We start from the raw sequence: 137,788 nt of genomic DNA, 5'->3' as shown, positions 1-137,788 counted from the left end.
TATTTAAATAAACTTAACCAATATACGAAGAGAAAAAATATTTTTATAACCATTTTCTTTAAGAAAACAGTAAAAGGTCATTTTGTAATTATATTTTGAAAACTGATCAAATAAAATATAGGTAATAATAAATTCAATGTGATTTTTTAAAAGATGTAAAACTATTAACACTCTGTATAAATTCTCCATTAATATATACATACCACACCACTGTACAAATCGATGGTAATATACATTTATTTTAACTTATAAATAAAATATATGCGAGGATCGAACCAACAGTTTAATCTGCCACGTCCTTGTTAAGGCGAAAAGAACATGTCATATTGCTCATTTAAACAAATAAATTAAAGTATGCCTATTGTTTTATAATTTTCCTTTTTTATCTAATTTTGTAATTTTTTAATTATTATAATATTTATAATCAAAAAAAGCTTCTAAAATAAAATTCCCATCTTAGTGAAAATATATTAACTTTAAATGTTACCCATTTAAATTTCATCAGCTAGTTTTCTAAGAAATATATTATTATGATAAAAAAAATAAAACCCTGCTCATTAAATGTATTATTAATTAATTTAATATAATTATACCGAAAATTCAAAAACATTTAACATACCGTTTAAATGGAATAGATTATGTTACCGCTATGATAATGATGTGATGTTTAGATAAATTCGTATTAAATGTGTAAATAAAAAAAATTAAACATACAAAAATTGAAATCCTTCGTTCATATTCTCTGTCTCAACTCAACGTTGAAATACAGGTAATTAAAAAAACTCAACTAAAACTAAATATAAAAATCATGACAAGGAGATTAAAAACCAAATAAGGGAAAGCCAACATCTTGCTAAGGCAACTTAAGAGATTGAAAAATAACTTTTTAAACTTAATGTATTTCAATAATCACTAATTTGAATTAAAAACATGTTTTCAAATATTTAAAATTAATTTTTTAACTAATTGACAAACGCATTTTACTTGTGTTTTGTAATATTTAAATATGCTTATCACGTGCATTTTTATCATTAGTGTCATGAGATTTGATTATGATATATTAACAATTTTTTTAATAATTTTTTTATAATAAACTATTTATAAATATTTTATTAGTTTATATATTTGAAACGATCAATCACTTATACATGGATGTAAAAACAATAATTAAAAGATATTTTCGTTGAAATTTTATTACTATCTCCAAATATCTAAACGGCCATTGGTGTGTTTAGGTGATTACATCCACAAATTCCACGATATCATTTCTGTCTATTTCCAATCGAAGATTTGGACTTCACAAGTAAAGAACAAAATTTGAAGAAAAAATAAAGCAAAAAACTAAGTATATTTTTTATACTATTTAAATTTAAAAAAAAAAAAAACGAGTCTTCTGCATTTTTTATTATTCAAATAATTGAGTTAAGGGTTATACCCTTAAATTTGACATAATTCACAATGTTTTACAAGGGTTATAAATTATAAGGAGAATGCTAAACCAATACTCTAAAACACTGTTTAGGATATAATTAATAATACTTTATTTCATCACATTTATATTGAAATATAGAATAAATAACTTTATTGATTAAAATAATGTAAATTTCAATTTCAAAAATTATTCATGCATTTTTTAATTATTTTAAAAACAAAAATGTTTATAAGTGTAATACAACTATTATTGATAATTTATTTGATACATATAAAAAATAATAATATAATTTTATCGTTGTTTTATTTTTCTTTTTTTTTCTAATAGTTTTTCTTTCATTTTAATATTGTTAAAATTAAAATATAATTAAACTTTAAAGAAAACTTAAATTAACATAAAAAGAACAAACTGAAAAATAAAATAAACAACATCATTGTATCAGCTAATAAAAGGTTAAACTTCTAAATTATTTTGTTATTCAATTATTTTTTAACTTTTTTTATGTATATCAAATAAATTATTAATTAAATGTATGTTACTTATGATATATTTATCTTTTAAATAAAATAAAACCGCATTAATAATTATTGAAATAAGAAAATTATATCATTTTAATTAATGAAATTAACTATTTTATACTTTAATATAAATGTAATGAAATTAATATTTATTAATTATACCTTAAATAATGTATAATTGTGAACTGTAATTAATAAAGTTTCTTCTGTTGCCCGGCTGACATTATTGAATTAACGGCAAAGGGACTTTTTGGAATTTCTTCATTGCACTTGATCTCCATGGGAATTGGGAATATTTTCAGTCAAATTCTAGGGCTACCTTGTTCAGTCTCCATTTTACGTTTCAAAGCTGAAAGACTTAGAATTCCAATGGTTCTGATCATGACGAACCGTTGCTAATGAGGAGAGAACCGTAAGCAAAAGTGGCTTGACAATTTGATGCCTTTCTCATGTATCATATTTGACAATTAAAACACCCTTTTATATTTTCACAAGTTAAAGTTTTTCCATATCAACAAAATAAAGAAATTATTTATTCAGGAATTTCTGAGCCAACTATATAAGTGATTGACACCACTCTTTATCCAAAACCTTAAGACGATAGGTTACTGGGTTTTTCACCTTTATATATTACTCTATTTTTTCATTTTTATCTAATGAGATTTAGACTCACACTTAGATTCTCAACAGAATTTACTTTTCACACAATATTTTACTTATTTCTTTCCTTGTTTATAGATTTAAACATTGTTGTTTACAATGTTTTTACTTTAACTATTGGGTGATTAAGTTACAATACAAAATTTAATGTTTAAATGAAAATGGAAATTTTTAGGTTATGTATAATTTTTTAAACAATTATGCACAGCTAATTTTGGGATGGCATAAATAATAAATAAAACTAAATTATTTACGTGCATCACTTTTAATAATGTCTTCTGTACTTGTAGGACTGAAACATTTCCATATAATCATAGTCTTTATCTATTGAAATTAATTTCTTTATAATTGAAATCTGTTGATTTTTAACTTATGGAGATGTATAAGGGATGAGGTATTTACAGAGATAGTCCAACTTCAAAACAACAATATACATCATATAAACTTACGTAGTAAAAATATAATAATTAATTAATAATATGTACTTGTAAATAGTATTCTATTTATAGTATTTTAAGAGAATTTTATAAACTTTTAAGCTAAACTTACCGTGTGTTAATACCTTATTAATACATTTAATCTTATTTTAACACAGTAATCCTGTTTAAAAAGTTATTCCGAGATTATATCATTTTACATAAATGATATCATCTTTATCTTGTACAAATAAGCGCCTCTCCAAACTTGAGACTAGACCGAAAATCTATGTTTTGAAAAATAAAATTTCCATTTCTTTAATTTAAGATGGTTTTAATCTATCTGATTATCCTATATATTTTTAATATAATTGAGATTATATCATGTTATAAAACATATAACTTTTTTTTTTCGTTATAAGTCATGGAGTACTAATTTAAAACAATTTTAGATTTTGATTAATCATACATAACTATAACAGAAGTTTTTAATAATAATAATTGATGAGTTATATATATATATATATATATATATATATATATATATATATATATATATATATATATATATGCATACGACATTAAAACTTTAAAATAATAAATATTTTTTATTTATATGTTGTTATTTTATTCATCTTTATAAAATATAAAATTTTCACCTTATCTTAAATTCTTAATAAGTTAATAATTGTTAATTGACAATATAATCAATAAATTCATTTTAAAATACTATAAAAAGACTCTATTAATTAGACATGATTGTGGTAATTGTGATATAAATCACTCTCTTTGTCTTGTAAGTTATGTTAGTGTTTACCGAAACTAATAATAACAAGTAGAAAAACTACAAAATTTTGATATTGCTAAAAAAAAAGGGGGAATAATAATAACTTTTACATGAATCAAAATATTGATCAAGACTTTTTGTAATATTATTTCTTTATTCTGTCGAACACTTTTTTATACCATAAATTTTACAAATAAAAAGTTATTGTAATAGATTATCATATTAACAACAAATAAAATGATATTATGAATAAGTTAATTTTATATAATTTTGCTACAAACATCCACTCAACATCGCGATCATCTCATAAGATATTTATTACACTTACATGCATAAATGATAAATCAAACATGAATCTAAATACAATAAATGAATATTCATTAAGAAGTATCTAAAATATTCGTATAAAATATTCCTTAAAACAGACCAACCCTTAATATATTTTAGGACTTTTGATAAACATATCTTAACTACATCAAACAATATGACTTTAAAGTATATATTTATTAATTTATTTTTTAGTTTTTTATTTGAAATTTGTTTCACTTTTTTATTTTCTCTTTCTTACATTCAACAAGAATAAAAATATTACTTCAAATAAAAGTGTACTCAATTATTTAAATTTATTCACTGTAATTATTTCAATGTGTTTTTTTCTCAGTACTAACTAAAATATAAATATAGTTGTAAATTCTTTTATCTTTAAATAAACAAAAAATATCAAACCTTAACTTTTTTTTTTCTCAAATATAAATATTTGTACCATCTTAAAAATATTCCTTTTCTTTAATCTTCCACACTCATAATATTTATTTAATATATATGTTTGTACTCACATTATAAATATAGCAGCAATATTACAAAAAGATATATACTGTAACTAGTAAAAGTATTTATTCATTTTTAAATGATAAAGTAGTGTAAATGTATATGTCACGCACAAGAAAAAAAAATGCCATTTAATTGAGAAAAGAGATTAATTTATAAATTAACATAACTTTATTAGATTTTTTTATTCTGAAATAATTTTTATTTGATTTTCTTACTGTACATCTTATGAATTAAGTTCGCACAAAACATGCCTATCTCCATCGCGGGGTTTGAACATCGAATCATGTTTCAAAAGCAAGAGTCAGAGTTTTATTTAGAATGTGACGTTTATTATTTTTCTATTCATTTTATCTTATGACATCAAATCACGCCAACGATGTTGATTAAAATATGTTGTTTGTATAAGTTGGACAATTTAAATTGAATTAATTAATTATTTTTTATTATTAACTGATTTAATTGCAATTAGTTTTATGTTGGATTTATTTGTTATTTGGGAATAATACTTTTTTCTTTTAGACTATTTTTCGTGTCATTTGAACTTTTTTCAAAATTATTTAATATAATTACTATTTTTTGGTTTGCAGGGTTCATTTTTGTTTTTTATATTAAATTTTATATACAGAAATTCATGAAACATATAAAGTGACCGTTATAAATATAAAATATTGATTATAATAAATTATTAGTCAATGAATAAGAAAGTATATATTATTTTATATTAATATGGAAAAAACTGTATGAATAGTTTACTTTTTTTATTTAGTCTTTGTCATGCATCAATTAATTTTATTAGATATTAAAAGTAATTTCTAAAATAATTGGGTGCCTTCATTTAAATTATTTTTAATATTTAATAAATTAGTTGATGTGACAAACGGAACACGATAAATGCCAAATAGAAATTTTCAACATTTCGATCAAAAGATTTTAAGAGGTACTTTTATTGTGTTGACTTTGTTACTGTGTTCAACATGTTCTCACGTTAGTGGTTGTCTTTACGAGAATAATTGAAAAATATATACTTTTACATTTCGAATAAATTAATAACTTAAATATTAAATAAGTATGATGTGAACCAAATATAGTTATAAATGTGAGAAAGTTCTAGGAACTTAATTGATACTTAATAACTAAAATTAATAATCACGATAGTTAGATATTTTATTATATCAAACTTTGTTTTAAAACTATTGTTTTCTTACTTAAACATACTAAATAACATATTAAAATTTTAATATATATATATATATATATATATATATACATATCATCAAATTAATATACATTCCTGAATAAAACAAAACAAAATAAAACAAAACAGTAAGCATAGATAAGAGGCACAAGTTCATAACCAAGATTTGTTTTTCAATTTATTAGACCAATTCATATTTTCAGCTAACTGTTTTATTTAAAAATATAACACGTGTACCACGTTGGTGAATTGCATTGAGATAAGCTCCCATGATGAATCCCACACGTGGGTTGTGTGGTGTGATTAATATTGAAGGTAGTAATCATAGTCTGCAATCCCATGGTCCAGCTTTTAATTGTCTGGAGAGTTTATAGGACGTGTTTCAGTACTGTTTTTCCTTAAACTCTGCTCAATCTTAATTTAAAAAAAAAAAATATATATATATATATATATATATATATATATATATATATGATACTTTATAAAATGTTTTTTTTAATGTGAAATTAAATCAATCAATGGTCACAATTTTAGAGACTTTTATTTATTTAAAATCATGTGGTAAAAGTGTTGCCCGTGTGGAATTAGTAGGTGGTCCTATACAGTACATACTGTGATTGTGTGCCACCACATTATATTCCCACAAAACAACAAATTCAATGACTTAAATATTGTGACATGTAACATTTTCTTTTTGATAATTATCTGTTCAATCATTTATAAAAATATTATGGATTAACTTATATACTATTTTATAAATAACCATACTCAAAGTGAAATATCTTACAATGTAAGAAGAATATACATCAACATTATAATTTTGAAAGGTTAAAGGAGTACAATTGAGATTAATATTTATTTAAGAAGTTGGAAGGCAACTTCACCAAGTTCTTCGATAGCATAAATGACATGCGGGGTCGATTTGCTATTCATTCTCATCTCCTCTAGGAATAAGATTTTTTCTTTCCTTTTATATAATAGTTTAAAAGAGTTTCACCTAGAAGAAATATATATATTTAATGTAATTTTAAAGAAGCCACCTATTTTTGTTCTTTCCAAATAATATTCAACATACGATAAAAATGAAAATAAAAGTGTAATTAAAAAAAAAATATGTTATCTTCGAAATATTAAAAATAATAATGTATATAGTTTATTTAGGTATTACGAAATATAACTTTTTATCGTGAATTTAATATAATATTTCATATTTTTAATTCATTTTTTTTAAATATTTTGATGTATCATCATAGTTTATATGTCTAAAATTCATAGTAATATATAATATGAACTTATATACGAAAATTTTAAAAATAGTAAATAATTTTTTTTTTCTTTTTTAAAACATACAAAGAATAAAAGGAGTGGCCTATATGACAGTTTATACATTCAAACTAATAAATGTATGTAATGATGTGTTTGGTGAACTAAAATTTTAATTTCCTAACTCATGTTTAATTCTACTATTTAAAAAGTGTCATTTCATTATCAACAAAATCGTCATTCTTAATAAATATAATTGAAGTTAAATTATGAATGGTATTATTATTGTATGAAAGCAGGAATATTAAACGAGTGTAATTCTGCAATTAATGAAAATATAGTTAATTTTTTTATAATTAATTATAAATTTGGAATTAATTAAAAATCATTAATTTTGATGAGTTATCTTTTCGACCATCTATTTTGTCGCATGAATATTACATTGAGTCATAAAATTAAAATTTAAGTCTTATAAGACCTCCTCATTAAATTATTAAATTACGGTGGTAAGTAGTGAGTCTTAAAAGAAAGTCTATATTGGAAATATGTTTTTTTTAATAAAAAATCAAACAATACATTAGCGAGAGTGTGGATGAATCTCATAGATAAACTACTGAGTTGATAAATTAATTAATTTAATTTTGATTTAGAGATAATAATATAATTTATTTAATATTTTAACTTCGTTATTTATTTAGATATTTTTTAATACGAATAGTTTGTTTATATTTTGTAAAATATAAATTCTATCACGAGTTTTGTATAGTTTTTTTATGTTTTGTATTTTTTTATTAATATTGTTTACTAAATTTTTATACGATAATAAATGATTGATGAATTTTGAAATTGAGTATAAAATGTCAAAATTCATATAAATACCAAACATTATCTAAGTTTGAATTTACAAATACTAAATGGTTAAAATATATTTTTTATTTTCAAAAGTTGTATTTTGTCTTTAAATATATATATATATATATATATATATACACTTTCATAACAATCCGAGTTTTACAAGTTTGGTGGGAATATTTTACAATATGAAAAGAAATATATATAATTTATTTACAAACTAAATACAAATTTTAAAATAATTTAAGAAAAAAATTAATCCAAAACTAAATTAAGACCTTGTAGAAAAATATCAATAAATATAACATAAAAAAAAATCCTATTAACTACTCAAATAAATATAGCTGCTTTTTAAGAGGTATTCATAAATGATCAATTGAATAGTCATTATGATTTATTTGTGTACATTGTTATATAAATATATGTAATTATATTCATTTATCACATCAATAATGGTGATCTTTTTAACTCGGTAAAACGTGATATCGAGATTTTACTTGACTTTATGACTATTGTTAACAAAATTAATGTGAAGCAACTTAACATAAATAAGTTCAAAATTGAAATTTATTACAAATATTTAATCTTTTGTTTTCAATAAATATAAATATCTTCTTAAGATATGATTCAGGTTTATAGACATTTTATGGAATGGATATTATCATTTACTCGATGATGTTGTGTTTATTTTGTTAAAAATACAATATCTATTTATCTACATAAAGATTTTGTCACGAAAATATTTTGATCACGACCACTGATAATTTATATTACGGATTTAATAAATCATGACCACTAATAATTTGATCATACTATTTGTCATACTGGACATGACCTAGAGGAATTCAGTACAGAGTAACTCAGCTTTAAAGGAGAACCGCCTCGACGGTCGATTTTGATGAAGAACGATCCGCGTGATCAATCTGAATTGACATCTAAGTGAATAACTTGTGTGAACAATCCGAATGAACGATGTGAACGGACAATCTAGGTGGTGCTAGGTCCCAAGAGAGATCATAGCATATACAAATAAATATATAAAAAAAATCTTTTATTTTTTTATGCACTGTTCTTTTTAGAGGAATTTACGAAGAGAGTTGCTCATTTAGTTTGGCAGCATGAGTTTTGCAATTGAAGTTACGCGGTGAAGTTGATGAAACGTTAAAGCCTAATGGAAAATAGTTGCAAATAATTATTTGTTTTCCACAACTTGGAACTATTGATTGAACAGTGAATAAGATGGACCTTGTGCGGGTCACTATCGTTATTTCTCACACGTAATCTAATATTCAACAAAATTTAAGAAAAATGGAAATATTGTGATCACTACAAGCCCAAAACATATTTATTTATTACAACACAAAAAATAGCTTATCACAAAGTAGAAAAAGAAAAAGAAAAACAAATACGATGAATGCCCACTTGTCATGAACAAAAATAGAACATTGTAGCTGTTCCATCAAACCATGGGACAATTCCAATTCTAGGCGCTTTATTTTATTTTTCTTAGTCGATGCATACTTGCAAGGAATATCTACTAGACAATCTGCACGAAATATAAATTTTCAAGTCAATAATCAGTATAGTCAAAATTATAATGATGATGTGTACCTTGATTACACTTTAAACTAAGAATATAAATGCAAGATTTAATAAACTATTAAGTATATAATAATTTTAAGTATTTTCAACTGAAATTTAATTAAAAGAATATGTTGTGTAAAATATTCAAAATATTTTTTATTTTGTGTAAATATTCTATCCTTTGATTTTTTTTAATTAATGAATATGCACAAATATTTAATCATACACTTCCTTTTTCTATGTGCCATTATTGATCCTTATTATTTTTCCCTCATCTGTTTATGTTGCTATTTTCAAGTCCACAAGCTGCTTTTGGATTTGGATTTAATTAATGCGAACAAACTCAGAATTACATCGGATAAATATTTTCATAATTATTATTTTGAAAATCAGATTGTAAAAAAAAATAAGTTCATCTTAAATATTATTATAGACTTTTGACATCTACTCAAAACCCATAAATCATTCCTTATCAAACAAAATATCGTTATAATAAAAAACAAAAAATAAATGAATAAAGATAAATACATGAAAGTAAATAAATAAATAAAAATAAAAATAACTAAATTAACAGCATAATAATTTCTTCTTAAGAAACTTAAAATTGTATATACTTACAAAAAATATAACTTTTGACGTCATTTTTTTCTAAAATTTTAAAAAATCAATTGTTTATGAAAATAACATGTAACATTAATAAACTCAACTACTTTATGTCATGTTGTAATGCTTTAAACAATGTAAATAATAATTTTAAAAAAATCACATTAATTATTTTGAATAAAAACGAGGATTATATTGAAATAAAAAAATTATACATCACATCAAATAATTATAATAAAAATTGTGACGAAAAAACTAGTAAACCATTTTAAAACATGTAAAGCAGAGACAAAAGCAGTAATAGTACACCTTCAATGATTATCAAGGTTGAAAGTCAAAATCAATAATGATTTATAATTGGTTGAGAATATTAAAAAATGTATCGATAATACATACTCATCAAACCCATACATATCATGATAAGTTGGAGAAGATGTTTTTAAATGACTCAGTACATTATATATAATTTATATAAGTTTCTATATTCTTTTAGCTTACGTTTAAATGCTGTATTGAAAACTTTTTTTGAAAAAGATCAACTTTAAACTAACTCTGTTTCTTCCTAATATATAAATCTTAAAGACAATCTCGCCACGAAAACAAGTTAGCTTACGCAACGAGTTTATATTCAAACTTTTAAAATAAATGTTAAAAAAATATTGTTCTTGATTGTAAAATCTACTATTTGAGATAGTATAAAAATTATATTATTAATGTATTTAATTATAATTTTTTTCTACAATACACAAAACAATGGAAAAATGAAGTTGATTGAGTGATAAAATCAGAAAAAAAAGAAAGTATCTTCATGAAAAAAAAATTAACATTTACTAATAGAAAATTGTATACGAAACAAAATTATATTAGGTATTCGAAATGGCTATAAGAATTTAATGTATTAAGTTAGGTCAAAACCTCTATAAACACAAGTGCTAGTTATGATATGTTTTGTTATATAATAGTATGATGTACATTTTACTCTTGGTAATAAACGTACGTGATCGGGATAAGAGAGTTCATATTTAATACACAATTATTGATACTTGATTTGGAACTTAATTATTTATAATAAAGATAATTACATGATCCATAGTTTTATTTAGAAAAACTAATGTTTTACGTCCTAGCAATGATCGATGTTGACCAATTCACAAGTTTACCGAATAGCAAAGTTGATTATAGCTAGAAAATAGATTTGACTTTTAGTAATGTTTCCAATATTATTTATTGATGTAATTGTAGCGTTTAATTTATTTTCTTAGAATGATAAGGTGGGACAGATCATGTGGCAAGGCTTGTGGGCCTTCAAGAAAAGACGGGTTGAATTTTTAACTTTGTTAATTTTATTTATTTATTCATTTCGTATAACATATACAGACAAAAAACAGATAAATGGGACAGTTCACATAATCTTAAAAAAACCTGATAACAAATAGTGCATAATATAATAACATTGATTTGTAATTATTAAAAAAATAAGTACAAGAGTTATCATTCAGATAATTGTGTATATTTAACCATTATGATTAATAACATTCATAATTTCAATAAAAAAAAATCTTAGTAGCTAAAAGAATCAAGATTACAATTGATATTTTGTTTTAAACGAATGTTTCATTATTTACGGTTAAATTATATTTCTTTTCTTATTTGAATGTTATGCATTATCCTTGTTAATTTAAATTAACATAATTAAAAAATGAACAAATTCTATAAAGATCGGCTAATAAATCAGATATTATGTATAACAATAAATAATTTAGCTCGGATTTCATATATAGAATGAATCGGTCAAAGAAATTAATTCGCATTTTTTATGTATAACAGACCAAAATGAGATAGACTAGTCAACAAATAGTTATTCCTAACTTTTCTTTTAATATTTTTTATTGTTTTAAACTTAATTTTAAGTGTTGATATATTTCTTCCATTGTTTTTTAAGTGTTATTTAAAAAAAAAACAGAAATATAATAATTTTTATTTTATTTTATTACAATATTTATATGATTTTTTCTTACCTTTTTTCCTACATGACAATATATGTATAAGAAGGCATGCATTATGTTCTCTGAAAATTAAAAGACTTGAATCTAATTTTGATTCTTATAGTTTTGTGATGCTTACAATTTTGATTGTTATAAAAAAAATAATTACGTATTTGATCATTTAATTTTCTAAAATGGTTTGTTTGGTCATTATTAACATATTTTTTTTAAATTTAACAGAAAATGTTTTTATATTTTTCAATTATAACAGTATTAGTTCCTTATTTACACAGAATATTAACATTGATATTCAGTTATAAGTTTTATCGTTGATATAACAAAAATTATGGAAGCATTGTAGTAATTGAATAATATATTATGTTAAACTAAAATTGTTTGTTATTGGAACCTTACATAATCAAATGAACTATTAACAGTATGGATGGACTTTTAAATATAAACAATATTTAATACTGATAATGTATAAATTTTTTTGGCTAAAATATAAATATATAATTAAATAATTTACTATACTTAATAGTATATTTTCATATACTTTTATACCGAAGTTAAAAGTGCAAGTTACAATAAAAAAATGTCATGGTTTTGTGCTTCATGTGAACTTTTGAAGATCTGCCTGTGTGACACCAAGGGCAACCACCATCAAAGTAACCAACGACTGTAAATTCAAACACATGATTTAAGTGAGCACATTAAAAATAAAACCATTTATATATACATAATTAATATAAACAAAGTAATATATATTTTAAAAAAAAAAAAAACCCTACATTCACCATCTAAATACTATTTTGACATTCTACTAATTTTCTTATTTCCATTTTCACCAAATTAATCTTTCAAACGAATAATAAAATCACAATATTCTCCCTCTTTTAATGTTTGTGACTTTTTAAAATATTTGGGAGACTAATCCCATATTCTAAAGTCAAATAATGTGGTGACACGTTAGTTTCAGAAAGACACATGTACAAGTTTCTTATAAGGTTTTAGGTATATCAAGGTTTAGTGTAACATTATCCTCATATTTAAATAATAAAAAAGTAATTATATACATAGTTTTTTTCCACTCCATTTGTCGTAAAAAAACAAATTTCACATTATAAGATATTGGAATAAAGAATAAGAATGTTTAGCAAATTTTATATACATGTCATTGAATTTATGTTGCATTGCTAATGCATTGTAGCAATGGATGAATGAAGTAACATTATGAAAAACACAATAGTTTGTGATTTTCTGCATTGAAGAAACCTAAAGCAATTGTAAATATAAGAGTAGCAATAAAACTTACAGCCAATGCACATGCAATGAGTCCGGGTTTTTCTCTATGATCCATTTGCACAAATACTAAAACAACAGTTCCAATGTACCAAGGAACACCACCAAGAAACCAACCAATTATGAACCTTGCAATACAAACAAAAAGAAATAAATATCACGAGTTAAAGATACTGGCTTATGAGATTGAGTATAAAATCTTTGAAATACCTAAATTTTTTATATTCCTTTCACATTGCCTTACCTGTTTTTTATTCTTTTTTTTTATTATGAATTCAAAAATTTATATATTCATGATATTTTATTTTTGTAGTCTGTATCAAATGAATGTAAAAGTGTGTCCTTGTTTTTCTGAGATTTTGTAAATTCAAGCAAAAAACCCAGTTGAAAAATGAAAATGCCAACAATTATAATAGAAGGGAAAGAAAACTCACAAAACCCAGCCTACACCAAGTCCACAACAGGGAAGTCGACGTTCTCTCAATGGCCTTCTTTCAGGAACGGCATAAACTTCCACAACATAAAATGTCAAAAAATTCCATAAACATGTTCTTTCATTAAAAAAAAAAAAAGACAACATTTGCATTAATCTGAAGAAAATAAGAATGAATGTTGGTTGCAATTGTTGTATTATTGTACCTGGAAGAAGATGGTAGGGTTGTTGTTGGTGGTAAGCGGAGGGAAAAGACGGAGGATAATAATTGGTGACGCCTTGGAATGTGCCATAATAAGGGTTGTTGTCGGTCACCATTTCCTTATTTTCCCCCTTCTCGCTCATCGTCAATACATTGGAATTCATTCCAGTACTTTCTTTCACCCTCCTAATCAGACGTTCTTCTTCTATCAAATACACAAATCATTGGTTGGCAATTATATTTTTGAAAAAATAATAATGATAATAATAACTGAAATTCAAGAGTAAAGTAAAGAATTTTATTTTGTTAAATATAAAACTAAGATACATAAATCTAATTTGAGATCTTATACGATTTTGGTTTTCATGAAAAGTATATTATTAACATGTTTTCAGCTTTCTAAAACTAAATAATAGTTTTTCACTGTTAAAAAAAATTTGTATCTAAAGTAGATTATGTTGACCTGTCAAATATTTTATCACCTTAATTTAAATCTCTTTTGTTATGCGCAGAGTTTTCCCCTAAACGGGTCATGCTTTTATTATCGCCCAAGTCCAAACACAATTTTCAGACTCTCTAAATATATATATATATATATATATATATATATATATATATATATATATATATATATATATATATATATATATATATATATATATAAAGTGATGCTCCCTCCACCATCTCATCTTCTTCCTACATCTTTTCAATTTTTTTTAAATTTCAAATTTATTTTTTTTACTTTTTAACTTTTATTTTTTAAAACCACAATCTCAGTTCCCTCTCACTCTCACTTTCCCTTTCACTCCCACCTCCCACTGTTACTTTCTCTCTTTCACTTTCGTTAACACAATATTTTCTTCTTCTTTCTTTCTTCTCTCCACATAACTTATTATTTCTTTTTCAATACTCTCAATAATCAACAATCTGCGCTTAATTAAGCTACAAAATAAATATCCTCTTAGTTGAGTTTTCATTTGTTGTGTTTGCTAAAGTCTAAATTCCTCCCCCACATTGGCCTCCATGTGATCCCTTAAAATGGAAAACACAACAATGTTGCTACTACCTAGTTTCTTGTAATCACTTACGTTAATATTATTATCATAACCAGTTTTGATTATACCAACTGTTGCTCTAGCTGAAAGCTCCTTGTTATAAATGACTGCAACTACACGAGCAGTGTTTCAATGTCTCTGGCTGATGTTCCATTGTACATTATCATGTGCAATTAAACAATTAAGACGATGCGAACAGGAAGTATTTTGTTGAATGCATAGCGGAACAACGCACCACTAAAGAAAAAAGAAACGAAAATGGAAAATGTTGTGTTAAGGAAAGTGAAAATTAAGAAAAAGAGAGAAAGTGATAGTGGGAGATGAAGGCTTGCTGCTAAGAGTGAAAGGAGAAGTGAGAGAGGATTGGTATTAGAGTTTTGAAAAATAAAAAGTAAAATTGGTAAAATAAAAAGTAAAAAAGATAAATTTGGAATTTAAAAAAAATTGGGAAAGCAGAGGGAGAAGATGGGGTGGTGGAGACAACTTCACTCTCTTGGGTGTTGCTCCCTCCACCCCCACACATCTCTTCCTCCACCTCCCCTTTACTATTTTGCCCCTTCCTCCACCTTTCCTTTACTATTTTGCCCCTCAGTAAAATTTTATTTTTAAAATTGTTGTTTTTTAATTTTATTCATTTATAACATATTTCACTGATAACCTACGTAGTTTCTTGTATGAGTAAAATATTTTTCTACAAAGCTTGGTGATCGTGAAAAGAATTATCAAACAATCTTCTTCTTGTTCTCGGTGCAGTACGTGGTGCAGTGCGTTTATGGTGTAGTGTCCTTGTCGTGGTTCCTCTCCAGGTACGTAGTCATAATCCTTCCAATAATCCTAAACCCTAAATCCTTCCCATACTTCCAATAATCCTTTTAATATCCAAGCCTATAATCCTTGCATGAGCCGCAAAACGTAGTAAAATAAAAACGAAACGTAAAAGGAACACTGCCTATGGACGGATGACATCCTTCAACGGATGTCAACATCCGTTTAAGGCAAAACGGATGTCGACATCCGTTTAAGGAAAAACGGATGTCGACATCCGTTTTGCCTTCAACGGATGTTGACATCCGTTGAAGGATGTCATCCGTCCAGAGGCAGTGTTCCTTTTACGTTTCGTTTTTATTTTATTTGTTTATTTTATTTACAGTAATTTATATTTAAATTTATAATTTTAAATGTTATATATGGTTAGTTTTTAAACGTAATAATTTTGTTAAAATATGAATTTGTTAAAATATGAATTTGTTATAGGTGGAGAAGAAGCTTAACGGAAGAGAGAAAGGTAAACGAAAATGGAAAAGAGGAAGAGGTGCAGAGGGAAGTAAATCAGAAGTTTTAAATAAATTAAAATATTAAAATAATAAAAATAAAAAATTTTAACTTTTAAGGATATAATTGTCATTTTAGAAGGATATAATTGGCATTTTAGAAAATTGGGGAGGTGGAGGAAGAGACGTGTGGGAGTGGAGGGAGTAACACCCCACTCTCTTAGTGGTAGTATTGGCCCAAAGCCCAACTCCAAGGACAAAATAAAACTGACTAAGAATTATCTTCCAACCAAACCCTAACGTTAGCCATTTTCGATTTTGCAGGTAAAACTTGGAAAGCTTGGTGTATGTGATTTACTAAAATAAAAACCGTTAAGGTTTTTAAGTTGTTGACGTTGCTGTTTAATGGAAACCCAGAATTTGAATTTCGTTATGGAAAACTTTAATGAGATTATTTTGAAACTCATAAAAAGAAAAAAAAGCTATGAACATTGGTCTAATATTAATATGTTGTATGGATTTGAACTATAGTGTGGTGCGATTTGGATCTCCCTGTCCTGCATCACAACCTCACTTAATTTTCTTGAATTCTAGACAGTACTATTTGAAAAGAATAGTAAGGTAAAATTTCATGTATACACTATACAAATTTGCACCGAAATAAAATTACTAATGAACTTCAAGTAATTCCTCTGTGTACTTGGAAGAATAAGTTCAAATATGAAATATATAAAACTATTTTCATCATAATTGACTGATACTGCAAGTTCAAATTAGGCAAAAATATTGAACATTAAAACAATTTTGGATCACAGATGTTCTGAATTTAACTTCCAAATCACTTATTTGTGGTCTATTAAATGAATTAATTGGACAATTCAATAATCACTCAATTAAAACACCTTTAAAAAACTCAAAGTATAAATGGAAATATTGGATCGATTTATAATTTTAATCTTTTGCAACCAGTAAATATTGACATCTACAAAGTAATAACGATGAGAAGTATAACAGATGTAATGTAGTAAAAACCTTCTAATTGCAGAGCAAATAAGGCAATCACGGATAACCCATTTCCGTACAATAATCAAGCAAACGTAAGATCAAGTTTAGCAAAAGAAGATAGTTAGTCAACATTTCAAGCTACGAAGAAACAACCAGAACTTTCAACAAAAAAATGAAAATGTCTGTTATCAATTAAAACACTGTTCAATATGACTAAAGAAAAACACTAGAAGTTCTGATAGCAAAATTTCAACATGCCATTTAAGTTTGGTATGGAAAGTAAAATATAGCAACTCCAGTATTTAGAGCCTTCTACCTCTTCTGCCACTCTTTCTACGAGTGCTATCCGAAGGAATGGGTGTCACGTCCTCTGAAAAAGCAAGAATAATAATTAATATTTCATCTAACAATCAAATGCCATACAAATGAAATCAATCTGAAAACACAACGACAATGAAACATGAAAAGAAAAAATAACTGCGATTCGAAGTGAAGTTGCCCCAGCTGTGAACACAATATTAGAAACATAAACAGCACAAAATATGAGAATGTTTTTCACTAAGAACAAATCAATGATTTTCATAAAAAGGGAAAATACCTATACGACCGATTTTCATTCCTGAACGAGCAAGGGCCCTGAGAGCTGATTGGGCACCAGGACCAGGTGTTTTGGTCTTGTTTCCGCCAGTTGCACGGAGCCTGATATGAAGAGCAGTTATGCCCAGTTCCTGCTCCAGAATAATATGAAAAACTGCATCAATCTTGACAACTTCACAGATATAGAGTTTTCCCTTTCCATGACCATAAGAAATAGACTAGTTATACTATACTGGCTGACTAACAAAATGATCGTGTAAGCTATCTCGGTTAATACAAGTAAAAGCAACGTACCTTGCATCTGGCAGCAACATCCTGTGCTGCAAGCATGGCAGCATAAGGAGATGATTCATCTCTGTCGGCTTTAACCTTCATTCCACCTGAAGTTAGAAATAAAAGACATCAATGAAACAATTGTCCAAAATCCACGAAAAAGGTTTAAGAAAAAGCCAAATTTCATCTATAGGGAAAAAAATATTAGACTTGGTGGTGAGATAAAAATGGATTCCCAGCTTTTCCTATATCCACTGAAGAGTTTAATTGAAATAAAATTTCATTTAAAGGCAAAGATTGTTGGCTTGTTGAAAGGCAAATGTATCCAGAGTTCCATGAATAGAAAAACGGAAAAATCATTAAGTATGATGTAAAATAAAAAAATTACAAAAGGGCAGGCCCTATCACTAAGTTCACTCCATGCGGAGTGTGGGGATGCTACCTAAGTTCCATGGATCTAACGAACAGGATATACAGGACGAAACAAAAAGCTAAAGGAATAGAAAAAAAGACACATATTTACACAAGCATAACAAAATCTGCTGAAGCAATATATGGACTTTTTCAACTTCACTATCATAGAAAATGATAAAATTCACTAAAAAATTGAAAACAAAAGCAGCTAAATGATGCCAGCATTTGATTTATGAAATAAAGGCCAACAATTTTAAAGGTTCATGAAAATGAAAAGTACCGGTAATGCGGACAAGGGTTTCCCTCCCGGACAGATCAGTGACATGCTGCAATTATGAAATATGAAGAAATTAACATTCAGAGTTCAGCAGGTGATAACTTGAAGCAAAATAAAGCTGAATGTACTGACAATGAAGGTGTCATTGAAAGAGGCAAAGATACGAGCGACACCAAAGACGTGTTCACCGTCTCTAACAGCTGGTCCCAGAGTCACGTTTTCCTCTTTTGGCTCTCTGACCTTTCTCCTCGACTGCACAACAACAAAATCAAAATCAAAAACCCTATTAGAATTGCAATCCTGCATTCCGTAACAAATAGCAGAGTCCTCAATTTTTCGCTCAAGGAATTTCCATGTGCAAACTACATGACACTTTCGCATACTTACCATGATGAAGAGCTTCGTAGGTTTTAGAGCTGCTACTGCGAAAACGAAAATGGAACAGCTTTAGGGATTGGGAGAAAATCTTCAACCTGTTGTATTTTAGCTTGGACTGCGGCTTTTTGGGCCAACGCTGCCACCAGGCCCGGCTTTTCGGTGAATCTGCTTATACATAATTTTCAAACTCTTCACATTTTGATATTTTCAATTAAATATTACTTGATATATAATAGGTTATTTAAATTTATTTTTCTTCTCAAAATTCAGATTCAAATTCAAAGTATCATGCAGTTAATTAGATTTGTGTTCGATTATTTTATTATTTTATTTAATAGAAAAATGAGATCGAAAGAGTAACAACATTACTTGAGTTCGGATGTTGAATTATAGAGATAACTTGTGCAGAATTCACAACATATGGAAAAACTCATGGAATCAATTGCAGATGTTTGAATAAATTTAGTAAATGAATTATTAAATTGAAGGAAAATAATGACAGACAAATATTAAATTTAATTAAATCAGTTTTTTTTTTTTATTGAAACATATGATAATATTTCTTCATTTAATCATAATTATTTCCAACACATTTAATTGTCTAATATTTTCCAATTGAAAAAGCTAATCATTTGAAATATCTTAATATTCATAAAGTAATTAAGATGAACAGAATTTATACAAAAAAGCTTAGAAGCATCTCCTTTTAGTATTAGTTTATAGGTTTAATTTTGAATAGGTCCCTATTTTCACTCAGAATTTTAAATAGGTCCCTTTCTTTTTCGACATCTCAATTAAGTCCTTATTTTTGTAAAATTGAATCAAATAAGACCTTTCCATCAAATTGAAATGACGCCGTTAAGAAGAATATGCTTTATTTCTGGGTGAAAATAATGACGGCGTCATTTCAATTTGACGGAAAGATCCTATTTGATTCAATTTTACAAAAATAAAGACTCAATTGAGATGCCGAAAAAGAAAGAGACCTATTTAAAATTCTGGGTAAAAATAGGGACCTATTGAAATATTAAACCTAGTTTATATTACAGAAAATTCAAATTTTAAGTTTATAAAAAAAATTAACTAATTCAACCACAATTCTCAAATGTTGTCAAAGAGAAGGTAAAATCTTTGGGTCGTTCAGTAGTTAACCTTTGAAAAATTTAAACAAGATTGTGCAGACAAGTTAAGTTTAATTAAATCATAATTTGCTTGTGGAATGATATGAAAAGAATGGCATGATAATATTTCTTCATTTAATTGTCTAATATTTCGTAATTTAAAAACCCTATTGATTTGAAATAACTTAATATTCACAAAGTAAATAAGATAAATAAAATTTTTACAAACAAACATATAAACATCTCCTTTTAATATTGATTTGTATTACAGATAATTCAAACTTTAAAAGTTTATTAAAATTTTAAATTCAATTTACTAATTACACCACAATTCTCAAATGTTGTCATAAAGAAGATAAAATCTTTGGGCCTTTCAGTAGTTAATCCAAGAACCCGAGTCCAGTGCCCGAAATTAAGACCTAGGGTTTCAAGCCTCTTTATATACAAAAAAACCCTACTTTGCTCCTCTTCATCGTAGCGCCAGACTGAGAGGGAGGGAGAGAGAGAGTGTGATCTTCGTTTGTTGTCTTCTCTCAGAAATGGTTACGTTCAGGGTGTGTATAATCAGCAGTATTTGGCGTTCGATTTCGTGTAACTATGCTAGTGATTTTCATCGTGTGATGTTTGTTTGGGTTTTTGCAGTTTCATCAGTACCAGGTCGTTGGGAGGGCTCTCCCAACGGAAGCAGATCAGCACCCTAAGATTTACCGCATGAAGCTTTGGGCTACCAACGAGGTTCGCGCAAAATCTAAGTTCTGGTAAACTCATTTGGCTTTCGTATATTCTCTCATTTTATTAGATATTTTGTTTCATTCATTTTCTTTTGTGGGATCTTTTTGTGCAATGCTCTTGCCCTTGATGTAAATGGGTTTTGTTAAAGGGTATTTGGATCTAGTTAACTCCGTTTCTGAGTTTTTTCTTATGGTTAGGTATTTTTTGAGGAAGCTCAAGAAAGTGAAGAAGAGCAATGGTCAAATGCTCGCTATCAATGAGGTAATATTTCTCTCAGACCTTGCTATATGCTTAATTTTTCTTTTATCTTTTTAAATCACAATGCTGATGAATAATATGTTTTCCAAGTGGTTGAAATTAGTGATGAAAATCCTTGATTTCATGGCCTTTTTTTGTATTAAACTTTTCTCGTTGCCTTAGAGGACATAGAATTTACATATAATTTAATGATGGTATAATTTGGTAGCATTGGATGGTGGTTATTGTTTTCGAGGGAACTTGTTTTATGAGTTTTGCCTAATCTTGGTATGATTAATGTGCAGTGTGTTTGTTGCGTTATGTTGAGATATCTAATTAAGTTATTGTTTTGGTTAGTTTCTTTCTGTAATCCATGTTCAGTGCATCGTAAACATTTTTGTGAAATTTTGAAGTATAGCTCAGATTTCTTCTATCCATATGGTAATTCAGGGCCAAGCTGTATTTAATTCCTTTTTCATTAAAATACTTAAAAAAATATGTTGCTATGGTTTTATCATAGATAAGTTATTGGTGTTGATCTATTCTGAATTCTTTTTACTTGCCAACTCGGTCGTTTTTTAGCTTAAGATTGACTTTTAAAGGCACTCGACTTCATTTCAATCCACTGTTTAGTTGAATCATTTCCTAATTATTATATAGAACTTTGAAATGTGTAGTTTGGATTGTATGTGATTTATTTCATGTCTATGCAGAATTTTCTTAATTTTTAGAGTTGGCAATCTTTTACTCAGTTAGTGTCATTTTTATTGGTCATCCTTTTGTTTTGTGTCGTGTTGAGCTGTTTGTACGGTTTATTTAATCATATCTGTTTTGAGATGCATTTTGTACTGCTTGCTTTACGTTGGCGTATTATTTATTTCCTTTACATGATTATGTTCTTTACCTATGTTAATAATGTTTTATTTTGCAGATTTTTGAGAAAAACCCAACTAAAATTAAGAACTATGGGATATGGTTGAGGTATCAGAGTAGGACCGGTTACCACAACATGTATAAGGAGTACCGTGATACCACTCTAAATGGCGCAGTTGAGCAGATGTACAATGAGATGGCTTCTCGTCACAGGGTCAGGTGCCCTTGCATCCAAATCATTAAGACTGCTACCATCCCAGCCAAGCTTTGCAAGAGGGAGAGCACCAAACAATTCCACAACTCCAAAATCAAGTTCCCATTGGTCTTCAAGAAAGTTAGGCCACCATCTAGGAAGCTGAAGACCACATACAAGGCCAAGAAGCCCAACTTGTTTATGTAATGTGGTTGCTGATTGAGTGTCAGGAAACGTACCAGTTAGTTGTTTACTTTCAGATTTTGTTTGAGGAATTTTGGACTATTGTTTTTGGGTTAATCTTTATCTTTCTGTTGGATATTTTCTTGGTGATCTTTTTGATATGAGTAGAATGAAACAAATTTATATAAGTGTGTATCCAAATCTTATTACTGCCGAACATCGGCTAGAAGTATATCCATATTTACCCGGCTTCAGGAAACATTTTTTTCCATCAATTAAATCTAAAACCACAAACAATCGTTCGGAATATTTGAAAATTTGGCCATGTGATTCAACCGAACTTTCTGAATTTTGAATGCTTTTTGGTGTTCCAAATTTGTTCTGAGAGAGATATAACACGAAATCTTTTTCACCCGTACCCAGGATGTTGATTCCTGATTGTGTTTTGCCTTGGTATTGTCTTCCAAACGTAAGTTGTAGAAAATGGTAATTTAATCTTAGTTACTGGTAGACTAGAGATTAAATGAAGTGTTTGTCTTCGTCAGCAATTTTGTATATTTTCTTTTAAATTTAAATTTTTCACTGTAGTTTTGTTTTATTTCCTCTTCTAGTTTACAATCTTGTGTAACTTATGATGCTTTATTAAGCTTACATAGGTCATTGGACGGGTTTGGAAGTAACAAATAGGGTTGGAAACCAAGTATTTTTTGAAGAAATTAAAACGAAACTGGTATAGAGGGTTTTCGTCCAATACATTCTCCGTCCTAGTTTTCACAGTTTTTTTTTAATTGTATATAAAAATATTATTTAGGAATTGTCACATTCCAATGAAATGTCATGCAAAATTTATTCGAAGATTATCGATTATACATTCTCTATGTAAATAGGTAGGTGAAGAGTTTCAGATTATACCTTTCACATACCTTTTATTCCGGACAGAAAAAAAAAAATAGAGAACGAAGACTAAAAGGACATTCATGTATTGTTTAATGAATAGCCAAAAAAATCATTTAATAATGTTATATAGTTTATTACCTAAGCATATATTAAATATTTATCACTTTTAGTGTGCATGACTTTGTGAGGCTGGAAGTATTAGAATGTACTCTTCCTTTATAGCAACGATCTCTAACCAGTGGAGATAGTTGCCATCCATCTCTGATCAATATAGGAATTTTGGTAAGTTAACTTAGCAGAGATGATGACAAGCTAGTCAGGGTTAGGTTAACATTAGTTGAAATATGAAGAAAATAGAGTTGAGCTCTTAAACGACTTCGATATGCTTCGCTGGCCACTTATTAGAAGCATTTCGATCAGTTTTGTCCATTTCTTAAATGGGTTTAATTTTTTATCTGGATTGTATATATTGGATCAGCACATTATTCTTGCCCACTTTACAAAATCTTAAAAATGTTAAATAAAAAATTCTAAATTTAAATTGTATTAATGAAATGATTTTTAACATTATATATGTTGATTTAACGTAGAAATAAATATAATTTATAATACCATTTTAAGAAAGAAAAAAAACAAATATGTATATATATATATATATATATATATATATATATATATATATATATATATATATATATATATATATATATATATATATATATATATATATATATATATATATATATATATATATATATATATATATATATAGGGATTGAAGTCAGAAAACAAAAGATAATCTATCCATTATATCATAAACTTAGAGAAAACAAAGAAGGCTTCATAACCGTATATCTGGGCCCAATAAGAAAACTCAGAGAGAGAGTGATGCTCCCTCCACCACCCCATTTTCTCTCTACACCTCCTCAATTTTTTTTAAATTCTAAATTTACCCTTTTTACTTTTACTAATTTTACCTTTTATATTTTAAAACCATAATCTCAATCCCCTCTCATTTTCACTTTCTCTTTCACTCTCAGCAGCAAACCCCCATCCCCCATTGTTATTTTCACTTTCTCTTAATTTTCACTTCTGTTAACACAAAATTTGACAGAAATAAAAGAAGATAAACTGAACTAACTATTTTTTCTTTTATTCACTTTTTATTTCGTACTCAACAAACATACTTCTCTTTCATTGCATCATTGTAAGCACAACTGTAATTTTAAGCATATATTTTCAAGTTTTGTTATTTAAAGACAACGAAATGGGAAATAAATGTTTTGAAATTTATACCATGCATAATTTGTTTTTCTGTCAAATTTTGTGTTAACGGGAGTGAATTAAGAGAAAAAGAGAAAGTGACAGTGGAGGGTGGAGACTTGTTGCTGAGAGTGAAAGAGAAAGTGAAAATGAAAGAGAATGGAATCAGGGTTTTAGAAAATAAAAAGTAAAATTGATAAAAGTAAAATGTAAAAAGGATAAATTTAGAATTTAAAAGAAATTGGGGAGGTGGATGAAGAAGATGGGGTGGTGAAGGGAGTATCACTAAAACTCAGACCGCTAGCCTTCCTCAAGGCCCAACCCAGTATTTGGGGGAGAATCTTATATCACCAGCCCTTACCTTACCATTGTCTAAAAGGTAAAACACTACCAATGCAATCTCTGAGTTTATGTACTGCCACCTTTTTTATCTTTATCATCTTATTTTTATATTTAGAAATCCCCAAAGCCCCCTCTAATTATAAGTTATTCTATCTATACTAATTTTTCATAGTATAGATATATTTTCTAAAATATATTGAAATAAGAACCATTTGATTAATACTTATCATTGTTTGGCGTAATTTAGATTTAATAAAATTGAAACCAGTAGAATTTAATCCTTATTTCTGTAATAAAATCGAAATTGTGGTCAATTATTAAATATGTTTCTACAATTGTAAGTTAATTTCAGTTAAGAAGTGAACCAAAGAAGAAAAAACAGAAGACTGTCTTGTGTCTGAGATGAATTGAATTCTCATTTATTTTGTGTTGATAGTTTGATAAAATAGTTGTGTGGGTTTATATAAATGAGTTTGCAGTGTGAAGTGAGTTATGGAACCTTGTACTAGGAACAGTAGTTCTAGTGTCTCTTATTTGGTATATCGAAACGCAACATTTGCATTGTTGACATTAAGAAAACCTTTAAAAGGAAAGCGTTTTGGACTATCCTTTTCGCAGCTAAACAAGTTTCTTTTATTGCAGTGCATCCAGGTACTTTTTTCACAAAATTTGGATTGCATAAAAAAGCAAGAAAGTGATTCTACAAATTAAGTGAGTCAAACGTGTACTTCGCATTCTATTCAATATATTCCTCGGTCACAAAATCACAACCCTAATTTCCTCATTCAAAACAGAATACACACACCACTTATGTCTCTCCCTCTTCACTTTTCTTTCGTTACAAGTATTCAGTCATTTTCAAAAAAAATTCTTCTTTTCACATTGCATATGAAAGGTGATTTCGTGAAACGTAACACACAATGCATTAATGAAAAAAATTAACTTTGATTGGTCTAGCTCAACCTCGTATATTCTTTCTAAATGTATTACGTATCTATTTATTATTAAAAATATTATATCCTAAGAAATTAATAACATGCGGGGATAGCTCAGTTGGGAGAGCGTCAGACTGAAGATCTGAAGGTCGCGTGTTCGATCCACGCTCACCGCAATCTTTTTTAATGTTCATAAAAATACATTTTACTGTAATGTTTATACATAATGGTAAGGAAAACACAATCTTAGGCTGTGATAGACACATTTATTTGCAACATTAGGCAGTGTAACATAAATCCGAGAAGAAGAATAAACATGTTGTTATGATGGGGGACAGTGTCGCCATTATAGTATGTGCTGTTCTTCGACGAATAAATATTCTTCATACGCATTCAAAGAGGGTTCAGGATTTTGTAGTTTCCATGAAACTTACAAATGAAATTGCTTTGCGCAGTTTTTCACTTTCCTACATCCCTTACAAATGACAATTTTAAGGAGAGACATAAGATAGATCCACCTTAAGAAAATGTAAAAAGACAAGGAAAGAGGTTGGTGGGATGGTCGAGTGTTCCATTAATAAAGCAAGCAAAAACAGAAGAAGAAGACTGCAGTATTGAATTAACAGAAAATGGTGGCATTTAGGTCTCAACGTGATCCTCTGAAACCAATCATCTGCATAATGGATGTCTAGTAAGTAGCAGCAAAACAACCTATGTGGAGTTTCTAGCTTTGGTCTCATATTTGGTCAAACTCCACCTTTTATATTTCATTTAAATTTAAGTTTACATAAATAAATATATATATATATATATATATATATATATATATATATATATATATATATATATATATAAAATTGAAAATAATCATGAAATAATATATGCCGAAGCATATGTGAAACTGGGGCAATGTCTACCTTATACGTCAAACAAAATTGAATAAATAAAATCACCGACATTTTTCTCTTTGACGTGAGTGCGTGAAAATATCAGAAAGTTTGGGCACTCACATGGGACCCACTGTCCACCTGCATACCACTTCTCCCGGTTTCTCAACCACAGTCAACCACGCTTCTCCACCGGCGGCATCCGGTCATTCTGCTAAAGACCCAAGCACGATCCCCTGGTTTTTGCACCGTATCGAGAGCGGTTATGAGAAATGAGTTTGATGAAAAATTTGGAAATTACAATCATAAATAAATATTATTATAATATAATACTGATGCTTTAAAAGGATTATTTTACAAAAAGTTGTTTAGTCACATCTTCCGATTGTACGGACACATAGATCTTCCGCTCCGTTAACCCACACATCTAATCTAGCCGTTGGAATTTTTAATTTTTTATACGTGTATGAAAAAAAACTTCTCACGCGCTGACCCTTCGCGTGTGGTCCACATGTATACACGTTTTCGAATCAAGGATGGCAAGAGGATAAAGTACGTTGTTTTAGAAAAGGGGAGAAGTGAGTTTTCACATTAATATATCAAAATAAAAATGTTTGATTATTAATTTATCATTAAACTTTACAAAGTCTTAGTTTAATTTTGTAAAATGTTAAAATTTCCTATTTTATAAGTCCTTAAAGGTTTTATTTCAAAATAACAAAAGTAGTCCTGCAAATCAAAATATTAAACCTGCATTTTCAGATTTGATTGACCAATTCAGTCTGTCTTTGCAGATCGAATGTGAGATGAACTTAAATAGACCAGTTTAACCATATTGTAACTCCTAATTAACACTTAAGTATTGATCTAAACCACATTAAAACAAAACTGTTTTTGTTTGATTTTTATCTTATCTATTCTTTTGGATATATATATATATATATATATATATATATATATATATATATATATATATATATATATATATATATGTGTGTGTGTGTGTGTGTGACAAAATTGAATTCTATTTCTTTTTAGTATTGTATTATATGGTTGGAAATGAAAATCCTCTTTTATATTTTGGAACACCACACAATATGAAAGAAATAATAATGCAGAAAATTTAATAAATAATTATTTTTAAATTTTATTAAACATTATATTTTCTATGACTATATGATAAAAGAGTAAGTAACTATATTAAAGTTGTGTCTGTTGCAAGATACGGAAATAAAAGAGATGTGAAAATGTTACGTACGTGGGAATAATTTCAATACTGAAAAGATTGTCATCAATGCGATTTATTTTTTAATTTTCACCCCAAACTTGTAAAGATTTGTGAAAATAGGTCAAATTTTCACCATAATGATATAATCAATTTAAACATTTAAACAATTAATATTAAAATATCATATAAAATAAAATTAGTTCATTTAGAGTTTCATAATTTATTTTAATGTATTTTAACACGAGTTCACTTTTTTTTTAATTTAATTTATTTTATATTTAATTTAATTTAATTTTAAAATTTTGTACCGTTCATACCAATCAAAGCATTCATAAATTTAAAAAAAAATTATTCTAAAAATGAAAGTGTAAAGTAGAAAAAAAATTGTATATAGTAGAAATATTTTTTTAAATTATAAAATTGGAACAAACTAATAATAAATAAATATATATGTATAAGAAAAATAAAAAACTTGAAATTAATCTAAATCAAATAGTAAAGTATTGATCTAAATTTAATATTTATAATGAAATCATTGTTAAGAAAGTCAGATATAATTTATTTTAAGTTTGATTGAATATATTTTTCACTAAAAAGGAGATAGATAAAAGACAAAGATATTGCAATGTTAAGTAAAATAAAATCCCTTTCACATGAAGGGAGAAAGGAAGTATAAGAAGCTAAGTAGAGTTAGTAGATAGGTGTGGACATACTAACTGTTGTGAAAAATTTGTGTAGGAGAAATTATCCCCTGTTGGTGGTCACATAGTAAATCCATGCGACCTTTTACCCCCTTTTAAGGAAGATCCTCCTTTTATGCCACGTGGGGCCAATAGCATCTATCTTCTGCTCTTTTCTGCATATGTTGTCATCACCGGTCAGTCATAGCCCACAAACACAAACTCATTTAATTTGACTAATTAATTAACTATTTAATTAATTAACTATTTAATTAATTAACTATTTAATTAATTAACTTTCCATTTACCTTTCTACATTAGTTTAATACGAAAGGACAACTCTGTCATATTCCATATTCTATTGACTCTCACTGTTCCACATGTTGAAATTCAAGGTCATTTTAGTCTTTTCAAAGTTTCTCTTTCTCAATATCTCTCACTCCATCACTTTAATAAAACTCCACCTGCTCCAACCTCAGTTCCAAATCAGCTTCACTCAATTCCTCACATTCTCTCTCTAAATAAAATAAATGTAAATATTTATTTTATTATTTATTATTATTACATATTTTGGACAATAATGGTATTAAGGCGAATAAAACAAAAATAAAGAGAGATTATATATTTGGTAAATATTGGTGGGATGGGTTGGCGGGTGCATATAAATAAAACCAACCAACAAACTCACACAGACCTATAAAAGAAGCCCCTCCCTGTAAGAGAGAGAGAAAGATCAAAAATCAGAACACCCTTTGAAACTGAAAGACAGAGTGAGTGTGTGTTTGTGAAAGAGAGAGACAGAGAAGAAAACAGAAACAAACGTTGTCTGTGCGAGTTAGAGAGAGAAACCCCAGAAAATCAGAAAATCCAACCCCATTTTCTCTCTCTCTACTTTCCATTTGATCGGAGCCTCTCATTGTGCTTTTCCGATCACCGTCAAATCAGCTCCGTTCTCCGGTTCGGGTCGGTGCAATGGAGCAGTACGGCCGGTCCAGTGAAGGTTCGCGGTCTGATCCGTCCCCGGAATGGGCCGGGCCCGGAGCCCAAACCGGTCTTGAAGGTATCTCTCTCTCTCTATATATTTATTTACTTAGCTCATGTGTTCTCTGCGGTTCGTTTTGTTAGGTTCGGGGATTTTGATTTATGGTTTTGGGGGAATGTGTGGGTTTCTGAACCGGGTTCGATCTTGATTGTGGAAAATGCAGAGCCTATGTGGCAATTGGGGCTGGGTGCTGCGGAGGAATCGTATCCGCAACGCCCCGATGAGGCTGATTGCACTTACTACTTGAGGACCGGTTTCTGTGGCTTCGGTTCGCGGTGTCGGTACAATCACCCTCGTGACCGTGGCACGGTAATTTTTTTATTGTTCTTGTTGTTGCTTAATTTATTTCATCTGTGAAGGGTTTCTTACTGTGATCGTGTGCTTCTGTGTTTGGAATTTCGTTTGATCTTGCTGAAATAACCATTGTTTCACTGAGGTTAAGATGTTGTGTTTGCATTGCGTACTGTGATTTGGACTTTTGGTGCTTTCTAATTTTATGATGTTTGTGTGTTGTTTAGTTTGTTGGAGCTGAGAGGACTGCGGGGGAGTATCCGGAACGAGTTGGCCAACCTGTGTGCCAGGTGCTTTTTATTGTTCTACTGAATGATTGCATTTGACTATTCTGTAATTTGTTGTTTTTGTATAAAATGATGTTGATGATGGATGGAGTGTGGTTATGTTTTTTGTGAATATACTTTGTGCTGATTTCTATCTGCTGATGGTTAAAATGCAGTATTACATGAGGACTAGAACGTGCAAGTTTGGTTCGTCTTGCAAGTACCACCACCCGAGGCTAGCAGGAGGATCTGCTACCCCTGTGTCACTAAACTATTATGGATATCCATTGCGTCCGGTGTGTTATTTTTGAGTTTGCTGCATGAGACTACCTGTCTTTCATGAATATCCAGTTTAGTTTTCTGATTGTGCAAAATTTTTACGTGAATTTTGAATGTTATAAATGATAACAATTAACAGGGTGAAAAGGAGTGCTCATATTATGTGAAAACGGGACAATGCAAGTTTGGTGCGACTTGTAAATTCCATCATCCGGTTCCTGCTGGCGTCCAAATTCCAGCACCATCACCAGTTGCTCCAGTTTCGCCTTTGCCTGTACCAGTGCCTTCACCGTTATATTCAACCATGCAGCCCCCACCTGGTCCTTCATCACAGCAAATTGGTGTGCTGGTTGCAAGGCCTCCTCTGCTGCCTGGCTCATTAGTCCAGAGTCCCTATGGACCTGTGGTACTGTCACCTGCCATGGTACCTATTTCTGGCTGGGGTCCTTATCAAGTAGGTCAATCATTTCTTTTTTATTTCAGTCAATAAGTTATATGCATTTTACATCGTTAACTTTAGCTCTCTTGGTGCAGGCTTCTGGAACAGGTGCTGTACTTCCTTCCGGTACTCCTAATGTTGGTTCAGCACAGCTTTATGGGATGACACAACTGCCTTCATCAGCAGCTGCCTATCCTGGACCTTATCAACTTCCTGGTTCCTTAGTTGGTCCTTCAAGCAGTAATCAGAAGGAGCAGGCATTTCCAGAAAGGTCCAATCAACCAGATTATCAGTATTATCCGAAAACAGGGGAGGTTAAAGTTGGTCCATCCTATAGGTATCACCCTCCACCAGAAATGACTGCACCAAAAGCAAATGTGACTCTTAGTCCTGGTGGTCTTCCTTTGCGCCCGGTAATGGTTGCCTCTCAACTTTGTTATTGTGTGGTGTTTCTTATTGAGCTTTTAGTTACATATGCGTGATCATCCCCCATTTTCCACATAGTCGGAAAAAGCTCTGCTTTTGTTGCTTCATCGACCCTCTCCAACAAAATTTTGTAGTTTCTAGAGATCAAAATAGCTAATGTGAACTATAACCAAATTGATTTCTTATCACTTTGTTTTCAATAGCTTTTTTGAAAATCCAAAACTTGTATGCTGGAACTCGAGCTTGCTTTGAAAATCATCATTTAGAACAAAACAGGCACTATTCCTAGTTCTTGTGCTTTGATTTTCTTAAGACACACATTTCTGGGATTGTTTGAGGGCATGGAGTTAAAACTGTTGGTTTAATATTCTAACCTTGTGCATGATTGGACCTTTATGAGAGTGGAATTCCCACTTTGTCATACATTCATTTTGCTGGGTATCCTGTTCCTTTCTTTGATGTATTATGAATATTTGTGTGATCACTATAACTGCACCAGTGGTAAGTTCAGTCCGAAAGATCTTCAAAATCTTTGAGTGTGGATATGTTCTTTGCCATGGCAAGGAACTGTACCATAAACAGTTAAAACTCATTACGACTCCTTTTAAAGTTTGTAAGTTAATACTGAAATATCATTAATTATTGTGATTACTTTTATTTCCTGTTGCATTGGAATTGGTGTTACTGGGAATTCTCACATTAATTTAACAATCATAAAGGTTTTTTTTTTCTCATGTACTCCTTGAGGCAAATTTTCCTAGTCCTGCATGTTGTATTTACATATGATACCAATGCTGTTATGGTACATAGAAGTCATTTGTTTCATTTTTATCCTTTTATGAGCATACACATGCACGTATATCTTTCCCACTCCCACATATTTGGAATTTTTCATGTCATTGTTATATGGAATTTCTATAATTGCTCTTTTAGCAGCTTGCTTGTTGTTTCTAATTTTTGTACTCCTGCATGTTAACGTGATATTGATTACTGGGTAATGTGATATTGTGATACCTATTATACCTGTTATGGTGGTATTATCAACTACTTTGAATCAGAACAATGCTAAGTCACTAACCCCTTTTTTTCCAAATGTCAAGCTTTAGCAGTCGCAATCTGTATGTGTCATATGCACATGCAGGGCTTGCAAACTCAGGTTGGAAATAAAAATGCTGATCCCAAACTAGGAATGGTTTGGTTCACTTGCGTAGTTGATTGAATGATAGGATCATAGGAACAAGGTTGAGAATCTTGCCTTGTGGCAGTCCATGATCGTATTCATACCTTAGATTTCACTATCAAAAACTAAGTTCATTTGGCACTCACAGATTTTGTTAATGAATATAGCTATTTGAGATAAGCCAGTAAATAGTCCTGCATACAATCTGTCTCAGTATTCAGAGATCTCCATTCCCCACAGGGGAGAGGGTGGGGCGAGAGTGGGCAAGTTTGTTAATGGCTGTATAGGTGAAATTGGTTCATGTTACTTAAAATACACATTTGAAAATCGTTGCTCATAGACTTAAGAATGGTTATCATGAATGGCAGGGACTAAAACTGAAGTCTGTGGAAGAATCAAATTAGGGATAAATCAGCCATTGTCTCCTTACATTTTCTCCAGTAGCCAACATCATCAGGTTAGGAATCATATTCCTATATGTAGATCAGCTTGGCATATAAGCAAATTTCTTACTTGAAAATTCATCTATTAAATTCTTGTTGAGTTTAGGAAATGTGTCTAACATTGTTTTTATTTTGATGGTAATTTTTTCTCCATTTTTTTATTATTTTATTATTATTTTTATTTTTATTTTTTATCTTTGGTATAAATTGCTGCTCTTGTCATGGCTTATGCTTGGGACTAGTATGAGTTTTTAGGTTCTTCCGAGATTGATGCTTAGCTTAATATAATCAAAGCTTTTTAAATTTATGGACTGTCAATACTTGATAGTCTTAAATTTATAGGATTAAAGCGTATGGATCATGTCATGAAGTTTTCTAAATAAATGAGCAGAATAATAACAACAATAATAATAATAAATAATAATAATAATAATAATAATAATAATAATAATAATATAATAGTAATAGTAATAGTAATAGTAATAGTAATAGTAATAATAATAATTAATACTCTCACTTGTCAAAGAAAATCTAGGTGCTGATTATTCAGGTTCAATGACCACCAGGTGTATTTATTTTGATCTAAATGGGATTCTGGTAAATGCTAATCTGTCATAAAATATCTTGGATTGATAGTTTGATAACAGAATTTATTGATTTTTAGCATAGAATGGTTGAAGTGGTATAAGCACTATGGAAGATCTGCTATAACGTCTGGTTTTAGGCTTTCAAAGTTTCCTTGCAGGCTGGTAGAGTATTGTGTTAGTAGTTTGAACAGTTTTCTTCTTTTTGCTCCAGTGTTATCAATTGTGGATTGCAGAAAGCTGATAATCTGCTATATCATACAGCAGATGGTGTAGGGGGCAGATAGTGGAAGTGGCATAATGGCTGAAATATGAGATATATAAATTATCTATGTATAAAAAAAATTAATTTGCATTCAAATTAAATAAAATGAATAAAAATTGGCGTAATATTAACTCAAGTTTGTTTGGCTGGAGACTTGATGGAGATGACAAGAGGATGTCGGATGGATGCTGCAATCATGATGCCCATATTGGCTGCAAAAGTAGACAGAGTTGCTATCATGATCCAAGGAATTTCGCAATGCAATAGTGGGCATAGCACTATAATGCTCATATAGAGGCCATTTAACAACACTGTCTTGTTCATTGCTGTGATTTTAGATTTAGCCCTGATAGTAAAATATTCTAAGGATCATCTTTTCTCTTTTATTCTTTTTGTTGTTTTGTTACAACAATTTCAATAATCACTAATATCTCATAACATCATTATTGAATCCAGGGTTTTAAATAGCATGCTGTATTGCCGGCGGGGCAGCCCCTTCCCACTACAGGGGCTGCCATAATGGAGCAGCTGAATTGGACCAAATAGTGGGCTGAATAGCAGCCGTATCGACTTTGTGTCTTGATTCCAAAAATACCCTACAAACAGAAACATTAGGGCTTCTTTTGAGGGTTATCTTTGGGATATCAATTTCAAAAAATGATAAAGAAGAAGACTTGGATTTAGATGATGATGCTTGATGACTATTATTTAGGAAACTTGTATTTGGCTTTTGTTGGTATTTACTGGTATGTTTTTGTTTAAGACACCTGCCCCTTTTGTTGTTAATTGTGTGAATGTGATTAACTTTGGGTTACTTTTACCATTTTGGAGAGTTTATACGTATAGTATGCATTATATGACTATATAAAATATTCCAAAAGGGCACCTATTCCACTATCAACAATCTTGCTATACTGTTTTTGGGTGTGGCACGTATTTAGGTTTGGCTCCAATGTGCCACTATCCGAAATTTAAAACATTTGATTGAATCAAACTACTTTTATAGAAAGTCTTAGATGATCTCTTTGAAATGGTTTTTATCTTTCATTTTTTCTTATTTAATTAGGATTATGAGTCTACTCAGTCTATTACTGGTATAGTGTCTAGTGTTTTATCTTGTTGTGTAAGACCATTATGCATAAGAAAATATTATTTATAATATTTCTCTTTTCCCCCTACAATTTCTTCAAGGGTCAGGTATCCCAAAGTTTTAAATAAGAGAATGCGAATGGCTTAATCAAATATTGAACCCATCTCTTTGCTATTATAGCGAAAACCCTATTATGGTCTTGGGAATGTGATGAACAAAAGCATGGGTTGTGCCACTGAAATTGTTGTGAATTTCTAATATAATTGAGAGTTGACGTCGAAGATCCAACTCTTAAGAGCTTAGTTGAAGAGTCTTAGGTAAGCAAGTTAACATCCATTCCCATACCTATCTAAATCTGATGAAGTTTTTATCCATATTTTCTACATGTTAAAACCCTACAAAAGTCTTATCTCATGGGGTGAAGTTTAGTACTAGGTGTTGTGCTATTTCTCTACAAAATTGTGCTCAATTTGGTAAGTGATAATTTCATTAAGATCACTTCGTTAGTTGGGGAAAACTCCACATGAATTAGATCTTTTGAGGAACATGTCAAGAGAATTATATCTGGTTAGACAATTTATGGCTGGTAAACAAGGATTAGCTTTTTGCAAGGTATTAAATATATCATAAAATATTCAATATGATTCCACGAGATCTCTTGCATTCAAGTATCAAATCCTAGCCAATTGAAAGGGATCTTCTGATTAATCCAAGGATATTTAAGTTCCATAAGGAGCTGATATTCGATGCTTCAAACATTGATCAACCGAAGGGAGATTCAACAATTGAAAGAAAATTGGTTCTTTGCTGTGATCATTCCTTTCTTCATACAAAACAAAGATAGAGTCAGAGCGATTCCTTCAAATCGATATTCCTCTCAATCTGACGAAACACAAGAGCCACTTGTCCTTTTTCCTTTTATAGATAGTCAAAACTTCATTTGGGTTCAAATCCCATTATAGGTCTCTTTTAGAGATAAACACTTGTTGAAAAAAGGAACAAAAGAAACATCTCCTTATTTCTAGGAGATATAAAAGGAAAGAATTAGTGAATTTATTCAAGATAATTATGGATCAATCAATACTATTAGGCTATGGTCAAAAGCCAAAATTTTAGTAAAACCATTTAGCTTTGTTTCCTAATTAACAATTAGATGACATGTAGTTACTTGGTTCTTGTATAACATTTGTCCCATATGGATGTAACTTCCATTATGCCGGTCTACTCCATAGTTCAAGCATGAAAAGAGATCCGCTTATGTTATGTTTTTTTGGCTTCTTCTCTTTCGGGTGGGAGGCATATGTCAATAGCTCGATTCCTATTCTTTCTTTTTTGACGACTTTGTGGCAAACTAGCCTTCTTCTTCGAGGTCGTGGGATGGGAACCTCTGATCGAAAAGGAAGAGGCCATTTTTACGCCTCAGCCAATGAACTCTAGTGCAGCCTTTTGTTCTACCAACAATATTTTCTTTCACTCTCAAAGGATAAACTCTCATATCATGAGTGGAAATCCCTAGTGATAAACTTTCTCATAGCACTATTACTTATATTTGTTTCCCATATTTGTATTTGATACTTAAATGATATAGATACTCTTGGCTACTTCATCATTTCATATAAATAAAATATCCAAACTTTTAAAGCACCAATACTTCTATTTGTTTTTCGTACCTAATACAAATGTTTTTCGATACTTCACCAATACGTGTCGGTGTCCTGAAGTGTCCAAGTCCTTAACATTATATCCAATAAAACTACAAAATAGACACGTGTAATGTAGAAATCTGACCCATAGTTGAAGTGTGAAAAAGAAGTGAGAAGTGTCATTAACCTAGCTTCTTTAATTCTTGAGCTTTGATATTGGATTCAATAGTAATGGAAAGGGATTCTAATGCAGCGTTTTTCCTACCAACAACTTATTCTTCCACTTTCAAAGGATAAACTCTCATATTGTGGGTGGAAATCCCTAGTGATAAACTTTCTGATAGAAGAAAGAGTGTTCATATCTGGTACTTGTGATATTGATACTCTTGGCTACTTCGTCAGTTCATATACATAATATATCCAAACTTATGAAGCACTAATACTTCTATTTATTTCTTGTACCTAATATCAATGCTTTTTTATACTTCACCCGCACGTGTCGGTGTTCGTGAAGTGTTTAAGCCCTTAAAACATTTACATTCAATAAAACTACATGAAAACATACATGTGTAGTGTAGAAACATTGTCTCAATTATTTAATGTAAGGAATGAGATTGATAGTGCTATTCCTTTATGCAAATTATAGGAAGAAATTTATGATGATTCTAGTTTGGCAATATTAATACTTTTCTATACTTCACCAATATATGTTTGTGTTGGTGTTGGTGAAGTGTTTATACCCTTAAAACATTTATCTCCTATAAAACTACATGAGAACCGTGTTGGAGATCTCACATTGACAAGAGATAAGATGAGTTTATAGTATATAAGTAGATGTAAACCTTACCTTACAAGTTGGTTCTGGGAGGTTAAGTTAGGCGTAAAGCCCATTTCTTAATATGGTATCATAGCCATGAGTTTGAGCCCATCCTCATGAGATTTGTTGTTTGTTGGTTTTATTGTGTCACTTGTTATCGAAAAATTTGTTGTTTGTTGGCCTATCGTGCCATCGACATCGGGTCACTAGTAAAGAAACATTGTTTCTCCATAAACCAAAGATGTAAATTGTTCTCTAGGAATTATTTTAAGTAAGGGATGAGATTGATAGCTCTATTCCTATATGTAAATTATAGGAAGATATTTATGATGACAATGATTTATTTATTTATTTTATTTGTGCAATATCAATACTTTTCAATACTTCACCAGTATGTGTTGGTGTCGGTGAAGTGTCTCTGCACATTTGTATTCAATAAAACTACATGGAAACATACAAGTATGTGCAGTAAGGGATGAGATTGATAGTTCTATTCCTATATGTAAATTATAGGAAGATATTTATGATGACAATGATTTATTTATTTATTTTATTTGTGCAATATCAATACTTTTCAATACTTCACCAGTATGTGTTGGTGTTGGTGAAGTGTCTCTGCACATTTGTATTCAATAAAACTACATGGAAACATACAACTATGTGCAGTATAGAATCATTGTCTCTCCATAAACCAAATATATAAATTGTTCTCTTTTTGAATATTTTTGAGTAAGGAATGAGATTGATAGTTCTATTTCTATATGTAAATTATAGGAAGAATTTATGATGACAGTGGTTTATAATTTTATTTTTAGTTTGGCAATATCTAACTTTTTATACTTTACCCATACGTGTGGTGTTGTTGTTAGTGAAGTGTCTATCCATAAAACTAGATGGAAACATACATTATGTGTGGTATAGAAACATTGTCTCTCCATAAACCAAAGATGTAAATTGTTATATTTATGAATTATTTTAAGTAAGGAATGGGATTGATAGTTCTATTCCTATATGTAAATTATAGGAAGAAATTTACGATGACAATGGTTTATAATTTTATTTAGTTTGGAAATATCAGTACTTTTTGATACAACACAACTTCACCAATACATGTTGGTGTTGATGAAGTGCCTTCGTCCTTAAAACATTTATATCCAATAAAAGTACATGAAAACATACAAGTATGTGTAATATAGAAACATTGTCTCTGCACAAACTGAAGAGGTAACTTGTTCTCATTTTGGATATTTTAAGGAATGGAATTGATAGTTCTATTCCTGTATGTAAATTGTTGGATGAAATTTATGATGAGAATGGTTTATAATATTATTATTATTTTGGCAATGTCTAAGAAATATGCTTTTTATTTGGATTTGTAGAATTGTAGTTATATATTTATTTATTATATTTTATGAATTTATGTATATTTTTAGTTCATACCATCCTGAATCACAAAAGTATAGCGAGAGCAGAACTCCATTTAAGGAAGCAAGACCTATCAATCAATACCATTGGGCTATGTCAAAAGCCAAAATTTCAGTAAAACCATTTAACTTTTTTCCAGGTTATCAACCGGTAACCTGACTTTTGTGTAGTAGTTTTTGTGGTTTGTTTCGGTATGTTTTGATGCATTTTTTAGTCATTTCTTGACGTGTTATTCATAGCTCCTTGATATATTTCTCCTTATGGCATCATCTTCCACAGAATCACTGTTTTCCTTATTTTATCTAGATTCTCTTATGTGGTCCTGATAAGCACCCAAACACTTGGAGAACCCATCCTTTAAAAGCTAGTTGTTTAGGGGGCGAACCAAACACTTAATATTCCGCTGAACATCCCATACTACTATGGGACTTAGACACCATATAATACCTAAAATCCTATTAGGCCCCAACTTAATTTCCATATAGGATCTGTTTAGACATACTTCTTCATAAGGAGTTTTAGGAGAAAAACAGTTGACTTCTTCAAGCTAAAATTAATTTATGTATAAGTTAAAAATAAAATTTTAGCAAAGCTATATGACTAAACTTCTACAAATTAGTTTGTATATAAGATAATTTTAATTTATGGAGAAACTAATTTCAATTTTTCTCTCCTAGAAGTACTTATTGGAGAAACTCGTTTAATTAGATCTTTATTTCTTTTGGTTTGTTATATGTTAACATTAGATTTTGGCTATTTGAGCATTACTTATTATGCCTGAATGTTACTTGTGTCATGGAATGCCTTTAACGTCAAGTATTAACCTTTTTATGCAAGAACTATGCATTATATCTGTGTTTGTGCTGATTTACTTGCCCCATTAGTTGCATTTGCTTCAAATCTTTGAGAATGCTAGGAACATCTTGTTCTGCATGTTTCTTTGTTGAACGTAGATCTGTGTTATCTATTTGGTCTCTCAATTTATGTTCCGTACTACCTTGAGTTGTTCAAACTTTGTTTTCATGGGTAAATAGTATGTTTCCATGTGATTTTATACTAGGACTGCTATTCTACATGTTTGGATTACTTGATTTTCTTCAATATATGACTTTTGAAATATGATAAACCAGTCTCTAATATTTCATTTCAGCTGTAATTGTTCTCTTCTCTTCGTACATCAATGTTCCTCTTCGGAGTTTGGCTCAAGAAAAGTACCATAATATTTTATAATGTCAACTTATAGGTTTAAAAGTTACCACATGGCAATAATAACTTTGTCTATCATTTAAATTCCTATTGATAAATATTTATTGACTGCCTTCTTAATCATCAATCTAATGATTGTGTTTGATAATCAGGGGGCATCACCTTGTACACATTATGCACAACATGGAGTATGTAAGTTTGGTTCTGCATGCAAATTCGATCATTCTATGGGATCACTGAGTTATAGTCCATCTGCTTCTTCCCTGGCTGACATGCCTGTTGCACCCTATCCTGTGGGTTCAACAATTGGTACCCTTGCTCCATCGTCATCGTCATCAGAGTTGCGGCTGGAACTTTCCTCTGGATCCAACAAAGAGTCTGTTCCATCCAGAATGTCTTCATCGTCCGGAATGTTGACAGGGTCAATAGGCTTGACTTTGTCAACTGGTGGGCCGATTTCTCAATCAAATAGTCAGCCATCTGCTCCAAGTCTGGATCCATTAGCCACTGCCACTAGTACCACCACTAGCAATGTCTCTCACACCTCAAGCTAAGCAATGTGAATGCATACCTCATCATTACTCCTCTTTTCCATCCCAATTCTTCCACTGGACATAATTATTCAAGGAGGTCCTCCAATAGGTTTTGTTTTCAGTTGTCCCAGTTCCACTTTCAAGTCTAGCACACTTCACACCAATTATCTGTGTTTATATAATCTTTATGTGGCCATTCCTTTTATCTTGAATAAATCATGGCCATCCTTGAGAATTTTAGCAATCCATACGACCCCCTTGCTTTTGAATAACTCTCAAAGAATCTGCAAGCCCGTTGTGCACATGCCCTGTCACATCTCCAAATTTTGGAGCTTGTAATGTTTATCTGTGCTCCATTCTTTTTTGTACCAGAACATTCTGTCTACCACGTCTTTATGTCTCTTCACCTGAACCCTTTCCTAATTTGGGACAATTTTCCACTTCTGTTTTGTAAGTACTGTTTAATACGTTTCCCAACAACTTGTATTTAGGGTTAATCGTGAAGAGCAGTAAGCAGGAGAACTACAATGGGGCTTCACATTGCTATCTTATATGGTTTTAGATACACGATGATGTTGTGAAATGAAAAGCTTGACTTGCTACTTAAATTTATTACAGAATACATATATGAAGAAGCAAATCTAAATTAGCACATTTGAATGCGTAATAACCTTTATTACCTTTTTTGTTAGTTTATACCTGATCAAGCTTCCTTCTGAGATCAGTTATTTTTCAGGTGTTTATTTGGTTATATACATTTCTCCTTCCACTCCAATGAATATGTTTTGTTGAAAGATACCTGTACTGTAAATAGTACGCACTCCGCACATAACAGCCATTGATATTTCTCAGTGTTATTATATGCACGATGCAGTGCACTTGGCCAACAAAAACGATGGCATAAAAAAATCAGTCCAATTGCCCCATGAGCTCTGAACTGAAATTCCAAGTTTCATAGCACACTTGTCTATCAAAAATTTGTTGGCATGATAAAAAATTGTGCTCTACCTGAAGACAAAAAAATCAGATAAATGATTTGTGTTTTAAAATTCAAATTTTGAAACTAAATTTAATCATTATTTTATGAATTGTATGATGTTAAAAAAATTATATGAAGAAGAACATTGGAAAAGAAACATAATCTCATGTCATGAAGACAACTATTTCTAAAATATTAACGACTACCAAATTTCAGATGTTTATGGTTAATTGATAAAGCTTTTATTTATTTATTTTAATATGATCTCAAAGTAGCTATTGACAGGTGGCAGTTAAAGTTATTCGACATAGATCAGTGAATACTTTCTGCAGCTAATATGATTGTAAAAAAAATAATTGAAATTTTTAAGTTAAAAATTACCACATTATTGTACTGACTGTGATCAAGTTAAATACATGACCGTTTCAAATCCTCAAAGTTAAAAGAGTCCATTTAATAATTACGATAGTCGTGATAAAGTTAATTCTATGACTGTATAATTTTTTTCAAGTTGAAAAGCGTCCACATTATCCTCATATTCTATCAGTGTCAATTACCGTTTTAGAGTCCAACAATAAATAAATAAATAAAAACGACAGTGTTACGTACCTTACATAAGAGTGCCTCAGTTTCTTTGAGTAATTTTTAGTTTATTATCTGGCGTTTTGAGCACTGATAATATACCTGTATCAATTGGTTTTCACCTCGAGGACAATTATTTCATACATAACTTTTTATATTTAATATTATCTTTCATTATTATTCATTTTCCCTTTTTTTACAAATATAAAAATTTACTCTTGTTATGATTACTTTTCTCCTCCAATCGATTGTTACACTAGTTTTTTGTGTCAATTATGTTTGGCTTTCGTTCATGGGAATGGCCTTCAACTATAATCATTCCCTAGTCCAACTGTTTGCTGTCTTTAAAAAATATTCTTTTTGCATTTTCCAAACTTTGTTTCTGAGAGCTGATGTCAACGATATCTTCCTCATTCAGAATAATCAAAGTTGTAAAACTTCTTTAATTAACACGGTTCTTCACACAGTTACAAGTGGATATCGTTGGCTTTTTCATCAATGTTACGTAGAAAAAAAAATGCATGGTATTCAGACAATGAAAATCACATGTCACGAATTGGTCTTAGAGTAACAATAAATAATATTACTATTATAATAACAATATGACAAATGATTTTTGATGATATGAAAGAGAGAAGAAGTGATCTGGTAGAGGCACTGAATTTTTTTTCAACATCTTAGAACCAAAATGAGCTCACCCATTTGTGCAATTCAGTAACCACCTTATACAAGAAATCAAAGAACTAATTCAAAACCAAAATTACCTTATAGACGTACCGACTGCATGCAAGTAGCACGTGACCATGTACTGGTCAATCTTCTTGCAGAACACAGAACAGAATCGAATATTTTAGTTTAGGAAGAAGAGTCAATAAAATTTTGTTATGTAACATGTAGAAATCGACCAATACCATGATGTTCTAACACTGTATAATAATTTCTTATAAGACACCCTGTGATAAAAGGTTCCATAACTCAGCTGATAGAGCTCAGAAGGGTGAGTATGCCGAGCCAACATTCCCAAAGGGAGGAACTGATGGAGAATATGTGTTTGAAGAAACAACCTGAGTCATTAGCTCATAGTTTGAGCTATCAGTGAATGGATGCAACGCATCCATGCACCCTTCCTCAACAACCCTTGATGGATTTTTAAACATAGCTGCCAGTTCATTGGAACTGCAATCCCATGATTGATGATTATCCCATAATCCTTTACCAAGATCAGTTGGGCAAGAAAAATCTGCATAGTCAGGGGCGACTGTTGCTTGCATGTTGAAGGCTTCTTGAGTGGTGTCAAAATGTGGCTGAACCTGCATGGAGTTTGAGTTAACGTGGCCAACCTCTAGGTCACGACCTGAAGCACTGGCATTGCTCTTCTTGAAACAGTTACCGGGAACTATGCATTCAAGGTAGCCAGAGTTAGACTGAGTGGAGAAGAAGAAATTATCATCCTGAGGTGACCCAAAAGCAGTTTCACTGTCAGCATATAAGTCAGAAGAAGGGTTTTCAATGTGGGAAGTGAAAGTAGGAAGGTGAGATAGGGTAGTTTGATTGGTTAGTTGCATGTTGTTGTGAGTGTTATGTGAAGGTGGCAAGAGAGGTTGAGAATTGAAAGGAGTGAGAGCATTGTGGAAAATGTTGGTATCTTTAGAGTATACGAAGTTGGTTCTTGCTTGGCATCCTTTCATGGACAGAGCAGCTCTGTCATAAGCAAGAGCTGCTTCTTCGGCAGTGTCAAATGTTCCAAGCCAATGTCTTTCTTTAGTTAAAGGGTTTCTGATTTCAGCAGCATATCTACCCCAAGGGCGTCTTCTCACCCCAAGAAACCTTCCAGGTTCTGCTTGCTTTCCTCGCCCTCTTCTCTCACCAGAAGTTGATGCGTTACGTTGAAGAAGAGAGAAATTCATTTGGGTTGGTTTAGACTGATATCCTTTGAGGGAAACATCTGAGGTTCTAGAGGTCGACATGGCTTGGAAAATGGCAAGAAATATATGTGTTGGTTGAGGAGGGGGAGAGAATTTAAATAGTGTCACCTCAAGGGAGCAAACAAGAGAATGTGAATGAAAAGGGTGAAGTAATGCCAAGTCTTTTAAAGACAGTGACTTCATCATGGGAGAAGGAAAAGGAGATTTTGCATATGTCATTTTTATGCAAACCGTTTTCCCCTTTTCACCTACCTATAAAATCTTGTTATTATCTCAGTATATCATAAATCTGTCCAATTTTCTGTCACATGTCATTTTTTAATCAACTTTTTTCCTTTTCTACCAATGACATTTTTGTTTATGTTGGTTTTCTCTTTTCCTGTGGTTTTGCACGGGACTGATGCCAGTTTCTTTTAAATCTCTGGCTCTGCATTCCATCATCTAGTAGTGTACTTCTTGGTTAAACTGAATGGTGAAAATAAAGATTCCCTTTTTTTGCCAAATACTCTCTACAATCTGCAACAATCATTTTCTTCATTGTTCCAATGATATTTAAAATGGGTTTTGCCGTATCTTAGTAATAAGCATAGGAACCGATTTACCGTGGTAAGTTAAAAAATAGATCTACCTTAGCTTTCCAACTTGGTGAACAATGTAAAGTTTAGTGAGCCAATTATTGCATCTGGTCCATGCAAGGTATTGGCATTTGATTAGCATTGGCAAAATTGAATCCTTATTTGTATCAGTTCATGTGTAAAGGCCAGACTAATCATGAAATTCTTCCAGCTGAAATCTATTGTGTTGAATAAACCACCATTTCTCTCATAAAAGGTGTTATTCTCTCCTAAGCATAGTCTTTAAAGTTATTGAAACTATCTCTGAAGTATGGAATATTCATCATTTTAAGTTCCTAAGTTGAAGTATTTCAATACAGTTAAAGGACCCATGTGGAGGATTTCTATTAGTTAGAAGATTATTTAACATGATTTTTGTTACTTTGATAACTAATTAAGTAGTGCCTTTTACTTTAGGATCATTAAAGAGAAATGTAATAATTTAAGAAAGAAATTGATGATTTACTCCTATTTTGTTCTTTTTCCAGCAGAGACAATATTGAAAAACTAATACACGTACGCCTCAGAAGAAAAAGGCTTGACCCTATTATAACTTATGATATTTGATATATATATATATATATATGAACTACAAAAAAATCTATCATAAGATCACAAACTATATGTTTCAGCTAGTGGGATTTATAGAGAACTTTACTGGATGACTGATATATTCCGGGGCAGAACAGAAAATGAAAGCAACTGCATTATTTGTCTGCATACTCCTTGAGAGTCTCCAATCTTTGAATTTGGAGTCACCATATCTTAGCAAGCTGTTCACAAGTTGCATGTAATACACACATGTGAAACCTTGTTATGCATAATAATCAACCAATTATACAGTGAACTCTTGTTTGCTTCATAGTTTTCAAAGGGAGCAGTTAAAATTATCTGACCAGGATGAACATTATTCAATAATTTGATAGTTTGTTGTGTCTTCCCTGTATTGTCATTGAACCAACGACACTCTAGAAAAGGTTGTCTTATGAAAGGCCCACATGTTAAATTCTTAATTTTGTTTGTTATTTCATCTTTCAAGGGTAGAATTTTCAATACTGATGTGTCATGAATGGTTTATATGTTAGGCAGAACCGATGTTAGTAGTTCACATGCCTCAATAATGAAGTTAAGTTGGCAAAGGAATGAGTGTCAAATTACCGAAACCACTCAATATAAAATATCAGATTTTCTTGTAAATACTTCTTTCATGCCAAAAACATATGCATTTTGTAGCAGAGTTCCCTTTCGATTAACTTTATTTCTATGTTTGTGTCTTGGATCTTTCAAGCACAAATCAGATATTGCATTCTAGAATGTTCATTTACAGTTTTCGAGTAAACCCCACCATTTGATTTGTGAAAGTACATAGTAAGGTCATATTAGTCATTCAAAATAAGAAAAATTCAAATAAGAATATATGAACTTTGAAGTTGTTTCATCCATGTCCCTAATTTTCACCAGTTACTGCCCTTCTGATTTCCCAAAATATATATATCACTATTACTACGCAGTAAGTAATGTGATTAATAAGTTGCACTTTCGTGGACTTATGTGAACTTTATCAGTTCAGGGACTAGTTTAACAGTGTTTTACAGTTCCAAATGTTTTTATAGTTACGTCTAAGGTTCTAAAAAATATCTGTGAAATTGTGACAAAACACTAACCATAGTTAAACTTTGGTTATGCACAATTTGACAGCAGCATAATGCACCTGCACTGGATGCATACAAGATACGTCAAACAAACAATAAATTTACTAATATGACTCTAAAACTAGTTTGTAAAGTGAAATTTACGTCTATTTTGTTAAGAAGCGGAACAATATTAGACTTTAATCCATGATTCTGTTAAAAAATGAACTTTAAATTTATTTCAACCTGTAAAACCAGTCTGTAAGATAATGTTTGTATCCGTATATATATATATATATATATATTATAAACTAACTTTATCTCTAATCGATACGAGATTTTCAACACAATTATATACTATAAAATTGTCTTGTCTTTGATTCAAGATAATCCTTAAGGACCAGTGAAATGTTACAAAATAGATACTGATAAAACAATGCATACACTTGTACCGTGCAAATTAGATCAATTTTTAATAAAGTCTGATAACGAGAGACATGAGTAGTGATCTCGAAAAGCCAATAGAAAAAGGGGTAGTCAAAAAGGGCAACGAAAAGCTTAAACGAAGCATGCAAATTGAAGTTGACTAAACCGCCCCACAAGACAAAAGCTATAGTGGGCCACCATTTTATTGATTCACAGCTCTTGTTGTAGTATAATTTTACTCTCTTTAATTAATTAAGCCTGCAAAATCATTGTATGTGGCATTGGAAATAGCATGCCACTAATCATATCAAAAGGGTCAAGCCGTTTTGCTGTTTTTAACATTTTCCCCAGTGCCACACAATGCTTTCTCATCAGTAACCATGTTGGCTCGATTAAACTCGCAATGATCCCACTCATTTTTTGTAAACAGTGCAAGTGAAAAGTATTCAAACAGCAGACCAAAATGAAACAGATCACAAACGGCTCAATTACAGTTCTTTGATTAAGAAATCATTTGGGTTTTGACTCTAAGAACCCTTGACTCTTCCACTAAACATTTCAAGCAGCCGAAAGATACTCATATCTTAGTTTCATTTGGGTCCCCTGTGTTCAAGCTAAGATGTTGTTGGTATCAATGCTCTTCCTGTACCAAGACAAACCAAAAATATTGACATGCATAAACTCAAAAATTAAGAAAAAGCATCAAGTTTCTTTTAGCCATACACTATTCACTGCATACCTTTAGTTGTTTTATAGTTCAATGCATAGGAAGAGAAAAACGAGTTTAATCATGAGTCACATTATGACAGAATATGTACTATATTATACACAGACACAACACATATTAGGTGTTCATTTGGTAAGAGCATGTTTCTATTAGAGGCACTAATTTTAAACATACAAACCATGATTATCATAGATTAATAGTCAAGATGAGGGTAAAACACAAAAAATGATGTAATTTTGATAGTTTAATATGATTTCATTTTTAAAAGCAGTACTAAACTGACATGATTTTTAATGATTTTTAATGATTTTTAATTGAAGTAGTATATACAATTTGATACAATTTCATTTGTATCAAGCTTATAAGACTTCAAACTTAAACACTATTTTAATGCACCGCTTTTGTCCAAGATGACCTATCACTTTTCTTTTCTCAGTATATATAATATAATGATTGGATTAATAGTCTTGGAACTTACCATTTGGTAAGAAGAAAGGTTAGTCAGGGACATCTCAAAAGATGTGTTTTGGTTGGGTTGGCAAAATGATGCCTTTTTTTATAAGGCACTCTACATATCCCTAAATTAGATTTTTTTTTTCACAATAGTAAAAGTAAGCACAAAAGTACTCTATTTTTCTCATCACTTTTCATTTGTCTATTGTGTTTTAAGTGGTTTTGGTATAACAATATTTTCCTTGTTTAAGATAATTTAGTGTGTTACTTCACTTGTCTCTTGTTTTTATAGAGTGCTAATATTATAAGCAAAGAAATAGATTTATTTACAAAATAATAAGAACTTTACTGTTAGAAGAGAATTTTGCACATTCTCCAAAACAAATTACTCATACTTTTGTTGTTGTTAAAGGTGATCCGGCATTTAGGGATAAAGATAAGTATGTTTGGTTGGACTTTGACGAAAAATAGAGAAATGAAGTTGAAGTGAGAAATGTTGTAGTAAGCAACTTTTGGTTCAAACTTGTGTCATGTTAGCTTTAGCAGCTTCAGCTTGAGCTTCTATTCATACACACACTTGTGTTGCGTTTTTCCCACTTTGCAACCAAATTTCAGGACACAATCTGCTCTTTTTTGCTTTTTAAGCTCTTGCTTTTATTTAGTTAATTATGTGTTCTGGTCTGTTGTTCCTTCCGTCACCACCACAAAATACCTTGAAATGACATCATATTAAATATGTATATATTTGGTGATGCTAACTAAGCTGGTTAAACAGAATTGAAGAAGAAATTGGAAATACTCAAATGTTTTTGGCTCATGTTTTATTTTTTGTCGGTTTTGTTTTTCAATAATTTTACCATAACTTTGTTAAAACAAGTTATAGTAAAGTCAATTACTCCATGTTTAGTTTTAATTAAAGATGGTTTAGTTTATTGAAAGAAGATAATGTAAATTATTTAATGCTAGTTTTGACGTTTGTGAACACTTATGTGTGAGAAAGTGAGAGGTGACTTGTAAAAAAAGTTTAACCTCCCAAATTTGTAGAGAAATATGGAGAAAATCATGTTAGAAAAAGTATAATATCTAAATTATTCTTCTTGCATGATAATTAATTCTAGTTAGAACCATAATTGACTACTTTAAAACGGAGTACAACATCTATTCTGCTTCAAAATCGGTTATCTGTTTTATTTTGAAGTAGAAATCGCTATGATCCCAATTAGAATCGATTGTTAATATCAATTTGCATTGTTTAACAATATTTTGAATTGATTATATTATTACAAATGTATTCATTCAAATTATATATATATATATATATATATATATATATATAATAAAAACAAAAATAATTAAAAATAATGTACCAAATTAAATATTAATAAAAGTATTAGAAAATAATTATAATAGTAATAATAATAATGATTTTATTGTATTTTAAATTACTTTCATTCAATCGTATTTTAATATAAAAAAATTCATTAATTGAAATATCATTTTATACCTCATAATCACTTACATTTTATTTTAAATTATTTTTAACTAGAAAAACAAAGTTATAATCCTATAATTCTATCAATTCAAATATATTTATTTTATCTATCTCACTCTTCCTATCACTCAAACTTTCTTTTATTTATCTTTATTTTTCATTTTTTCCCTTAGTCCAATCAACTTCATTTCTCTTGGTCGTTTTCTTCATTTCCATCATATTTTCGCTCTATCAAATGCATAGTGGAAAAATGAAGAATTGAAAGAGTTTTAACAAGATATGTCTTACGTGTTATTGCAAATAAATGTTGCCTGGAACTTAATATTTGTTTTCTTCACTTTCGTAACAAATAAATGAATAAATAAAAGTTATTCTTAAATTTGAAATAAATTTATTTAACAACTATTCCTGCCAAAATATCAAATCATCATTCTTTTTATTCACGGTCCAATTCTATTAATTTACTCTCATCCTTGTTGCTTTCTCTAATTTAAATTTAAATATTTCAAACTAATTTATAATTAAAATACCTTATACGATAATTGCATTATTTATATATTGATATTTGTTATAAATTTTAATTATAATATATATATATATATATATATATATATATTAAAACATTTATATAATCTGGACCTTGTTCTGGTAAGAAAGAAAAATTAAAAACCATTCTTGAATGAGATTATTTTTAAGTATTTTTTAATAGAATGTCATTCAGTCGTAAGTCTTACCAAGAATATGTTTAAATAACTTCATTCATAAAGAAAATAATGTATACATGAACTGATTTGCAAAAGCCCAATTAAATAACTTATATAAAATTATTTTTTAATTTATGCTATAATTATTGTAATTTTTATAAATTTTTATTTAATTTTTTCCTTTTCTTTCTCCCAAATATTTATAAAAAACATTATCCAAATATACCCTAATAGAATGAAATAAATCTTTAAACATCTCTGTTTGGAAGTTCAGGTAACACAGATGTAGTTCCGCCGAAACAGTAGGTGTTTGGGTTTACAAGCCACAGCAGTCAGGAAAATAAAACATACGAAACAAACCTGAGACAGCAAAATTAAAATAAAAACACTACTATCACACACCAGAAATGTTAAGATACCAATGTAAGTGTTTGCAAAAAGTAACATCGACTAAAAAAAAACACTTACAAGTTATTACACCAACCATGCGAACATGTCTTAGCCACATGTAGACATTGTTAATTAGGGGAAGAAAATTGGCTAGCACTCTGATGCAGTAAAGAAAGGAAGAAGAGCCTGTCATGCCCCAAAATACAGATTTTCCCCAACATCCATTAACAGTTTTATTCTTTATAGAGACAGGATCGTCTATCAACCATATTTTAGTTAACAAGTCAGAGATAAATTATAACAATCTCAATCCAGTAGCTTATATGGTGACTTCAAGTGAAACTTGACATTCAACTGTTCACTTTAATTTCATCGAAATATCCAAACCACGTGAAAGCAGTCTGTCAAGAATGAGGATATAATCATGTTAGGCATTTTAGATTCTGTACAGAATAATTTATAATACACCATCATAAAAATTACATATGCAATCACGTTCTCTACAGCTTGTTATTTAATTGTTCTATACCAATTTAAGAAAACAAACAATGTTTAATGAGCTCCACAGCTGTCTTACCTCATACATGACTCGGGAGCTGTTGATGAAGACTTCCCTCAAGTCAAAGATTGAATCGTAAATGCACTCAGCATCATATCATCACTGGGCAAGCATGTACTAGTTTGCATTACCTTTATGCTTTTGACATAGCTTTTCATGACTTCTATCCTCTTCAATGTCACCTCATTGTGATTGAATTTGCTACCTACAAGAACAGCTTATCATTAACGACCAGTAAAATTAATTTCACGATGGATAAAGCCCCAACTGATGATTTCACAAAATCACAAAAAAGTATAATACCATAGTCTGAAAATATTGTCAAATAAACTACTACAACAGTAATGTTGAAGATTATATCCAAAATACACACAAATAAATTAAAATGAGAATGTGATGATATCCTTATCGAGTAAAGGTTAAAGAACTGAAGCTTGTCACCTCTTCGTTTGTATACGCACAATCCAGGAAAAAAAAATATATACATGGGTTCAAATTAGATGGTTGCCAAGATTCTACGGATAGCATGGATGAAAGTATAAAATCACTACAAGAACATTATTCCCCTTACCTATGGCATAATTGCAATACACATGAACATAGAATCACCAAAATTGAGTGTCATTACTTCCACTCAGCCCATTTATTAAATGAATCTGAGGACATTTTCTTCATCCTAGCCGCACCAGAATTTCCAGAGGAGTCATGCCATATCATCTTCATCTGGTAAGTAGCAGAATAAAAGGTCATTAGGTATTCATATTATGGCAAGGGCACAAAAGATTGTAGAAAAGTTTCGTGCAGAACTCCATATAGATCTCGTGAATTTTTTTTCCAGCTGCCACATGTTTCCAGGTTATTTTTTGTCATTCGAAGTCTTAACCATAATTAGTTTTTGGATTAGTTTTTACCTCACTGCTGTTACGGAAGCTTCTAGTGCTTCTCTGATATTTTACTTTTCTCTCCCTTTTTCTATTGTATAAATACACACGTTACTCATTCAATAAACAACACAGTACAGAGCAGTGCGTTGCATGCCTGCAATACGTGTCATTCTGTTATGATTTCTCTAATATTTGTCATGGTATCCAGAGCCTAACGGTCTTCTTCTCCATCCCCATTCTTTGCTTCTGCTGCCATGGGTGATGCAACTGATCCCTCTTTTAACGTTCACCATTTTTTATATCTTCATCCCAATGAAAATCCCGCCATGCCCTTAGTCTCTCCTTTACTTGATTCAACCAATTACCATTCTTGGAGCAGATCTATGCTCACCGCTCTTAGTGCCAAGAATAAAGTGGAGCTCATTGATGGAAGCACTCCACAACCATTAGTTTCTGATCATCTTTCTGGAGCTTGGAAGCGTTGCAATAACATGGTGGTCTCCTGGCTTGTTCATTCTGTTTCTTCATCTATCAGACAAAGCATCCTCTGGATGGACTGTGCAGAGGAAATTTGGCGCGATCTCAAATCTCGGTACTCACAGGGTGATCTTCTTCGCATTTCAGCTCTACAGCTAGAAGCATCTTCTCTAAAACAAGGTGATCTCAGTGTCACCGATTATTTTACTCAGCTTAGGGTTATTTGGGATGAACTAGAAAATTTTCGGCCAGATCCGGTTTGCATTTGTGGTGCACAATGTACTTGTAAATTGTCTTCAACCCTTGCTCAACGAAAATTAGAAGATCAAGCTATGCAATTTCTTCGTGGTCTAAATGATCAGTATGCTAATGTTCGTTCTCATGTTTTGTTGATGGATCCTCTACCTCCAATCAACAAAATCTTCTCGTATGTAGCCCAGCAAGAAAGACAATATTCTATTCCTGACATTTTTCATACAGAGACAAAACAAAATTCTATAAATGTTGTTAATGTTCCTACCACCACCGCTTCTGCTTGTGCATTTTGTGGACGTTCTGGTCACACTGAAAGTACCTGTTACCGCAAACACGGCTTCCCAAATCATTCTGCTTGTAAGAGTGCCCCCACTCGTGGAAAAATTTGCTCATATTGTGGAAAGACCGGTCACACCGTTGAAGTTTGCTATAAGAAGCATGGATATCCTCCTGGTCACCGCTTCTTCACTGCCAAATTCTCTTCTGCTAACAATGTTTCACTTACTGAAGCACCAGTTGCTGAAAAGGAACAACATACTGTTTCAGAGAATTCAGAAATTCGGTTTACTCCTCAACAATATCAAGCTTTATTGGCCTTGATTCAGCAACCATCTCACACTGCTTCAGCATCCACCTCTGCGCATGTTAATCACATTGGTTCAATTTCTTCTTCTACACACACATCACATCCTTCAGGTAGTATCTCATCCATAATTTGCACAACACACACAGCTCCCTGGATCCTTGATTCAGGAGCCACAGACCATGTTTCTAATTCCTTACAATTTTTCACTTCATATCATGCCATTACTCCTATTACTATTAACCTTCCTAATAGTCATCGTGTTATAGCAACTCATGCTGGCACAGTTCACCTCACTTCCACTTTTGCTCTTGTTGATGTTTTATATGTTCCGTCATTCACATTCAATTTGATCTCTCTGTCAAAATTGGTCTTGAATACATCTTATCAGATTCTTTTCACAGCTAACTCTTGTCTCATACAGGATACAAAAACCAAGATGAAGATTGGTTCAGTTGATGTGAAGAATGGTCTATACCAGCTTGTTCCTCAGACTTTTAATTTTCCCCAAATTCATTCTACTATAGTACATCCTGATTGTAATGTTTTACCTATTGATCTTTGGCATTTTCGCCTTGGGCATTTATCAAACACTCGTTTACATACTATGATGAAGATATATCCTTGTTTGACCATAAATGAAAATTTCATTTGCAATTCTTGTCATTATGCAAAACAACGCAAACTTCCTTTTCCAAAGAGTCATTCGCATGCTCAAAAACCTTTTTCTCTTTTGCATATGGACATATGGGGCCCTTACTCTACCCCTTCCATGCATGGTCACAAATTTTTTCTCACAATCGTAGATGATCATACACGTTTCACATGGATTTTTCTCATGACCAATAAAGCAGAGACTCACCAACTGCTTGTTAATTTCATTACTTTTGCTGAAAACCAATTTAATTCTCATGTTCAAATCATTCGCACAGATAATGGTGTTGAGTTCTCTATGCATGAATTTTTCAAATCTAAAGGTATCATACATCAAACATCATGTGTAGAAACTCCTCAACAAAATGGAATTGTCGAGCGCAAACATCAACATTTACTTAATGTTACTCGGGCTCTTCTTTTTCACTCAAATTTACCTGCATGTTTTTGGAATTATGCACTTTTGCATGCCACTTATTTGATAAATCTTATCCCAACACCGTTTCTCAATAATAACACTCCTTTTCAAAAACTTTATGGTCATACATGTGATATTTCTAACCTGAGAGTGTTTGGATGTTTGTGTTACATTTCCACATCTACTGCCCATCGTAAGAAATTGGACCCACGTGCCCATCCTTGTATATTCCTTGGCATCCCACACTCCACAAAAGGATACCTTGCCTATAATCTTCATAATCGTAGCATTGTCATCTCACGCAATGTATACTTTTATGAAGATCACTTTCCATTCCTACAACCTTCACCTTCTGATTCTACTATTCCTACTGTCTCACCAACTCCATTTCATAATACTTCTCTCTCTCTTGACTTTATTCCTTCTCCATCTACTACATCTAACCCAGCTCCTTCCCCTCTTTCTGCTGAGACAACTTCCCCAACACACCCACTAAGGCGATCCAGTCGTGCTCATCATCCTCCCTCCTATCTTCAAGATTACCATCATTCATTCACATCAACTACTACCAATCTTCATCCAGGTATGCGTTATCCCATTCAAGATCATCTTTCTTATTCTCACCTTTCTAACAATTTTCAATCATTTATTTCTTCCATTTCCACAATCACCGAACCACATTCCTATGCTGAAGCTGTTAAATATGATTGCTGGAAAAAGGCCATGCAAGCTGAATTGGAGGCTTTAACCTTGAATAATACTTGGATTGTCACGTCTTTGCCCCCTCATAAACATGTTATTGGTTGCCGATGGATTTATAAAATCAAGTATCATGCAGACGGCAGTATTGAACGTTACAAAGCTCGTCTTGTTGCTAAGGGATACACTCAAATGGAAGGTTTGGATTATATTGCCACTTTCTCCCCTGTGGCAAAACTCACTACAGTCCGACTACTTTTGGCTTTAGCTGCAATTTTAAATTGGCACTTAAAACAGCTGGATGTAAATAACGCTTTTCTTCATGGTGAATTAGATGAAGAAGTTTACATGACTCTACCTCCGGGAATCAATTCTTCTTTCCCAAACCAAGTATGTAAACTTCAACGATCAATTTATGGATTGAAGCAAGCCAGCCGTCAGTGGTTTGCGAAACTTTCTTCTTTTCTTCTTCAGCATGGATATAAACAATCAGCTTCGGATCATTCTTTATTTTTGAAGATTTCTGAATCTTCCACTACAGCTATTCTTGTATATGTTGATGATATCGTCCTTGCCGGCAACAATATTGCTGAGATTGAATCTGTTACAGCACTCCTTGATCATGCTTTTAAAATAAAAAACCTTGGCAATCTTCGTTATTTTTTGGGTCTAGAAGTTGCTCGCAACAACACTGGAATTCATCTCTCTCAACGGAAGTACACTCTTGACATTTTGACAGACTGTGGTATGTTGGCTTCTCGTCCTGTTGCCACGCCAATGGATTACACTGCTAAACTTTCCACCTCATCTGGCACACCGCTTCCTGATTCTTCATCCTATCGTCGCCTTCTTGGGAGATTAATTTATTTAACTACCACTCGCCCTGACATCTCCTATGCTGTCCATCACCTCAGCCAATTCATGTCAGCTCCTACATCAGCACATTCTCAAGCAGCTTTTCGTATTTTACGATATCTAAAGCAAGCCCCTGGTTTCGGTCTATTTTTTGCAACTAAGAGTTCTCTCCAATTGAAGGCGTTTAGTGACTCTGACTGGGCCGGTTGTCTCGACACTCGCCGTTCTGTTACAGGTTTTTCTGTGTATCTTGGAGATTCACTTATTTCATGGCGTTCTAAAAAGCAACCTACAGTTTCTCGCAGCTCCTCAGAGGCTGAATATCGTGCTCTTGCTGCCACCACATGTGAAATTCAATGGTTGACTTATCTGCTCACATATTTAAACATTTCTTTCAAGCAACCAGCTCTTCTCTACTGTGATAATCAGTCTGCCCTCCAAATTGCAGCCAATCAAGTGTTCCATGAGCGCACCAAACACATAGACATTGACTGCCACTTAGTCCGTGAAAAAGTTCAATCTGGATTGGTGAAACTTCTACCTGTGTCTTCTTCTCAGCAGCTTGCAGATATCTTCACCAAGTCTCTGTCTCCTTCTCTGTTTTCCACTCTTCGTACCAAGCTGGGAATGTTCAATCTGTATTCCCAGCTTGAGGGGGGGTCTTAACCATAATTAGTTTTTGGATTAGTTTTTACCTCACTGCTGTTACGGAAGCTTCTAGTGCTTCTCTGATATTTTACTTTTCTCTCCCTTTTTCTATTGTATAAATACACACGTTACTCATTCAATAAACAACACAGTACAGAGCAGTGCGTTGCATGCCTGCAATACGTGTCATTCTGTTATGATTTCTCTAATATTTGTCACGAAGCAGGGATCAATAATGTTCCACATTTAAGGGCAACTAAATTTCATTTACTAAACCATATGTTAACATCAATCACTGTTCATTGAGTTATCAAGGATTGTAGTGAATAGAAACGCCAAGGAGAAGCAAAAGACACACCTCTCCAACAACTACTGTGTCCCCTTCCTTTACACCAAGTTTCATGAGAGACTTGTACACACCACAAGCCTCAAGAACATGTTGGAATCTTCTCTCCGAGTCAATGTACCTGTTAAGAGATCCACATATCTCAATGAAACTATACACAAACAGGTGTTACAATTTCAAGCATAAGGCTTGTCCTAATACACATTTTTTTCTAACACATCAAGAACCAGTCAAGAGAAGGATGGCATTTCAAATCTTATTTGTTCACACTATGATTATTGCAAGAGTATGTTTTTGTTCTGACATCTTCACATAAAACGTGAAAATTTGTGCAAGAAGCTTCGTATCAGTGATGGTAAATGGTTTTGTAAACAAATACAGAATGAATCCAGGGTAATAATTTCAACACATTCAATGTGATTAGAAGGTATACCGCGACATATATGTGTGTGTGAGTGCGTGTTTATTTAAGATAAAAGAATAAAAACAAATTGGTGATAAAAAAAAATATTGAGGAATGTACTCCTGTCCCTATCACCTTTTACTGTTTAACCTACCTCCAATTTGTCATCTGAATAAATCTTTGTAGTCCAGATCCAACTACATGCCAAATATTTGAATCACTTTCATGAAAAATCTCAAAATCACTGATGGATGCATTCCGCTGCCTCTGTACTGCATCAGCTACATGATTCAAGTTTACCATATCTTTTCCATCTGAAACAGGTCAAATTTGTCCAAATACAAAGAGCTTATTAGAGAAAAAAGAGTGTTCAGGTGATGTGACAATAGTATATAAGATAAGTTTAAAAGTAATTATAACCTTCGTATTCCTCATTTTCTTCTTTACTTTTACGCAAAAGCTCATACGCAGCAGAGATAACTTCATGAGTACCTTCCCTTGTAACAGCACTCATACAAAAAGGTGTGATCCCACGAGACTGCAAATTTTCTTTGAAGGATTCCCAGTTTTCATATGCTTCTGGAAGATCCATTTTGTTAAAAGCAACTACAAAAGGCTTCTCAGCAAGTTCAGGATTGAATAGTTTTAGTTCTAGACGAACTGCATCAAACTCAAGGTCTGGCTGCAGTGACGAACCATCAACAACATGTACCTGAAACCAATTATATATTGTCTTAAACTAAACAGAAGTTTTCAGGGTGAGAAACATAAGAAGCAGAAAAAAAAACCAATGATGTCGCTGATTAATTGTTAGAAAGAAAAAAAATTAAAGCACATAAAATACTTGTAATCTACTCCTGTTCTAGCTTTCTGAACCCCTGGAAGCTGTGTGGTAACTCTAAAATTGAACCTACCAGATAAAAGATTTTGAAATGTAGCTATATCTACCTATATAAATCATAAAAAAGCATCTCTACTGAAAAGTGCCTACCAGGGCAGAACACCTCTCAGTGTGGCGTAAAAACTCGTGGCCTAAACCAAAACCTCGGTGTGCCCCTTCAAGAAGACCTGGAAGGTCTGCAACTACCATGGTTGAATCATAGTCAAAGGAAACAACACCGAGATTTGGAAGCAGTGTAGTAAAGGGATAATTAGCCACCGCCGGCTTTGCAGCACTAACAACACTCAAAAGTGTACTTTTTCCCGCATTAGGAGCACCAACTATACCAACATCCGCAACGAGCTTCAGTTCTAACTCCAACCACCTGATCAAAAGAAACCATCATTCTAACATAACTCTCATACGGTTCCAGCAAACTTGTTCTCTCTTTCTAAATGCAAGACAAATGGTAGCTTTCATGTCAACAAAACAAATTGCACCCTTCACATGTTGATAACCCTATGGTTTGCAACAATGGTTCCTGTTTTATTTTTAATAACAAAAATGCTGTCTGTTTCAGAACACTAAAGGGTCCTAGACATGCAGGGTAAAAGAACTCACATTTCATGACCCTCTTCGCCGTACTCCGCAATCTTGGGGACCTTATTATTCCCGGACTTGAAAGAAGCATTTCCTCTACCTCCTCTACCACCAGGCAATACCAAACCTTTCTGCCCCGGATACACCATCTCCAACAACACATCATCTTCTCCACTCATCCGAATCAAGGTTCCAGGTGGCACCTTCACCACCACGTCCTCCCCCTTTGCTCCACTCTGCAAGCTCCCCTGCCCGTGGGACCCTCTCCCTGCCCGGAAATGCACGCTGTTCCGAAACGGCAGCAGCGAGTTCATGGCCCCGTCCACCTCCACGTACACGTCGCCGCCCCTCCCGCCATCACCCCCCGAAGGTCCCCCCAACGGCACGTACTTCTCCCGCCGGAACGCCACCACACCATTCCCACCGTCCCCCGCCTTCACATATATCTTAGCCCGGTCGAAGCATCGCATCACCGCCGGCACCCCCTTCTCCTTTTCGCTCGGATACACTTCCTCCACATTCTCGTCTCCCGAATACTCGAAGGCTTCAACCTCGCCGTCGCTTTCAGGTTCGGAATTGGCATTGCCTTCGAAAACGTCGCCGTGTTCCCGCTGAGTTTGCCGTTTGCGATTGCGGAGGAGGTGGTCGATGGGCGGGGTCGCTTCGGAGAGCTTGATTTCGGGAGGCGAGAGAGGGGAAGAAGAGGAATAGTCGTGCTTGAGTGGAAGACGAGTGTAGGTGGTGGCTTCGCCGCCAGGGACCACTGGTTTCTGAAATTTAGGGTTTCGAACTTTGCTGCGATTGGCATTGCGACGAGCGAAGGATTGGGGAGTGAAGCACGCAGAGACAGAAGAAGCCATTTTCGCATAAATCTTACGAAACTCATCATCGTCTCAACTCAAGTAATGTAAAACTCAAAAATATCAATTGGATAAGGCCACGCGTGTTACAAAACTCAATATGTCTACTTTTCTTAATTATTTTGTAAATTACCAACAATTTTCTTAATTTTTTCCAACAAGTTTCGTGTTGGACACAAATTGAATATATGTCACATTTACGTTAAACAGTATTTAGAAGTTTATTTTAGTCTCATGGAATTTATTTTAATCTTGTATCGTTATTTAGTTATATAAGTTATTTAAAAGATACACAAATAAATATATTTCGTAGTGTAGTGTGAACATTCGGTTAATATTAGTCAAAAATATTGTGTTTAACAACGAGAAAACAATGGTAATTTTGATGTTTGCCAAATTAAATGTGTTTGATTTGCAGATTGTATAAAGGTAATTCAATTACTCATCATATTATAATTTTTTTCGAAAAGTTGATGTATAAAGGTTGCAACAAAAATTAAAAATTTTGATAACATTTATGACTTGTCTTAAACCTTTTGAAATTGTAAAAAAAAAATGGTTACTTTATAAATCAATTTTGGGCTTCAAGAAAAAACAACAAAAAAAACTCAGATTATGGACTTAGATGCGTCATTTCACAGTACATCTTTCTTATAACTATTATTTAATGTTTTTGAAAAGTTTGGAAATGTATACTTTGTATATGAAAATTTTCTTCGTATTGCAGATGAAAAAATTATAGAATAACTTGAAATCATTGTGCAAAGACAATATAATATAATATTTATGAATTAATTATATTTTGTCGTCCCTAAACTATTAAACTGATTTTAGTTATTATTTTAAAGCTTGATCTTATGAGACTCTCAATTTTACAAAATTCATGAAATCAATCATTAATAATTAATCATATTAATGTTTTTCTTATATGGAAAACAGAATATCACATTACCACCTCGTTACAACGTGGAAAATGAGAATGATGCTGGTGGTATTGAGGATTAAGAGTTAAGAAATAAAGTGAGAATGATGTTGGTGGTATTAAGGATGAGGAATTAAGAAAAAAAAAGTGAAGAAGGTGAATGATAATAAGAATGATATTGATGTTAAGGATGAAGAAAAAGAATAAGGGTTAAATGGAGATGTGACACTTTATTTTGTCACGTAAAAAAAATTAACTTAATTGGTCATTAAATTGATTTTATGTATCTCATAAGGATAAAACATTTAAAATCAAATATTGAAACACATTCTAAAACTAAAATCGCATAATAATATAAAAATTAATAACATAATTAACTTAATATTAATCATTGTGCTGTAATACCTAATTTAAATTTATATTCAGAAAATATTAAAATTTATTTTTAGTTTATACACAGTGTTATTCTAATTTTAATAGAATATTTTAAAAGAAGTTCTCAAAGACCAATTAAATAAAAAAGAACCATGAACAAAAGCTAAATATATAATAACAGCTAAAAATATATTTAAAACTTTAAAAAATTACACCGATATTATTGATATTTTACCTGTTATAAACACATTAAATAGGTATGACACTCCATCTAGCTGCTATTTCAACTTCTATTCAATAATAAGGGGAAAATTTACTATTATCATTTAATGATCACAAAATCTTTTAAGTGTTTATTTTCAAAATAACAATTATACATTTATAACATGAATATTTTTTAATCTATAATATTTCCGTGGGTTTTTTGGGATCTATTAAATAGTGTACTTTATTGTGTAACTGATAAAATATGTATTTTTATTTTACTATGTAATACAAGAGCAAATAATGAAAGAAAATTAATAAGAAACTATAAATAATAGATAGCCGTTGCTGTTAATAAATATAGTTCAACACTTACACTAAACCTAGTTTGCATCTTTTAAGGAAGATATTAATATTAAGTGAAAATTGTGAAGTTCATATAACTCCGCTCTAATCCAAAATTATTTTGCATCACACTTGAGTTAGAAACTCAAAATTCAACATTTCAAAATATTTTTTCCTTGTCTTTTTTTTTTCTCCCTAATTATAAATTAAAAAAATAAAAAAACTTAAATAAGAGTAAACAAGTCTGAAATTGATGACGAGTTTTTCGAGTAACAAACTACATTTAGGTCGCAGTTCAATGTCACTGAAAATTAATTTATGCAAATATTTTGGCCATAATTAAAAAAAAAACAAGTGACTTCTTGTATTAACCACATGATTTTATAAATTGTTGATTATACAATTTTTTATTAGATAAAACAATCCTCAATCAAGACTCATCCTTTAAAAAAGAGATCATTATTGATTATCCAATTTTAAAAACTTTTAACAGCATTTTTTTATTTATTTATCATTGAATAGTTATTTTAAAAATTTACCTGAATTAAAAAATTCCAAAAAGTCTTCAAAATTTTAGGGCGTTAGATCAAATCAAATTTCAAATATTTTCATATATATACAGAGAGATTCAGAACCTTGTTAGTTTGTTACTGTTTGCATTGCATTGCATCAAGTTCAAACCCTTTGAGAAGAGAGAGAGAGAGTGAAGATTTCAAATAGAAGAACCGAGTGCTCGTCGAAGAGCACATACAATGGAAGTTCCGAAAGATCAAATCGCCACTCTTCTGGAACATGGCCTCTACAACTCCGCTCAGATGCTCGTAATCTTTATTCTTTTGTTCTTGTACTTCCAATTCGTATTTGAAATTTTGATTCCGCATAAAAAATGGTTGTTTTTATTTATTTATTTATTTATGGGCTTAAGCTCTAATCTGAAGTTTCTGTGTTGAACAGGGTTGTTTTCTTGTTTCTTCTCCTGCTGCAATTGCTGAATCTGTCCCACACCTCAAAACTGAGGGCTTGGTCTCTGCAAATTTTCATTTAAAGAAAAATAATAATCATGTTTTGTAATTTTAAATCTATGAGGAGCTCGTTGAAGCTTGTAGGTTGGCTTTTTAATTATTTATTTATTAATTTGTTCAGGTGCTACTTGGTGATTGTTTTTTTCGTGAAAGGGAGTATCGTAGAGCCATTGTAAGAGACTGTGCTATCTTTTTCTCCGTTTTGCTTATGCAGTTGGAAACAATTGCTTATCTGTGATTCTGTTATTTCAAAACTTTTGTTTAATGGGTACTTCAAAAGTTGTTTTTTTGGGTGGAGAGGTGATGTCTCTCTCGTCATTCTTTTTTTATTCTCTTTTCTTGATGGACAGCACTCCTATAAACAAGCGTTGCAATACTACAAGATGATTCCAAAACAGAACATGACTTCTCGAGGTTCATTGACGTTGAACCGATCTTCGTCTCCAAATTCTTGCAATGGATCAGTAATCAATGAGAATGAGGTAAATTGGTGTTAGCGTTTCTTTGGTCGATGATGGCTGGGGTTGATTTGATGTTAACTTGTAAGGTTTTGCAAGTCCAGGTTTTTATATAGTGTTTTTCTTTTTATCTCTTTGACAGGTGAAATTCAAAATTGCATCATCTCACTGTTTTCTGAATGAGAATAAAGCAGCTCTAGTTGAGGTTTGTTTGTTCTATTCTCTTATTTCCACAGAACGGACTCATTAGAGTGATGTCTTTTTAACGTGTTGGTGTAAATTGAAAGATTGCCAATTCTCTATTTATGGAGGGATTAACAATGGAAACAACAAGCCTTTAAGTGCTGCTTTGTGCATATTTTGTCAGTCAAGAATGTGGAGTTTTTTTAATGAGAAACAAATGTCATGAAATTTTGTATTACAATCTTGATTTGTTTTCAATTTTTCATTCCTTACGAGTTATCTGTGTCACTTTCTCATTACAGATGGAAGGAATTCCCAACAAAGCTAGAAATTTGGCAATGAATTTGTTATTAGGAAAACTATATCGAGTTTCAAGGCATAGCCGAGCTGCTGTTGCTATTTACAAAGAATGTATAAGGTTTGTAAATATGTAATACACTTATTAAACCTTTTATATGTCACCGATAGGGTTGTCTTTGAAAGATTTTTATGGATCTATTTATCTGTTTTTATTGATTTGTTGCAACTATATTGCATTTTGACCTTCAGCCTTCAGGCTTGATGTCCACTAGCATCATTATGTCTGAACTGACGGCGTTTGCTCTTGGAAAACACAATTGTGTTGCTCATTAAGCTACATGGTTATTAAATTTTTTATGAACTTGTTGAAGTAGTCAGGCACTGTATTTTGATATAGGGTGAAAAGGCAAGAAGCTTGCTTTCAGAAATTCTGTACAGCCATATAAATAATCTCAATTTATTCTTTTGTGTCTGTTTTTTTTCTTCGTGGTTTGACTTCTCCTTCTCTGTTCTTTTATATCTTCTTAAAGCTTTTATGTCATTTGCATTGGAGCTCCGTTTTCCATTTCTTTTTAATTTTGACTGCTTGCTTTCTTTTTGGGTAGTATTGAGTGTGTTATGGAGTTATGTAAGTGGCTACTTGCTTTTTAAGCTTTGTGCATTTGCATCTTTCATATGATCTATATTTCTACTTATTAATTTGCTACTTGAGTTTTGTCAACACCCAGCGACAAGTTTAAGATGAAATTCTTTGTTGATGTCTTTTTGCCAGGCATTGCCCGTATATACTTGAGGCCATCACAGCTTTAGCAGAACTGGGATCTACTGCAAAGGACATCATTTCATTGTTTCCTCAGGTTTGTTGATAAAAAGCTGAAAGATTTTTTTTTTTTTACTGAAGCTAAATAATAGAGATTCGGCCATTGATCATCTATGAGATGATTCTTTGATTTGCAATGGAATTCGGTATCCATTAAATTATGTCTTTTCTTGCTTTTCTCTAGGCAATTGTTCCTCAGCTATAAGAAGAAACTTTACAAGTAGGCTGATGTGTTTTTCTATTGTTGAGGAAGGAGGTTTGGGTATTTATAAGACTCAGCCCTCTGGGTTAACAAAATCACTTTAATGGGTTTTGGTTTCTTTCCTTTTATTAACTAGATTATTAGGCGGTAAGAAGACAAACAACTGTTAACCTAAATTTGTGCATGTCCTGTGAACTATTTTTCTGCTATTTGAACACGCTTTGACCTCATTTTTGTGGCCTGATAACCTTTCTTTATAGTGTGATTATTCTATGCATGGAGTTTCTAGAAGTTAAGTAGATCAATTTGCAAATTTACAGTTTAATTGTAATTTATCCTCCAAGAATCTAATTTGTGTTAAAATATTTACCTTCAGACTCCAAATAGAAGTGGTAGGGCTCCATTTGATCATACTGACTCAAGTCGTTGGCTTCAAGTAAGTTATACAGTGTACTGAAATTCTTGTTTGTTTTCAAGCTGTGATGTACTTGCTACCATTTATCACTTCAGAGGTATTTCATTTTAGTTAAGCCGCCTCTATAAATGCATCATTGAACCTGCACCATGTCTATGTTTCATCAAATCCTTGAGAAGCAACAAAAGAGGACTGCTAGTCTTAAGAATGAATAAACGAAGATTTGTATTTACAGATTATTTTGACGATTTGGTGGTATATCTAGAATATATAATCAGTTGCAATATAAGTTCCAGTCATTTCAAATGTATTTTACATATATTTATCAATTGTCTTGCCAGATACTGAGTTTCTTTTGCTACAAGATGATGTTCTTGGTTTTCTATGCACGAGAATGATTTGTGAGGAAGGATTATGCTTTTTAATTTCTATTTTTTCTTTCTTACTAAAGTTATTCTTAGTGATGAAACTTATTGTGAGCCCTACGTAACTTCTTCTGGGAAAGTTGGCTCTTAACATGGTATTAGATCCTCTATAAGATGGTAATCAATAGTTAATTCTGATTTAATCTCCCTAAAAGTTGCTTGGTTCAGAATAATATCCATTGAGGCGTTAGGGTTAGTTAATGAAGTCCAACCTTTTTCTTTTTTTGAATAATAAATGGTCTGCCAATGTACTTTTCTTTTGACCTGTAAGATACTAATTGTCAGAAAAAGGGTGTATTATATCACACGATTTTATTTGCTAAAGAAAATAACTATAAATATAGGCATGGGAAAGTTGTAAAATTAATTTGTTCTTGATTTCGGTTGAATTTCTTTTAAATTTGGCTTCATCTGTTCTCATGGATTGTTTTTGTATGCGGGCTGGCAAACTGTGGGAACTTGCAATTACTGATTAATTTTCTTCATTTTATTTGCAGCGATATGTTGAAGCTCAATGTTGCATGGCTTCAAATGATTACAAGGGTGGGATATTGTATTTATTACAGAATCATCTAATTATTGATTGCATGCTTGGAGCTGAAGAATTTCATAAGTCATGTGTTTTATGGGCATAGCCCTGGGGCCAAAATCTGGCACTCAACGTACAAAATGATTGATTGTTTTGTAAATTATTTATCTAGCCCACTGCATTAGCTTATTGTCCTCTCTTTTTTGGTCAAACTCAGACAGGATTTTTTTATGATAGAAGATATATTTTTTTCATTTGCTTGTACTTTGTTGTCTCTGACGTGTGTTTAACACTGACATATCCAGTTTTTCTCTGTTTCAAATTTTGGCAGGTGGATTGGAGCTCTTTGCTGATCTTTTACAGCGATTCCCTAATAATACACACTTACTACTTGAGATGGCAAAGGTTAGGCTTGCTGCAGTGATTTATAACTACTGCATATAACCTTCCAACCATGCTGATGTTGCACCTATTTCTAATTTTTTCCCTTGCCCTCTAAAGAAAGGTTTGCTTTCTGTAGCTAGTATTTTTTCAATGGATTTAGTTCCTCGAAAGCAAGTAGTTCCCTTTTGTGAGAAAAATAAAATGGCTCAACCCTTAATGAAGTTTAAGAGAGCAGATTTTATCAAATGTATGTTTTGTTATACTCGTGTATTTAATATCATCTATTAATTTTTTCATTGATGATTGAAATTTTTATTTTTCCTTCTAAAGTGAGAACTTTAGAGGAGCCAAGTATGTGACTGACAATTGATGCAATTTCTGAGTTGACTGCCTGAATTTATTTAATAAGTGATCCCTCTGTTAAAAGGACTGGAGCATTTCCCAACTCTACATGAAGTTTCCTTGAATTGATGGCTTAATCTCTAAATTAATGTATGTTGTGAATGAAGGTAGAAGCTATCATTGGAAAGAATGACGAGGCCATAATGAATTTTGAAAAGGTAATACAGATCTATAACTTATTATGCTAATACATTTATCTATAATTGTACTGCTTACTTTCATGCACTTATTGAGCTTATAATTATATTGTTAATGTGGTGATTACAGGCCCGGTCAATTGATCCATACATCATAACATATATGGATGAGTATGCAATGCTTCTAAAGCTTAAGTCTGATTATCCAAAGCTGAATAAGTTGGTGCATGATTTATTGAATATTGATCCTGCAAGACCAGAGGTTTTTGTAGCTCTATCTGTTTTATGGGAAAGGAAAGATGAGAAAAAATCATTACAATATGCTGAGCAGGTCTGTATTTTTATTTGATGCAGATTGGACTGCACTTTATCTATTATAAAATTGCTCACAATTGACTAATTATTTTGCAACTAGAGTATTCGGATTGATGAGAGACACATACCAGGGTATATAATGAAGGTAATAATATGGTTTTGGATATGGGGCATGGCCCAAGCTACATGGGGGTCTATTTGCTTATATTGTTGTAGAGAATGATGACATAAACCTTTCCTGACATGCTGAGATTATTCAGGGGAATTTATTGCTGACTATGAAACGGGCAGAAGCAGCTGTGTCTGCTTTCAGAGCAGCTCAAGAATTGAGACCAGATATTCGCTCATATCAAGGTTTAATTTATGCTTAGAAAAATGTACTGCTGTGTTTCCTGCCGTTCACGTACTCTGTTGTCCATGTCTACTTTGAATTGCTGTTGATAGAAAATTTAGAAATTTGTAGCCTTTTGACATGAATCTGAATCTTTCAGGTTTGGTTCATACATATTTGGCCCTTTCTAAAATCAAAGAGGCTTTATATGCTTCAAGAGAAGCAATGAAAGCAATGCCTCAGTCAGCAAAGGCTTTAAAGTTAGTAGGTGATGTGCATGCCAGTAATTCCAGTGGCAGAGAAAAGGTAAGTGATCAACTTTTTAAAGTTAGTATCTATAGTCTACTATCTGTACATTGATTTCGTATGTGGGAAATATAATGCATTCTTCATACAGGCAAAAAAGTTTTATGAGTCTGCATTAAGACTAGAACCTGGTTACCTTGGAGCTGCACTAGCTTTGGCTGAGCTGCATGTTATAGAGGGCCGAAATGGAGATGCTGTTTCTCTGCTTGAACGATATCTTAAAGATTGGGCTGACGATTCTCTTCATGTAAAACTTGCACAAGTCTTTGCCGCCACTAACATGCTGCAGGAGGCTTTGTCACATTATCAGGCTGCATTAAGGTTGATCTCGTGTTTCAAAAGTATCTTTCAAGGTGTTATTAATGAAAATTTTGATTTGGCATCCGCCGGATTAAATTATCTTAACTCTTGAATCTGGACCCTACATCCTAAAATAATGGAACAATTGATGAGTGACTAAAAGAGCGCATGCTATGTTTATAAGTTACTATACTTCAACTATGATTTTCCTTAGTGTAACAATTTGGTATTAAATTAAACATTCCTCTCCACTGTTTCATGTAGTAAGTTTGTTGCAGTTAACAACTGATTCTATCCTTACTGCTGAGGATATCCATGTGCTGCATGCTAGTTCTTGATGTTTTTACCACACTCCTAACATTTTGCATAAATGGCAGGTTAAACACCCAGAATGAAGCAGCAAAACGGGGTTTAGAGCGTTTAGAGAAGCAAATGAAGGTTTGTTCTTATTATTTATTATTTAAGATGTATGCTTTTCTAAATATGTCTGATGCTTGATTGATTAATATTTCTAAAGTCTCAACTGATTAAACTCATTGCCCAGTCTTTTGATTATGTTATCTGGAATAGATGCATGGTCTAGTCCAAAATTATAATTTAGTTGATGAGGGTGATATTAGATAGAGTTGAAAAGTTGAGCAAAGTTAAATTTAATATTTTGCATCATTTGTAGGGTGTGGATCCTGATGCACCTGAAGAAGATGAAGACAATGATGTTGAAGACGCCGACGGAGATCAAGACGAGACCGAACTTCTTTGAATATAAGTGCACCTAGGAAGTCTTTGATGATGATGATGACGAGGAAAGTACCCTGGAAATAGTTTAATGTTGAGATGACATTAACAGTAGGGTGAGAATTACCCTGGTGGCCTACAATTACAAGCTTGGCTTCGGTTTGCCTTAACTACTGCAAGTATTCACATCAGAAAACAAATCATTTCATACTGTTGCATCTCATACCCTAAGGCTGTATAAATATGGAATGTAAGGATTAGATGGTGAAATTTCATCTCCAGGATGATCGGACATTGGCTAAGTGGCTGAGTTCCATTTTGTAAGGCCAAAGATGTCTGAGCTGGAAGCTTGCCTTATGTCCGCTGTAAAATTTATTTTCTTTTTTATGTTTGTAAAAGCTATGATATATTTGTTAAAAAGTTAGTCAAGTGAAAACTGTAGACAGTCAATTTTCACTTTCTGTAACACTGTAAAACAACTGTTCATTTTAATTGTTTTGATCACAAGTCAAAAGGTGACGTTCCATGTAAGCTTTTCTCTTTATTCTTTATTGTAAGCTTTTCCCTGTATTCTTTATTGTCTAGTTAGGTAAAATAATAAAATGTGCTACTATTTAAATGAGTGGCAACAGAAATTGGGTTCTATCATTGCAAGTCATTTTAAAAGGGATTGTTTAAATCTCTCTGACCTCAAATTTATGTGCATGTGGGTTCCTCTCATCATTTACAACCCTTGTTTCATGAAGCAACTTATCTTAATATATGTAATCATGCATATATTAGTACTTTCAAGTTGAATTGATTTAATGTTGAATATGTATAATTGTATGATTGTAATTTTGTAGAAAATTTTTGAATATTTAGGTACGGATCGAAATTGGATTAATTTATCATGAATTAGTGTTGATTACGAGAGAGGGGTAGCTCTTATACAATTTGCACAATGTAATGAGGGTAAAAGTGATGGTGAAGTGAAACTTAGATGTCCTTTTGTGAACTGTTGGAATGGGAGAAAGTTGAACGCAACTCAAATTAGGGAACATTTTATCTGTGATAGTTTCCTACAATGTTATACAACATGGATATGGCACGACGAAGAAATACATTTTCCGACTGTCTCCAAAACTGAAAATGTTATTGATTCCACCATGGAAGAAGATCGACCGGATGAAGACAAATTAGAGGACATGATCCGCGATGTTAGCGTAGAAAATTGTCAAAGCTCATGTGTATGAGACGATGTCGACTGATGCGGAAACACCTTTGTATGTCGGTTCAACTAAGTTCATACAATTGTCACAGAATTGTTGACGTTGTTGAATGAAATGATGTCAGATGGAAATACAGTACCCACTCGTAATTATGATGCGAAGAAAATTCTTTGTCCGATGGTTATGGAGTATAGAAGGATACATGCTTGTCCCAATGACTACATTTTAGATAGGAAAGAGTTTGAATTTTTGAAAAAGTGTCCAAAATGTGGATTATCACGATACAAGTCAAAAAATAATAGTGAAGATAATCGTTAGGAAGAAAAAAATGGATCTGCTTTGAAAGTAGTTTAGTACCTTCCAATTGTGCCCAGATTTGAGCGTTTGTTTGCGAATCCAAAAGATGTTAAAAACCTTAGATGGCTGTAGATAAAAGAAAAATTGGTGGGGCTGCTTCGTCATCTAGCTGCTTCGTCATCCATCGTTTTCAATCCGCGCAAACGAACGCCAACCACATCTCAATTCCTCGCTCGCAAATCTCTCTAAACAGTAAATTCGCTTGAAACGAACACAACCTTAAAGTGTGAGGCTGTTCGAAGGAGAAGAGAAAACAAGGGTTTGGACCTTAGTTGTTCCTAGACCGTACTTCCAAATTTTAAGAAAATGTCAATTTCGACCCTTATTAAAAATATATTTAATTTGTAAAAAATTTAAAAAAAATATTTTTAAATAATTTTAGTTTAGATGTTTCATCCTACCTTGTATTTTAAATTTCATTTTTAATTTTAATTAATATATTTTTTTAATTTTTTTTCATTCTTATTAAAGTCATGCACATTGTGTGAATTTTGAAATATAATTCATAATTTTTTTTTAAATTTTATTTTTAGGTTTAAAATTTTATAACAATTTGAAATAATTTAAAACTTTAATATGAGTTAATATAGGTTTTTATCTTAATAATTATTAAAATATAATTTCTATTATAATAGTTATATTAAAAAAATAATTAAAAAAATAGCAATAATAAAAATTAAAAAACAAAAAAAGAAAAAAAATAATATAAAATCCGATTTAATATATTCAAATATATTAAATTATATTAAAATATTAAATTAAATATTTATTAAAATTTAAATAAAAAATTAAAATTTTAAAATAATTTATTAATTGGACATCCGTTAACATAATTTAATATATTTAAATATATTAAATCTGATTTTAAATTATTATTTTTTGTTTTTTCTTAATTTTCATTATTATTACTCTTATTTTAATATTTTAATTTTAATTTTTTTAATAAAACCATTATAAAATTATAAATCACATTTTAATAATTATTAAAATATGAAAATACTATAAATAATATTAAAATTTTAAATTAAATTAAATAGTTATTAAATTTTAAATAAAAACAAAATTTAAAAAAATTATTTATCGGATATTGATATCGGAAGGTTTTTTAAACGATTTTGATATCCGATAAAAGAAATTAAAATTTAATTTATTATTTAAAATTTAATAGTTATTTAATTTAATCTAATATTCTAGTATAATTTAATATACTAAAATATATTAAATCAAATATTATATTAATATTATTTTTTTATCATTACTTTTTTATTTTAATTATTTTAATTTTATTTTTTTAATATAACTATTATTATTTTGTTCAATGTTCACAGATTATTTTTTTCATTTGTGTCACCCATTCCTTCTGTAATTTAATTTTGAATCCAATGATTGTTGTAGGAGACAGTCAAAACCCCTTTCTTCTATTTTTTAACTTTTAATAGTTCTGAAAATGACTATTCACTGTAACATGACCATTACCTGTTAGAAATTCATATTCATTCATTTTAAACACAAAACTACATTCAATACAAAAAGGCTAATTAAATAACACCGGTTAATTATCTTATTATTTATTACAAATTAGCAGTACATACATAAATTCTGTTGTACTAATAAGTCCGGTTTAGGTGAAGACTTATAATTTCATTGGTTCCACCGATGAGCTTACTATCGATCAACACATCAGACACAGAGGGGTTGCATCTAGCATTGAAAGAACTTGTAAAATGTCCTTCCCTCTATGAACAAGTTCATGAAAATTTGGATTCATTCCAAAGTAAGGATTTATATGTTTTTGCCTTTCTTTTTTAATATTTATACCTATATATTAAAACTCAATTCAAAATATATAAATATATCAAGTAAAATGGCGGACATTGAAAAATGAAAACGCAAAATACATTATATATAATAATAATAATAAGATAGTCTAATCACAGCATATAGCCAAAGAGGAAGAAAAATCTGACTAATGCATGAAAATGATGGTTTAAATTTCTAACATTCCTTTCTAAACATCCTAATCCCACCAAGAGGTATTGTGTAAGTTATACATATTTAAAAGTATGATTGGAACATGTTTAAAGTATGAATTATTTATATAAAAAAACTGCTACCTTTAGTACATACAATATGTGGGTCTTACTTTTTCCTATACATTATTTAATTTTTTTCATAGAAACAATTTAATAGTTAAATTTTTAATAAAATTATCAAATTTTATAAATATCCCAATATTGTTTTAAAAAAATAATATTTGAGTTTAAATCAATTTTATAAAACTAATATATAAAATAAGATTGTATTAATGTAATTTAATTTTATGTTAAATTAGGTACTTAGATCCTCTTTTCACACCTATGCTAATCAACTTTAAGTCTAACTCAACCCCGGCTTGTAGAGTGAGGTTTGCACCTACTTATAAACTATGAATTGGCCTTATCTCTAGTCGATGTGGGACTTCCAACACACCCCCCTCACGCCGAGGTATATACATCTCAAGTGTGAGATTATACATTTTTAATGGGTGGTCCGATAGTGGTCCGATAGCGGGTGGAACAATATGCCCAGCAAATAACAAATATCGCTAGGATAGACTCTGATTATGACCTTGATACCATGTTAGAAGTGAGCTTTAAGCCTAACTCAACCCCACAAAATCGGTTTGTAGGGTGAGGTTTGGAGGAAGAATGAGCTATTAATATATTTTTAACTTTGTCACTAATCCAAAATCACATAACTGCAACAATCAAGAAAAAAGTAAGTACACACTTCATTTCAAACTAGGTCAAACCGATTTGAAAAACTAAACCAAGCAATCATGTATGCAATGTCGTGAATAGAGTCTTCGAAAAACTTATTATCCTGCAATTCATCCACATAGTCAATAGCACAAATTTCCAAGATCTCCAGATTAAAATTCATAAGCATATTTATATTACATATGAACATTCTAGAGTAAAATGGGTGAGAATGAATCAAAAGCATGGAAACAACAAAGAGTCGATGACTCATACTCCTAGGGAGTAACTTCAAAAACATTGTGTACCTTGTGTAACGATTGTAATATGATGAACATATCACCTCTGATGCAGTGTTCTAAAATCAAACATAGGTGATTTTTTCAACACCAAATTTTGTTCGCATAAATAAAAATTTAATAAAAATCATTTTCATTTCATAGGTTCCTAATTTGTCTCCATTTATATAATAATCACATAGTACTTCACCACTCATTATAAATTTCAATTTTATTTTATTTTATTTTAATTTTTGTACAATACTATCCTTTGTCGGCTATCTTGTGTCATGTTCTATTATTTTTAATTTTGGTAAGGTTGATATTTTGTTTATTCTTAATTTTAATTTTATTATTTGAATCAGGCATAGAGGGGTTGCACCCTAGCCTTGAGAGAGCTTGCACAATGTCCTTCTCTCTAGGTATCTCTACAAGTTCATCAACATTTGGATTCACTCCAAAGTCATTCAAAAAGATTTATATATTTTTGCTTTTTTTTAATATTTATACCTATATATATTAAAAAATTCGAAATATATAAATTTGTCAAGTAAAAACTCGGATATTGGGAAGCGAAAAACAAAACCGCAAAATAAATTGTATATAACAGTGACAATCCATAACCTAATGAGGTACAAAATGAAAAAATTGCCTAGTTACAGCATATACTATCCAAAAAAAGAAAAACCTCTCACTAGAATGACCAAGGCATAAGTCGAGAGAAGAAAGAAAACTTGAAGATCTAGACTAACCTACTGAAGAAAGAACTAACTATCTAACTCTGAAACTAATCACATAACTACAACCATCAATGAAAAAGTATACTTCTTTTAAGATTAGATCAAACTGATTTGAAAAACTAAACTAAGAAATCATGTACCTTTGCGTACCCATTTTTATCTACTAGAATATTTGATGGTTTAATATTGAAATGAATTATTCCTTTCGAATGTAAAAACATGTAAAAACCTATATATCATATCACAAGTACATATGATAAGAATAATAAAACCTAAAAGTAGAAAAACAGACTAAACTAGAACTGTTGAGCCTACGTTAAAGCTTTCACCATGTCATACGCAATGTCGTTAATAGAGTCAAGATCACCAAATTAAAATTCATAAGCATATTTATATTAGATATGAACATTTTAGAGCAAAATCGGGTGAGAAGGAATCAAAAGCATGAAAATAACAAATAGTCAATGACTTATACTACTAGGAGAGTAACTTCAAAAACATTATGTACCTTGTGTAACTATTGTAATATGGTGAGTAGATCACCTCTGATGTAGTGCTCTAAAATCAAACATGATTTCAACACCCAATTTTGTCTGAATAAATAAAAATATAATAAAAATAATCTTCATTTCGTAGGTCCCTAATTTGTCTCCATTTATATAATAATTACATTTTATTTCACCACTCATTATAAATTTTAATTTTATTTTATTCTTATTTCTTTTTAATTTTTATTTTGTACGAGATTATCTTTTGTCCGTTATCTTGTGTGTCATTTTCTTTTATTTTTACTTTTGGTAAGGTTGATATTTTGTTTATTCTTAATTTTAATTTTATTATTTGAATTAGGTACAAAGGGGTTGCACCCTTACACAATGTCCTTCCCTCATCAAGGTCGTGAACATTTGAATTCCCTCCAAAGTCACTAAAAAAGATTTACATCTTTTTGCTTTTTTAAATATTTATACCTATATGTATTAAAATATAATTCGAAATATATAAATATATGAAGTAAAAACTCAGTGGGAAGTCCAAACAAAACCATTGTATATAACAATGACTATCCATGACCTAATGAGAAAAACATGAAAAAAGAGTATAGTTACATCATATACCACCTAAAAGGAAGAAAAATTTCTTACTAGAATGACCCAAGACATGAGTCTAGAGAAGAAAGAAAACTTGAAAAACTAGACTAACCTACGGAAGAAAGAATGAACTATTTAACTCTAAAACTAAAAAGAACAAAACCGACCTAGAAGGATCCCAGATTAAAACTCTATACAACTATCTTATTTATAAGAAACAAAAGAAAAAGGATAAAAGGAAGATCGAACCAAAAAAAACTTAGTATAGTAATGATTTGAAAACATATAGAGGAAGAATGAACTTTTTATATATTTTTTAATACCCTCATTGATCCAAAATCACATAACTACAACAATTAAGGAAAGAGTAAGTGCACACTTCATTTCAAAGTAAGAATATTTGATGGTTTGATATTGCAATGAATTATTCATTTTGAATGTAAAAACCTGTATATAACATCACAAGTGCATATGACAAGAATAATAAAACCTAAAAGTAGAAAAACAGACTAAACTAGAACTGTTGAACCTACCTTAAAGCTTTCACCATGTCATACGCAATGTCGTTAATAGAGTCTTCGGAAAACTTACTATCCTACAATTCATCCACATAGTCAATACCAAAAATTCCAAAGATCACCAAATTAAAATTCATAAGCATATTTGTATTAGATATGAACATTTAGAGTAAAATGGGGTGAGAAGGAATCAAAAGCATGAAAACAACAAATAGTCGATGACTCATACTACTAGGAGAGTAACTTCAAAAACATTGTGTACCTTGTGTAACTATTGTAATATGGTGAGTAGATCACCTATGATGGAGTGCTCTAAAATCAAACATGATTTCAACACCCAATTTTGTCTGAATAAATAAAAATATAATAAAAATAATCTTCATTTCATAGGTCCCTAATTTGTCTCCATTTATATAATAATTACATCTTATTTCACCACTCATTATAAATTTTAATTTTATTTTATTCTTATTTCTTTTTAATTTTTCTTTTGTACGAGATTATCTTTTGTCCGTTATCTTGTGTGTCATTTTCTTTTATTTTTACTTTTGGTAAGGTTGATATTTTGTTTATTCTTAATTTTAATTTTATTATTTGATTTAGGCACAAAGGGGTTGCACCCTTACACAATGTCCTTTCCTCATCAAGGTCGTGAACATTTGAATTCCCTCCAAAGTCACTAAAAAAGATTTACATCTTTTTGCTTTTTTAAATATTTATACCTATATGTATTAAAATATAATTCGAAATATATAAATATATGAAGTAAAAACTCAGTGGGAAGTCCAAACAAAACCATTGTATATAACAATGACTATCCATGACCTAATGAGAAAAACATGAAAAAAAGAGTATAGTTACATCATATACCACCCAAAAGGAAGAAAAATTTCCTACTAGAATAAGACATGAGTCTAGAGAAGAAAGAAAACTTGAAAAACTAGACTAACCTAAAGAATGAACTATCTAACTCTAAAACTGAAAAGAACAAAACCGACCTAGAAGGATCCCAGAGTAAAACTCTATACAACTATCTTATTTATAAGAAACAAAAGAAAAAGGATAAAAGGAAATCGAACCAAAAAAACTTAGTATAGTAATGATTTGAAAACATATGGAGGAAGAATGAACTTTTTATATATTTTTTAATACCCTCGTTGATCCAAAATCACATAACTACAACAATTAAGGAAAGAGTAAGTGCACACTTCATTTCAAAGTAAGAATATTTGATGGTTTGATATTGCAATGAATTATTCATATGACAAGAATAATAAAACCTAAAAGTAGAAAAATAGACTAAACTAGAACAGTTGAACCAACTATAAAGCTTCCACAATGTCATACTTAATGTCGTGAATAGAGTCATCGGAAAACTTACTATCGCGCGATTCATCCACATAATCAATACCAAAAATTCTCAAGATCTCCAAATTAAAAATCATAAGCATATTTATATTCTATATGAATATTTTAGCTCAAGATGGGGTGAGAAGGAATCAAAAGTATGCAAACAAGAAAGAGTCGATGACTCATACTCGTAGGAGAGTAACTTCAAAAAACACTATATATCTTGTGTAACTGTTGTAATATGACCTCCAATGCAGTGCTCTAAAATAAAACATGGGTAATCTTTTCAACACCCAATTTTGTCCGGATAAATAAAAATTTAATAAAAATATTTTTCATTTCATAGGTCCCTAATTTGTCTCCTTTTATATAATAATTACATGTACTTCACCACTCATTATAAATTTCAATTTTATTTTATTCTTATTTTATTTATTATTTTATTTATTTCTTTTATTTTTTTGTATGCTATTATCTATCTTGTGTGTAATGTTCTTTTATTTTTAATTTTGGTAAGGTTGATATCTTGTTTATTCTTAAATTTAATTTTATTATTTGAATTAGGCACTGAGAGATTGCACCATATCCTTGAAAGAGCTAGCACAATGTCCTTTGTCTCATCAAGTTCATGAACATTTGTATTCACTCCAAAGTCACTCAAAATGATTTATATCATTTTGCTTTTTTTAATATTTGTACCTATATATATTAAAACTCAATTCGAAATAAATGAATATATGAAGTAAAAACTCAGATATTGAGCAAACAAAACTGCAAAATAAATTGTATATAACAATGACAATCCATAACCTAACGAGGAGAAAATAGCCTAGTTACAACATATACCACCCAAAAGAAAGAAAAACCTCCAACTAGAATGACTAAGGCATGAGTCAAGAGAAGAAAGAAAACTTGAAGAACTAGGCTAACCTATTGAAGAAAAAACTAACTATTTACCTCTAAAACTGAAAAGAACCAAAAGCAACCTGGAAGGAACCTAGAGTAAAACTCTATACAACTTTCATGTTTACAAGAATCAAAAGGAAAAGGAAAAAAAGGAAGATGGAACCAAAGAAACTTAGTATAATAGAGATTCAAAAACATATAGAGAAAGAATGAGCTTTTGATATATTGTTTAACTCCCTCGCTGATCCAAAATAACATAATCAAGGAAAAAGTAAGTGCATACTTTATTTTAAATTAGGTCAAACTGATTTGAAAAACTAAACCAAGATGTATCTTTATGCACTCATATTTATCTAGTAGAATATTTGATGGTTTGATATTGCAATGAATTATTCTTTTTGAATGTAAAAGCCTATATATTATATCACAAGTGCATATGATAAGAATAATAAAACCTAAATATAGGAAAATAGACTACACTAGGACTATTGAACCTACTGTAAAGCTTTCACCATACATGCATAATGTCGTGAATAGAGCCTTCGGAAAACTTAGTATCTTGCAATTCATCCACATAGTCAATATAAAAATTTCCAAGATCTCCAGATTAAAATTCATAAACATATTTATATTAGATATGACCATTTTACAGTAAGATAGACTGAGAAGGAATCAAAAGCATACAAAAAACAAAGAGTCGATGATTCATACTACTAGGAGTGTAACTTCAAAAATAGTGTACTTGTGTAACTGTTGTGATATGGTGAGCAGATCACCTTCAATGGGTGCTCTAAAATCAAAAATAGGTGATTTCAATACCCAATTTTGTCTGGATAAATAAAAGTATAATAAAAACAATTTTCATTTCACATGTCCCTAATTTGTCTCCATTTATATTTTAATTACATCTTATTTAACCACCCATTATAAATTTCAATTTGTCTCCATTTATATAATAATTATATCTTAATTTTTTTTTGTACATTACTATCGTTTTTCCGCTATCTTATGAGAGTAACTTCAAAAAAATATTATGTACCTTGTGTAACTGTTGTAATATGGTGATCTTTGTGCTTTACAATCAAACATAGCTGACGAGAAGTCTTATACACTTTTGAAACTTTTTTTTTACTTCCAGAGCATGTCTCTATAGGAATATTACCACTCACACAATTTAATTACTTTCGTATAAAGCAATTTGGAATGAGTCCTACACACATATGAAAAAATCATTAAATGAACTACATTATATATGTTTTGTAAATTGAATGACTTACCTCTTCAAGGACCTTATTTATCCCCTTTCTTAATGGCGAAAGAGTCGTTACTATTATTCTTCTTGCCTTTGTGAATGGTGTTGAGTATTCATAAAAAGATAAACTATTTCAACTCTAGATTCGAGTGACTACGCACAGGTTTGTTTTTTCTTAAAGTTTATTTTTATTGTACGTAAATAAATAATAAAGTAGTGGATAATAAAAATTAAATAGTTAATGGATTAAGGAAAATCAATCCCTATATTGGAAATTAAGAGAGAAATGTATTATTAATTTATTCTTTATTTTATTCTTATTTTATTTTGTGTACGTTATGGTTTGTCCACTATCTTATGAAAATAAGATCAAAAAAACATTGTGTAGCTTGTGTAACTGTTGATAAAAATTGGAAATACCCTATTTTTCATACTACTCTTTCTATATATAATTAAATGATTCAAAAAAATTGCATATGGAATTCAAAATACCATGCTATTATTACTTTGGTTTTTATGGCGAAGGTATAGTATATATAGATAGATAGATATCTATTCTAGATATTCTCAAAAAAAAGAATCATTCGCGCCAAGCGTGAGAAAATGCAAGACGTTTGGTAATTGTGCCTCCGGCCAAAAGAAAGGATCCCATTGAAGCAGCTAATCCCAGACATACTGTCTGTACATCTGGTTGTACAAATTGCATAGTTTCGACACAATGCTTTAAAATCAAACATAGGTGACGAGAAGTCTTATAACTAAAAAGAACCACACTTTTTGAAACATTTTTTTTACTTCCAGAACATGTTTCTTAATAGGAATGTTACCAATCACACAATTTAATTACATTTGTATGAAACAATTTGGAATGAATCCTGACCTTCAAAAAGTGCAAGAAAACACATATGAAATAAATAATAAAGTAGTGGATGATAAAAATTAAATAGTTAATGGATTAAGGAAAATCAATCCCTATCTTGGAAATTAAGAGAAAAATAAATTATTAATTTATTCTTAATTTATTCTTTATTTTATTATTTTTTTTGTACGTTACCATCGTTTGTCCACTATCTTATGAGAGTAACTTCAAAAAAACATTATGTACCTTTTGTAACGGTTGTAATATGGTGAGTAGATAACCTTTGACATAGTGCTCTAAAATCAAACATAGGTGACGAATAGACCTGTTAAATAAGCCCCCATCATAAGGATTGGCCCTAGTCCTGGGGCAAAAAAAGCCTTTTATTAAAAAAGTTCACAAGGCTAAATACCCCAAAAGCCCTATGGGTCAGGGCTAGTCCATGGGCTTTTCTTTGTAACAAATTTTTAAAAAGAAACACAATCACCTTAATCATTGTTCCATTTACTTTTTATGTCTCATTGTATGTGATGTATAGATACTAATGGTTTAGTTAACAGTTTATTACTAAAATAGTATACAACACTTTTTTTAAAATATTTAAAAAAAATCATATGTTGTTCGTTTATCAATTTTGTGATTTAAAAGAACCAGAAAAAAAAAAGGAGATAAATGTTTGATTAAATGAATTATCGAAAAAAATAAGGTCAAACGTTTATAAAGCTTGTGACTTGAAGGATATATATCTTTATCTATCACTATCTCAATCCAAAATATATATATGTGTTTGAGTTTTTATTTTGAAAAAAAATTAAAAAGATCATTATTATCATAATTGTAAAAATGAATATAAATAATTTTTATTAATTTTATAAATAATTTTTTGTTATAAATAATTATTTTAGTTTATCAAAATAGTAAGTTTTAGAAATAATTAAATGAATAATAATGTTTAATTTACAAAATATTACCAACAAAATGAAATTAATAAGATAATTATTTTAATTAAAATATATATTTAATAAGATAATAACATTTAAGCTAATTTTAATTTATGGAAAACAATTATTTTTACTTCTCTATTTTATATTGGTATTTATATATATATATATATATATATATATATATATATATATATATATATATATATATATATATATATATATATATATGTATATATAAAAAAGAGAATAAAATTACAATAAATTATGTATATATAAATTATATTGTTTCTAAAATTTAATTAAAGTTTTGCAATGGAGCTAAACCCACTTTAACCCACTTGAGAGAGGGTTTTGGGGTTGGGGCTTTTTTCTGATCCCCTACTTGAGGGACTTCTTAAAATAGGACTTTTTCAATAATAGGTTGGGGCTGGCCCTAGGGCCATGGGTTAAATTAACACCTCTAGTGACGAGAAGTCTTATAACTAAAAAGTAACCACACTTTTGAAACTTTGTTTTACTTACAGAGCATGTTTCTTAATAGGAATATTACGGATCACACAATTTAATTACATTCCTATGAAGTAATTTGGAATGAATCCTGACTTTCAAAAAGTGCGAGAAAACACATATGAAAAAAAATCCTTAAATGAACTACATTAGATTTGTTTTGTCAATTGAATGACTTACCTCTTCAAGGACCTTATTTATCCACTCTATTAATGGCGAAATACTCGTTAGTATTCTTCTTCTTGCCGCCTTTGTGAATGATCCTCGAGTATTTATAAAAAGAGAAACTATTTCAACTATAGATTCAAGTGATTACACGCGGGTTTGTTTTTTTTCTTAAAGTTTATTTTTATTGTACGTAAATAAATAACAAATCTTTATTTTATTCTTAATTTAATTATTTTTATGGTACGTTACTATCGTTTGTCCGCTAATAGCTTCAAAAAACACTGTGTACCTTATGTAACTGTTGTAATATTGTGAGTAGATTACCTTCCTGCTCTAAAATCAAACAGAGGTGACGAGAAATCTTGTAGCTAAAAAGGAACCACACTTTTGAATCTTTTTTTTTCCTTCCAGAGCAAGTTTCTTAATAGGAATATTACCCATCACAGAATTTCATTACATTAGTATGAAGCAATTTGGGATGAATCCTGACCTTCACAAAGTGCAAGAAAACACACAAATGCAAATCATTAAATGAACTACATTATATCTGTTTTGGAAATTGTATGAGTTACCTCTTCAAGGACCTTAGTTTGCTGTTATTTATCCACTCTCTTAATGGCGAAATAGTAGTTAGTATTCTTCTTCTTACCTTTGTGAATGGTCCCGGAGTATTCATAAAAAAACTATTTCAACTGAAGGGTAGAGTGACTACATGCGGATTTGTTTTTTCTTAAAGTTTATTTTTATTGTACGTAAATAAATAATAAAGTAATGAATGATAAAAATTAAATAGTTAATAAATTAAGAAAAATCAATTCCTATTGGAAATTAAGAGAGAAATATATTTTTAATTTATTCTTAATTTATTCTTTATTTTATTTTTAATTTATTTTATTTTTTGTATGTTATATAATTTGTATGTTAGGAGAGTAACTTCAAAAACATACTTTGTACCTTATGTAACTGTTGTAATATGATGAGTAGATCACCTTTAACACATTGCTTTAAAATCAAACATAGGTGACGAGAAGTCTTATAGGTAAAAAGAAACCACACTTTTGAAACATTTTTTTCCCCTCGAGAGCAAGTTTCTTAATAGGAATATTGCACGTAGTCGTTCGACCCTACATGACACAACAATTTTCTTGTTCCCTCCTTCTCTACACTAACGCTCTTGTCCCTCCTTTTTTATAAGAAGGTGTAGAGATGGAACAAGAAGAACGTTATGTAACGTGGAATTAGATAATTACGCGCAAGTTTTACTTTTTATAATAATTACGCACGAGTTTTACTTTTAATAATGGTTTTTATTTTATGTAAATAAAGATTAAAGTAGTGAATAATAAAAATTAGATAATATTATTGTAGTCATAATATTATAGTTAAGACAATAAAATTAAACATTGTTTAAGCATATATTTGTTCTTTACAAACTTAATTGCAAGCATTTTAAAATGCAATAATACATAAATACATAATATATAGTAGAGGGCCGAAAACATAAAATTCAAATTAAATATTTAGTTCTAATTGTTTAAACACAATAAAACTAAAATTATTACGATAGTATTTTCATCTGTAAAGATTTATACTAAAAATACTATAAGATTACGTGAATTTTTATTTAAGTTGATTATCGATTTCACACATAAGTTTTTTATATATACTATTTTTGGGTGAGGAAAGAGAAGAAAATGCATACTTTTTTTTCTACATCACTAGTTAATTGTATTTATGTAAAATTAAGAGAATGAACTTGATTAATGTATATTTGATAAAATGCAAACTAAGTTGACATTTTTTTTAAAGTGAAGAACAAGTTGACACACAATAATAAAAATAGGAACAAACTAAACAATTAAACCTATTTTAAAAGTATCTTTTAAGGTGTTATTATTGAAAATTTTGATTTGGCATCCGCCGGATTACATTAGCTTAACTCTTGAATCTGTACCCTACATCCTAAAATATTGGAACAATTGATGGGTGACTGGAAGAGCGCATGCTCTGTTTTTAAGTTAATATACTTCAACTATGATTTTTCTTAATGTAACAATTTGGTATTATAATAAACATTTCCTCTCCATCCTTACCGCTGAGCATATCCATGTGCTGCATGCTAGTTCTTGATGTCTTTACTATACTCCGAACCAATCCCAATAGATTTATTTTCTGTTCAATCTAAAACTTAAATGCAGTGATAATTTATTTAGCTTCTAACTATTAGTACTCTATTTTCAAAAATAATATTAGTCACATTTTTATGCTAATTTTAATTTTTATTTAACTTGATCTGTTAAAAATTTACGTTAATTTATTATTTAGAACGTTACAAGAAAATTAACAACTTATTTAATTATCATTTATTTGACCACGTTTTAATTATACTAGGACTAATGAACTCTTTATCAAGAAAGGTGAAGCTCAGTGGTTAAAAAACGTCATCACAGATCCAATTTTCTCAGCCAAAAGGTAAGTTCTATAAAATGTGCTTCTGTCTTTCTGTAGGTCTTCAACGCCATCATCCAATTGCACTTCCCCTGATAGATTGTGTCCACATAATATAGAAGGATTGTCTCATCATTTGTGCTGAAGTTCATAGGCATGTCATCATTTGACCTTGCAAAGCATTATAGGTGAAAAGGTTTCCTAGGAGTAGGGGCTCGATTCTCTATTGATTGAAGTCTCTGTTTGAGATGGAAAACTTCAACCTATGCATACAATATAGATGTTAAGTATGGTGAGAACATGAAAATTACTAGTGAAAATATATGCTAGACTTTTATGGCACAGAAATTCCAACACAAACAGCACCTCAATTTGAACATCATAATTGGACATACAAAACAAAAATAATATGGTTTACCAAAACGTACAACAAAGACTTAATATTCGTAATCAATCCTAGGATATACCTGTAATTGGAATGCCCTGGCTCTTTCTGCTGCAAGAACCCCTCTGGTTGAGTGCAATTCCTACTAAAAGGATTTTACTAAGTCAACAAAGTTTTTATAAAGATATGCAATGCAAGTACTTTCATCAAATGAAGGGTTTATATACCTTTTGAGTGTCATCGAAAACAGCCTTGAGGAAAGCCACATCATGCTCAAGCCTTACATTGTCAGCATGGACCAAGTTCGAAAGGTTGTTAGCTTCTTCTTGAGATAACTCTGCACTCACCAGTTTCTCTCTCAGCAACTCCATCTCCTTCAGTGTGTCAGATAAGTTTTTCTCCATCTCCTGCCGGCTTTTAAAGGCAGATGCTAAGCTTTTCTCAGCAGCTTCTCTGCTCCCTAATGCAGCTGACAATTGCCCCTCTAGAATGCCAAATTTTCTCACTAGGGAAGACATTTTAGTTTCATAATGATGATGGATGCTTGAAGCAGCAGACAGTGATCCTGATTTACCATTTTCTGGGAATGACACATCATCACTTTCTAGCAAAAGGTTTCCAAATGCGAGGTTTTGTTGATTTGAATTTCCAGATACTGAGAACTGTTCCTCCATGTTGGTCTTGGTGCCACTTGATCTCATTTGACTACCAGGGTCATTTTGACTTGTTCTATGATCCGCAGCCTGAAGTGTATAGTAAATTACAGTATTAGGTCATTGGCTTGGCATGGGGATTGGAATGATTGCTACTGATATTTAATACAATCTATTCCTAACATCAGAATAAATAGTTCTGACCTTATGGACTACTGAAAATAATACACTTATATGTGAATGTGATGATAGGAAAGGAGTGAGAGATGCATCAAGTGAACCCTAGTAGAGATGACAACATAAGCAGCTTGGCTTTTCAACAAAAATGATAACAAAAACTTAATTTTCCGCACATGCAATGCAACTGAATGAATGGCAGTGACTAGGACAGTGTCATAGTGACATGGTCTAACCCAGCAATGAAGCAGGGAGACAGGATCAGAAAAGAAGCTGATTACATTGTCTGTAACTATGTAGAGATATTTAGAGGGTGGATAATGGGAATTTGTGTTTACCTGAGGGAAAGAACTTTCATCTTCTGAAAGTTTGTCGATCCTGACATCTGGATTGTATTCTTCATGATGATCAAATTGCCTGCGAAGGGAGATCTTGGTAGGGAGGGAATTGGAATCTTGTTCAAGAAGGGTTTCAGACAGAGATTTCCTTTCAGAACCGTGTTCAATTACAGATGCAAGATTTTGTCGCACAACAGAGTCAATCAAATGTTTGGAAGAGTCCTTTTTAAGTTGAGAAGCCAATCCAGCAGATAATGAATGTTTTTCAAGTAATTCAGATCTTTGACCTTTGGTCGAAGTTGGTCGCTTTCTTGATTCATTTTTTTCTGTAATCAACACTTCCACCTAATACAATCAAGAAAAAGGTTAAAGGTACCACAAGAATTAACTCATACCACAACTTTATGCATTTATGTCAAACCTGATTTGATGGCTCCTTTTTGGATCCCCCAAATGCAACAAGGAAGTTTTTATCCTTGTGTTGCACGAGTACAAGGCTAAAACCCTGCTATCATAACAGAAATAAAAAACCATGCTTGTTTAATACTGTATAAAGTCAAGCATACAAAAAAAAGGAACTACTGCTGGAGATTGAAGAATTAAGTCAGGAAATGTAAGATACATGGTAAACTAATTGATAGACTTTACAGCCTATAGGTTGAGAAAAAATCTAATTAAAAAAATACAAAACTAAATTATAGCCAAAGATTTCATCAAAATCGCCAAATGATTAAAAGCATTAATTTCAATAAATGCAGTGAGATAACCATACGAGGTAGCAGCAGAATATTACAGGCAAACCGGGCAGGGAAATTTTTAAAAATCTAACCTTGTTGGTCGTAATAGAAGATGGAGGTGACCCAATTGCCACAGACCACTCACTTTTTACAACATCATATACCAAAGTCTCCCCGTGTCCTGAAATATGCAAAGAAAATTAGAAATTTAAAAAGGAAGAGAAGAAGATATTTGTAGAGACCAAATCTCAAATTCTCGTGTTCTTATAATTAACAGATGAAATGATGACTGGTAACAAAGATAATAGGAATAAAACAAATGCAACATAGTAACCAAGAACCAAATCAGTAAATTCATGGATAAATTAATTTTTTGATGCTGCAGTGTAAAAGGTTAAGCTTAAAATATATAAATAAATAGTATGCTCTAGTATTATGCATAATTGTTTCCTCCATTAGAAAGCATACGTTTTTTCTTGCTTCCACCCCCTGTAATATACCATTTAGTGCCACATAATACACCACAGCAACCAGCTCTTGGAGATGGATGGAAACCACGTATTTTTATTCTTGACCATGCCATCTGAAAGAACGTATATTTCCATTCATTAAACAATGAATGAGCATTTAGTCTTCATCTTGAGGAATAAAAAAGTTTCACTAAATATAGAGAGAGCTCACTGTTTCAAAGTCAAGTGAATACAAGTCATTCAAGGTCCTGGATTTTGATGTTCCTCCAAATATAAATAGACTTTTACCATCATAAAGAGCTGCCACATGGTTGAATCTTGGACAAGGTGCTGCTCCCCTATAAGTGATATAACAGCATTACTTATTAAAAGTAATTAGACATTTAAATCAAGTCCTTATCAACAGATAGTCACATGAAATTCGAAACTTTAGTTTTTGAAATTGGCAAAAAACAAAAATCAATCATAACAAAGTATCATCACAATTACGTGTAGTGAAGTGGAAGCCATGTCAAGGACTTGAGATCAAACATATGTAGATCATTCAGTTTCCTCCTTTTGGCATCTTCTCCTCCAAACAATATTAAAACAGAGTTAGCCATAACAACCGTGTGACCGCTGCGAGCAACCTACCAAGAACAAAACATTGGTCAGTACCGCCTAAACAGATTCAAATAGAAGAAACTCAATTATGACACATTAGATCAGGCAATGTTTATTTTTTTTCATTATAGAATTAGTTCCTAGTTCTTAGATTATTTGTGTGCAACTGTTTCAGCTCATGTCTTCCAGAAAATTTGATAAAGACTTACTTTCAGTTAATTGAGAGGGATAAAATAGAGGTATGTGTGTCGAAACTGTAATTCAACTACACCAGATTAAAAAAAAATGAATATAACAAATACAACGGACAATTTCTTAATTATGTTAATTATCTGTAAATTATTTACTGAACCTAGACATAATAATACTAATACATATATAATGATTTCCACGATATATGATTTACTAAGTAATATGATTGGGCAAGATATGAAAATTGCAATCCAAGAGCATATGCCCTAACATTTAAATTCATAATATTGCAGTTTTATCATATGAAAATTGACTACCGGTATGTCTCCCTTTGCTTCCATGAGGGACCAGCACTCTGTCTCTGTATCAAACACCCAAACTAAAAAAACAAAACTGACAATTAGAACAGTTTTGCCACATGAACAAGGACAAAGCTATTACATATGTGAAGAAGAAGAGGGTGAACCAGAAATTTTGTCACTTGCTGGGTCTGTTTTCCCTCCAATAAGGAGTGCTTTTTTCCCCCAAGAAACCTGATCAAATTATCATCAAACACAAGAAAGTTGAGACTGGAATAAGTTGCAACCATAGATTAAGGTAAGCACTCTGCGAATATGTTGTAAAAACCATGTATTAAAGTACCAAACAATGCCCCTTGCAAGCAGGAATCTTTAGTGGAAGACTGCTAGGCGATAAGTAAAGCTTAGAGGATGCGGTGGTCCACAAAAATCTGTCAAAATTTAGCACCTGGCAATAACAATGAATTGTATCCAGATCTCAGTTTCTGTGATGAGCCAAGAACCAAATAATTATCTAATGTTAATATTGATGCTTATATAATAGGAACAATGTTCCCAGTTCCCATCATAAGTGTTCCAACTCCAAAACAAGAAATGTACCCTTACCTGCACATCGTCTAACAATCCACTCCCTGATTCACCACCAACCACTACCATCTTATTCTCAACTACCGCAGCAGCATGCTATTCACAAAGAATAATAATCAAGTCTTAACCAAAACCGCACACAAGTCATAAGACTTCCAGAAAATGATCAGGACCAAATATTAAAAATAATACGAATCACAAAAATTACATACATAAGATCTAGGAGCGGGCTTTTCCCCTGCAATTGACAACACCATCCAGCTCTCTGAGCTCCCTGATGTACTAGTATGCATCTCAGCTGTAGCGGACAAAAACTGGCTGTCAATTTCCTCAGAATGACCACTTGTCCTTGCAACTCCATCACCCTATAAGAAGCTTTATCAGTGGAAAACCCTCATTGTTACAAATTCAACCCCACATAGGGAATGAAGCTGAAAATATGACATTAGAGTTTACATTTCGCTTCTGGTGATGCCTGATTGGGCTTCTAGTTCCCTGGGGAGTGTCAGAAAGCTGGACCTTCAATCTACTGAGACAACACAATAATAAAAAAATCAATAAAACATCAATACGGGTACATTTGAAAGAGTTTATTTTCAATTTTTTTGAACTCATTCTATGACATAAACACTAGTAAAACATTAATAAACTCTTGAATATAACCTTTGAAACAAATATGAAAATGGTTTAACCTTGTTCTCTCTTTGATCGTAGAAACAACCTGTAGATAAACACTTACATATACTTATTCAATAAGCACTTAATTTAGTTGTTTCCCCAAATATACCCTTACCCTTAAAGAACTAGTGCTACCTCACCACCTCCGGCTGCATGAAAAGAAATTTCAAATTAGAAAGGAGAAAAGGTAAAAGAAATATTTTCACCTGCCAAGTTTCATATGCCTACGAGAGAAGCCGAACATTTTGTTCTTCGAAGCTCAAAGCAGTGTTGAAATCTGAGTGAAGCAAGAAACATGTTGAAAACAGCACCAAAACTCCAAAAAGGATGACCACATTATCATCAAAGTCAAAGAAACATTTTCCCTAAACAGAATGCAAATCAAGATCGCTCCTTTTCTCTTGCCCATCAGTTAGAAAACCCGTAACCAGCTTGGAAAATTCAAAGTCCACACTCACAAGGGCAAATCAAAGAAAACAATAACACAACAATCCTCAGTGTCATGGCTAGAAAGCTCACCGACAATGAATGAAGAAAATCCCCACAACAACATCAAACTAAGCAAAGTGGATGAGGTGGCAGCGGTGAAAGAGAGGATATACATTAACTTATTAACAGAGAGGGAGAGAAGGCACATGTTAGCATCAGCACTTGACAACGGTGAAAGAGAATATTGTCAAATTTTCTACCATCCAAGTATTACATTCATATTAGTTAAATAAATATTGATGAATGATAGATAAAAATATAAATAAATTTAAATAACTGTTATTTATTGATTGAAAATTTCAGAATTGTAGTTAAGAAAATATGTTTATTACAATATGTAAAACTGGTTTTTCATATGACTTTTTGCAAAAAAAGATTATCTTGCTTTTTCTAAATAGTGCTGCTTAAAGATACGAGAAATAAAACTCTTTCTGATAAAAAACATAACATTTTTGTTTATGAGATTAAAAACTGATATTTTTAATCAGTAGAAAATTAGACATCTTCGTTCGATTCAAGTGGGATATTTATTTTTAAGTAATTGGAAGAAAATGTTGAGTGAATAAAAAAAAAGATAGGGTGGGGTCCAGTGTGCATCAGTGATGGTTGACTGAATGCATGCATAGGTGTGTTCCTTCCTGAAACTTGTGTGGGAGAAGAATGAGGTAAAAGATGGCGTGTATGACACCCCACGTGTGTACCCTGTGGGTAAGGGTAGTGACCCTAAGTTAAGAGACAGTCACAAACACACAATGAAGCATTGTCTGAGATTGTGATTGATCATCATCACCGGTGATTGAGTCTGATCAATCACTTTTCCCCTTCTTCTTCTCCTCTTTAATATGTTTCATGGTATTTTCTATGTTCAGGTTCACCAACAGCACAAAAGTAGTCGTTATTTGCTGTTTGTGACATCATTTAATTTTTGTTCATCTTCTATGATTGAACCTGTCTTTGTACGAAAATAAAACAGTTTTTGTTGTTGTTATAAATTGATACAATTGGTCTCACCCATATTAGCCTCATAACATATAAGACTATTTAAAAACTTGAAGCAAACTCTTTAATAGATTAAATTTGTCTTCATTAATTATAATTAATTTATGTATAAATTAAAAACAATTTTTACAGTCATATAATAAATATTCTACCAGTTAGCTTATATACAGTTAGTTTAAATTTATAAAGAAGTTCATTTTAATTTTATTTTTATTTTTATTTTTAGTTTTATCTCATCTTAGCTGAGAATCTCATCCAAAAGTTCATAATATCTGTCTTAAGTTTCAGAGAAATGTTATAAAAATGTACATGCTAACATAATACATTTTCCAAATAAATTAGAGGGTGAGGTTATTCGTTAACCAAATTTCAAATAAATTAATGTATAGGTTCCATTTAATGAGTAATATTAGATAAGAGGAGCATCAAACATACCCAAATAAATAAAAGACAAGTTTTTGTCTTGTATATAGTTTGTTAATTACAAACAATACAAATGTAAAAGAATGGATTATTATATCTTTTTTAGTTTTATTAAAAATTATGCATTTTTTTTGTCATTATATTGATATGCAACATGATACCATACACTAATTAAGTTTAGTAAAATTGGATTATGATTAAACTAACACTAATCAAAAGTCTAAAAAAACTTATATATAAAAATTAAATGTATGGTTATTGAAACTTTTATAATGTATTTATTATAGTATTAATTGTTAAATTGATTCAATATCATACTAAATTAAATATTAGAGTTTATTAATCGGTATAGAGGATCGATTAAAAAATTTTAATAATAAGAAAGGAAATTGAAGAGTATGGAAGATTATTTAAAGTGAACACTGATGATGATGATTTCTGTACCTGAGATATTGATAGTATATGACGAGAGATTCTTCCTAGACCTCACATATATCATCCTGCACCTCTAACTTTTATTTAATTTTCATTTTTACCCTTGTCAGATGAATCTTTGACCATGAGACAAAAAAGTCTTACACCCCTTTGCATTTCATTTTTCTTTATGAGCGTACTTCATATTCTTTTTCATTATAACTTATTCTTACTTTACTCTTTGCTTTGAATGTCGCTGCAATTCCAACACCGGTTTATTGTTGCCACATTTCGAATTGTGGTTTTTTTATACTTTTGAATTTATTTCTTAATATTTTATTAATTTGTAATTTTCTTAATATTTGATATTTTTCAATTTGAAATTTTATTTATTTGTTTCGTATTTTGTAATATTTTTAAATATTCTTTGTTTATTTCAAAATTTATATTTGTTTGTCTTTTTAATCTGTAATTATTTATTGATATATTTTATTTATTTTAATATGAATTATTATTTAATTATTTGTTGTATTTTTTGACTTTTTTATTTGTTTGTTAATTTATTTTTAATTTGTTGTGTTTTTTTTATAATTTAAAATTCTTTAAATATTATTTATTATGTATTTATTTATGAATTTTTATACTTTTTATTTTGTTTCTTAATTTTTAATTAGTAATTTTATTAATATTTAATATTTTTTAATTTGAATATTTTTAATTTGTTTCGTATTTTGAAATTCTATTAAATATTTTTTGTTTATTTCAAAACTTATATTTCATTGTTAAATTTTCAAAAAAAATAAAAATAAAAATAAAAACATATTGATTAACAAATAAATATTACAATTTAAATAAACAAATAAAAAAATATTAAACAAATAAAAAAACAACATAATATATATAAAAAACAAAATTAACTAAAACTAAATAAAACATTAAAAAAATAACTTAACACAAAAACATATACGAGCGCAATTTGAAGTGCGCTAAAAACAACAACACAGTTAATCGAATTTCAAAATTCAGTTTAGACTGACGAATTTCGAAGTGCTGTAAGATCTAACCGACGTTCGAACGTCGATGTTCCCTTAACCACAGTTCGAACACCGGTTAAGGGTATTTACAATCTTTCACCATCTTTTCTTGCCTTTCTCCTCACAAACCACACAACATGGCTATTACTAACATTCAGATCACAATAATGTATCACCATGGCACTTCAGAACACAAGTTCTTACAAAGAACAACTTAAAAGTAAAGAAATGATTAGTGAAGGGAGTGCATACAGTGCTTATATACACAATTTAATAGATAAAGAATAAATAAGTCTAATAGGAGGTACAAGACGAAATGAGTGAGGTATAGGGAGAAGCACTCATATGACACCAAATGTTTTGTAACTTTTTCTATTGAAGCAACAGGACGTAATAAAACAGCATTATCGAGGCTGGTAAGATCATTTGAGAAATGTGTTCATTGTCAAGAAAATGTTATTGACAATTTTCATTTATCATGAGGAGGGCATCCAAATTTGTGACACTTGCACAGGCCCAGCTGGAATATAAAATACTTGTCAACCTTGACTTCTGAGATGAATGTATTTTAAAATAGTGTTAGATAAAAGTTGTACAAAAGTGACACAGTTATTCATTTGTTAAATATGATTATGACTTTTGCATACCAATTTTATCTCTAACGTTAGTGCTTTTCATTTTCATCTGTCTCACACGGAGAATAATACTGGATTACATATTCTTTCATATCGTTTTATTATACATATATAATATAATTCCGGGAAACAGATAGTGTTGGAGGGGGTCCAACTCCATAATGGACCTATCCTGAGTCCATTTTTTCTCTAGAATATAACCACTTTTCCTTAATCTGAAAGACTTAAGAGGCTCTTTAACTTGAAGATATGCTCAATTAGTTTTCCTCTACCTTGTCTTTTTTCTAACTTCGGCATATAACTATTTGATGTGACAGAGGAACCATGTTACTGACATTTCGCACTCACTTCTTGTACTGATAGATTTATTCCCATTCTGTGATTGTCACTCACCAACTATGTGAAAGAACAAGACAACCTTTGTTGCCTTAATGCCCTATCACATGGTCTATGTTTCTAGTCTTAGAATGTGCCACTTCCCAAAGGTAAAGAGAAATTCCGTTGATTTCTTTTTCTGATATGAAAAAGATGAAAAAAGAGAGCTTGGAGGAAGGATTTTGCTCAATGTTCACACCAATAGATTATTTTTTTCCATTTGTGTCATCCCATTTCTTCTGTTATTTTATTTTGAATCCAATGATTGTTGTAGAAAATAGTCAAACACATTTCTGCACCTTCCCCTTTCTTCTATTTTTTAATTTTTACTTTCTGTCTTGTTCTGAAATCAATTTTGTGAAAATGCTGGAAAGCTACACAATTCACTGTAGCATGATTATTAAACAAGCTGTAAAAATTCATATCATATGCAAAGTTTATTATAATTAGCTAAACAGAAAGCTACATTCAATACAAAAAAGGCTAATTAAATGACACTTTTACCAGTCGAGTTAATTAGCCTTATTATTTATTACAAATTAGCAGCACATACATAAACTCTGTTGTACTAATATACATAATCCTATAATGGATCTGGCCGGCCTTACATATAACCTCACCATAATTATACATGTAACCAAAACAGATTTTGAGTGGCTGATGACAAAGGTTAATAGTGAAGTATCAAACCCAAAGAGCACCTGCGTTCCTAAGCATTGGGATTAAGGTCCGGTTTAGGTGAAGGCTCATGACTTCGTTTGTTCCACCAACAAGATTACCATCAATGAAGACAGCAGGCACAGAGGGATTGCACCCTAGCCTTAAAAGAGCTTGCTCAATGTCTTTCCCTCTAGGTATCTCATCAAGTTCATGAACATTTGGATTCACTCCAAAGTCACTGAAAAGGGTTTTGATGGTGTGGCACATACAGCAGGAACTCCTGCTGAAGATCACCACTGGCTTCTCTGATACCATCTGTACCACCTTATCCATTATGCTGCTAGCTCAAGTTCACAAATGTAGTCTCAAGGATTAACGAAGGATGGAAACAATGCTGCCGAAACTTTTGAATGCAGAAAATGTTTAGGGAAACCTAGCAAATGTCTAGGAGAGGTAGGTTTTGATATCTTGTGTGCATCATCTAGAGCCAAATGGGGTTTGCTTATATAGGAGGTTGAGGACATGGTACGGTTGCTTTCGTGGGAATAGACATTAGGCTCTAATTTTGGTCCCCGTGAAACCAGAACAAACAACACATTCCACTAAAATAAATTTTAAATTATGGCTTGGCTTAAGGGTAAGTCCCTTGTACAGTGTCTAAGCCTAATCACCCGTACAAAAATTGTATAACATCACGCGTTAAACATTCTGACTTAAAAATAAGCGGTAACGTTTTTGTAAATAAATGCATTTATTAGACGGTCCTTTAAAATTGTAATTCGACGTAAAATGATATAAAACGTCAAATGACTTTTAAATTCGACGTCAAAAAGGTTAGTAAATTTAATAAAAATTTGAGCATTTCCTTTATTTTAGCGCGCAATACCTTCTTTCTCTTATCAAACTTTCCTGGAACAAAGTTTGACGAGCATGTAATCTTTCTTTCTATTTGATACAAATGCATATTAATTAATTACTTTATGTATGCTTTCGTGCTTTTGTCCTTCATGGCGTTTTCTGCTTTCTCTCAGTGTGACGAAACTTTATTTCGACGAACTCACCTTTTGAAGGTTAGTTTTCGTTTTCGTTTTGAAGAACTTATTTGTTAAACTTGTTTGTTGTTTTTTTTTTGAACTTGTTTGTCGTTGTTTAGTTAAATTTGTTTCTTGTTGTTTGATTGAACTTCTTTGTTCTTGGTTATTATTGTTTGTTATTATACTACACTACATGTTCATTTGATTGAACTTCTTTGTTCTTGGTTATTATTGTTTGTTATTATACTACACTACACGTTCATAGTTCATGCTTTATGAAATACCAAAAACTTAAATTTGTTGTATTTTTTTATTTTCAGGTCTTCCTAAAGTTGTAAAAAAGGATCACAGTTAATTAAAAAAAACAAAAAAAATTGATTAACATTTAATATTGACAGAATTCGACGTAAATTTAACGTCATTTCGACATTAACATCGAAGATATGACGTCATTCACAAATTCGCTATTAAAAACCTAAAATATTTAACGTTGTACACGATTTTTGTACTAGTAAATCTATTGATACTATAATTTGTTAAGTTTATGAATAGAAGATCTACTGGATAAGTCTTCACATTTGTATATTATTTTATTTTCTTATTTCTATTTATATGAGACCTAGATTTATGGTTAGAATTAATAATAAATTCATAGTTAATAATGTGATAAGAAAAGAAAAAGACAGTAGTCAGGAGAAAGAAAGAGAAAGAGAGAGTGGGTGAAGAGAAAGGAGGAGAATGTTCCATTAGATATTTGGGTCGGTTTCTTAATTTTGTTGGATCATTTGTCTGAAAGTGACAATTTGCTTTTCGTTCTAACGAATCCATATCTATGCATGCATACGGAAGAAAAACGGAGTATCCTTGCGCTTGGTACGGCAAAAAAGAAGAAAAAAAACTGTGCGTGCACATCCCTCTCATAAATCATGTAAACAATTGGGGAATAAGGAATAGTGTTACATAAGAGAAATTAGCTTTGTAAGAATTGATCTGAGTGTAGTTAGAATGTAAATGTTTTTTACATTATATAACTTTTGTAATCTGCTTTGTTGTGTTGGAAGCATCTCCTGCCATGAAAGGTAAGTTGAATTTATCCCATTGGGACCTCTTTCTTTCTATTAAGATTCGCATCCAATTCTAGAAAGGGAAATATGACTATAATGACGGATCATCGCAAGTTCTAACTAACAAAAATCCAATATTTAAATTGTCATAACATGATAATATTTAAAACTACATTAGACAGAAAAATTAGCATTCTCATTAATGGCATATATACTAGTAGGAGTAGATTTAATTACATTATTATGGTGATTAAGAAAAAGATAATTGGCTTAATGTTGTTGGTATGAATTAGAGCTGTCAAAACGGGTAATGTGATTTGACCTGGTCCGGTCCACCAGGTTAGTCACTTAATGAGTCAACCCAACCTGACTCACATATTAGCGAGTTGAAAAAGTTCAAACCCGACAAGACCCATCACGGGTTGGTGAGTTACACATATTACTCACTTAATTATAATTTTTTTTTAATAAAAAATATTATAATTTTTTTTAAATTCAAATTTAAATAAATTTCATTCTAAAATGATATTAAACTCCAAAGACAATTCAAAATAAAATAAAAATATTATATAATTCAATTGTAATCCAAAAACAAGCACAAAATCCAAAAACAAACACAAAAGACAAACAAATAAGTTTTTAATATTGATAATTTTTGTATCACTTGTTCATTTATAATATTAGAGTCTTGAATAGATAAATCTATAATATTTTTTTCTCTTGAAACATTTTTTTATCTCCATCTACAATATAATAAAAAAAATATTAACTAAAAATATTGAAATATAAAATAATAAATAATTAAATTAAATTTGGTGGGTTGTTGAGTCAACCTATCATACCATGGGTTCAACTCAGATGAACTGAATTCTAAGTGAACTAGGTTGAAAACTAATCCACATAAAAAAGTTATATTTTTTTTAAATTCAACTCAAATCTGTGATAGACCGGATTGACTCACGAGTTACCATCCATTTTGACAGTACTATTAATAGTTGGGTTGTGCTCTAGAAAAATCCGATAAATTTAAAGGTAGGTGTCTTTATGTTGGGACCCTGTTTGGTTTTGGCTAAACGAATCCATAGGGTGGGAGCACTAATGTTCACGAGAGAATTTCATATATACCTTTGATGCGTTTGTTTATGGATGCATACCACGTCTTGCTGCCACAACTAGACCCACCAACTATAGCTAAAGCGCACCAACTTTCAAATTTTTCTTTTCAAAATCTTATTAAAACTTTCCTCACACAAAAATTTTGACTAATCCAAATACGTTTTCTTAAAAAGAAAAAATTGGGTTAACTTTCTAAACCAAAAGTATAGGCATGAATTTAACTTTAGAAATAAAAAAAATGTTAAAATAATAATAATACGGAATAGAACTGCAAAATTTATTATTGGATTAAATATGTTTTTAATTTTTATAATTATACGTGAAATTTGAATTTGTTTATATACTAAACTTTGACACATTATTTTGTCTATAAATTTTAAAATTAAACAAATATAACGTTTTAAACGTTAATTTATTTTTTACATATTAAACATTGTTTTAGGTTAGTATTTGAGTTAGAATATAATAACTTGTGTAATTAGGTCAAATGTCAACATTATTTAACAAAAATTTAACATTATTGATTAAAAGAATTATATTATTTTTTATGTTTAAAAATTAAAATATATCAAAATTTTAAACAAAAATAAAAATTCTAATTTTTTTATCTAAATTTAGAAATTAAAAATGTATTTTTAATCTTTTATTATTTTATAATTTTATATTGAAAGTGATATATATATATATATATATATATATATTTTATAACTTTAGTTCATATCTCTTAACAAATCCAATTATATAAAAACTAATAATTTGTTTTAATAATCGACTTAAACGAATAAAATATAAGAATAATTCTTAAATATTTCACTAATATATTTTCTATTTATGAAAATTTTTCAAATTTATAAAACTTATAATAACATTTGAATTCACAATATAAACACGAATTATTTTAAAAAATATTAATATTTAAATTATATATATATATATATATATATATATATATATATATAAGTGATACTCAGAATTAAAAATAATACTTTTTAACCGATAAATTTAGATTTTTTACTTTATAAACCGTATTTTTTTAATATTGATTCAATCTATTATCGAAAATTTATTCTGTATAATGGTTTTTGTATTGGTTTCAATGGTAGATTCTATAAATTTGAAAGCAAAAATTGGACCATAAAAAGTAGGAAGACAGAAAATGGCAGAAAATTAAATTTTCATTAGCTTGTGTATTTGAAATAATTTAAAGTGTTTAGTTTATTAAAATGATTTAATTGAGGAAGAGTTGGTGGAGAATGTTAGCTTTACATAGAAGCTGGAAAGAATTGAAAAAGAAAAATGGCGGATCCTGGCATCACAAATTAGGGTAAGTACACATATATATTAAAAAAAACGATTCTATCAGGGACTTTTCGCATTTATTACTATTATTTATTCCCTATTATTATAAAGAAACATATTCCCAGATTTTATTAAGATAGCCTTATTGCCCTTTGATTCCCATAACCATTAATATTTGTCTTCTTCTCAACCTATACATTTTCATCTCTATTATTTTTTATTAATATGTACATAAATATTTTTTACACCGTCACTATTTAAAATTATTATTTAAAAAAATTGTAAATCATATCAAAAAGAGGACTTCTACTATATATTCAAGTGTTTCTATAAACAGTGTTTGTCTACTAATTGTGGTCATCGATATATAATTAAGTATTTAACACGTGCACATAACCTATTCATATACCACGTAAGTAAATCTTTGTTTAAGTTCTTAATCTCTGATTATCGTATTCCTTTGTGATTGTTATTTTATTTTTCGACGTATTTTATACGGCTTTCGAACAATTTTAAACAGAGTTCCATCACCAATACAATTTGGTTTTTTACGTAAAAAAATAAGTATATATTTTTTTTCTTAATTAGGCGTTGGAAAAATTTTACATCACAGTCTTATACAAGATTGACCATCTTCGATTTTTTGACATCAAGATAAGTAATTTTTGAGATTATACTTTTAGAAGTAAAATAATTGTTTGAAAAATTAACTTTTATATTTGTAGAAAAGAATAGAAATTAAAAAATAATATTAAATAGATGTAAAAAATAAAACTTGGGTGTTGGCATACACATGAACGACACAAAAGCCCAACTTTGTAACCAGCCCATGAATTGAAAATGTACATTTTCAAAAGCTAACAAAAAAGAAAAGCCCGCGCCAGGTAGGGGTCGAACCTACGACTTTCTGCTTAGGAAACAGACGCTCTATCCACTGAGCTACAGGCGCATCTAACGCTATACTTATCTACTTTTAACAATTTAAATCACTTCCTTAGCACTTCTAAAGGTTAATTAAGAAAGCTCCACAATAATTTCACATTCTTACATTTCAATAATGATGGTATTTATTAAGTTATAACTATCTTGATTTAATTTATAAAAGTTAAATAATCTATTTTTACTATTATTTCAGATGTTTCTTTTACTAATATGGAATGAGAATTTAAATTCTTTTGCCAATTGTTGTAATTTGGTTTCTTGAAAATTGTCCATTATTGCGTTGTTTTGTTAGTAAAAATAATAACGAAATAATTACAATTCAACATAGTCAATTATCACGAATGCCACCATTAATATTATAAAATATAATAAAATGTATACATTAAAACGATAATTAATTTAAAAGTATACGTTCAAAACACTTCAATAATGTTTCATCTCCCACTTGCAATTTAACGTAAAACAACTACAAATTGTGATATTTTGACATAAATAAAATTTTTACAGGTGATATTATTTTTTCTTATTTTTTTATTTTATTTTCTTTTTAAAAAAATTAAAAAATTATTTTTTATAACTATTTTACCTTGTAAAAATATATTACTCAACCATTACTCTTATAATTTTACACAAAAAAAGGTTCCTATTTTAAGATCCACCCTTTTCCAAATTCTTCCCTTGTGCAACTTCAATTTTTCTCTTCATAATCTCTTCTACTTATACGTCTCTATTACTTATGACATATGTATATATTCATACACCCCAACTCAAGGAATAGAACTATATCCTATCCGCCATGTGTCAACCTCCATGCTCATCCCACGTGGTACGTATTACCCTACTAATAAAGAGATTCTTAACGTATTCCAAACTATTATATATTGCTTAACTTTAAAGATATAACAAAATGATGTCACCTTTTAGATCTTTTATGTTATATTAAATCGAAAATATTATAAAGCTAACAAGATCTGAACTATCACAGGACCATAAAAAAATTGTTCAAAACCGATATTCAAGCAAGTAAATTTATTACTTTTGAATGGGTTAATTTTTTATTAATAAGTTTAGTTTAATTATTTAAAAAATGAAACCTTGGTTGAAGAGGTGTTGTTGTAAAAAATATACATAAAATTTGTCCCAATTAAAGTTGACATTCTTGAGGCACCAGAAAAGGCATGAGCAGTGTTTTCATGGACATGAAGGAGATAATTCTCTTTCTCTAATTTTGGTGGTCCCATTTCCGACAGTGTTTGGCTTATCTCGATGGCCTAGTAGATTCTTTGTAACACAAGTAGCTAGGGCAACTGAGACACCACACAAGTCCCTCTCAAATCAAGGATATTTTCAGCATCAACTCATGCAAGAACCTTCAATATTTTCACCCCTACCTAGCTATATATCTCCTTCTTTAGAATCTCAACCACTATATATGTCCTCACTCCTCACATGTACAAAACCAAACCAAACCAAACCCTAATCCAACCACATTAAAAAATGGAACGCATAACAAAGTTGGCATCACAAAAGGCAGTGGTGATCTTCAGCAAGAGTTCGTGCGGGATGAGCCATGCAATAAAGAGGCTGTTTTACGAGCAGGGTGTGGGCCCTGCAATCTATGAACTTGATGAAGACACAAGAGGGAAGGAAATGGAATGGGCTCTCATGAGACTCGGCTGCAACCCTTCTGTCCCTGCTGTCTTCGTTGGTGGCAAGTTTGTCGGTTCAGCCAACACTGTCATGACCCTTCACCTCAATGGCTCACTCAAGAAAATGCTCAGAGATGCTGGTGCTCTATGGCTCTAGAACATTAACCTCATACAAATACATTCTACCCTAATGCACACACCTTCTCACAAACGCTGCTTTAATTGTATTATAAACCTTCTTCTTTTTACTCCTGCGGCTTTTTCAACCTTCATTCTACTCAATAATATCTAGAGACTCTGCTCTTCTATATAATCTTCAGTTTGGGTGCATTGTTTCACTCATATATATATATATATATACTGATATCAAGTTCTTTGTTTATGCTTCTTCCACTGATAAATTATTGTACACGTACTGTGAATGCTAGTAAGTTTATTAAGTATAACAAATTTATAAGTCATGTATGTTTTTTTATTCTACGTATCCATTGATTCGTATGTTTGAAACAAATTTAAAAGTTAAAAGAAGGTGGCGATCAAATGTTTTTTTTTAAAGATTACTTGTACTGAAAGTGCATATAATGTGTGTTTGGTTGGTTCTTACGTTTGAGAGCTGTGAACTAAATGCAATGTGTTAATGCTTTTGGATATGTTTTAACTGCAATGATTGTGGGAAATGAGGATTCTGAGTTACGTAGAGGGTGATGATATGAGCATCCATGCATGACAATAATTTAAAATTTAGGGAAATTTGAATGGGGGTGTACGTGGCAACCGTGGATTTATGCATGTATGTTGGGGTCTTTATCATTTCGAAAGAAGGATATATTCCTTAATTGATTGATATGTGTGCATATAGAAGTGGATAAATTTCCCATCGAATACAATTATTCTGATTGTAGTGTTGTTCCATCAACGTGTACACGTAATGTCATGTGTGGCCCTTTCATATGCTTCTTCACTATATATAATAGCGTAATTTAGACATTTTAAATATGAATTTTAATTTTTACTATCTTTAATAAAATAAATTTTACATTATTACAATGGCACGTTCTTTAAAAAAAAGATATTTTCATTACTCTAATTTGGTCTTTTATGTTTAGGTAACAAAAGACGGGAAATAAAAGCTTTAATTCATATAATAAAAAAAATCAAAGATAAAAAAAAAATAACAAAAAGGATTACTGGAGACATTTTTCTATCATTCTCTGATCGAGTCATCATCTAGATTTTTCCTCTCTTTACTATCTAGGATCTCTATTGGCACAAAGAGGACTTAGGGTGAAAAATATATGTCCTTTAAACATCATCAAGTCCTATATTTATCGTTTACTTTTCTATGTGTAGGTAAATCCCTCTTTCTCGATAAATTGCGGCGCAACTTTTAGTATTCTTTTTATATGGAGATTTTCATATTTTTTTTTAATATTTGTGTTTGTATATTTTTTTTTTGTTTCTTAAAATTTTATTAGAAGATTCTCATTACTAAATGAATATTTGCTCTATTGATGTGATGCAAACCTAGAGTCATTCGATGCTCACTATACCATAAGAGTCTATAACGTTGATAAGGGGTGAAAGTTTAATTATATTGCTTCATACATTATAATTAATTTAAATAATTAAGTAATTGTGTTTGATGAAATTGGATATCAAATTAGATTAAAAAAATCCAAATTAAAGGTTGATGAAAGTGGATATCAAAAGGGAAATATTAAGGTGATAAGGTGTGAATCATTTGGCTGATGGCATAATAAATGGAACAAAAATTAACCTATTTGCGTGAGTAGTCTATTAATAAGGAAAGAAATAAAGGATTCTTCTAAACAAACTGCAATATTCCATTACGCTATAACGCAAAAACGATGACTCTGTCATACGTTGACTGCTACTTTTACTTGAAATAAATGCTTTACCATTGCTTTAAGATGTGAGATATATGGAAATGAAGAAAAAAAAAAGTATTTGCCCCTATTTTGTTCTTCTTCAAAGTTTCTTTATAATTAAGTTTAAAAATAACAATTTTATAATTAAACTCATTTCGCAGTTTTATGATCTTTTAGCTTAAAAATGATGATTTGTGGAATCTTTACGATTTGGAATAAAGAAAGAGATGAGTAAAAGTTAATTTGTCTAAAGAAAATCTTTTATGTTATAATCCTCATTAAATAAAAAAATTATTTTAATTTTAAAGTTTTCTTCTTTTTGAAACTAGGAGGATTTCCCTTTCAAGAATATTTAAAATAAGTTATAGTCGAATATTGTTATAATAGAATTAAATAGAATGAGGTCAGGCTTTTATAATATATATATATATATATATATATATATATATATATATATATATATATTATTTTGAATAAATTAATACCATTTGTCAAAATGTTACTAATTTATTTTTTCTAAATACTAGGAAAATTATTTTTTCTTCTAAATTTGGGATATACTTTAGTGATAGATTATCATTAATTATCGATGAAATATTATCGACTATTAAAAATTTATTGGTAAACTCTAATTTATTAGTGAATATTTTTTGACAGATTTTATATTTTAATGGTATAAATTCGTATGTAAAATTCTTTGAAAAAATTTGTCACCAAATTATAATTATTATCATCTCATCAATAATTATCATCATAATTATCGATGGTCAAAGAAGAAAATAAAATAAAAAGAAGAGGATGAGAAAAAGGAGGAGGTGACTAGGGTAACATAGAGGCTTGTCGGTGACACCAATGATTGTCCATGATGCATACATGAAAAATATCAATAACAATGACAATGTGTGAAGGAAGAGAAAGAGGAAGTGAGACAAATAGAAAGTGAATGAGAACCAAAAAGATGAAAATGACCGAAATGAAGAAGAGAAGGAAAATAAAATCTAATCATGCATTTTACTGACAAATGTTATCAACGAACATTTACTGAAAAATTTGTGATCATTGGTACTTACTAACGAATGTATGTATCTGTCAGTAAGTTTACCAATTATCATTTTACACACAAATTTGTTTGTCCATAGTACATTGATAAACATATATAATTTGCAATACAGTTTTTACAATTATTGATAAATATTAACCATCATTCATATCTAATTTACTTGTAATGACCTTATAATACGAGAAGAAAAATTATATCTGTGTCATGTTCAAACAATATTTAGTTTTATATCAAAAAAATTATTGATATTATTAATTATTAGTATTTTGTTAGTATGATAATCGAATGCATAACTTTCCTATTCTTCCTTCAAAAAATTATTATGAAAATTAAGAAAATATCAATTAAAATTAATTGATTTGACTATTTTAACTATTACTAAATGATTTGTTTCTTTCTTAGTAAAAAAAAGGTTTAAACCCTCCCTTGGTCCTCAAGTTTGTATGAAAATCTCAGTTGGGTCCTCAAGTTTTTTTCTGTCTCAATTGGGTCATATTTTTTGTAAAAGTGAGCACATTGTACCATAACCGTTAAGTGGTGTGAGACGGCGTTAAATTGGTGTGAGCTGGATTTTTTCATTTACTGACGTGGCATTGTGCACTAAAATTGAAAGGCCACGTGGTGATGTTTTGTTCACAGATCTTCTCCTCCCTCCCCCTCTGCTTCCTTCCATCGGCGCCACTAACACTGAATTGATCTTGCAGCATTCTTGCCCTTTGATCACAGAGGCTACCGAGCACCTCTTTTCTTCTGACTTTAGTGTCAGCATCCATTTTAGTATAGATGCACCAACCAATTAGAGCCATGAGAAGGATCCACAACATCAAAAGCTTGGGAAACCATGCCCTATGTGCCTGAATGAAAGTGTTCTTTCCATTTCTCCCTGCTTGCTCACTCTTCATCTTCAACCTAAGACCTATCACCATCAATTTCTCTCTGCCCCTATCTTTCTTCCCTATTCATCATCTATAAAATTTCTGAAGAAACCCAAAAATAATTGTGGTTAGTGCTTATGTAGGAGTACTACACTTTGCTTAAAGCTTAAAGCTGAAAGTGCTCGCAAAAAATCATACACTTTTCTCTGATGGTTGCAACAAAAAGGTCACAGATCAAAACTCTATGTACGACATCATTGCGGCATTGTTTTGCGCGATTCAAAACTCAGAAAGAAGACACAAAATTCCTCTGAAGCCTCACAAGCTGAAAATTCCTCTGTTTCGTTTCAGAGTTCGGATTTTGGAGAAGATAATATCAGAATCTGGTTTCTTCATCTTTACTTGTAGTCATGGAGGGTGAGATTATGAATCTCATGAAGGTGTGGTTCTCAGTTGTTGTCTCTTTATGCTACTGTTATTGGATCCGAAAGCTTGTTCCTGCAGGAACAATACGACTCTTCCTTTTTCTTCCGATCGTCTTGTTATTCATTGTGCTTCCTCTGAGTCTTTCTTCGGTGCACTTCTGTGGCACCACAGGGTTCTTCATTGCCTGGCTAGGAAACTTCAAACTCTTGCTCTTAGCTTTCGACAAGGGACCTCTCTCCTCCGACGCATTCATCTCTCTTCCACGTTTTGTAGCAGTGGCATGTCTCCCCATCAAGTTCCAGAAAAACCCAGCACGTTCTACCTGCATCCAATGTTCTTCAGCTGAAAATGGGAAAACCCCACATCCAGATTCGTCCAAAAGTTCTGATTTTTATAAATGTGTATCTGCAACTGAATCAAGAAGAATGTCATTTTTTTGGGTCTGTGATTGTGTTGTAGATGGTGGGTGGCGCCGATGGAAGGAAGCAGAGGGGTGGGAGGAGAAGATCTGTGAACAAAACATCACCACGTGGCCTTTCAATTTTAGTGCACAATGCCACGTCAGTAAATGAAAAAATCCAGCTCACACCAATTTAACGCCGTCTCACACCACTTAACGGTTATGGTACAATGTGCTCACTTTTACAAAAAATATGACCCAATTGAGACAGAAAAAAACTTGAGGACCCAACTGAGATTTTCATACAAACTTGAGGACCAAGGGAGGGTTTAAACCTAAAAAAAAATGCAGTACTGCATTATACACGTATATAATTATATATATGATGAATAATGAAGTTATTTAAGGTAACTCTAAATAATAATTCTTCATTTTTTTTATTGAATAACTCTACCAAGTAAGCTAATTTTAATTATTAGATTAAAAATAAAGAATACTTAAAAAAAACATCTTAAAATGACTTACCAATCATTTTACATATGTGGTCAACCTCATCTTATAATGTTGTCAAAATGAGTTGTAATCTGCGGTTTGAACCCGTGGTAGCCGGGTTGGCTCACAAACCTACATAATTTAATTTAATTATTTATTATTTTGTGTTTTAATATTATTAGTTAGCATTTTTTTTATTATATTGTAGATGAGATAAAAAAATATGTTTCAAGAGAGAAAAATATTATAATTTATCTATTCAATACTCTAATATTATAGAAGAACAAGTGATATAAAAATTATCAATATTAAAAACTTATTTATTCGCCTTTTGTGTTTGTTTTTGGATTATGCTTGGATTGTATAATATTTATTTATTTTATTTTAAATTGTCTTTAAAGTGAAATTTATTTAAATTTGAATTAAAAATAATTATTTTTTTATTTAAAAAAACTTATAATTAGGTGAGTTAGTGAGCCAATCCGTTTAACCCAACAACCCGTGGTAGGTCGGGACGAGTTCGAATTTTTTTAACTCACTAATAAATGAATCCGGTTGGGTTGCTAAGTGACCAACTCGTGGTAGACTGGATAGGATCAAGTCGAGTTACCGTTTGACAATTGTGTCATCTTAGTCTTATAATTTATGTGTTTTAGCCTATAATAAACTTGTTTATGTGTATTTTTATAAAACATATCAAGTATATATGTTTATTTATGTTGATCGACTTAAAAACATATCATATATACACTATCTTAATTTGGTATAGAAAAAAACTAAAACAATAAACTGAAATTTGTAATCTAAATTAACTCGCGCAATTCATAATTAATTAATTTTGTTTATTTTTACTCATACATATATTCAACTTACTCTATTATAGATAATTAATAAAGTTTAAATAAATTTAGTGATTTTCTACATGTAATCCCTTAAAATTTTAGAGAGATTCAAAATTATACTTATATTTTTATAAACATATACAATATAAAATTTCTATGAAACTATACTGATGGAAACATATATATTCCATGTTAAATTAACTCTCAACTACCAATTATACTGTGAAACTCTATGATAATTTGTTTTCCTTTAATTGAAATATCTAGAATACAAATTAAAGCATATAGAAGATGACTAAGTTGAAAGTTTATATATATATAAATAAGAATCGAACGAGTTGATTAAACATCTGTATAACGGACAAGTGTCACTATATATTTGTGTTATGAAAGTGCCACTTGAGCAATAACACAAGCGATAAATAGCTTTCTGACAAATATTTAAAGGAAGTTCCAATTCCTATGCCCCAGTACCAATAGCTTCTTCAAGACAAAATATATGAGTAACTTTCTTATATTTTTAAACAAACCATTTCCATAATCTTATAAAAATCTAGTGTATTTATTATATATATTTATATTGCTGATAAAAAATTATTATATTTATTATATTTATTATATTTATATTGTTGATAAAAAAGTCTATTGTATTTGTATTTCTTCTTTCTGTTTTCTCTAGCTACATGTTAGATAAGCTTTTAAAAGTATTTTGTATGCATTACAATTTGCAGTGCAATTGGCTGAGAAAAACAAAACCCTAATTATGAATATGCTTGAGATATAGAAAATAAAATCCCAATAAGGCAGACTCTCGATGCTTTTTATTTACTTATTTATTTAAAGATGCTAAAGAAGGAGAATAAATAAGGTTAGTGTTGTTATTTTTCTTAGAAAAGGTAGATAAGCTAATATTCAATATATCTATTTTTTGTGTCCATAATAAGCATAATATCTGTATTTGGAATAATAGAATGAGACATATTCTACTTATCTAATAACTTAAAGTTATACCATCTTCTTGCGTCCACTATAGGTTCTTCATACATTCATTATTATTAGATTCAACAGTTATCATTTTATTAAAAATTATAACTAAAAGTTAAAATATAATTTTAAAAAAAATAGCCATCCAAATGTCACAGTATATCATTGTGACTTAGCTGATAAAACAATTATGTCTTTTTTTTAGTAGTCTTCTCTTAATAATTGTTTCACTGAAATTTTGAAAATCAAATTTGTATCCTGGATTATAACTGTAATTGTTGAAATAAGTGTTTATTGATAGATTAAAGGCTAGTTGTAAACCTTTCATCCAACCCTCATCTTAAAAGAAATATCTTTTGTATACTACTATTTTTTTTTCCTCAAAATTAATTGCTTGCAACCTAACTGATAATTTGTTTAAAGAAAATCTACATGTTTTTCATATATTATTTTGTACCTAAAATAAAATTTAGAGGATGTCTTTTAAACCGGTGGCAAAATGTATTAGATTGGAGAATCGTTACATGTGTTCTTGAAGATTGAAAAATGAGAGATGATTCGTTTGTAAAAGATTATCCAAAACTCAAGTCAATAAAAAAGTTTAAATTAATAATACTGGAATTAACTGTGAGACCAATAATCGAACCATCATCTTAAGTCTTTCATTCAGAATGATCAATCATTCTCTTTAGATTTCACGATGAAAATTTATATTTTTATCATGTCTAATAATCTCACATCTTTTATGAATTGAGATTTAAAATAATTTAAATAATCATTCTTTATTTCATCTTTATAGTTGTCCTTTAAAAACAAAACAATAACAAAACTATAATATTCAAAATGAACAATTATGATAATTGACAATTATATCACTTATCGAATTTAAGATCGAAACATGTTATATTTAGATGAGAATTAACGTTAATAAAAAATCTAAAATTTGATATTGAATACAAAAGAGTTTTAGAATTTAAATATTTTTTTTACCGAGAGTTTTTCTTTTCTGTTTTAAGAGTGTGTGAATCTTTTCAAGAATCAAAATTCATATAAAATATTAATTTTAATATTTGTTATTGGTTTCGTACTTGAATCTGGATTCTACAAATTTAATATTTAACTCTGAATCTTTATTCGTGGTAATCAAGATTAAATTATAGTGATCCGGCATATTTTAAACTTGGAAGGCAGTGATTCATGAAATTTTAAGCTTTAAACATGAAGATAAGTATATGAGGGATTAAACAAAATGAGTTCCGAATGTATCTAAATTAATTTTAATGTGTATAATTTTAAAAGATTAAGAAAATAATATTATTTATTTATTATAATAACTTGAATACTTAATATTTTTGTCTGTTTCTTTCAATTTATTTTTCAATATTTGTCTCTAAATTGAACCTCTATTAAAAAGTTAAATTGTTCATAGTAACACTATTTAATTATATATGAAATATCATTATAAAGTACTGATTATAATGACTCTTGAAGACTTATCAGATAAATTTGCTTTGGATTAAGGGTTTGTTTAGCTCATTTTGTGTAATTTTTATAGCTGAAAATAAATTTATTCTTTTTCTGCATTAAAATTATATCGGGCCTCTTTTAGGTTTAGCCCAGCATTAAAATGACCTTATGTCTCTCAAGGCTCCTTCGTGAAAGAAATTGGGCCTTACTATTGGCACCCACCATATTGCTATTCAAGTTTCCCCCTTCTAGAAATTTGTTGTTTTCATAGAATTATCCTTAACATCTCACACTCCCACGGAAACATTCGAAACAAGTTTTCATATGTATATTTTCATAAGATTTTTTCGTGATATAAAAAAAAAACATGTTTCCATTTTGTATCTAATAAAGATATATAAATGTATAGAAGGCATATCTAAAAATGAGAAATCATTTAATATTATTACAAAAATAACTGTTTTCAAATTTACTTGTACGAAAAGGATTGAATGATTTTAAATTAATTCGGATTTAACTATAGAAAATGTTTCGACTGAATCCGGGCGGATCCTGTTAAAACATACGAAGGATCACGAACGATGAAGGCGGGCGGGCGATCGCGAACGGTAGGGGCTGTCGGACGAACGGCACAACTGCTACGGATTTGGCGGACGCCTTTTCTCCAGGACGCTTTCTCTCCAGGACGGTACAATGACGGACGAACGCTGTTGAAGACCGGACGGTCGAACGCGAACAATACCGGCTGGTGAACGCTTTCTCTGTCAATGCGGAGCGAGAGGCTGCTAACGGACGTCCTCCTTCTCCTGGCGCTGCTCCACCCTCCCAGTTGGACGGGCGTCCTTCCTCTACTGGCGCTGTTCCACACTCCCAGTTGGGGAGGGGCCGGGTACCTGCTAAAGGCACTCCGACGCTCAAGTCAGTAATCTGACAGAGCGTTATATAATGCATGCATGTGTTGCGTTCTAAGCAATCTGTCTAGAACTCATACCTGAGACCTTTATTTATACTGATTGTAATGGGCTCTTACCTTTTGGGGGCCTGGAAACGGCCCAATGATACCTTAATCTTTATTAAGGACTTTAATGTGTCATTAGCATTTGACCGTGTAATCAGCAAAGTGCCGCTCGGTTGGGCGGGCGTTCGGTTTATGAATGATGGGAAGCTCGTCCCTGATTCCTGGGCGGACGTGCCACCTTGGGCGGACGTCCGACTCTTGAATGACTGGACGCTCGGTCCAGATTATTGGGCGGACGTGCCAACCTTGGGCGGACGTCCGCTTCCTAAATGATTGGACGCTCGGTCCAGATTATTGGGCGGACGTGCCATCCTTGGGCAGACGTCCGCTTCCTAAATGATTGGCCGCTCGTTGGACGTTCGGCCCAGATTCTTGGGCGGACGTGCCAACCTTGAACGGGTGGACGCTCGTCATCACAAATGGCATGTCGCTCGCCATCTTAGTGGATGAACGTTCGGCCTTGGCGCTCGACCAGGGCGGACGTTCTTGTGTTATGCGAGTCGTTCTTGGTGGGCGGCATTGTTAACCGTTCGCTCGGTCTATGCTGGGAGGACCTATCAGTACAGAAAATATTTTATTATTTATAATTAACTAAAAAGAGGATAACGTGTATAAATTGTATGTAAAATTCTAACGAGGCAAAAGAAAAATAAATGTTTTAGTTGCACGAGTTGATATTTGATGACGCGTATGAAGGCGTCTTTATAATATTATTTCAATAGCGTTGACCCTAATTTTTGTTAATATTGTATTTATGTTAATTCAAACTAATTCTTTAAGATTCAATAGCATATGGAAACAAGACGCAGTTTATTTTATACATTATTTGATCTTCATTGAATTAACATTCCTATCAATAATATTATAAGGTCATAAATATTATGTTATTTTCATTTTTTAATGTATTTTAATTAAACTAAAATATAATATTTTATGGAGATTGAAGTTAAAATTTTAAATTTTACGAGAATTGAACCTCAAACTTTTGAATTTCACACCGACTAAAATCAAACTATAACTTTTATAATAATAAAATTAAAATTATTTTAAATAAAAAAATATCCTACTTGACATGCTCGTGTGAGTCAAAATATTCACATGAACTATGAGAATGTAAAAATTCATTAACCATGTTAGCAAAGTATTAATTTACTTAATCGCGACAAGAAAGATAACTCTTCATTAATTTAATTATTCTAAAAATATCTATAGAGTTAAATGGTTTAAGCATGGGTTATATTACGTTAAATGTAGATAGTTTAAAGAACGTTTTTTTTAATCACTGCATATAACTTATATTTTGATAACTTTCTTTTTTCATTTTCGTGAAAAACGAGTGTGTATCTCGTTAATAATTGTTATGATGGATAAACTAAACGCATTAAAAAAATTAATAATTAATAATTAATATATCTGGAATTGATCCTCTGTATTTCATAATTAAGAAACAAAAGATACTCATTTATTTTATACCTGGGATTAGAACATATATAAGTGATTTAATTTTAATTTTAATAAATTTTACTTTTACTTATAAGTGTAATTTTAAAATTTTACTTTTAATTTAGATATAAAAATTCGTTTTTAAGACTGAAGTTTTATAATTTCAATTTAGTAAAAAAAAAAATTCGTGTAATATATCATGTGAAATATTGAGGACCAAAATAGAGAAAATGCAAAAATACAACAAAGTTCATAAAAAAAATTGGGTATGAGTTAAGGCCAAAGACAAAAGATATTAATAAGAAGCAAAAGTAGAATGTGAGTAACAGCAAGTCAACCTGAAATGTTAACAATTGAGAAGAAAAACATAAGAGTCGTGTTATCATCTTAAGGAGACCTTTCGTCAACATGAGTAACTGCATCTGCAGGGATATGGGGGTTTCTGTTAGCAAAAGAATAAGATAAAATCTTGCTTTAATAAAGAGTTTTGATGATGATGATGACGACTTATGGAGAAGTGGTGGAGATTTAAAGAATGCTTGGATTCAATAAATACATTGAAGACTTGAGAATTTAGTTGTTGAAGTTTTGTAATTTGTATATTTTATTTAAATTAGTAGATCAATAATCAATAGGCACAACTTAAGTACTAGAGCACCCAAGGAAAATTTTATGTTTCATAAAAACCTCTGTGATAATGAATTATCACAGTTAATTTTAGAGATTTTTCTAAAAGTCTATGTCAGTAACAGATTATCACAACAAGAAAATAATTTTTGAAATAGTTTCTGAAATAATTTATTACCACTTATAATAATCAATCATTAGTAACTATTGTAATAAACTCTTCAGTTTTCTAACCTAATTTTTTCAAAATAAGTGTATATATATATATATATAAGAATATATTGCCCAGAGAAAGAAGGAAGAAAGGAGACAAAAGTCTGGGTGCTCAACTGTTAAATCTTCTCGTAGAACCATGTTAAAAGAGGAAGAGGTCATTAAACATAATTTCTCTTTGTCGTCAAACAAGATCCTTAACAAAGAGTAACGACTTGACACGAGGACATGACACAAAAGCTTGTTATTTATTAATGAATCAACTTATACGGCTGATGGATGAGGAAGTATTGTGCAAATACCTAAAAGTAGATGAGAAGGATGAAAAAGGCTTATGAGAATATCTTAAAAGTTTAGTGAATAGCTTATTATATAGTTACAACGATTAATTCCGATATATGGGAACTAGATCCCAAAATTGTACATGATGATTAGGACTATGACTAATAAGAGATGTGAAATAGGTGAAAATGGAAGGGAAGAAATTCAAGGTAGGAGTATAAATGAACCAAGAGATCGAGTCATAAGTGGTGGTCGTGATGAAGGATAATCTTAAATCTTTTGCGTGAAATTCAAATGATAAGCGGGGGCATAAATTCCGATTTTTATGTCACCGATTAAATATGTACATAAAGGTGAAAGCAAAATTCAACAATGACAAAAATTGGGGAAAGAAAAGGAAAGGGCAACAAACGAAGAAATTCATAAGCTCTTAATTGTTGGACATATAAGGGAAATCCAATATCTAGAATGATTGGCCAATGTGATGATGGTAAAGAAAGATGTTTGTTGATTTTGCTAACATAAGCACTGCATGTCCCAAAGATTCTTACTCTTTGTCAAATATTGATGTTTCGGTGGATATTACATTTGAACGTGGATTGTTGAGCTTCATGGATGTCTATTCGGGGTACAATCAAATTCAAATAGAATCAAGGGATAAAGACAAAATGACATCCATGAGAGAAAGGATGAATTATTGCTACAGGGTAATGTTTTTCAAACTTAAAAATGCAAAAGCAACCTACTAGAGGTTGATGGATAAGGTTTTACCGTCTATGCTGCAAGCTTATGTGGATGACATAATCGTCACGTTGAAAGCCAACAAGAGTCATTGTAAGGATTTAGAAGAGCTTTTTTCTACGATAAACAGTTGAAGCTTAGTCCAAACAAAATATATTTTTGGAATTAATACGAGAAAGTTTATAGAATTTTTGTTGACAGAAAGATGTATTAAAGTCAATTGAAAAAAATAAACATATAAAAAGTTTAGATAACATAGAGAAAGTCCAACAAAAAAAAATTAACATGAAAAAAAGATAACTACCTTCCAGATTTTTAAGTTAGAAGTAAATTTTCTTTATTTTCAATACCTCTATAAAAATGAAATTACAATTGAACTATTTTGGTCTAAATATTTTTCAAGAAAGTTCTCTATATATTTTCTTTTAATATAGACCCTTTTACCATAATCATATATATATATATATATATATATTTTTTTTTTTTCTTTTTTATGATGATTGATGATAGAGATATAATATTTTTCATTTATTATTCGAAAACGAAAGCCCAAAATTGACTTTAAAACAGTAGGCAAACATGTCGGCATGATATTGGGCTTCGTTAAGGCACTGTTTGGTCTCTCTTGTTCTTTACATTTACTCCTCCATTATCTTCTTTGGCTAAAGTGTTTTTTTATCCTTTTGGCTTTTTGCTGTTTATTTTATTTATATTATTTATCTGTGTTTTATTATGCAACTATTAGTTATAGTTATCCCTTTACAATAATACATTTTAGTTAAGATGTGCAACTCACAATTTCAGTTAGAAAAAAATAAAATTATAAGGCATAGCATGGAATTGATTGTTCCAGTATAATTAAATTATTGGTTTTAAGCTCACAATTGAATATTTTTAATGACTAATTTCAAACAAATTTTATGTCTTTTTAATTGATATATTGCAAAAATATTTAATCATTCTTACATGTAAGATTTTATTGGTTTTTCATATATATATAATGTCATATATATATATATATATATATATATATATATATATATATATATATTACATATATGACATTATATTTCAAAATGATTTCATGCAATTGCGTGATTATAAGTAAGAGTACGTGTGATTTTTTCTATTAGTATCTGTGAGATAATAATATATAAAAAATATTCTTCCACATTTTAACTCCTTAATTTGCATGGATTTGTCGTAAATATGAAGGAGAGAGAAGTGTAGCATGATCGTCTAAAAAATGAGAATATTTGTGTGAATTATAAATGTATTTCCTGAAATAATTATTTTTTATTTGTCATTTTCATAATAATAATAATAATTACTCTTATTAACTTTTTTATTTAGAGACTAATTATCCAAATTTTATTTTAAATTAATTTTAACTAACTTTACTTTATTTTACATTAATTTTAATCGTAAGAGTAAAATTATAATTTTATGTTTTAATTTATTAAAACATTTTTTTATTTATATCATATCATTAAAAAACTTTCATAAATTTTATCTTTAAATCTCTTTATTTTTACATATCCATCACTTAAAACAAACAACATCATGATTATTTCTTTATCTCCTTGATCTATATTAATTCATCTTCAAATTTATTTCTAAAACAAAACAAAATAATAATATATACAAAATAAAAAATAAATAATATCTTTCCTATATTAAACAAGCACATTCGTAACAAAAATATTTAATTAATCCATCTAAACATGTTTCAAATGACTAAAGTTATGTCAAATTAACCATATGTTTCCCCTTGAAAATGAGATATTTTATTGAAAAAGTTATTCTATGTGGTGAATAACAACAACCTCTCTCTATCTAGATGAATATAGTGATTAAAATATTGGTAGCTTCTACTTTTGATTCTTTAATTGTTCTAATCAGAAGTGGAAGCAAATTATAATAAAATAATCAAATCGGATTCCATGCTAGTGTTGATTGATTCAGTTAGTTCATCAAATTAATTTCAATTCATTTTCACTGACTTTATTATAATCGAGTTAAGTGTAAACTGGTTTAATTAATCTAACTCAATAGTACATTATATTATTATTATTATTAATGAATTTGTACGTGGCTTCTCTTTTTCTAAGATTTTTTACTTTTTAAATTTGTTTTTTCTTTTTTACTTTTTATGGTTTCTTAAATTTGAGGTAAACACTTTCTGAAAGTTTTTAAATTTGATTAATGAATAATTATGAAACTAAAAAAGGTTACAAAAATTATATTTTTAATTTTAATTCATTAATCAAATCAGTAAAATGTATCTGAAAATTAAAAAAAAAGATATGTTTATAGAAATATTTAAAAAGCATATAAAAACTTAATAATTTTAATAATAAAATTATTAAAACAAATTCTAATATAAAACAATATTGTTTTTATAAAAAATTAAAAAAAAGAAAAAAAATCTACAAATGTCTTACTATTTTACATCTACTAAAAAATATATCTATTTTGGTGTATTTTTCGAGTTTTACAAATAATGGTTTATATAGTTAAATAGATACCAAGAGACTAAATTAAGGTTTACGATATTATAAACTAATTATATATAAAAATGTTTTCAAATGTGGAAACTTTTGTATTAAATAAATAATGATACTGAATTATGTATAAAAATTAAAATGATTTATAATATCGATGAGAAGGAAACAGTTATATTTGTGAAATTCACAGCTAGCCATGTTAAGTAAGCAACTCCGTGATTCACGTGTAACTCGTAATGCAATACGCGTAAACAAAACAAGAAGGATTAAACACCAAACTCAAACAAATTAGGTCACCAAAACCTCTCAATTAAAAAACCAATTCTTAATTCTATTTCTTAATTAATGCTGTGCCCACAAATTCATGCTCAGCATCAATTCACCATTTCAAACCTACACAAAAGGACTGGTCAACAACTCACTAAGGATTTTAACAAAAAGAAAAAAACATTAAAAAAAAAATCAGAAAGACAAACTAGTATAATTTATATAGTCCTTCACAAAATTAATAGTTAGATGTTATATTAAAATATTCTTCAATGAATTTAGTTTCCTTGTTTATTTTATAGTACACCATGAATGATATCACATCTTTCTTTAATTACTACTCTATTGTAACAAGTATTATTAAAAAATATATTACGAAATGTGTGACACATAAAATGCATTTGTTTATAACCATAATCAAGAGTTATTAAAATTAACATTTTCATTTGTCAGAGTTTATATAAATGAAACATTAATCCTAAAAAGGAAAATGTAAGAGGATATCTCAGCCCATATATATATATATATATATATATATATATATATATATATATATATATATATATATATATATATATTTCAATCTTGACAAAATATTTTATTTCTTGAAAGAGCACATGTATAATGAATTAGTTTGGTTCGTATATGTAAGAGTAAAAAAGATTATAGTTTTAGGTTCATATATTATACACACATCACTTAGAAAAAATAAAAAAAAAGGAGAGTAAATGTGTTAACTAAAAAAAAATCTAATTAGACCTTTTGTTTTTAGAACAACAAAAAAGGTTTGTATAGATAAAATATATAAAAACACGTTTTGAATTATTATTAATGATAACCTATGACGAGTTAAAAGGCTTGATATTATTATTTTTCCATATATGAATACATTATTTTATTTATACTAGGTCCACGTATTTTAATTATATTTTATATCTACATTAAGTTATACCTTGAATATTCTTCACATTTGACTATTATAGAATGGATATTGTTGGTCCAAATTAACTACTACTCAATTTGATTCCTTCCATATTTGAAAGAGATAATCTAAAATACTCTCTTTTACATGTTATATTATCGGTGTAAAATATCCATTAACTATTAATGATTAATTAAAGTAAGAAATTGTTTTACCAACATCAGTGAGATTTTCCATCCCATTATATTTCCACAGGAGCTTATTAAAAACTCGCTGATAAATTTTAAATCCAAAAATGTTAATTTGAATTTCCAATACATACACATATAATATTTTTTTTAGTTTATTATTTCTTTGATTTTTTTTCAATTTAAAAAATTTAGTACAATTTATCAAAATACTCGTTGGAATAGTACAATTTTGTGGTAGTGGGTAGATAAACCATTACATGTTGCCCCCATCCGTTTTCTCTCTCCTCACTGCCTTCTTCTTTGAACAAAATTTGGAGAACAGTTGTTTTAAGTTAAGAATTCAAACATAAGAACGTGCATAAGTAATTTTAGTTTAAAACCCAGAAACAGATTAAGAAAAAGATTATGAAAACTAATGTCAAAATTAAAAATTTAATAACACACAAAGAAAAATCAAAGATGTATGTCGTTGCTGGAGGAGTTCAACATGTGTTAGCAATGCCCATCACACATGGTAAGGGTGGGACCCACTTCCCGGCCGCGATGATGATTATTAAAAACTACAAATGTACATGTACATGTTTGTAATTATTGAGAGTTGCAGGGTGAAAGTGAAACTTCGTAGCAACACCGAAAATCCAATGACAACCTCGTAATAGAGATTGTGTAACGCAATTGTTGAGTTGCAACTGTGTTCCCTAATTAGTAATTACCATCCCAATTACAATTTTCCATTTCCACTTCAAATTTCCAAATTTGAAATTCCCCTTACACTTTTATTTCTTATTTATTATAATATCATACACACAGATATATAAATATTTGTTTTTTATTTTAGTTATTTATTATTTATTATTCTTCCTTTACCTTGTGCTGTGTTTCACCTCACCAGTTTCTTCGATTGGTTGATCTGCTTTCTGGGGCAAGTTGGTGTCGATGAGGATCACGTTCTGAGGCATCCACTGTGAGTTGTAGAAGCGGAAAAGGGAAGTGTTTGGTGGCGATTTCTGAGATTGGTCTTGTGTGGGTGTGAGTGTGAGTTGAACTGTGTTGTAGGATTTTGAGGGGTTTGTTGTTATGAAAGGCATTATTCCTTGGTGGGTTTTGTAAGGGGTGGCTTTGATTTGCTTGGATTTGATATGGGTGGGTGTTTTCCTTGTTTTGGATCATCCAACAAGGAGGACAGTGGTGGGGTGAGGGTCAAGGAGGTGCCCAACAAGGATTCTTCTTTTAAGGAAGCTGCTTCTCTTGTTCCTCAGTCTCATCACCCCAGCAGGGCAAACACAGGTTTGGCTCCTAATTTTCCGACTTTCCTTCTCAGACTTCTGTTGCCTCTTTGATTGAACCACTACTTCCCTGCCTTGCTTCAATTCTCCTCAATTTCCCCTTTTCTTTACCTTTTCTTGCCTTTTCTGCCCATCTTCTTCAATCCATCTCATTCGTTGCTTTGATCTGGTTCATCCGAGGTTGTGCTCGTACTGCTGTAGTCACTGAAGTGATTTCTTGCCAGTGGATATGTTTTAGCTTCACTTAATTCAATTTTGTTCCTACCAAAGGCTTTTTGTTACATCTTTGGGGATCCGCCCTTGCCTTTGGATATGACAAGTATATCACATTGTTTCATAAGGTTTTCGTTTTGCCCTTTTGACAATTCTGGGACGCGAGGCAGATGCCGGGTCCAGTCCAATTGCTGCATTTTCTGTAGATTGTTCAATGTGGTAGTCTGGTAGCTTTTATAGAAATTTAGTCTAGATGATTTGTACAGAATGCCCTTGTCTGAAGAAAAATTTAGTTCATTCAGAAGATAGGTACTGAGAACTTTACCTTGGCATTTGTGCTGCTGGACAATTGGGATTGTCAGAACTAGTTGAATAACATTCTAACTGATGGCAGGATCTGGTACATGATTTAACGAACGAGACCCTGTCATTGTGCAATTTAAACTTAAACCCGTGAAACTCAAGCTGGGTTTTAAGTGTTACATGTAATTATAAGTTTAGCAGTATGATGCCGTGATATCACTCTTCAGTACATATTTTTATTCTCTAGTATACCAGATGTTCTTCTGTTACTTTTGCTCGATCTTATCTTTGATTATCTATTCAGATAAATCGAAATCATCACGAAGTGGCGCAGATGCTAAGAAGGAAGCACCGGTTCCAAAGGATGGCCCAACAGCCCATATTGCTGCACAAACATTTACATTCCGAGAGCTTGCAGCTGCTACAAAGAATTTTAGGCCAGAATGTTTACTAGGCGAAGGGGGTTTTGGACGTGTTTACAAAGGTCGTCTCGAGAGCACAGGACAAGTAAGTTGTGACATCTGCTATGAACATTAACAGATACTGAAGCTCAGCATAATGGCTTTCTTGTAGAAAAGTTTTATTATTTTTCAATTTGCATGTGCAGCTTTCAAAATTTGCCTGTCCACTGTCGGTTTTCCATTTGATTTTTGCACTGTTACTATAACTCTGCCTCTGTCTGAATTTTTGTTGATGAAATAATGAAATAATTCTCTTTGCAGGTAGTTGCTGTAAAACAGCTAGACCGAAATGGTCTCCAAGGAAATCGAGAATTTTTGGTGGAAGTTCTCATGCTCAGTCTCTTACATCATCCCAATCTTGTGAACTTAATTGGTTATTGTGCAGATGGTGATCAGCGGCTGCTTGTTTATGAATTTATGCCACTGGGGTCTTTGGAGGATCATTTACACGGTCAGATTGCATTCTTTTTGAACTGTTGCCATTGCTTCCTGAACTATTATGCTTTCGTATCATAAAACTAATGAATTTTATATTTCAACTTGGTTCAATCTTTTAAATGTCAAGAAAGTAGGTAATTGTAGGATTCTTTGTTGAATTGGAAATAATTATAAACTATAAATTGGCCTTATCTCTAGGCGATGTGGGACTAGTGGGTGGAAGCGAAGAATAGAGTGCCCACTTAGAACTCGCTAGGATAGGCTCTAACCATGACTTTGATACCATGTTAGTAATGGACTTTAAGTCTAACTCAACCCCACAAAACCGGCTTGTAGGATGAGGTTTGCACCCAATTATAAACTATGAATTGGCCTTATCTCTAGTCGATGTGGGACTTCCAACAATGTCTGTGTTGTTTCTAATAAAAATGGGGGGGGGGGGGGGGGGGGAACTGTATGTGATACAAAACAGGGAGAAAATAAATAAGATTGTTATCACACGGTTCAAACTTCAAGGAATGAAATACATTATTCTAGAGGCTTTGAAAGAAAGAGAGAGAGAGAGAGAGAGAGTGCATCTTATGTTTCTATTTCTACAAATCAATTTATATTAGGAGTTAGGAAAGTTACTGTAATTTGTGAGTTGAAGGGCTAGTCCGTTAGATGGGATATAAGAGGTAAATAAATAGGAGGAGGAGGTAACAGGGGGACATTATATTCCATCTTGCATGATTTGTAGATTGAGCTTTTGCTCTTTTGTGAATGGAGAAACTGTATGAAGGAAAACCAGTTGAGACATCCTATTTTATGTTTTTTTTCCCATTCAATTCCAAAAATATTTCTTCTTTTCCCATTCCTATTCTTGGTACCTAACAGTTTATCTTCTACTTTAGCTAGTGAAAGTGTGTAGTATGTGAGGAGATCATGTATCTTTGAAAAAACATCATAGATTCCAATTGAATGATAGAATCTCCCTATAAAGATCATAGATTATCAATAGGTACCTTAAACTATTGTGTGGTGGATGCTATTCTTTTTATTGCCTTATACATATACTGTTTGAAAATTGTTTCATGTTTACATGATGTTGCATTGTTCAAATGCATGAGCAGTTAACTGTTACTGTAAGATTGGGCGGACATCTAAGTTTCAAGAACTACCATGAATATGTTTTAGTGAATCACTAGTGTTGATACTTTATGATATATGACTTGGGAATATTGTTAATGGTTGTATTTGCAAAATCATGATGTAAGTTCTGACAGTTGTTGAAATCTGTTAAATGAACCAAATTCCATTTTTATCACATAATTCTTTTACTACTTTTGACTTGGTATTACCTTCAAAGAGAAAACATGTATCGTTTTTTACTGTTAAGTATTGATCACTCATTTCTGTTGGATTTTTATCCTTTTCACTTTGTTTATTTAGGTGATGAGATATAAATTAATTTTACAGATTATTTTCCAAAAACCACATGGCAATGGTTATGTGCACATGTTTTGGAATAGCTCCTTGTTTTGTGGAGAGTTAACCTTTTCTTTCACAAGTTTTCTCAGGAAGTTGGCAAAAAAAATTATTGTTTCTTCAAAATATTCTAACTAAATATAGCCCTTAAAATCTACCACTTATATTAGGGTACCCTTTCGATGTTTTGGAAAATAATGATCTAAATCTATGGTAGAAGTTAAATTTCTTACTTGCAGATAGAAGTGCTTGGTCTCAAATGGAAGTATATTACTTTTGTTTATCAGTTTATCATAGAAAGGGGAGTGAAGGGAGAATACTTTCATGCACAAATTTTCCGTTGCCTCTTCATATACCACATTCAGAATTGACATAATGTTTCTTTATACTTTTTGACTAAGACAATAAGAATTATGGTTGTAACTAATAATTTACTATTAGGTTGAGTTGAGTTTGAGGATTCTGGGAATTTTTACAAAAAGGTTTCTGAATAATCCGTGTTAGACTTCCATTTTTTGCCTCTAGCTTTCTAGCTCCATGGGATGCACAAGTTTGCATAGGCTGACAGTTAGTGGCCTTTCGTAGTTTTGGGGTTATACCGCAAGGTGTGGTGACACCCTTTGGGTATGGGAGTGTTTTGCATAGACCAGCATGCTTATGGCTAAATAGATATGTTTTTGTTTATAATTAGCAAAAGCTTTAATTTGTAGATGGTTATTGAAGTTGGAAAACCGTTTAGACTCGTGCTTTATGATTTTCTCATTGCAAAGGAAAAATCTTTGATGAATTGTTGGTGTAGAATTCATGATGTAGTGGTGCTAGTTATAGAAGTTCGAAGCAGAATCTTAAATTCCAATGTAGAACTGTAGGAGTAATGAGGTTTTTAGTTGAATTTGGCATCAATAATGGTATCATTGAACTTGGCTGGGGGCTTGGTCTTGCAACACTAGATGATTTAGGATGGTATTTGTATTCTGCAGTCAATTTGATCAATCGTTTTCATTCAATCAATCTTCTTTGTAGTAATCAGATTAGCTCAGACATAAATATTCTACAATACGTGGTAATTTAATTTCATTTTTTTGCTTGAATACTTTTCCAATTGGTTAAAGATAAATAAAGCTAAAAAATTATTTGTATGTTAAAATTGTTGCAAATTACGGTGCATGTTGAAGAGCTTTTCTAACTTTATTTCGACTTATCTTACTACGCATAACCTTGTTCAAGTGTTTTCTCGTAATATTGTACATAAGAAATTTCTTACTCTGACTCCCTTTTCCAGATCTTCCTCCTGACAAGGAGCCTCTGGACTGGAACACTAGGATGAAGATAGCAGCTGGAGCTGCAAAGGGATTGGAATATTTGCATGACAAGGCAAATCCGCCAGTGATATATAGAGACTTAAAATCATCCAACATCCTCCTAGACGAGGGTTACCATCCCAAGTTGTCGGATTTTGGGCTGGCAAAACTTGGTCCGGTCGGCGACAAGACTCATGTATCAACACGAGTAATGGGAACATACGGCTACTGTGCTCCGGAATATGCCATGACCGGTCAACTAACTCTGAAATCTGATGTCTACAGTTTTGGAGTTGTGTTCCTTGAACTTATTACTGGGCGCAAGGCTATTGACAATACACGTGCGCATGGAGAGCACAATCTTGTTGCATGGGTGAGTATTCACATCTTATCATCCTTGTGGTTTTAGGCCATAAGAAATGCTCACAACACTCTCGATCTATCATCCTTCTTTTAATGCACTCTACTGTTGGTAAAAGCTTATTGAAAACTACAAAATCATGAATGGAGATCACTACATGAGAAGCAACACCCACCAGTTTCTTTAATTTCCAATACATTCCACTGAATTATAAACAGTGTGTTGCTATCATTTCTCCTAAGTCACACATACATGATGTAAACCAGTTTGTATGTTCACATTTTGATTCACTTCTAAATTAACACAACAAACTTACAATCATTTGTCTTCATATTCTTGGGATATGAAACTTTGTAGGCACGGCCTCTCTTCAAGGACCGTCGGAAATTCCCGAAAATGGCTGACCCTCTACTTCAAGGCCGTTACCCGATGCGAGGACTGTATCAAGCACTTGCAGTTGCTGCAATGTGTCTGCAGGAGCAAGCTGCTACAAGGCCTCTGATTGGGGATGTGGTGACTGCTCTCACATATCTGGCCTCACAGACATATGATCCAAATGCAGCCAACCAATCCAACAGGGTTGGGCCCTCAACACCTAGGATGAGGGATGACAGAAGGAGCCTGGCCGACGGTGTGGACAGCCCTGACCGGCGCCTCGGCTCCCCTTCCACGCACCGAAACTCCCCAGACTTCAGGAAGAGAGACAGCAGGGATGCAAGCATTGGGACAGAGTTAGGCAGCAGGATGGACACGGGTGGTGGCTCAGGGAGGAAATGGGGATTGGATGATTATGAAAGGCAGGAGTCTCAGAGAGACAGCCCTGTAAATACTGCAAGAGCCAGAGAGACTCCATGGAACCGCGACCTGGACCGAGAGCGTGCGGTGGCCGAAGCAAAAGTCTGGGGCGAGAATTGGAGAGAGAAGAAGAAAGCAAATGCCATGGGTAGCTTCGATGCTACAAATGACTGAACAGACAGACACCTGAACACCAACCAACTTGCTGCTGTTCATCATGTATGGTTGAGTCAGAGGATAGACTGTGTTGGTTGTCTTGAATCCAACTTGTTAGTCATCACCATGTGAAGGAAAACAGTACACAGTTGAAAAAAAAGACAAAAAAAAGAAGAAAAATAGGGGTTGGGGGAGAAGTTAGTGTGGATTGGGGTATTTAAATGTAATGATGAAGGTGCAGAATGTGAATTGAAGAGCCATGTCTATGTACTAACGATTTCTAGGTTCATGTGTGCCTAGAGCAGCAAAGGCGCTTCTAATTTTTGGCCCCTCTTATTTGCTTGTATTGTATGATGAGGGGAGATTAGTGGATTGCTGTCACATGATGTATTCCTACACTCTCTGTTGTATGTCTGAGTCTATGTTTTCGGCTTATACCAAAAAAAAAAAATTATTTTCCACTTCACCCTTCTATTATCTTCATCTCTTGTAAACAACCACATATTAGTTAATTAGTTAAACCATTGTTTGTTCTTACCACATTTAATTAATCATTTGTCCTCAGATTTTGCAGGTTATCTAAAGAACTGTTTCTGCATCTTTTTTTTTTCTTATGGAAAAAGTATAGTGGTTTTTAATAGAATTCTAGTGATTAGGAACATAATAGCATAGAACACCTATTATTGTAAAGATCACGTTGATTTTTTGCAGGTTTAAAGAATGATATCATACTATTGTATATATTTTATAGTAACGTCTTTTGGGATAAAAGTAATTGTCTCAAATATAATAAAAAATTGAATATTACTAACGCAAGTTGTCATAGTCTTGAAGTAAAGACTTAGGTGGAAAACTAATTACAAAAGAAGTAATTTTCATGATAAAATTACGTTTTATGCAGAATATTAGTTTCATCTAGATATATTTTTGACCGAAAAATACAATAAATTATTATACAAGTAAATTCACATGTAACTGTGGCTGTGGTACCTCGTGACAAAAAATTCCCACCCACGTATAATCAAATAAACCAAAGGTTAAATATACGAGAAAAATGGTCATTATTTGAACTGATATTTTGCATGACATCAACACGTGACTCACTGGATATTTTCTTATGTGGCAATAGATAAAAGCTATAGTTAAGAGAGATATTTTCTTATGTGGCAATAGATAAAAGCTATAATTAAGAGTACATCGCATTGTGTTGTGTGGAACATGTTTCGAACCTTTAAATGTATTAATTTTAAATATATAATTGAGAATTTCCCCCTTTTTTCTGTATTTTTCAATTTATCCCACCGGGTTCAAATGAGTTCAGTTCAAAGGGTGAATAATTTTGCGGAATGAATCAAATCAAATTAAAAAGTGACTTAAATTCTTTTGAATAATTTATGTTGTTACTTGTTTAGAGCGAAACCCAAATAAACTCAGGCCATACCAACATGTAGATTTATGGTTAACTCCTTTTACAAAATAATAATTATATTTTAAAAAAATTAAAAATAATATTAAAAATAACGCAGGTCATTCCCTCCTCCTTCTCAAGGAAGATGTTGACACTAACATTCATGACATGTGAAAAATACCACTTGTGACGTCATGGATATTATCCTATCCGTTGAGTTTGTCTGTTGTACGAGGAAGTGAGGTGTGAGAGTTCAATGGAGGAATGAGATTTGGTTTTGGATTTAGGTATAGAGGTGTTAGAACTCACACTCCAAACCCTTAAAAGCATTGAAGCTCGTTGTTGAAGAATGAATGAGGAATCTCACTACAAACAAGTCTTTGCTTTCATCAGTAACTATGCAAAGGAGTTTACTTCCTTGATTTACTGAAGGAAAAGAGATTGAAAGGATAGGTGGTATTGGTGGTAAAATACTGATTTCAAAACGTTAGCTTAACGCAAGTCTACTTCAAAAATAGTACAAATAAGAATTACATATATTTCATTGAACTAGTTGTTCAAATCTAAGGATTTGTTTGTAGATTATACATACTTACATTCTTACAACATCCGATTTCTACATGGTATTATCTACCTAGTCATACAACTGATATTTGGAGCCTACATTAATCAAAAAGAGGTTGGTAGCACGACCTACGGAACGCAAGCCGCCAATTGTCATGTATGTAAAACCCTACAATCCTTTACTTATCCCATTCAATATAGAGACCACATGTCCATTTATTTTCTTCTCTTCCCCTGCCACAAAAATATGATCTGCTTCAGTAAAAGCAATGCAGAAAACTTTTATGTAATCCAAATAACATAACTCTTAGAAGAAATGCATACCGTGCTTGCGTAATCATCCATTGTTAACTGTTTCCGCTTCTTCAAAGACGGACTATCTGTCTGTCTTGCCAAAGCACGCTTTGATGGGGTCATGTTCTGCAAGATTTATTAAATTTAAGTATGGAAAAAATGAATATTTGAATTCTATACTATTTACACATAATATGAAGAAAACTAACTTTAGCAAGTTTCTTCTCTTTGCGAGCTTGTCTCTCCCTCTCATCATATTCTTGGTTTTCCTTTTCTACTAGACGAATGAGAGTGTCACACCTTCTTGCCAATTCCTGAGTTGTGCGAGACTTAACAAACCAATCAAATCGAAACAAGGGTGAAGTTCGAAAAGCTGCCTTTAGCTCATCCCAATTCCCATAGCCAAGTTTGTGAACCATGCATATCTGCAAATTTACAGCAAATATAACTTTCCTAGAAACCAATAGAAGGATGGTGGAGCTAGACCTAGAAACAAAAAAAAAAATGAACGAAAAAATGTGTACCATGAATCTGTCACATTCTTCATTGTACAACTTCCCTTTGTTTTGCCCATATTGTATCTTTAACTCAAGCCAAGGATTCTTGTACCGGTCCAACTTTTTCCCAATAGCTTTCATGATCTCATCTTTCCGAGAAATTCTTGCCTCCCCCCTTTCAATGTTTTTAATAATTCTGTCATAATCTGCAGCGATTCAAAATGCACAAGTCAGTTTACATTCCACACAATTTTCCAGCTAAAATTGATACATCAACGCCTACACACAACAACAAAGTCTTATCCCACTATGTGAATATCAATAAAGAAATGTGCAACATTTTACCACAAGACATAAAAATAAATGTAAATATCAATCACTCAAATAGCTGGCTATATGAAACAAGTAAACTAATCCACACTAAAATATTTAACAAAAGATTGTTCCATGGTCACACTGGCTGTAGCATACCATTTAATTCCTTGTATCTTTCTTTGAAGACCTTCGCATATCTTTCAACTTCCTCCTCAGTTTTTCCTTCCATCTCAGAAGCAATACTTTTTATATCATTTCTGCCATATTTTTCGCAAGCCCTAATGAAAGTATTAAAATCCCTCCGGCTCCAGGATGAAAATCCCTATATAAACAAAATACTAATGTTTAAAAAAAATAGTCCCCACGTAAGTCTAGTTTGAAGAAAAGGGGAAAAACTTTCACCTCTTCTAGCAAGCGCTCCTTTTCCTCCAACTCTTCAGCAGTCAACGGATCTCCCACCTCTAAACATTCATTTCATCAAAATTAAAATTAAAGACATACATGTAGAAAGGAGGAGTCTGGAGGATGACCACGTACCTTCTGGTTCATCAACATCTATTGAGTCCTTTATCTGATTCTTCTGGTGTGCTTGCTGAAATTTTTGAAAAGTAAGGGAACAACTAATACCAACTCATTCAGCTAAACTTAAAACCTAAAGATGTGAACAAGAAAATTCATTTTCCCTACACATACCATGAGATAGCGAACTTCCTTTTCGTACAGCTCACTCAACCTCTGCGTGTTGAAAAACTGAAAATCATGCCTGGAGGTCAAAGAAGAAAAGGTTATCAGTGAGTATATAACAGAGGTGTTAAGAAAATATGAAAGTTTAGAAGCTTACAACTGGGGCATCCTAGGAATACGAGGCTCTTTTGGTTTAGTAGGACCACCTTGACGCATTGTTTGCTTAAAGTACTCAGACTCTGAGTAGCTACGAGCGAGAAACCCCAGAAAAAGAACAGCAGCATACCATGTCATAAAAACAAAATATCAAATCAATATGGATGTTTAGAATGTAAAGGGAAATGCTTACTTTCGCTTCCGCTCCCTTTTCGGTGGTTCAATCCAGTTCTCACTAACAATTTTTTTAATATCAAATCTGTTCTCGTCCTTTACACAAAAGGAAATTGGCATGCCAATGTCAGTTGAATAGATAAGGGGGAAGGGGATAGAAGGTTGAGTACACAGCAACAAAAAGTTGTCAAAGTTAAAACTAAGTGTCATCTTTACCTTCTCATCATCAAAATCATATAGCTCCGCAGCTACAAAAAGAAAGCATCAGTATTAGTAACTCTACAAGCAGCAGAAAGATTAAGAGAATAGGTAGTCATAGGTACATACTGTCATCCATCTTAAATTTGATGGCGTCTTCAGTAAATTTCTTCATCTTGGCATCAAGTTCAGCAGTTGCCTCCTCTCCTTTAGCAATAATTCTATCAATATCCTCATCTGTAATTGTACTATCCTTGGAACTGAAAACCATTTCAGCCCCAAATCTAACCATTTGAAGCAACTCATCTTTATTTACCGCTGCACATGAAAGCCAGTGGAATCATATTAGACAATTCATAAATCTTGAAGCAAAGAAACTAGCAAAATCATCCATCAAATCCTTACTCTTCTGCTCAGCTAATCTCCCTTGCTGAATCACCAAAGCATCAAGTGCAAGCTTTTTGTAGGCCCTTTCAATGACTTTTTCTTCAATTGTATACTGTACCATTATTATGACGAGATGAGGTGCTAAAATATAGAGTGAATAACAAATTGAAAAGAAAAATAAAGTTTAAAATTGCTAACCTCGGTACAAAAGCGAAAAACTTGAACTTCCTTCTTTTGACCAATCCTATGAGCACGATCCTGAGCCTGCAAGTCAACTTGTGGGTTCCTGTTGTAAACCGCCAATCATGTAAAAATAATTTAGGTACAGATATAAATTATATGGCTGTATCCACAACTATTTAAAATACTGACCAGTCACTGTCATACAGAATGACAACATCAGCAGTAGCAAGATTAATTCCAAGACCTCCAGCACGAGTAGATAACAGGAAGACAAATTTCTCACTTCCTGGTTTGTTGAAAGCGTCAATGGAAGCATCTCGATCATCCCCACCAGTATTTCCATCAATGCGACAATATTGATATCCACGAAACATTAAATAATCTTCAAGAATGTCTAGAAGCCTCGTCATCTGAGAAAAACAAAAACTTAGGGACACAAGAAAATATGAAAGGAGGGAATAAAAGAGAGCAAAGAAAAACAGATTGCAGAATCTAAAGCATTATCGATCATCAGCATCAAGAATAGCATTCTGACAAAAAAAGAACTGACCTGAGAAAATATAAGGACCCTAGAATCACGCTCTTTCAATTTAGGAAGTAACTTGTCCAAAAGAACCATTTTACCTGGAAACAAATTTTTACAACATCAAATAATGTCAAATTTTATTGATCAACCTAAAACAGAACTTCAGCACTCTCTTAATGTAGGCATAATGTCAAATTTTATTGATCAACCTAAAACAGAACTTCAGCACTCTCTTAATGTAGGCAGGGGATTACCAGCATTTGTAATGAGATGATCTCCTGTTGTGTAGGGAGGACCAGGTTCAGCACCTTGGAAAAGATATGGATGATTACAACATTTGCGTAGTTGCATAGCTATATTCAGGAGGCGTTTCCTTTCACCACCAGCATTTACAACTTCAAGATCCTTCTGAAGTAATGCTCTATAATACTGTTTCTGCATCTGGGACATGCCTACTTTAAGAATAGTTTCCTTTTTCGGTGGCAGCCCTTTCTCAACATCTGATTTCAACCTTCGAAGGAGAAATGGCCTAAGGACCTTAATATACATAGAAAATGAAATTGTCAGTCATTTACCAGATTAACATTAAGGACTTTCAACATATAAACAGAAGGTTCTGTAACTAACCTTGTGTAATTGTTGAACTACCTCCTGTTGGTCATTTTCACCAGAGATTTGAAACCATTCATCAAAAGTTTCAGCAGAACTAAAAATTTCGGGCAGAAGAAAGTTGAGAAGAGACCAGAGTTCGTGAAGATTATTCTGCACCATAAAAGAGATAATAAGCTCCAGAAAATACTTGACGAAATATACAAGAAAAAATAAAAGATAAATTTCAAAACAAAGCAAAAAAAAAAGTATATAATTAAGAAATCTAAGCTTCTAGACAGTTGAAACCAACATCAGAGAACACTAAAGTTTTAACAAATTCAAAGTTATGAAATCTAACTCTTCAGTCAGGTTAAATCAATCTAAATTGACTGTTAAATAAAAATCTTATCAAAGCACATAATGCCAGTGCACCATCTCTAATGAAATTTTGCTACATACCATTCATTAAAGGTTTCCCAGAAGAATTGCAAATTATATTTTAAATACTCTTTCCTTACTCTAATAGCTATTTCCACAACTGATGTTATTCACTCCCATCCATCACTACAAAAAGCCAAATTAAGAATTTCAACAATGCAGACCAACCCTCCGTCACAACTAGCAATTTCGTTACTTGAAGCTTACAGAAATTAGTACAGAATACAAATGAGACCACACTAATTACAATTATTTTGAAAAAAAACATGGCATCACACCACCTCCACGTTAAGAGAGTCTCTATAGACCAATAAATTAAATAAAAATGACAATGACAAAAAACAGTTGTTCAAATGACTACAGTGATGCAGATAATACAAGTAATACCTGAAGTGGTGTGCCAGTAATAAGTAGGCGATAGTTTGTACTGTACAGTCTCATTGTTTTTGACAGTAAGGAATTTTCATTCTTGATTCGATGAGCTTCATCAATAATTATGTAGCGCCAACTAAATCGACGCAACACAGACTTCTCCTTGATTGCCATTTCAAAACTGGTAACACAGACATCAAACTTGCCAGCAACCAGAAGTTCCTCTTTTATATGTCTCTGCAGCAAGACAAAACCAGAAAAACAGGTAAAATTACGAGTCATCCTTCTCAGAAATAATTCAAACCTGAAAAGACGGTCTTACCCTTTCATCAGGGTTGCCAAGAAACTTAATTGCACGTAGAACAGGACAAAAGCGCCGAATTTCATTCATCCAATTTCCAAGAGTAGATTTTGGAGCAACCACCATATGAGGGCCTTTTATTCCTCTGAACTCATGCAAATAACCCAACAAAGATATGGTTTGCAATGTTTTACCAAGCCCCTACAAATCAGATTTATTTGTCAAGACTTGATTAAACCAACTGATCGTTAACATAAAGGCCTTACTCCTCTGGGTAAGAACAGATATCAAATTATTTATGACATAGCAATTGCATATAATACAGTTAATTTAGTTTGGCACAACTACAAGCCCACCAAACACATACCATTTCATCAGCCAGAATTCCATTTATCCCATTCTCATACAATCGTATGAGCCAGTTTAGTCCAGCCAGTTGGTAATCCCTCATCTTCCCTTGGATGCCTGTAATAAATTAAAAACAAGCAATTAACGTTCATGACACATGAACAACCACCCCCTACCAAAAGGTGTTGATTTAAGAGCAATTCATCATATGTCAACAACAAATATGCAACCATCTAACAGGAACGGTGCACAAGAAAAAGATTCCATGATGAATTTCTATAGCAAATGTAGGCCAATGAAAAATTAAAAACAAGTAATTAACGTTCATGACACATGAACAACCACTCCCTACCAAAAGATGTTGATTTAAGAGCAATTCATCAGATGTCAACAACAAAAATGCAACCATCTAACAGGAACGGTGCACAAGAAAAAGATTCCATAATGAATTTCTATAGCAAATGTAGGTCAATGAAAAATTCAGAGACCAGAATGGAGGTTGTCTACCACCAGAACACATACCAAGTATAATGTATGGCATATTTTATCTAAATGTATATTCAATCAATGCGTCCTTATACAGCACTATGATACAAATGCAAATGTCTAACCTATAGAAGTCAATAGCCCACTATAGTGCAACAGCAGAGTCGAGTGACCCTGTGTGAGTTGCTGCAATGATATAGGCTTCAAAAACAATTTTTACCCTCCTGAATCATCATTGTTTGGTGTTTAATTGGGTAAAACATTCCACACAAAAGATTAGGCTTTATCGACTATTCTTTCACACATTATCAAACGAGTTTCGATCACATTCTGCTAAATTTTATATAATTGTTTTCTATTAACTTCAACATATGTTTTTACAATCATCACTCCGATCTTATTGCTCCTACATTGATGGAGATTGTCTGCGTAAACTAAGACTTATTTATCATGAATTTCTTTAACTTTAGGTTCCCTGTTTTGCGTTGACTATGTGTACTAATTATTTAGTCTTGTAATAAAATGTTCTTCTAAAATAGCAGTCATCCCACCATCTTGATAAATGCAATTCCAAACATTTCCACAAACAAATAGAGGAATAAAGGAAAAAAAAAAGAATTGCTATGTCAAACAAAGCAATTATAGAACCATCCCTTTACAATATGCATATTGAATACACAGAAAAGATTTTGTGGTACAAGAGCAGAATTTAAAATGTAGAGCCTTCAGTCCATGCAAGTAAGCACAAGTTAAAAAGAAAAAAGAAAAAAGAGAAAAAGAGCACTTACATGATGGTTGCGTCACCAGACGTGTGCTGGCTACACCATCTTCTTCTTCTTTAAGGTATTCTTCATCTTCCTCTTCCTCAGTGACTTTCGATGCATGGCGACCCCTTATTACACAAATCAAATGTTAGGATAAACCCTTTTAAGAAGCACAAAGTCAGTTAGTTTCAACTCTTTAGTGCTCATATCTGAAATCAGCATCCCTTTCTCGTCCAATTCCTCCCCTCTCCACCCCACCTTCAATATTGAGGGGATTTGGAGGACAGAGAAAAGGGAGTTAAAACATTTCAACCATAATGACTAAAATACCCTACTTATGTTTTGAAATTTAAAATTTCAAGAATATAAAAGTAAAATAATTTGTAAAACCATTACCTTCAACTCATCTTAGCCAAGTATAATTCTCTAATCAAAATTCTTACCCTGCCTCTAACCAAAACCCCTAGAGAGCATGTAGGAACTATGTATCAATTATTTGATTAGATGATGCTAGTTTATCTCTACAATTTCCTAGACAGCCTACTAATAGACAGGAATTATATATTAAAATACCCTTTAAAAGAATATCAAACTTTGAAGCAATGGAGAGACAGAATTGAGAGATTACTTGTGGAATTGCACAATTCCATGATTTTGCAGTCCAAAACATGTAATCATGAAATGTCAGAATTGGTGAGATTGATATGCTAACTCACAAAAACGTTGGCATTGACCAAGTTGGGTGAGGACGAAAATGGTTCTATTTTGGCATCCAATAAAATGGGTTTTGGGTTAAAATCCCAGCCCAATGGCTAAAATAGAAGTCGCATTCTGCAATTTTTCATCTATGTGACCAACTCACAAACGCATAAAAAAATTCCATGTCTTCATCAATTGCTCTCCCTTGACTTCTTTAAGACCTCAATACCTTTTCTTCTTTGCTTTGCAATCGGCATGCATATTGTTCCTCTACAAAAACAGTTTGGACTGACCTCAGCCTTCTCTAGTACTTGTCCTCTCTGCCCTCGCACATTTTTCTACTATGCAAACAGCATGTGCATTCGTCTACACATGTGGCACAGACATTGTAGAAACATTTGTTTTCAATTGAACCCTTTATTTTCACTTATTAATGTCAAACCACTGGATTTTGTGTTGCTCAGATCCCTTTTGTGATTCTGTCCTCTCTTAAATTCTACTTTGTTGTATCATCAACATGCATTCTAATCCTCCTTCTACAGATACTGTTGTCAATGATGGCATTGCCAGTGCCTTTGAAAAAAATTACTGACTCAAAGCAGTGCCAAGAAATTCTCCTGTCAGTAAAACAGATGCGGTTTGTAAGCATGGCGTATACCTTGGTGATGATCCAAGGAAAATTCAATGCAAATACTGTGCAAAGTCTTAACCGCAGGGATTTATAGCTTCAAGCACTTGGAGGGAAATCAAAATGGGTGCTTGCAAAGTGTCTGAAGTGAAAAAAAAAAGAGATGCTTGACATTGATGTTGATGTGGGCAGCACCAAAAGTATTTTCAAAAAGAGGGGAATTAGCTCATAGGCCGCAGTTAAGGAGCTATTTAAGAAGGATCAAAGAGAAACTGCTTCAAAGGACATAGCAACGTCTTTTTACAAAAATGTCATGTCATTTCACGTGGTGAGAAGCAAAGAGTTTGGGTGAATGCTTGATTTAGTTTCAAAAACATAGCCCTAGTACCACAAGATCGGCATAAAATATTTGGAGGAAGGGGTTCAGGCAACAAAGAGTGCTTCGGAAGTTTACAAAAATGCATGATAATAAAACAAGTTGCATCATTAATGACTGATGGGTGGACTGAATGAAATTGTCTTGCTGAAATCTATTGATACGTTTGTCATTTCAAACAACTGATAAGTTATTTAAAAATGATGGAAAACATTGTTGAAGAGTTTGGTGAAGAGAACATTGTTCAAATTACGATGGACAATAAAGCCAATTATAAAGCTATTGGTGAGATAGTGATGAAGAACGAAAGAAGCTCGATTGGACCCACATGCATCACACTATGTTAATTTGATGCTAAAAGATTTGAGAGAAGATATGTGTTCATCAATTGACAATCCCAAAAGGTAAACAAATTAATACTTATATTTGTTCTACAACCTCTCTGCTTTCCTCTGCAGCAACACTTTAAAATGGATGAGATTTGTTGAGGTCTTAATGAGAATAGCAGCCTTTTAATTATAATGCTTGCAAGTGATGAATGGAATGATGGTCGTTTTACAAGAACAAGGGATGGAAAATCAATTGAGGATGTGGTTTTGCCTAAATATTTTTGGAAGAATATTGTCATTTGTTTGAAGGGTGCCTTCCCTTTAATTCAAGGGCTAAGAATGGTTGATTCAAAAGGGTAACCAGTCATGGTTTCATCTATAAGGCAATGGACCAAGCTAAGGATGAAAACAGATTTTAATAGTGTTAAGGTACCTATTATTCTAATTTAAAGTATTCTTCAATTAATAGAGGGAGGTGAATTAGTGAACTGTAATTTAAATTATTCTTCTACTTTTAGATATGAAGATGAATGGAATACTATTGATGAAAGGTGGGACAGCCAGCTCCATGGGTCTTTGCACATAGTAGGCTATTTTCTCAATCCTGAATTGCACTATGCTCCCAATTTCAAAGTAATACAGAACTTATTGGCCTATTGCAATGTATACAAAGGATGGTGGTTGATCCCGAGAAACACCATTCAATTGATAAGCAGCTTGAAGATTTTAAGAACTAAAACAAGCTGTTTGGTAATCCCTTGGCTGCCAATGCAATTGAGAAGAAGAGTAGCAGTTTGGAGGGAGTCATATGGAGATGAAAATAAAGAACTTCAAGTGTTTGTCACACGCATTCTCAGTTTTAACATGCAGCTCCTCTGGATGAGAGCATAATTGGTTTGAATCTGAGATGGTAATATTTTAAAATTACTAGAATTTGTTCATATGTTTGCATTTGAATTAATTAGGTCCATGCGAAGAGAACAGATTGTTCAAAACAGGATATTATGAATGATGTATTTGTCACGGTTAGTTCCAAATTGGGCAACAAGATCTTCCATTCGATGATGAGTGAATCATGGAAAAGGGTGATCCAGAGGATGACAATGATGGTTAAAACAATACTCCAAATTCAAATGATGATGAAAGACTTGATTCAAGCTCAAGCTCCATCTCAAGTTGGAGACCAAGTGGATGATCTATAACCAATGTGGGATCTCCAACAAACTGGTCAAGGATGTTCTTACTGAGGTTCATTGTGAAGAAGATGGTGCGGAGCAAATGATGATCCCTTGATTTTTAATGATAATTTGAAAGATTTATACCAGAGTTTGAGGTTTCCGCTTTACTCATCTAGTTGAGTTCATGGTCAGTATTCTCTTAAGTAATTAGGCATTTAAGTTGTTTTGCTTTGTTAGTTATGACTTCATGAATTATGAGTTGTGACTTATTAGTTATTTATGACTTGGTTACGGTGCTTTCTTTTTTACGCTTATAATGGACTTAAGATTAATTGTTTAAAGTGTATTTTTTTTCTTTTTTTTTCTATGCTGTTTTATAAGATCATACTACCTGTGTTAAGATTCCAGGACTTACGACTTTGTGAGTCTCCCTTTCTATTTTGACTACCTTACTTTTGAAGTCATAATTTATGGTATCACCAAGAAGCCAGATATAATAAAATTCAGAGCAAGAGCAAAGGGAAAGGAGGGGAGTAATTTTCATGGCCTGGTTCACATGAATTTTAGGAACATACCTTCCCCTTGACTTTTGAGAAGAACTTTGATCACCTTTTGCAAAATGAGCAAACAGCTCAGTCTGCTGCAAAAGATACTTCAGCCGCCCCTTTCCTCTATTATTCTGCATTATATTATATGTCAGTTCATTTACTAATCATACCAATATAGCATTATACAAACAGAAGTTGGATTATCACAGAACTCGACTTACCATGTCAGCATCTATGGCCGCATTTTGTGCATCCAGTATCTCCTGGATTTTCTGTTTCTTCATTTTCTGCATTTCCTTTAATCTAGTCTTCT

The 137,788-nt window shown here is 31.2% G+C and overlaps 11 protein-coding genes, 1 long non-coding RNA gene, 2 other non-coding genes and 1 pseudogene across 20 annotated transcripts in view; 7 read left to right on the top strand and 8 right to left on the bottom strand.

Annotated features, from left to right (window-relative positions):
• Positions 1-12,629: 12,629 nt before the first annotated feature.
• Positions 12,630-14,227, bottom strand: LOC124834989 (large ribosomal subunit protein eL20z-like). The gene is made up of 4 exons (XM_047309830.2): positions 14,068-14,227; positions 13,863-13,938; positions 13,442-13,556; positions 12,630-12,805 (listed from the first exon to the last, which is right to left on the bottom strand). Exons 1-4 carry the CDS (start codon positions 14,225-14,227, stop codon positions 12,740-12,742), a joined length of 417 nt encoding a protein of 138 aa, XP_047165786.1. The 3' UTR covers positions 12,630-12,739.
• A 3,184-nt stretch (positions 14,228-17,411) lies between these two features.
• LOC124835018 (small ribosomal subunit protein uS11) lies at positions 17,412-19,503 on the bottom strand. Its single transcript, XM_047309872.2, has 6 exons — positions 19,343-19,503; positions 19,088-19,207; positions 18,959-19,004; positions 18,286-18,371; positions 17,993-18,122; positions 17,412-17,764 (listed from the first exon to the last, which is right to left on the bottom strand). The coding sequence occupies exons 1-6, from the start codon at positions 19,343-19,345 to the stop codon at positions 17,697-17,699; spliced, it is 453 nt and encodes a 150-aa protein (XP_047165828.1). The 5' UTR covers positions 19,346-19,503; the 3' UTR covers positions 17,412-17,696.
• A 1,349-nt stretch (positions 19,504-20,852) lies between these two features.
• On the top strand, positions 20,853-22,867 carry LOC124835005 (large ribosomal subunit protein eL20). Its single transcript, XM_047309852.2, has 4 exons — positions 20,853-21,008; positions 21,097-21,212; positions 21,384-21,447; positions 22,355-22,867. The coding sequence occupies exons 1-4, from the start codon at positions 20,994-20,996 to the stop codon at positions 22,694-22,696; spliced, it is 537 nt and encodes a 178-aa protein (XP_047165808.1). The 5' UTR covers positions 20,853-20,993; the 3' UTR covers positions 22,697-22,867.
• A 3,345-nt stretch (positions 22,868-26,212) lies between these two features.
• Positions 26,213-26,285, top strand: TRNAF-GAA (transfer RNA phenylalanine (anticodon GAA)). Its single transcript has one exon. It is a non-coding gene; the product is annotated as a tRNA-Phe (tRNA).
• A 3,292-nt stretch (positions 26,286-29,577) lies between these two features.
• LOC124834991 (zinc finger CCCH domain-containing protein 58-like) lies at positions 29,578-41,529 on the top strand. The gene is made up of 7 exons (XM_047309832.2): positions 29,578-29,964; positions 30,110-30,255; positions 30,465-30,527; positions 30,680-30,799; positions 30,922-31,236; positions 31,317-31,634; positions 40,453-41,529. Exons 1-7 carry the CDS (start codon positions 29,877-29,879, stop codon positions 40,852-40,854), a joined length of 1,452 nt encoding a protein of 483 aa, XP_047165788.1. The 5' UTR covers positions 29,578-29,876; the 3' UTR covers positions 40,855-41,529.
• LOC148198830 (uncharacterized) lies at positions 31,642-34,588 on the top strand. The gene is made up of 3 exons (XR_015786729.1): positions 31,642-33,114; positions 33,196-33,284; positions 34,576-34,588. It is a non-coding gene; the product is annotated as an uncharacterized LOC148198830 (long non-coding RNA).
• A 1,854-nt stretch (positions 41,530-43,383) lies between the features above and the next one.
• LOC124834998 (uncharacterized) lies at positions 43,384-44,505 on the bottom strand. Its single transcript, XM_047309840.2, has one exon. The coding sequence runs from the start codon at positions 44,503-44,505 to the stop codon at positions 43,384-43,386; it is 1,122 nt and encodes a 373-aa protein (XP_047165796.2).
• A 6,084-nt stretch (positions 44,506-50,589) lies between these two features.
• EMB269 (GTP1/OBG family protein) lies at positions 50,590-59,924 on the bottom strand. Of its 3 annotated transcripts, XM_088115997.1 has the most exons (9): positions 59,039-59,920; positions 58,529-58,802; positions 57,958-58,249; positions 57,692-57,851; positions 57,147-57,255; positions 51,887-52,038; positions 51,334-51,520; positions 50,835-51,157; positions 50,590-50,726 (listed from the first exon to the last, which is right to left on the bottom strand). In XM_088115997.1, exons 1-6 carry the CDS (start codon positions 59,875-59,877, stop codon positions 51,940-51,942), a joined length of 1,773 nt encoding a protein of 590 aa, XP_087972123.1. In that variant the 5' UTR covers positions 59,878-59,920; the 3' UTR covers positions 50,590-50,726; positions 50,835-51,157; positions 51,334-51,520; positions 51,887-51,939. The 3 variants fall into 3 exon arrangements, with proteins under 3 accessions (XP_087972123.1, XP_087972122.1, XP_087972124.1); XM_088115996.1 differs by lacking the exon at positions 50,590-50,726 and having other exon boundaries at positions 50,741-51,157; XM_088115998.1 differs by lacking the exons at positions 50,590-50,726; positions 51,887-52,038 and having other exon boundaries at positions 50,741-51,157; positions 59,039-59,924.
• A 2,451-nt stretch (positions 59,925-62,375) lies between these two features.
• Positions 62,376-69,518, top strand: APC7 (tetratricopeptide repeat (TPR)-containing protein). The gene is made up of 18 exons (XM_047301892.2): positions 62,376-62,544; positions 62,678-62,746; positions 62,867-62,917; positions 63,096-63,227; positions 63,346-63,408; positions 63,689-63,804; positions 64,459-64,543; positions 65,085-65,144; positions 66,046-66,091; positions 66,409-66,482; positions 66,971-67,021; positions 67,131-67,331; positions 67,416-67,460; positions 67,576-67,669; positions 67,807-67,952; positions 68,044-68,273; positions 68,630-68,690; positions 68,926-69,518. Exons 1-18 carry the CDS (start codon positions 62,476-62,478, stop codon positions 69,010-69,012), a joined length of 1,680 nt encoding a protein of 559 aa, XP_047157848.1. The 5' UTR covers positions 62,376-62,475; the 3' UTR covers positions 69,013-69,518.
• A 14,679-nt stretch (positions 69,519-84,197) lies between these two features.
• On the bottom strand, positions 84,198-90,108 carry LOC124828567 (uncharacterized). Of its 4 annotated transcripts, none has more exons than XM_088091652.1 (17): positions 89,991-90,102; positions 89,678-89,748; positions 89,250-89,322; positions 89,006-89,158; positions 88,812-88,889; positions 88,549-88,653; positions 88,373-88,439; positions 88,224-88,285; positions 87,601-87,740; positions 87,323-87,449; positions 87,110-87,224; positions 86,734-86,822; positions 86,326-86,412; positions 85,905-86,249; positions 84,964-85,479; positions 84,819-84,878; positions 84,198-84,614 (listed from the first exon to the last, which is right to left on the bottom strand). In XM_088091652.1, exons 2-17 carry the CDS (start codon positions 89,713-89,715, stop codon positions 84,534-84,536), a joined length of 2,136 nt encoding a protein of 711 aa, XP_087947778.1. In that variant the 5' UTR covers positions 89,716-89,748; positions 89,991-90,102; the 3' UTR covers positions 84,198-84,533. The 4 variants fall into 4 exon arrangements, 3 of the variants coding, with proteins under 3 accessions (XP_087947778.1, XP_087947779.1, XP_047157867.1); XM_088091653.1 differs by having other exon boundaries at positions 86,326-86,409; positions 89,991-90,099; XR_015779782.1 differs by having other exon boundaries at positions 84,539-84,614; positions 84,819-84,881; positions 89,991-90,108.
• Positions 90,109-94,258: 4,150 nt separating this feature from the next.
• On the bottom strand, positions 94,259-94,989 carry LOC124828508 (monothiol glutaredoxin-S4 pseudogene; annotated as a pseudogene).
• Positions 94,990-99,889: 4,900 nt separating this feature from the next.
• Positions 99,890-99,962, bottom strand: TRNAR-CCU (transfer RNA arginine (anticodon CCU)). The gene has a single exon. It is a non-coding gene; the product is annotated as a tRNA-Arg (tRNA).
• A 1,440-nt stretch (positions 99,963-101,402) lies between these two features.
• On the top strand, positions 101,403-101,986 carry LOC124828516 (monothiol glutaredoxin-S10-like). The gene has a single exon (XM_047301832.2). It carries the CDS (start codon positions 101,453-101,455, stop codon positions 101,759-101,761), a length of 309 nt encoding a protein of 102 aa, XP_047157788.1. The 5' UTR covers positions 101,403-101,452; the 3' UTR covers positions 101,762-101,986.
• A 16,877-nt stretch (positions 101,987-118,863) lies between these two features.
• Positions 118,864-125,497, top strand: LOC124828590 (Protein kinase superfamily protein). Of its 2 annotated transcripts, XM_047301935.2 has the most exons (6): positions 118,864-118,955; positions 119,143-119,537; positions 120,357-120,559; positions 120,775-120,964; positions 123,701-124,092; positions 124,438-125,497. In XM_047301935.2, the coding sequence occupies exons 2-6, from the start codon at positions 119,390-119,392 to the stop codon at positions 125,047-125,049; spliced, it is 1,545 nt and encodes a 514-aa protein (XP_047157891.1). In that variant the 5' UTR covers positions 118,864-118,955; positions 119,143-119,389; the 3' UTR covers positions 125,050-125,497. The 2 variants fall into 2 exon arrangements, with proteins under 2 accessions (XP_047157891.1, XP_087971452.1); XM_088115326.1 differs by lacking the exon at positions 118,864-118,955 and having other exon boundaries at positions 118,972-119,537.
• A 1,457-nt stretch (positions 125,498-126,954) lies between these two features.
• LOC124828584 (ISWI chromatin-remodeling complex ATPase CHR11) overlaps positions 126,955-137,788 on the bottom strand; it is an 11,462-nt gene continuing 628 nt past the window's right edge. The window contains exons 2-25 of the mRNA XM_047301923.2: positions 137,697-137,788; positions 137,503-137,606; positions 133,742-133,845; positions 132,487-132,584; positions 132,141-132,320; positions 131,834-132,055; positions 131,045-131,179; positions 130,672-130,954; positions 130,442-130,515; positions 130,081-130,301; positions 129,907-129,994; positions 129,727-129,820; positions 129,451-129,639; positions 129,340-129,371; positions 129,143-129,219; positions 128,951-129,040; positions 128,803-128,872; positions 128,647-128,701; positions 128,512-128,570; positions 128,266-128,431; positions 127,822-128,000; positions 127,507-127,722; positions 127,328-127,423; positions 126,955-127,237 (exon numbers count right to left, since the gene is read on the bottom strand). The exon at positions 137,697-137,788 is cut by the window's right edge and continues 37 nt beyond it. Coding sequence (XP_047157879.1) covers positions 127,220-127,237; positions 127,328-127,423; positions 127,507-127,722; positions 127,822-128,000; positions 128,266-128,431; positions 128,512-128,570; positions 128,647-128,701; positions 128,803-128,872; positions 128,951-129,040; positions 129,143-129,219; positions 129,340-129,371; positions 129,451-129,639; positions 129,727-129,820; positions 129,907-129,994; positions 130,081-130,301; positions 130,442-130,515; positions 130,672-130,954; positions 131,045-131,179; positions 131,834-132,055; positions 132,141-132,320; positions 132,487-132,584; positions 133,742-133,845; positions 137,503-137,606; positions 137,697-137,788 — 2,942 coding nt within the window. The 3' untranslated portion in view covers positions 126,955-127,219. The remainder of the gene's footprint in view (positions 127,238-127,327; positions 127,424-127,506; positions 127,723-127,821; positions 128,001-128,265; positions 128,432-128,511; positions 128,571-128,646; positions 128,702-128,802; positions 128,873-128,950; positions 129,041-129,142; positions 129,220-129,339; positions 129,372-129,450; positions 129,640-129,726; positions 129,821-129,906; positions 129,995-130,080; positions 130,302-130,441; positions 130,516-130,671; positions 130,955-131,044; positions 131,180-131,833; positions 132,056-132,140; positions 132,321-132,486; positions 132,585-133,741; positions 133,846-137,502; positions 137,607-137,696) is intronic.

The sequence above is a fragment of the Vigna umbellata genome, chromosome 5 (genome assembly GCF_029865625.1).
Source record: "Vigna umbellata cultivar VRB3 chromosome 5, Vumbellata_1.0, whole genome shotgun sequence".
Lineage (NCBI taxonomy): Eukaryota > Viridiplantae > Streptophyta > Magnoliopsida > Fabales > Fabaceae > Vigna > Vigna umbellata.
The sequence above is the reverse complement of the archived record's forward strand: the minus strand, read 5'-3'. Positions and strand labels throughout refer to the sequence as shown.

Coding starts and splice junctions, on each gene's coding strand:
- LOC124828567 (XM_088091652.1), bottom strand. CDS start 89,715: ATGTTCGGCTTCTCTCGTAGGCATATGAAACTTGGCAG. Junction 87,225..87,322: donor ATTCACTTGACTTTGAAACA/GTGAGCTCTCTC, acceptor ACGTTCTTTCAG/ATGGCATGGTCAAGAATAAA. Junction 84,615..84,818: donor CCAGGGCATTCCAATTACAG/GTATATCCTAGG, acceptor TTGTATGCATAG/GTTGAAGTTTTCCATCTCAA.
- LOC124828590 (XM_047301935.2), top strand. CDS start 119,390: ATGGGTGGGTGTTTTCCTTGTTTTGGATCATCCAACAAGGAGGACAGT. Junction 119,538..120,356: donor CCCCAGCAGGGCAAACACAG/GTTTGGCTCCTA, acceptor TTATCTATTCAG/ATAAATCGAAATCATCACGA. Junction 124,093..124,437: donor AGCACAATCTTGTTGCATGG/GTGAGTATTCAC, acceptor GAAACTTTGTAG/GCACGGCCTCTCTTCAAGGA.
- LOC124828516 (XM_047301832.2), top strand. CDS start 101,453: ATGGAACGCATAACAAAGTTGGCATCACAAAAGGCAGTGGTGATCTTC.
- EMB269 (XM_088115997.1), bottom strand. CDS start 59,877: ATGGCTTCTTCTGTCTCTGCGTGCTTCACTCCCCAATCCTTCGCTCGT. Junction 58,250..58,528: donor CTGAGAGGTGTTCTGCCCTG/GTAGGCACTTTT, acceptor AATTGGTTTCAG/GTACATGTTGTTGATGGTTC. Junction 57,256..57,691: donor ATTCAGATGACAAATTGGAG/GTAGGTTAAACA, acceptor ATCTCTTAACAG/GTACATTGACTCGGAGAGAA.
- LOC124835018 (XM_047309872.2), bottom strand. Junction 19,005..19,087: donor CTTTCAATGACACCTTCATT/GTCAGTACATTC, acceptor TCATAATTGCAG/CATGTCACTGATCTGTCCGG. Junction 18,123..18,285: donor ATGTTGCTGCCAGATGCAAG/GTACGTTGCTTT, acceptor ATTCTGGAGCAG/GAACTGGGCATAACTGCTCT.
- APC7 (XM_047301892.2), top strand. CDS start 62,476: ATGGAAGTTCCGAAAGATCAAATCGCCACTCTTCTGGAACATGGCCTC. Junction 66,483..66,970: donor TACTACTTGAGATGGCAAAG/GTTAGGCTTGCT, acceptor TTGTGAATGAAG/GTAGAAGCTATCATTGGAAA. Junction 68,274..68,629: donor CATTATCAGGCTGCATTAAG/GTTGATCTCGTG, acceptor CATAAATGGCAG/GTTAAACACCCAGAATGAAG.
- LOC124834989 (XM_047309830.2), bottom strand. CDS start 14,227: ATGAATTCCAATGTATTGACGATGAGCGAGAAGGGGGAAAATAAGGAA. Junction 13,939..14,067: donor ACCCTACCATCTTCTTCCAG/GTACAATAATAC, acceptor ATGTTGTGGAAG/TTTATGCCGTTCCTGAAAGA. Junction 12,806..13,441: donor TCATTGCATGTGCATTGGCT/GTAAGTTTTATT, acceptor TTGAATTTACAG/TCGTTGGTTACTTTGATGGT.
- LOC124834998 (XM_047309840.2), bottom strand. CDS start 44,505: ATGATGAAGTCACTGTCTTTAAAAGACTTGGCATTACTTCACCCTTTT.
- LOC124834991 (XM_047309832.2), top strand. CDS start 29,877: ATGGAGCAGTACGGCCGGTCCAGTGAAGGTTCGCGGTCTGATCCGTCC. Junction 30,800..30,921: donor ATGGATATCCATTGCGTCCG/GTGTGTTATTTT, acceptor AACAATTAACAG/GGTGAAAAGGAGTGCTCATA. Junction 31,635..40,452: donor GTGGTCTTCCTTTGCGCCCG/GTAATGGTTGCC, acceptor TTTGATAATCAG/GGGGCATCACCTTGTACACA.
- LOC124835005 (XM_047309852.2), top strand. Junction 21,213..21,383: donor CGCGCAAAATCTAAGTTCTG/GTAAACTCATTT, acceptor TCTTATGGTTAG/GTATTTTTTGAGGAAGCTCA. Junction 21,448..22,354: donor AAATGCTCGCTATCAATGAG/GTAATATTTCTC, acceptor TTTATTTTGCAG/ATTTTTGAGAAAAACCCAAC.